The sequence below is a fragment of the Argiope bruennichi genome, chromosome 9 (genome assembly GCF_947563725.1).
Source record: "Argiope bruennichi chromosome 9, qqArgBrue1.1, whole genome shotgun sequence".
Lineage (NCBI taxonomy): Eukaryota > Metazoa > Arthropoda > Arachnida > Araneae > Araneidae > Argiope > Argiope bruennichi.
This window is the reverse complement of record NC_079159.1, coordinates 82,754,179-82,880,993: the sequence shown is the minus strand read 5'-3', so window position 1 is coordinate 82,880,993 and position 126,815 is coordinate 82,754,179. Positions and strand designations below refer to the sequence as shown.

General features: G+C 26.1%; 9 protein-coding genes across 12 annotated transcripts; 4 read left to right on the top strand and 5 right to left on the bottom strand.

The window, feature by feature from the left end:
* Nucleotides 1–25,140: 25,140 nt before the first annotated feature.
* LOC129985324 (adrenodoxin-like) lies at nt 25,141–31,580 on the bottom strand. The gene is made up of 4 exons (XM_056095308.1): nt 31,174–31,580; nt 29,770–29,882; nt 27,844–27,985; nt 25,141–25,292 (listed from the first exon to the last, which is right to left on the bottom strand). Exons 1-4 carry the CDS (start codon nt 31,329–31,331, stop codon nt 25,199–25,201), a joined length of 507 nt encoding a protein of 168 aa, XP_055951283.1. The 5' UTR covers nt 31,332–31,580; the 3' UTR covers nt 25,141–25,198.
* Nucleotides 31,581–31,770: 190 nt separating this feature from the next.
* Nucleotides 31,771–46,331, top strand: LOC129985322 (general transcription factor IIE subunit 1-like). Of its 2 annotated transcripts, none has more exons than XM_056095306.1 (6): nt 31,771–32,000; nt 33,494–33,784; nt 38,571–38,926; nt 40,937–41,165; nt 42,541–42,763; nt 46,075–46,331. In XM_056095306.1, exons 2-6 carry the CDS (start codon nt 33,500–33,502, stop codon nt 46,242–46,244), a joined length of 1,263 nt encoding a protein of 420 aa, XP_055951281.1. In that variant the 5' UTR covers nt 31,771–32,000; nt 33,494–33,499; the 3' UTR covers nt 46,245–46,331. The 2 variants fall into 2 exon arrangements, with proteins under 2 accessions (XP_055951281.1, XP_055951282.1); XM_056095307.1 differs by having other exon boundaries at nt 31,783–31,879.
* Nucleotides 46,332–51,355: 5,024 nt separating this feature from the next.
* LOC129984175 (cytochrome c oxidase subunit 5B, mitochondrial-like) lies at nt 51,356–51,926 on the bottom strand. Its single transcript, XM_056093979.1, has one exon. The coding sequence runs from the start codon at nt 51,825–51,827 to the stop codon at nt 51,462–51,464; it is 366 nt and encodes a 121-aa protein (XP_055949954.1). The 5' UTR covers nt 51,828–51,926; the 3' UTR covers nt 51,356–51,461.
* Nucleotides 51,927–52,580: 654 nt separating this feature from the next.
* LOC129984174 (ribosomal L1 domain-containing protein 1-like) lies at nt 52,581–67,704 on the top strand. The gene is made up of 7 exons (XM_056093978.1): nt 52,581–52,740; nt 55,095–55,255; nt 55,808–55,958; nt 57,747–57,895; nt 63,965–64,066; nt 65,209–65,375; nt 66,399–67,704. The coding sequence occupies exons 1-7, from the start codon at nt 52,681–52,683 to the stop codon at nt 67,616–67,618; spliced, it is 2,010 nt and encodes a 669-aa protein (XP_055949953.1). The 5' UTR covers nt 52,581–52,680; the 3' UTR covers nt 67,619–67,704.
* Nucleotides 67,705–70,812: 3,108 nt separating this feature from the next.
* On the bottom strand, nt 70,813–81,467 carry LOC129983776 (ankyrin repeat domain-containing protein 40-like). 2 transcript variants are annotated; one of them, XM_056093405.1, is made up of 6 exons: nt 81,129–81,467; nt 79,589–79,737; nt 78,011–78,184; nt 77,113–77,246; nt 76,434–76,600; nt 70,813–73,272 (listed from the first exon to the last, which is right to left on the bottom strand). In XM_056093405.1, exons 1-6 carry the CDS (start codon nt 81,251–81,253, stop codon nt 73,242–73,244), a joined length of 780 nt encoding a protein of 259 aa, XP_055949380.1. In that variant the 5' UTR covers nt 81,254–81,467; the 3' UTR covers nt 70,813–73,241. The 2 variants fall into 2 exon arrangements, with proteins under 2 accessions (XP_055949380.1, XP_055949379.1); XM_056093404.1 differs by lacking the exon at nt 70,813–73,272 and having other exon boundaries at nt 76,264–76,600.
* Nucleotides 81,468–81,727: 260 nt separating this feature from the next.
* On the top strand, nt 81,728–93,141 carry LOC129983775 (THUMP domain-containing protein 1-like). 2 transcript variants are annotated; one of them, XM_056093402.1, is made up of 4 exons: nt 81,728–81,858; nt 88,992–89,196; nt 90,475–90,615; nt 92,444–93,141. In XM_056093402.1, exons 2-4 carry the CDS (start codon nt 88,999–89,001, stop codon nt 93,110–93,112), a joined length of 1,008 nt encoding a protein of 335 aa, XP_055949377.1. In that variant the 5' UTR covers nt 81,728–81,858; nt 88,992–88,998; the 3' UTR covers nt 93,113–93,141. The 2 variants fall into 2 exon arrangements, with proteins under 2 accessions (XP_055949377.1, XP_055949378.1); XM_056093403.1 differs by lacking the exon at nt 81,728–81,858 and adding an exon at nt 81,863–81,952.
* Nucleotides 93,142–94,849: 1,708 nt separating this feature from the next.
* LOC129984124 (soluble calcium-activated nucleotidase 1-like) lies at nt 94,850–105,625 on the bottom strand. The gene is made up of 4 exons (XM_056093911.1): nt 105,378–105,625; nt 100,978–101,670; nt 100,175–100,378; nt 94,850–95,323 (listed from the first exon to the last, which is right to left on the bottom strand). The coding sequence occupies exons 2-4, from the start codon at nt 101,597–101,599 to the stop codon at nt 94,953–94,955; spliced, it is 1,197 nt and encodes a 398-aa protein (XP_055949886.1). The 5' UTR covers nt 101,600–101,670; nt 105,378–105,625; the 3' UTR covers nt 94,850–94,952.
* A 262-nt stretch (nt 105,626–105,887) lies between these two features.
* On the top strand, nt 105,888–119,128 carry LOC129984645 (Golgi to ER traffic protein 4 homolog). Its single transcript, XM_056094565.1, has 9 exons — nt 105,888–106,099; nt 108,522–108,600; nt 109,263–109,344; nt 111,505–111,663; nt 112,043–112,181; nt 115,757–115,897; nt 117,340–117,415; nt 117,826–117,892; nt 118,861–119,128. The coding sequence occupies exons 1-9, from the start codon at nt 105,984–105,986 to the stop codon at nt 118,977–118,979; spliced, it is 978 nt and encodes a 325-aa protein (XP_055950540.1). The 5' UTR covers nt 105,888–105,983; the 3' UTR covers nt 118,980–119,128.
* Nucleotides 119,129–122,891: 3,763 nt separating this feature from the next.
* On the bottom strand, nt 122,892–125,230 carry LOC129984575 (transmembrane protein 186-like). Its single transcript, XM_056094490.1, has 2 exons — nt 125,092–125,230; nt 122,892–123,526 (listed from the first exon to the last, which is right to left on the bottom strand). Exons 1-2 carry the CDS (start codon nt 125,113–125,115, stop codon nt 122,909–122,911), a joined length of 642 nt encoding a protein of 213 aa, XP_055950465.1. The 5' UTR covers nt 125,116–125,230; the 3' UTR covers nt 122,892–122,908.
* Between the last annotated feature and the right edge of the window lie 1,585 nt (nt 125,231–126,815).

The window sequence follows — 126,815 nt, the reverse complement described above, 5'->3', positions numbered from 1 at the left end:
AAGAAACTATTCATTTCTTATTTACAATTAGAAAGAATTTCTCAGAAAAATTGAAAGTGCCTTGTAGTTTCAAAATGCAGCAATTAGTAATCGTTTCATATAACATTATTTATTCAGTTGTTTCATATAATACTGTTTATGCAGTTGTTTTATATAAAATTGCATGAAACTTATGTAAAAAAAACAAATGTTTATATATTGCTTGCTTTGATAATGATCTAGTTGTTACAAATTAAATGTGTCCGATCCTTTGAATTTTTTTAAAATGTTAAAAAAATATGAAAACATTTTTATTATATTGAATTCTAAAATTATTTCTCGAAATTAGAAAAAAAGATTTAATTCTTGAAACAAAAACAAAAATTATATTTTTATAAGGAGTGAATTTATTTCTTGTTCTGCTATTAAAATATTTGTATCTGTTTGTTTGTGTGTGTGTGTGTGTGTGTGTGTGTGTGTGTGTGTGTGTGTGTGTGTGTGTGTGTGTGTGTGTGTGTGTGTGTGTGTGTGTGTGTGTGTGTGTGTGTGTGTGTGTGTGTGTGTGTGTGTGTGTGTGTGTGTGTGTGTGTGTGTGTGTGTGTGTGTGTGTGTGTGTGTGTGTACATTTTTAAGAATAAGTAGAACTGACTTGATTTCATAGTATCGAAAAAATATCATTGTTAGAATATTTTATAACCATTAATGAATCAAAATCTTAATTAATTGCTCTACATTTTTATTAACTTTTATTATATCACATTTCTTCATAGTATTCACTAAAATGTTGCGAATACTATGTTTGCTTCTCGTAACCTCCAGAAAAATAAAAATTTTCAATTCTTTTCATTAATAATCTTAATCTATTACACTATTCTGTAAGTTTACTGTAGAAGAACTTAGGGTTTGAACTTTTTTCCCCATTTTTCCTGCATTGCCATTAAAGGACAATATATATTCTTTTGTGTTCATAAAAATAAAGAAAAGACTAATGTGATTTTACAATAAAGTAATAACCAAACAAGAATCTTATACGATGTACAACTGCATTAAAATTCAAATTATAACAAATGGTATTATACAATAAGCGACAAATTTAATAATTAATATCACTACTTGGAATGAAGTTTTCAAGAAAATAAAAAAAAAAATCCCTAGTGTCCATCTAAACGTCATTAAAACACATTTTTTTCAGAATGCTTTATTAACTTTCTTTTTTTGCATAAAGTCGTATGGTCACCAATAATCTTGCATTTTAGCTTTATTATTATTTTTTTTTACATTAAATCACCAAAATTATATTTTGAGAACATTTTGAATTGAAATCTCCAATAATCACAATCAAGCTTAATGAATCAAATACATTCGCCAGCGGTTTTCAAAAGAGATTCTTAAAAAATTATCAATTTAAAATTTGGTGAACAATGAAATAAAATAATTCTGATTACATTTTTTAAAAACTAAAGCAAGAAGCCGAAAACAAAATAAAACTACAAATATCAGAAGAGTGGAGTAGAAACAACATATTGTTACGAAATTTCCGGGTTCGTTTGGATAGTGGAAGTTATATGGTGCGGAGAACGCTCAATCAGCAGGCGGCAGTAGAAAATAAAACAACGATGTTTATTTACACGAAGACACACAGGACATCACAAAGACGACAACTATATACAGCACACAATTATCTTCAGCCGAGAGACGTGCACACAACAGCATACAACGAGACTCTACTGCAGACAGTAGCACACAGCTTAGTTCAGCACTAGCTGGACTCCGTCGCTGCTCCGCTAATCTCTGGAAGGCCAGTTCTTTACCGTCGATTCCAACTACGCTACTCTGGCAGCTGCAGACTGCCTCATTTTATAGGTCTCAGGAGGCGGGGCTAGAAGCCTCTCAACCAATCAGGAACTTTCGAGGCGTATCTCGGTTCCCAATGGACGTATCGGGAAACTTCTCGATGTTTCGGGTATAATCTATTTTGGCGCCAAAGTCGCAAAATTCGTCGCCAAGTCGCCAAATGGTCGTCAAGTTTGTTGCCAAGCTCTGGGACCTCCGACGCGACACCCGGACTCCGTCCAATACAGATGACTGTAAAACGGTCTTTCTGATGATGGAACCAACTATGCTGGGAAGCAGCATCACAGCAGCAACAATATTCAAGTCTCCACATGTGTTTAGTAATTGCCTATTTAAATGAAAGATATTGGTCTTCTTTTTCAGATAAGAGTTTTTTTCCTGGAAATCGAGTCATAAAAGGTGGTAAAAGGCCGAATAAACTCAGGAAGAGGGCGAATGAAGGACGGACCTCCCCAAAACAATATCTGCTGATTTTTCGTAAACCTTTTACACACGCACCGATTTTAATCAGCAGGAATTTTGAACGTTACTTTATTTCATATTTAACACACTTCGAAAAACAGAGGCAAAAGTATCTGGATGAAATTTCATTTTAAATAATATTTTTCTAATGTTTTAACATTTTTAATCTTAATTCTTATAGAAAAATTGGCATGTTTTGAAGAAAACTGATTTTTAAAAAAGTTTTTTGTTCTATGTCATTTAAGAAAGCATCAATTCTCCAAAAATGTAATTCATTTAATTTAAAAATTAATTTCAGTTTTTCTCCAAAACTATCTGATGTGCAAACAATAATTTAGTGCGGAAATGTTTGTACACATAAGGAAACTAGGAATTACACGCACATATATGCGTGCACAAACAAAAGGGTTGTCGTATTTAAATTAGTATTTTTGATTCAGATTATAATATAATATAATATATGTGTGTTTGTATGTATGTATTAAATAAATATATATATACATACACTTTTTTAATTGAGAAAACTTCGAAATTTTTGCACTACATCTTTGAACTTTTTCCAAATGTTCTCAATCAATAACAAATTCTTAGAATGAAATAGCTTTATCTATAATAATTACAGACTTGATAATATTTAAAGTCTAAAATCTATAATAGTTAAAGAATTGACTTGGGACCAAACAAAAACGATTACCTTTACATTTTTTAGAGTATCAGTGTCCATTATTATTAATTTCATGTTGAAAAGGTATTAGTCATTTTCAAATATAGGCAATATTAACTTATTTAATGCATCAGATTTTTTTAAAGCTTTCTTAATATTATACAAGAACCAAATATGAGAAATACTTAATTATTTAATTTATATATTAAATTAAGGTAATTTTATGTGATATGCGAATGTGATATGCGAAGATAAGAGTAGGGATTGCAATACCGGTATACCGAATACCGGTATTTTGAGCAATTTGTACAATTTTGTAATACCGGTGTTCACAAGTTTAAATACCATTTTTTCGATATTTATTAGAAATTTTTTTAATTTTCTCCATTATATGTTCAAGGATCGCCAACATAGAAAAATAGTATACGTTTTTGTTTTTATGTCTCCCCAACGGGCGAAGTTAATTAGATTGTGAATACAAAGGTGCATCGTACAATCAAGAGAAGTGATAAAATATGTAAATCATCCAAGGAGGCGTGTCCAAACTATCCTATTACAGCTCCGAGCGATGCTGAACACGCGCAGGATTCGTAGTCTCATATTCGTATCGGTGAAAACAAGGTTGTAGTTGTGAAGAAAGTGCGTAATATTTAGATATTTTTTTTTAATTGGTGAGTTTGTTATTCACATTGTATTTGCATATCATACTTTGGGGTTCAAAATATTTTTCAGATTTATTATATACTAGCCGCCTTTGGCGACCAGTCGGTTCGCCAATCTTAATGTTCGTTTAAATTTTAATAATTGAATAGCTTGAACCGGAGTTTAACCCCCTTCTTCGCCAAGTTGCGATAACGCGCCAAAGCTGGCAATCTTTATTATGCACTATAATTGAACATCTGCTCCTTTCCTTTTGAACATTTCGCAAGCCCGTTGTTGACGATTTTTAAAAATTGCTCCAAGCAGGGGGGTTAAACTCCGGTCGTACCATTAAATATTTTACGCAATTCCAACTTTAATAGATTCTTCAGCAAAATATTTTAAAACTTCAAATTTTGATAGTCATATAATTCACTCATAATATTATAAAGGCCTTCAGTCATAGCGTGTCAGTCATAGCCTTCAGTAGAAATTATGCTTTAAATTAAAGTGTAAATGATTAATCTGCAATTAATATAATAATATTTTTGACTGAAACAAAGCATTTTTTTTAATAATATGATTACTGATAATAGAGTCACTGAACTTTTAAACCTTATGGGCACTAAAGAATATCTTTCTTAATTTATGTAATATCTCAAGAATTTGTCAACAAAATTTTCTCAGATTCATCATGAACAGATCTATTAATTAACAATGTTTAATTTTAAATGCATCAAACACTAAGAAAATAAAATGAATCGTTTAAAATAATCGGTCGAAAACAGGTTTAAAAAAACTACTTAAAAAACGATGTACTTAAAACTATAAGCATATACAAAAAAATATATAACTAACATAAATACAATTTAATTACAAAAGCATGCAACTAACCTAAAAATAATTTGAATCATTTAAAACAGGTTAAAAAAACTACTTAAAAAACGATGTACTTAAAACTATAAGCATATACAAAAAATATATAACTAACATAAATACAATTTAATTACAAAAGCATGCAACTAACCTAAAAATAATTTGAATCATCCGTTGATAATGGTTGTTATGGCAACAATCAGAAAACAATGCGCATGCGGGAATTTTCTTCGCCACTTACGGTAACGCAAATGCGTAAATTTTTCTACGCCAGTTGGGGTAACGCTATGCAGATTAGACATTTTTTATTTCCTTTATTTTGTGTTATTTTAATTCAAAAGTACTTCAGAATGAATCTGAAACATGGATTAATTAATAATGTTTAATTTTAAATGCATAAAACATTAAGAAAATAAACAGAATCATTTGAAATAATCCACCGAAAAATGTTAACCCTAGCCTCATTACTGTTAGGAGAAAAAAAAACTAAAGCCTTACTCATTTGGCGGTGAGGAAAATGGAAGATTTTTTTTTGGCGGAAAAGTTGGCGGTGGGGAAAATGGAAGATTTTTTTGGCGAGAAAGTTAGTTTTTAATTAATAATTAAAATTCTAATTAAAATTTCAAAAAAAGGGACCCCAGGTGCACATTCCCGACCTCTAAGGTATACATGTACCAAATTTGATAGCTGTATGTCAAATGACCTGGCCTGTAGAGCGCCAACACACACACACACACATTGAGCTTTATTATAAGTATAGATGTATACTCATAAATAATAACCCATAATAATGAATAAGAATAACTTTAAAGAGCATAAACAAATCAGTTGATAATACTTCGGTTTGGTTTTATTATTTATATGATGAAGAGAATATGGTGGCACAATGTAAAAAATGTTCAAGAGTTTTTAAAGTGAAGGGTGGAAGTACAAGCGGATTCCAAGCACATTTAAAAACGAAACATGATACAAATTTGTTAAAGAGGAAAGAATCTAATTACGATGAAGATACAAATTTAAGCACAGTTTCTACGCCCAAACCATCAAGGATTTTAGATAATTTTTTTTAAAAAAAGATAATTTGGATAAAATTATAAGTAAAATGACAGCATAAGATGGTTTGCCATTTCGAGTGTTTTGCACTTCTACTGAATTAAGATAATCACTATCGCCAGAGGTTTTAAAAATCTACCAACACTGATTAACACTATAAGTAGAACTGTTATAAATTACAGTAACAGTGTTTGCAATTCTTTGAAACACGAGCTAATACAATTAAAAGTAAACGGTAAAACATTTAGTCTTACATTTGATGAATTGACAAATTAGACAGATGCTATTTAAATACAAATATTCATTCAAAGTTTTTTTTTTTTTTTTTTTTTTTTTTTTTTGAATATAGGACTTACACATGTCTCGGGAAGTATGCCAGCCGAAAAATGTGTGGAAGTGCTTAAATCTAAATTAGCGAAACATGGATTGTCCCTGAAAGAAGATATTGTATCCATAACGACTAATGGAGCAACAGTTATGAAATAAGTTGGAAAGTTGATTGGTTGAAATCAGCAATTGTGCAATGTTCATAGAATTCAATTAGGAGTAATAGATGTATTATACCAAAAAAATAAAGAGCAGAAGAATCCAAATACTGTGGATATAGAAACTTCGGATTCCGACTTTGAAGAGAGTGATATTGACAATGAAGGTTTTGAAGAAGATTTTGCTAATGAGGATGAAATATTAACCTATCAAGAATTTCTTCCGATAATTTATAAAATTTGAAGAATTATTGATATTTAAACTTTCCCCTACAAAAAATGCCATATTACGAAAATATATACTAACTGAAAATAAAACAGAATATATGTTAATATTAGATTCTAAAACACGTTGGAACAGTTTAATCCTAATGATGGAACGATTTTTGAAACTGAGAAATCCAATACAAAAAGGAATAATCGACTTTAACCTGCAAATTAATTTTTCAGATAGTGAATTCGACTTAATATCCAGAATTGTATCAGCTCTACTTCTAATAAAACTGGCTGTTGAGGCCTTATGTCGGAGAGATTCTAATTTATTAACAGCTAATGCAACAATAAATTTCATGTCGCAGTCATTGAAAAAAAAGCACATATCACTATCTGAAGAATTATATATTGCATTGAAAAACCGCACGGAAGAAAGGTATACCGAAATAGAAAGTGTATTACGATATTTACATAATTATAATGATTTTGAAAATGAAAAAGAAAAAGCAGAAAAGAGACTAACAAAGTCAAATCTGATCAAGTTCATAGTAAATTTTTTGAAAATTTTTACCCACAACCCTATCCACATTCAAAAGAATTCGGTACATTTATCGAAGATTATGATGTCACTAATGTCGATAGTGAAAAAGAATTGTCTCTTGAACAAAAATTAGAATTAGAGATAAATAAAAATATTTAACAAACCAAAATACAATACAGAAATTAGATATATCCAGAACCATCCGACGAGTAATCGATTTATTTGAAGATGAGGGATTTAGAGGTAAATACTTGGAAAAAGTATATCGCGCATTGCTAACAGTACCACCAATTAGCGCAGATGCCGAAAGAGCGTTTTCGACAGCTGGTAATTTTTGCACAAAATTACGTTCCAGGCTTAATGACAGTACAATTGATGCATTAGGTTTTTTTAAGATCACATTTCAAAAATTTGTAATAGTAGACTGAAAAATGATATTTACACTTTTTTGTGATTTAAATAAATAAGATGTTCCTTTACTTTTTTGTAATTCTTTATATACTGTTATAATTTATAAGTTACGAATTATTTTTTGTGGTATTTACGCTCTCTAATAAAACTGGCAAATAAAACAAACAAACAAAAAACACCTGTGTTTTCGTTCTTTTTCTAAAATTTTTACTACCGATATTAAAACCGGTATCTCGGTATTAAGATATAAAAAATACCGAATACTGGTATTAAACTTTTGGTCCGATATTGCAATACCTAGATAAAAGTATCTTATAGGCTCATCTAGATTTTTACACTCTTAATAAAAAAGATAAGCCGTAAATAGTATCATTTTTACGAATACCGCTATAAAATTATGTTTGAATTGAGAAGAAAAAAAAATCCACCGAAGACAGTTTTTTTTTTTTTTTTTGAAAATTATGTAGATGCACTAAGATTTATGGGGATCTGATAATCTTGTAATTTTACTCCTTCTTCTAACTTATTAAACTAGACTCATCTGATATGAGGCAATTTCTATAACGCATTCGCCAGCTCTTCAAGGCTAAATTGAAACATTCTCCAGGAGCTATTTACCTTCGAAACGTCAGAAATTAATTTTTCAGTAAAAAATTCGTATTTTTATTCCGTATAGCAAATATTCTTTTCATTCTATTTTTTTCAGAACATTGTTTCTATTTATTGTGTTTTATGAGAAAATATTACTTTAGCATTTCACTGTGGCAGGAAAAAATAATTTTGTTTCTTAAATGCGTATTTTTTTAATTAACTTCGTTGATCCGGAGTTTCTGTTATCCTGGTTGTCTTCTGATCTGATATTTTCCGTATTTATTCAGAATATGTATTAGAAAATGCCAACATTTATAGCCTTAACATAAGTATGTTAAGAAAAATTGATTATATATTCCTATTTATTTCATTCACTATTGAATTATTCAAATGCAATTGATAATTGCTCGGATTAATTAACTTTCAAAACATTTTAATTGAACTATTCAAAAATACAACAGATAATCTTAATTCCAATATTAAGTAAGAAATGCAGACGGTATCCATCCAATATAGCTGAAAAATCAAATCATAAATTCTTAATTTATGTCATAAAATGTTATTCTCTGCCTTTATTTGAAAGATAATCTCTGAAGAAGATAATTAATTTGTTTAAATATGTTTTAATCGCAGACGATATATTTTTAGTTCTTGGCGGCTAATAAATCTTTTGGTATTTGCATAAAAAAATTTAAAGTTTTTAAAATAATATAAATTTTGTAACAAACTTATTTGTATTTCATTTTTAAAATATTCATTACTTTAATATTATTTTATAATAAATGCAGAATTATATGATAATAAAAAAATGATTATCTGTACTTGTTTAAGCAGGCAATATTTATTGAAAGATTGAAAGGAATTTGAAAACGATAGCAATAAGGAATCTTTTATTGCTTTCCGGTTTGCCGAGAGAAAAATTTTTCTTTAAACTCTTCAATTCCCATTTGCTAATATTTCAATTTTATTTATTGAAATAACTCTTACGAAGTAGTCGTCATCAATATATTCATGGAATAATTTATTTCACCTGGATTTTTCCATGGGGGAGAAAAAAAAAAAACCCAACTGGAATATTGTGCAAATGTTCTGTTTCAACACATTCTTCAAATCATGCTCAGAAAGGTATTTCACAGTCCCATCCACAATTTAGTCAGAATAAAGCAAAACAGAAAATGGAAGGGGGGGACTGAAAACGAAACTGGTTTATGAGCAACTGCAAATATTCAACTGCAGTGCTAATCAAATTATTTTATTGCTTTTGTAACATTTTTAGTTTATTTACGACATTTTTTTGTGGTTAAAGTAATCTTTTCAGTGCTGTTAAAACTAGAAAATTATTAATATAGAAATTTAACATAAAATTATATCCAAAAATCTTTTTTTTTTGTTGTTGCTGTATTAAAACTAGAACATTATTAATGTAGAAATTTAATATAAAATTATATCCAGAAAAGTTTTTTTGCTGTCGCTGTATTTAATATTCAATAATAATTTAACAGAAGTAAAATAATTTTTTTTTTCATTTTTCGGAAGTCGTGATATTTAAACTTCTGTTCAAATAAAAAAAATTGAATAGGGGGATGAATTATTAGGGAGAACAATTTTTACCTCGTACATTTAATATATAAAAGCTCAACGCAAATGATGGCTGCTGATTTAAGAAACAATATTAGTCTTATAAACTGGAATTCATTAATAATTTTTCTTTAATGTTGATACTGATTGTATTCGACTTCAAAAGCAAGTTTAACAAAGTTTTTCTCAAAAAATACACGAATTTAAGTTAAAATACAAAATGTGAGTGGTGGGAATTGCGCTTATAATTGACATAAGCCATTGGAATAATTTAATTGAGATATGCTTTAGAAAAAATGTCTTTAAAGAAGAGAAAAATTAAAAGAAGTGCGCTTTTCCAATACTATATATTGTTCTTTTACTTTCTCGTTTACGAAGTATACAAATCGTCAATTATTATACTGATTTTAACGATTGTAATCGTCAAAAATTTCTGATTTTGGCGAATTTCCACATTTCAGACTTTTCTCACTCAGAAAAACGCATTTCGGAATATTGGTCTATCTTTTGTGTCTAAATATGATAACTAAAAAAAAAAAAAAAAAAAAAACTCACGATCTGAACGGATGAAATTTAGTGTATAGTATTTACACGAAATTTGTAGATTTCTATCAAGTTTTTAAGGAAATACATTCAAAAATAGTTTGTCCATCCATCCGATTGCAAATGAACACGATAATTACAAAATCAAAGGGATCGATGGATACAATTTAGAACGCAGTTTTAACATCTTAAGTGTAGATCTATGTTAAATTTCCAGCCACATTCATCAGGTAGATGAGAATCTGCCAATCTCTACATTTGGATTATGACAATGCAATGACTTAAACAAATCAGATTTATTATATGACCTTGTCAATAGTCAATTATTATACTGAGTTTAACGATTGCAATCATCAAAAATTTCAGATTTTGACACTGTAGCTCAGTGTCAAATTTAAGCTTTAATCGGTCGAACGAAAAAGAGAGAGAGAGAGGGGGGGGATGTCCAAAATTTATACTCAATTCTCTTCTCTATTCCTACGTTATTACAAAATTTTTAAATATATATATATATATATAATATTAAATATAGTAACTGATAATAAGTATTTTCATATGAATTCCATTTTCTTATCGTTCTTCCGATCAGTAAAAATGATAATATCATCATTTTAACGATAACACTTTATCATCATTAATAATTTTGAAATTATATTGAATGACTATGACCTGGAATTTGAGTGATATGCTATACGTACTGCCGCCAAAAACAAAAAGACCGTGGGAACGCATTCTAGCATTTTATGATTTATCATTTCATTTTATGTTCAAGATGAGAATTTTCCCGAATAAGAAAGGACACCGCATTTCTTTTAAGGCTTATGATTTTCACATGATGGTGTAGATCAAAGTTAGGCAATAAAGATAAAATAATTAAAATCTCGTGAAAAACCAAAAGTCAGAATGACTTAGAAATTAAAACGTTTTTATGCCTGAATTTAAGTGATTAAAAGGAAAAAAATTAAAAGTGCCTAAATCTAACTTGTTACGCACTGAACTAAAAGTCTTAATTACTTAGCTTCAATAATTACAATTTCTTCGGATTTTTTAAAATATAATTATCTTTTAATTACTTTATTATAAATTCTAAATTTTGAGTTATGCGTTTTTAATTTCCATGCTCTTTAGTTTTTGCACGCGCAGTTAAATTTCGTTTAAATTTAGGGAAAATTCCTTTTTGAAGCTATATAAACTCTGAAATTCTCTCTTCACACTCCTTAATTTCTCTGCTTTCTTATTCAGACTATGTCGTTTCCTGATCATGGATTCAACAAAGAATATTAATCTTTGCTGAGAATTGAATGTGTTTTTTTCCATGAAGAAAAATAATTAAATTTTTATTTAAAGAACACACCACCTACTTCCTTTAGAAGATATATTTGGGTACCGAAAAGTTATGTCGTTTTTCTACATCCAATTCAAACAGAAAATTTTTACCAAGTTTTTATTTTTAATCAATAATGTAATCACCCTCGTTATCAACACCCTTTTGCTCTATAGTGAGCAAATTTTCAATGTCGCATCGATAAAAATTAATTAATTTCTGTGCAGTTGAGATTGTATTTTAGAAAGCATCCAAATTTTTTGTCCGTAAGAAAATGTTGTAGTGAACGAAATAAATAGCAATCCTATTGCGCAATATCAGAGAGTATGATGGATGAGCAATACCTCCTACTACAATTCATTACTTTTTTATAGGTTTTGTTTTGCACAGTGCGATCTTCCATTATCTTATTGTAGAATAAGATAATGACCTTTTCTGTTAACAACCGCTGGGCACTTTTAGGTAAAAGATTGATTTACTCGATTCAATTATTCACAGCAAAGGTCTGAATTCACAGTGTGTCCTGGTTTCAGCACTACAAAATGAAAGATTCCACGAATACTCCAACTAACAATAAAATTTAAATATGAATCAAACATTCTTCTTTGCAAAATTTCTCCCTTGTTAATATATACGTATATATGTTTTGCATAATTGTGTTTGCTATATCTAACCAAGTTTATTTCAATACTATACATTACCACATTGTATAGGTAATAAACTGAAATAAAATTCTAAAAACAGTACTTTTACTAATTATCACTGCATCTACATATCTATAAATTTAAGAATTATAAAATGAGAAAATATTTTTTCTAACTTTTGGTCCTCTTTAATGTAGCTTTACAGTAATCAAAAAAGGTAGCAAATACATTGGGTAATTTTGTAGCATAAAATATGAGACTGCTTGCCAACTTTTGACCATATGGTGTAGCCTTTTTGGCATAAATATACATTTTGATGAATACCCAGGACTTTTATCAGAACATTTATGTTCAGTGATAACTATTGACAAGCTAATAGAAAAATACCAAACTTTTGTATCGTTCTTCTTAGAGTCGATTTCTAGATTGTGTTTCGTTCTTCAAAAGCGCGGTCAGTATTCATTCTTGTAATATTTTAGGTGACAGAATTAAACAGAAGCGGATAGCGAGTAGAACAATCATGTAATGTTAACGGACTTAGAAAATTTTTTCGGGAGAAATATCCACCAGGCAGCTCTAATCGATAATATTTCGCTAAGGTGCTTAGTTTTTGCATCCATTTCCCACTACGCACCCTGGATCAGATATAATATTATTTAAAGTTTATTATTGTATGCAAATACTTTTAGACTATTTGTTTTATTAATTCTGTAATTTTTTTGCTTTGATTTAGATTTTTGTTTAACACTTTAAATGTGTCATTATCTAGAATTATGCATATATATGTATAGATAGGCATATAAATAATTTTAATTGAAGTATTCTATGCTGTGATTTAAATTAAAATTTTAATCATTTGAGTGATTAATTTTATCAAATTTTTGAAACTGCAATTATTAAAAATAAAAATTTACACTATTTTATTTATTGTCATTTTCTCCTACTGAATCATATATATTATCTTAATATATATATATATATATATATATATATATATATATATATATATATATATATATATATATATATATATATATATATATATATATATAAGCTTTATATTAAAACTGTTTATGTTGCTTTAGCCATATAAAATTCTTTATGGTTTTGTACTATTTATCAATATATCAATATATGCTTTATTAATCACATACTTTCACAATTACATATATTACTTTCATTATTATTTAATTTTTGTATATTTCTGATTAGTGCATATCCAAAAGCAATATTTTTTTTGTTCTTTTTTTTCCAATTATAACACTAGGAATATGATGATAAGGTTTCATAAGGAATATAATAATCTTACATATCTGATTTTAAATTGATTTATAAATTTTACATTATTTTAGATTCTCTGTCAAGTCACTCATGTATTGCTTTAACCCTCTATATTTTGAAATTTTTTAAACGTATATAATTTAAAATTTTCATTATATTGTTGTTTGAATTTTTGTATTACTGATTACTTCATGAAAAATAGCATTGATTTTCAATAATGGCACAATGTATGTTATATTTTATGTATATTTGGTTGTAAACTTTATTTTGAATTTTCTATCTTGTCAATCTAGAGTTGTATTACTATTCTGCAATTTTTTTCCTCAAAATCTCTTCAATTATATTGTTTGAGTTTTTGTATTATTAATTAGCCCAGAAGATTCAGAATTTGTTATGCTTTTTAATTTTTATAATTTGTATACAATGGCAATTATATTTATATTGCGTGATTTTAAGATATTTTAGAGAATTAATCTTTTTTTTTTTTCTTACCTTGATTTTTATCTTTTCTACCTATACATTGTAAAACTTTTGTAAATTCTACATTAAATTATACTCATAATAATTTACCTTATAATTTCAAAATTTGTTTTGTGATTTTGATATATTTGAAAAATGTTTATAACTTAGTGCAGTAGTCATCTTATATTTTGTAAAGAGTAATCAGATGCATTTTGTAGTTCTGATTTCTATAATAAAAACTTCAAAATTGTTTATAATTCTTCTAATTTATTATTCTCATTCAGTTTTACATTTCAGTACACTTTTTCTTTCATTTAGCTTCAAAAAATGTCAAGTAAAAATATCAAAATATTTATTGCTTAAAATAAATAAAATGAATATGATATAAGAAATCTCGTATAATTTTTCTATAAAAACACTATTATTTTGGTATGGCAACATAATATATCTTATCAGATTTTTATAAAAATATAAAATTATTAATATTTATAATTCATAATTTCAAACAAAAATATTGAAACTTTTATTTAAATTAAAATGCTCAGAAATCAAATTTTTAAAAACATATTTGTATTATTTAAATATATCTGAAAGAATGAGACAGTAAATTAAATTCTCTGAATTAAAAAGAAAAATTGCTGAAAAATCTTGGCAGCTACACCAGTAGTCCTGGATGGACAAATGTTGAAATCATATGAGTTATTAAGGCTTTTTTTAAAAGAAGAAATGGTTAATAGTTATTCTTGGATTATTGATTAATTTTGTTTCTGAAAAATGCATATCAATCATGGTGGTGAAAACATGTAGATTTTCTATTTTATCTTACTTGCCTAACTACAGAAAACTATTTCAGCAAGACATGACCAAGTTAGTTATTCCATGATTGACTCCCTTTTGAGTATATAGTCATGTTAAATTTTATCTAAATATTGTTTATTTTTAAAAATCCAAAGAATTTGGGGAGGGGATCTTATTAAATTTTATTTTTGTCTCTTTTGATAAACATTTTATTATTAATTTAAACTGATGATTTTTTTTTTCAGATTATCTTTCTCTGATGCTAACATAATAAAAACTTAAGTACTCATCAAACTTAAAGTATATGCAGTAACAAAAAGTGTATATGTTTTAAAGGAAAGTCCTTGCCACTGAAGGGAAAAAAAAAAAAAAAGAAAAACTGCAGCTGCAGAATAGTTCACGTTTATGACAGTTAATTGACAAATGGCCTTTTTTCTTTGCCAGAACTGAATTTCAAAACTATAATTCATCATTATTATTTTTTCAATTATTTATTAGACTGAAATAAAATTTAAGGAATGATTTAAATCAGTAGAAGTATATCCCCTTAAATTAATTGCTCAAAAAAAGGTTTTAGATCAAATTTTTGCTCGATTAATAGGATGTAGATGCTTATTATATTTAAAATTATTATGTACACAAAGTACTTTTATTGCAAAAATAGTTAAAGTGATTATTTCCTTAAAAAATACATTGATTAAATGCAATTTGGATTGATTTCAAGCAATCTTTAAGTGGAAGATTTATTAAATTCATAGAAAAGTTAGGAAACATGATGTAAACAATCCTGTTTTTTATGAATTAGGATTGCTATGATAGGGAATTTTTAGTATTATATATAATTATTGTATTTTTTATTCTCACTTCAAATTACTACAAAAATAAGATCTAGAATTTGTAATTTTTTATCAGCTCATTCTTCAATTAAAAAAAAAAAGAAGAAGAAATTTTTTTAACTAAAATACTCAACAAAAGAAGACATGAAGGAAAACAGCAGCTTCAATTAATATGCTGGTTGATACTTCCTTGTTGCTCAAAAGCCCTTTTTAAAATGATTTCAAATGTTATTCTCAGAAATTCCTCAAAGGAAGATAAATTTCTTTAAATTTTCTAAATTATTATATTAAATTCATATATATGGGTATTTGATTGCTAACATTTTTAAATAAAGCATTTAAAAATTTAAAAAAAAAAAGAAATAAGGTTAACCTTTATTTTACTTTAAATATAAGCAAAAAAAAAAAAAAAAAAAAAAAAAAAACATAACCATACTTTCCTAACATACATTCTCAATATAGTACTGAAGGCACATTAATTTTACTGTCATTTTTCAGGAAGTCTCATTAAATATTTAAGAAACCAAAAATCAACCCTATTTTTAAAGTTTGAATTATAAAACAGTTTATTTATAAAATACTTTTTCAATTAACTTTCAAAATACATTTAAAAAAAAAACGTTCCTACTTTTTTTAATAATTGTAAATGATAAAATATTTTTCACATTTTTGATTTTCTAAACACGCAAATATTCTTCATCTTGATGATGCTCCTGACAAGCGGATAGCTAGAGAACGATCATGAACCATAGTGAATATTACTTATTTTCTCCAGTAAAATCGGAGCATGCGCAGAGACACTCATTCCTGTTCCGAAAATTTCAAAGTCCGTTAACATTGTATGATCGTTCTTTCGCTATCCGCTTCTAAATTAAACTGCAACCGTTAAGAACGTAGTTTCAGTTTTGCAAGTTTGTATATTCCCCGATTTATGACGATCTGTCTATCAAATTCTATGACTCTTTTATAAAACTCTAGTCAGGTGTAGGATAAAATAAATGAGCAGAATTCTATAAGATTTTCTTGTTTTGAAATTGTTATGGCACATCCATATGCATTTCTTGCAGCTGGAGTCATAGGAGCTGCTCTTGCACTTTTTATATGGCTGAAAAATGAAAATCGTCAGACAGTCGCTACAAAACGACGCTATAATACATCATCTTCTAGCAGAGATGATCTCCGTCCTCGAAATTTTGATCCTGATACAAACTGCATCATATGCATAGAACGACAGTGCTCAATTATGTTTATACCCTGTCAACATTGTTGCTTATGCTCAGAATGCACTAAAGAGTATTTAAAACAATCTTATAAGTGCCCTCTCTGTCGCGCTGATATTGATGAAATGATGTCTTATAATCACTTAGAATAGTGCCTTTTACAATGTTGTTACGAACTTTTTAAGCACAAAGTGAAAATTATGAGTTTGGACATGAAAATGTCATTGTGGTTTACAAAACAAATTCATTTAATGGTGCACAGTTTGAAGAATGCCATTTTAGGATTTGTTATTTTCAGTCATTATTTACCTTGGAATTTTTTGTTGCTTGTCTATAATATGTTTTGACTTTGACTGAAATGTTATAAAATAATTTTTATGATGTAAGGCTATAGGCTGTGCCTCAGTTTCCAGCAGATTTGTAACTAAGAAAATGCCTTTGAAATAGACTGATTTGTATAAATTATAAATGTTTTGTTAGAACATATTTTTAGCATATCAATGTACATAATTAATACAAAAAGAAATATTTGGTGGTAAAACAATCTTGTTATGGAATTTTATCAAAACATAGCAATAAATAAACTCACAAAGTGTTATTTTAACTGTTAATCATTGTTAACTTTTATTTTGACTTTAAAGTGTTGATGTTTGTTGTTGTTTTTGAGAAAGAAATAATTTGACCTTTAGATTTAGAATCTAAAATTGATTTTCTTTCAATCTGTACTAAAAAGAAAACTGATGTAAAAATCTGTACAGAATTTTTTAATGAATTCTGTTCAGTTTTATTCATGGCCTCAGATTCTCCTGTTTTACCTTTTTTTAATTTTAATTCCTGTGATGTTATTAAAATATATAACTTTAAAATACCAAATATATATATATATATATATATATATATATAGTTTGAATGTGTCTTAAAATTCACTTCTATATATAAAAAATGGTTTTATATTAGTTCCAAAATTATGAAGCACATTGTTAAGGAATTATTGTATTGGACGTTAGTAATTTTCCAGCATCATTCTCAAGTATTAATGGAAAGATCATTTCTGCATTGTTAAAATATATCTATGTTAAAGTAAATGTAATGAGAAGAAAAATGAAATCATAGCAATTAAAATTAGGTTTTGACATAAAAAATTAAATAAAAAAATGAAAGCATTTCTGAAAAATTGAAATAAATATTTTGAAAGGAAATTAATTTCTTAAAATGTTTTACCTTTTAAAGAAAATGGTATTTCTTTGTATATTGTATCAGTACTTATGTCTTAATCTGTGTATATGGGGAAGGGGGAGGGGTATCTGCAAAACTCTTTATTTTGCTTCATCACCAGACGCCACGAGATTTTGCATGTGAAGTTGCTAGATCAGTAAATATGTTTCATTTCCCTAATGGATATAATAATGCCATAGTGTTGTATTAACTCCACTCCACTGATGTACATTCTCCTACAAGTGAGGGTGGACTATTAAGACTTGAGAAAAAATTCCTTGAAACTGTTGAAATGACAATCATTCAATTAAAAAATCTGTATTCCTGGGTAATGAGTAGCTCATTTACAATTATCTATATTTGGCTAATAATTAATAATTTGGTATTTAGTTTTCTACTATTGTTGTATTTTTATGATACTTTAAAGGATAGGATTCATTCAATGAAAGTAAAGTCTGGATTTTGAAACCTACATCTTCTTATGATAGAATGCACTAGTTGCGTATTTCATTCACCATTATGTTGTTAACATTTTCCTATTTTCTTAATGTGATAATAGTCTAAATATAGGCTTTATTTATTTCAAAATATAACTTTTCATAAACTTTATACGCATACCTGTTTAAGTGCCTTAAACAGTCAATCAAAAAATATTTGAATATGACAAGAATTTTAAAAAAATTACTACATGTGAAAGTTATTGAATTATACTGTTGTCAATTATAGCTGTTCTGAATACATGTTCTTTCATCTAATTAAATTTTTGCACATTGCACATCTTCTAGCAAGACTTGTTTTTTATTTATCAATTTGTATCCAAAAAGTATTAATTTATCAAAAAGTGTTGCGATTTGCTGTATTAAAATTCAAGTAATAATAGTTTATTAACTAAATATTAAATAAGGTGAAAATATATTTTCAAATTTAATTCTAAACCTGAATACATAAATATAGAATTTAGTGTTATGTTTTCCAGAAAAAAGGTAATATTTTTAAAAATTCATTTATTCAACGAGGGAAGTCTATTGACATAGAAACATATCAGGGGCAATATGCTTTAATCTTATATTGAATGCTAAAAGAATAAAATCTAAGTTTATATCATCAATCTCTTCAATGCAGATCTACTCACTTTCATATTTTAGAATTCTTCAAATTATAATTTTTTTTTAAAAAGGAAATCCTACAAATACTATTCTTGTATTGAAGTAATAGTTGTTGGGTTGGATGCAATAAATTATGACAAACTTTTAAAAGTGCAAAGAATATTTTATTTGAAGGACAGTACATATAAAAATCATAAGTATCTCTCAATACATTTAATACATTAAAAATCATTCAGATAAAAATTGAGCAGGATTTTATTTTCATACATGAACAATTCTGAAACATACATACATTTATAAAAATAAGATAATACATTAAAATTCAGATAAAATATGAGTGAGATTTTCTTTCTGTGAATGAAGAATTTCAAAAGAAAAATTATATATATATATATATAAGATTATAAATGAAGAATTATTTTTTGAATGAACAATTGCAAAAGAAACAACTCTAAAAATGCTAGTATCAGTTTTGTATAAACCTTTTGAGAAAAGGAAAATTTGGATAATTATTGAAAGAGTAGAAAATGAATTAAGTGGAACAGCAGAATAAATTTTAATTACAACCCGATCAACACATAAAATATAATTATTCTTTTCCCAATCAAATTGCTAAGTTAAAACTTTCAAAAATTGCAATTCTCATGAACCTTTAAAAATTCCTGATTCAGGTGGAAAAAAAAAAAAAAACATTGCTTAGTAACTATACTGCTAATAAAAGAGAATATGTGTCTATTAGTAAGTTGGCGCATTAAAGTATAGATTATCTGGCTTGGAGCTGTTAAATTTGCACACATATACTTTAAAGGGTAGGAATTGAAGTTGTGTTTTCAAAAAAAAAAATATTAAATCAATTAACAATTAAGTGATAATTTGGTATTTTATAATAATTCTTGAAAGTATTATAGCACAAATTAATTTTTATACTATTTGAAAAATTAAAAAAAAAAAAAGTCTTTCTAAAAAATATCTATTTAATTCCCATGTAATCTTTAAAAAATTTTTGCATAATTTTTAAAAATAGATTTTATTGTTGGACTGAAACTCAAGCCATTTTCATTTCTCAATTTATTTAATCATATGTTTGTTTGTTTTTTCACTGCTGAAAGAAAGAAAAAGGATGGATAAAATTTAATATCTATGAAATTTAAAAGAAAAATACAAAAGTGAAGTCACTATAAAAATATTTGCAGAATTATATCTCACAGCATTATAATGCTACATGGTTCCTATACACAATGAATATAAAAATTCTAAAGGTATTAAAATAATATGGTTTTTATATCAGTTACAATTTAATACTTAGAGCAATGGTGAACATTAAATTATGCATAAGAGATTTAATTAAAAGTAAGCACATAACACACTTTGCGAACCAGCTAGTCACCAACGGCATCTAGTAATTAAATAAAAAGACTTCTATATTTTCAACTAATGTTTACTAAATATGCAGAGAAAAATGTGCATTTACAAACAAATATTTCATATATGTAAGTATATATATATATATATTTAACAGCTGATATGAAATGCAAGAGGGATACCAATACATCACTTTTCCATATAACTGCTAAATTGATTAATGGAATTTATTTATTGGATTATTAACTAGTTCATGCTAAAAATCTTGGCAGCTGTTTTATATTTCCTTGTCTAAAGAAAACCATGTTCCTGATAAATGTGCCTTGAATTATGAGAAAACTAAAAGCCAAATAAGAATTATATGGTAAATGGCACTACAACTCCCACTTAAAACTTTGCTTAAAATCCTAAATTTGGTACAGGAATCCTAGATTTGGTTCATGAAGTATAAAGAGTTACATAAAACCTCCTCTACATCATTACTAATGAGATGCAATAACAAAAATAGTTAGTTTCCTACTGTCATTCATTATTTCGATTTTAAAGGGAATATTTGATTAAAAAATAACTAATGAGATAAAAAAAATTCATCAATTTAAATAGTCCTTAATAAAAATTAAAAGAAATGATATATTTGGCCAGTGATTTATGGCTATAAAAATACAAGAAAGCCAACTTTAAAATATTGCACAACTATTCAGTGAGCCTAATAATAAGAAAATTTGAACACAGCTTATCATTTTCATAAAAAAAATACAATAAAACAAATAAATGTGATAAAAAATATACACATCTAAAACATGTATTAAGATACACATCATTTAAATATAAATTGTGGAAGAATATCATGATACAGTAAAAACAGAAAAAAGAACAAAATAAAAGCAGAAATGCTATCTCCACCCAAAATCTAAACTTAAAATATTTTCACCCACTCATAAAGTGTGATCAAAATAAGATAATAATGATTAACATATATTATAAACGAATAAAAAATTATATTTATCTTTCTTTTGCAAACAAATAAAATCTCCCTGTCATCAATAAAAAATAAAAAAAATAAAAAATCTTTGAATTTTTGCAGTTATTTTTTTTACATTCTGCAGATGATGAAGCTTGGCCAGTACTGGCCCTAGTACCATAAAAAAATCAATCAATATATTCTGCAGAATTAATCTCCATTCAGTAATTTTGCTTTTAAGAAACCAACAAAAATACAAAATGCTTATGAACGAAATATGAGTGCATGCAATTAGGTGTGTATTCAAAAAGCTAAATGGAAATCTTTTGTACAAAGAAGCATAACTGGAATAATAAGGGAAATTCATATTTACAATCATACCTCATTTTGTGGTTAGAGCAGAATTTATAATTTTTCTGATATGATATTTAAAGAACTTAGATTCAATGCACCCAGATACAGTGGAATTCAAAACATAAAAATGAAACATCGTCAAAATAGAATTTAATAAATAGATTGATAAAAAAAAAACCGTGTCAAAAACTTGTAATTAATGAAAATATATAAAAAGAAATCCCAGCAAAATAAAAATTCAGCTATTTTAGTAATAATAAAGTTTCTTGTTAATGTGAAACTTGCAACAATAAATTTAGGGATTTATAACAACAAAGACCTTTATCACAATTTACAAATAGTTCCAAAAGTAGTAAATGCTAAACAACTTCACCCTTCCTTATTCATATTCAAAGTATGGAACATGAATAAGACAGCCATGCATCATAATGATCCATATGTAATTGCTGCCAAAGTTCACTACATAAAACTGCTTTACCAATTTAATGAACTGTTGTAATTTCTGCTGCAAAGAAAAAAGAGAATTGCCATCTATTGACAATACAAATTATTGAAAAATTGGTTTGGTCGTTAAAGGAGAAAATAGTGGAGATTGTAAATATAGCCACCACTTTTCTAACCTGGCTAGTCTGATAATAGATATTCACAATAAACTAAAAGTTTTTCTGTTTGATGGGAAGGGGGATAATTTCACAAATTACAGAGAAATATTTATTATTAAATTACTTTTTAAAAATCCACAGCAGAAATGTATTGAAAATAGTACAACTTTTCTATTTATATTAATATTGTATATTTTTTTAGGTATCTTTCATGGTTCACTCAATATTCTCATCAAGAAAGAACTTTATAAATTTAACTCAAATTTGTTTTCCAAATACTATATATTCTTAAAATTACTATATAAAGACAAAAAGAAACAAGAGCATCTCAATAAAATTTAGCTAATGGGAAAAAAATGGCTAATTTTCTTCCAAAAAAATCTGATTCATTGGCAACTCTGTCTAGAGTTGTTATCAAGTGGTGGATGAAACTGCAAAATTTGGATTTAAGGGGGGGAAAATTGCAAAGAGTTCAAAAGATTTTTTAAAAAAGTATTTGTCTTCAATGTTGTTTAAAAGGTGATAAATAAGGTAAAAGGCAATAAGTAAGGTAAAAAGTACATAATTTTGCACTCAGTGATGGATAGAGATTAAAAGGTTATGAAGTAGGAACTTATTCAAAGAAACTGGCATGAATTTCGTTTGTTTAAGAGTTAACGGCACTTCACACATTACATATAACAGAAAAATATATATTTATGTAACAATACAATGAGATTTGAAATATAGGACTAATACTGTGATCTATACAAATAAGATGAGATACATTTAAATGGAAAATTATAACAGCCGATTCAGAGTACAATGAACACACACATGCAAAATAACTTTCAAGAAATTTCTTTGTACTACAATATATGATAAAAGAAATAAATAAAACATGACAATTATAATGTTTAAGTTTTCATGACATAGCAAAAGCAAGGCACATAATGGCAGTATTAGATTAAATAACATACATATATTTCACAAGAAATAGATAATATAATATAAAATAAAAAATATGATGTGCATGAATATTATAAATTGTTTATGCACTTATTACAAAATTATTTTAAAGTATGATGTTATATTAGTACAATATACCAAAGTTATGTATTTTGATACATAATGGCAATATATTCATAAATTATGGACAAAAAAATAATAACTAAATTATAATCCCAAACTAATAGTACATCAAGATAATTATTAAGTAAAAAGTAGAAATGTTCCAATATTTTAAATGATTTAATTCAACTTTTTCCTTTACATTAGTAATATGCTGAAATATAAGTTACAATTATTAACAAATTTCTTTCAATATAGTAATTACATTTATTGCTTGACTGAGAAGTATTTTTGATTATCATTTTCTAATTGACCAATCATAAATTTTAATATTCAGCATTGTTAAGAGAATATAGTTATAAAATTTGTGTTTTTAGAAATTTACTTTAAGTAAGGATGCTCATTTATAGAAATTTTATTACTTATTCACACATGTATATAATTATTCAAAAAAAAATATCAAGATGTTAGTTTTACAGCCATTTTATAGCCAAGAATTTATATCCATTCCTGCTGAATCAACATTCACATTACATATGCATTTCTAAGAAACATGATCAATGAAAAAATTACTGACACAATTGTGTACTTAAAATTGTATAGACAATGAAAATTTGGAAAAAGGCATAATAAAATTTGCCTCAATTAATTTTCAAAAAATGTTATTACCATAGAAATTATGATAATAACATAACAAATAAAAATTAAAAATAACAGTAAAGAAATAAAGCACTTAAAACATAAGAATTTTGGAAAAAACTGATTTATGAGGGATAAAATGATTTTAAAATATAGTAATATATATAGTAATTCAATAAAATAGGATTATTTTGGTTAATATCATTTAAAACTATATGATAAATTTTAGTTTTCATTACTCTTTAAATTACATTATGAAATAATTAACATAAATAACTGAGCTTTTATTATTTAAAAAACTTTATAAAAATTTTATAAATAGAGGTAGAGAAGGAAACTACCATTTAATCTCCTGTCAGAGAATTAATAAAACTTCAGATTTGAAAAAAAAAAAAAAAAAAAAAAAAAAAGCAACACATAAAAAAGAATTTTATTAATATGGCAAAAGCTCAACTGGTTACTTTCAACACTAAAATTTAATTATTTAAAACACAGCATTGCAAAAAGTTCTATAATTATAAGATGAAATCATGAACTAAACAGAAGAGACAAACTACAAAATTATAAAATAAAGAGAAGCAAACAGAAGATATTGGGCTGAGAATGTTTTAATTTTGGGGGGTGGGAAAATGTTTACCACATATTAAGACATGTCAATGAACTTTTTTAATGTAATGTGCACCTTATTACATTTCAATCAGATAAAAGTAAATTTGCATAATTAATCAAAATAACAATTCCATCAACAATCTCTTATTAACAGTGATGGAATATAATTTTTAGCATCTATTCTATTTCATAATGACACTGTTTTCAATTGAAAGCTTTTTCTGCATTAAAATAGAAATAGTTTTTAAACAGGCCCTTAATTTATAACATCTTATATCAAATATAATTTCCAAATACTTTATATCAAATTTATAAGGATTGGATATTAAAAAATAGGATAGGATTAAAATATAGGATGCACTTCAATAATGAAAACAAGTGATATACTCCAAAGTCATTTAAAAACCTTTATCTATGTAAAATATTTATCAAAACAGTAGCATATTCTGTAAATATTTGATTTCTCAATGAGATTTATATAAAATGTAAAAAATATTAACTTACTTCTTGAAAAATGTAAAAGTAAACAATGATAAATTATCATTTTTAAATAAAATAAAATTTAAAAACATTTAAATATATATGTATTTAAAAGAAATTTTTTAAAATTAAAATGTTAACAAATCAGAGAGTTTGTTTAAATGGTAAGCACAAATTACAATTTGTTATATATTTTTTTGTGCTTGATCTTTAGAAAATAAATCAATTATATAAAATTATTATACTTTTGAACAAAATATGTGTTGCTAATATACTTTTGTACATGGAATTAAAACATGTAAAGTAAGTATAGACAAAAACAAAATAAAAGTTTATAAACATCAATACACAATATTATGTGTATTTTTACATTTGTTTCAAATCTTTTACTTCAGGTGGAAGTTTTAAAACTATACCGTCCATTGCTGGCTCAATTGTTAAGCAGCAACCTAATCTTGAGCTATAAATAAATAAAATAATATGATTAAAATAAGTATTCAAAGGAAGCTTTATTAATAAAAAAGATAATCACTAGCTAACTATACATTACTAATTATATATATCAGTCTTATAATCTATATACAATGTATACAACATATATAGTAATTAAAATATATAAAACTTTAAACAGGGATACCAGCTAAATCTAAAAAAATCCTCTTTTTTTTTTTTTCTTTTCTTATATATATTCCAGATTGAGAAGATGTGTGAAAAACACTCATATTGTAGTTATAATGGAATATGGTTTTAAGGAATGGAAAATGCAAGGAAAGGAATCGACAATTTAACATTATTTGAAATAAGAAATTAAAAGAAGGTTTATATTTGCATACAGAAAAAATGATAAACAATTTATTTATTACGTAGAATTTAGCAAGACAAAATTTATATATTAAAAGGGGGGATACATTTATTGTAATTCATTGAATATAATAGTAATGAGTTATAATAACTTTTTAAAAGAATTGTTTGCAAGCCTCTTCTAAACCAAGTGACCGGTTGGAAATTCCCCACTGTGAACTGTAACTTGGAATTATTAGTTGAAATTTTAATTAATTAAAAATTAGATGAAATGCCAACTTTTTCCCTTCATAACTTCAAAAAATATCATTAAAAATGAATTCTAGACTGTCTGCAAATTTTTTCATTACTAATTACTTTTTCAGTGATACTAATTTTATAGCCACAAGATTTTTTCGCTAATTTTAATAAATTAAATAACAAAATTTCCAATGATACTTTTTAGTGTTGCAATGAAAATTAAATCATTTTTATGATTTCTACAAATATTTAATTGCGTGATTTCTTTCTATTGACCATTTTAAGAAAATGAAGTTACAGAATTCAGAAAGGCAATTAAAGGAACAAAGGACTTCAAAATAAAAACCAAAAATTTAATGACAAAAAACATTAAATATTTTTTCTATTGTTTTATTACCAAAATGCAGATATTCATCTAAAATAGCACTTAAAAATATTTTGTTCAATAAAAAAAATATTTGAAGTGCTTTAAAGAATAAATAAAATGAATTTTTCTTAAAACAATATTATAATTACATCAAAGTGTTCCAGGCATCTTATTTTAGAGAAAATTACATAAGACTGATAACGAAGATTTCAGTTAAACATTAAAATAAATCAGGGCATACATTTTATATTTTGAATTCTTTTAGATAAATTAAAATCAATATTAGCACAGAAAAACCGAAATTCCTTTGAAAATTCAATGCATGTGCATAAAAATATTTTTTTTTAAAATTAACTTTCAATTTGAATTAAAAAATCGTACACATAACATTTAATTCCACATAAATATACATCAGATAATAAAAAATAACAGGAATATTTTAAAAAGTTTTTAAAAATAATAGTTTTTAAAAAAAATTTTAAGCATAGTATATTTGGTTTTGAAAGATATTTGACATATTTATATTTGAATACATAGTTAACTGCAATAAATTTAATATTATTTTGCCTAAAAAATTTCATTACCCTAAGTGAATTGTTCTCAAAAATGTCTAATAAGTCTATTGTCCCCTTAAATGTCAAGATGGTTATATTTTTAATAGTAGAATGATTTTACAGGTGTTGACTCCATTAGAAAGGTTCATGCTCACAATAAATATAATAGGTAAATTCTATTAAAATAATAAGCTTTATCTCAAGATGTGCTGAAAAATACTATCAGGAACATCTAATTACAGGTAAGAGATTTAACAAAAAAATTAAACATGACTATTATTCCTGTTAAACCAGCTGGTCACCAAAGACAGCCAACTAGAAAATAAAATTGCAGAACTGAATTCAGATAAAGCAATATTTTTGCTCTTTGACATTAGAAAAAAAAAAAAAAAAAAAAAAAGCCCAACTCTGCTTGTAAACAAATTAAGACTGTTTGGTGGAACACATTTATTTTATTGGTATATTGGTATATTTTATTGGTATATTGGTATATTAGATTTTTATGCCTTCTTTGCAAAAGGCCAGAACCTATGTATTAATCTCATCCATATCAAGGTAGTCATTTTGTGATGATTCTACACTGGTTAGCAATAAACTTTTTAAGTTTTTTTTTTTTTTTTTTTTTTTTTTTTTTTGCAAAATTCACTTGGGGGGGGGTATTTTTATTATTTTGACATTTTCAGAATGATAAAAACTGTTTAAACTAAGATTGATTCTGAGCTAATGACATCAACTAATATAATCTGATTTAAATTTTATTTAGCTATTTCATTACAACAATTTACAGTTTTTTAAAAAAGTAATTACAAAAGAATTGTGCAATGAATTGAGAAGAATTTAAGTATTATTTAAAGGTATTGAAGCCTCTCACAGAAAATTCCTAAAAATTTGCACATGTTTAACATAAAATTCACCAATATCTTAATATACTATATATATATATAGTAAAAATCATATAGTTCTTTAGGCAGAAAATAGTGGAAATAAACTTAATAAAAGATATATTTATCTTCAGGAGATAATTATAATTAAAATAAAATTCATCTTACGTAGGAGTAGGATTTATTGATGCGCTTAATATCAAATCTTCTTCCTTTGTTTTCATTCTTTTATCCACATCAAACTTATCATAATCTTCTTTAGAAAGGATCACATGGCAACAAGAGCAACTCATAGTTCCATCACATTCTCCTGTGACAAAATAGAAAATTAACCAAAAATCAGATGAAATTATACTATTATTCAAGAAAGAAATGCATAATAAATTTTACTAAAACACAAAATGCATAGCAAATTTATATGGCTATGAAAAATTTACAAAACTTACAGAATCAACTGAATTAATTTAAAACCAGTGGTAGTAATCTTCCCAAATTTTCCATTATACTCTCTAATAAATGTACTTGTATACTATTCAGTGTGTGCAACTGAGAAACAATGGTTGCAAAAAAGTGTATTAATACACAACCTCTGGTGACATTTTTTTTTTGTGAGCTTAATTGCTGCCATGCGGTTAATATATAAGTAATAGTTAATATATATATTAGAACATCAAATTTGCATTTTGGGTTTCTTTTTTTCCTCTCAAACAATCAAAATAAACTTGGCACAAAACTATAAATATAGTCACAAAATCATGTACAAAATTTCATATATTTAAATCATTGCACTTTAAAGTTATCATGTTTACATTTTTGTGGAAGCACAAGTTGATATATAGCCAACTCTTTGATGAATTATGTTCCAAATTTTACACATCTCTTCCTCTTTACTTTATAGTTAACATGTAAACTTATATTTGAACAAACAGACAGATTGACTTTGTCTGAAAGAAATTTTGTCAAAATTTGATGTAAAAATTATATGCCAAATTTCACCAATCTATCTTAAAGCATTCCTTTTATTTATTATGTTTACAGATATCAGCAAGGTCAGAGATGTAAAGATTCATCAAAATCTCAAGCTCTAATTTTAAGGCGATTACAATACTTTCTCTTTGTGTACTTCATATAGGAGAGAGAAAAATGTACAAATAATATAATTTTTTTTTTTTTCAAAATTCTTGAAAACTTAAGTACAATATTTTGTAATTTTTGTTTTTTAAATCTTTTCATCTATCAATGTCTTTTATAAAACTATCAATGTCTTTTATAAAAGTACATTTTTCTTTCACACTTAAAGATTTCCATTTAAGAGCCATGTTTTCTAAAATAAATCTTAAATTAAACTGAATTTAAAGTAAAAAATTCCTTTCAATTAGGAGAGAGATTCATAGAACAGATGCTAAGAATAATATATGACTCATTAGAAAACATTTGTTTTTCTTTTCTTCAATGACTTCGAATATTCGAAGAATTTTTATTGTAGTAAGAATTAGTAAAGCAGTCTCCTCCTAATTATTTAATATATATAACTTTTTATGAAAGAAATCAATCTCTGCCTTTTGAACTGCAGAACTATACATAATATTTTATGCAAATAGCATACAGAAAGTATTTTTCAATAGAAGACCATTGACTGGTGAAAAAAGTTCAATACATTGCGATTTTCAACAAACTAGAGTTCAATAAATGGAGATTTCATCATATTTATAAATATAATTCACTGAATATCAAGTATGTCGACTTAAAAAGAAATAAAATTCATATTTTATATGAAAAATCTGTGCATAGTATAATGTTCAGTTTAAAATATAAAATAACTTGTTTTGACTGGACTAATGACTTATGCGCATCAAAATGAATGCACACAATCTTTTTTTTTTAAAAAAAATATACTTTTTTCATTATTAAGTCAGAGACTGAAAGAAAAAGACATATACTGATAATATTAATTCTGATAATTATATAAAGAATTCCTCTTAAAATGAACAGTAATATTTATTCAAACATATTTTGGGATACACTAAACCCTTATAAGTATATAACAATAACAACTGGCACTTATTTCCATTCTGAATAAAAATATTAAAATACCATATCCAGGAAAATCAGGATTATCTTTTCCAATCACTTGTTGAACTTTTTCTCCAATTTTGCCCAATCTTTTTAATCGAGTTCCATCTGATTTCTCAAATATAATAGTTACCCTACAAAACATAAAATCAATATAATTCTGAAATTTCGATTACTATTCATATTGTAATAAATACTTTAATAGAAGATAAAAGAATGTGATATACATAATTTATATATTTCACTTTAAATACTTACTACTATCATCACTTAAATAAAATGCTTTATTAACTTTTGAAAAAGGAAATAAAAAAAGGATTAAAAAATTCTTACAAATAAATGCAATTTATTTATGGCATTATTATTTTATTCCTTTGGCAAAGATAAATTTTTCAATATTTAAAATCAGCATTTTATATGAAATGTCTTTGATTTTTCTCTAACTGGCTAATATTCTAACAAAATGCTAAGAATTCTAATATTAACTATGATACCAATTCTAAAACAATGACTTTCTCTAGTAAATAACACTTAAAGAAATAACTAGATTTTGTGATGGTATAAATGTACTTAAATATCTCTTTTCCAGATGTAAAATAATTTATTTTATAATAACATATATATATATTGCTAGCTTTTTCTGTGTTTTTAATCACTTTTGGTAGTCTTAGGAATTTTTATGAATGATGAATCATTGAAAGGTTTTTGATATTAATATTTAAAGTAGGTTACCTAAAACAAATGAAAATAGATTCATTAAATAGCTTTAAAAAGTACTTGGACATCAAAACAGCACAAAAAAGTTTCTTATGAATTTTTTTCTCCCTCAAGGTTTAATAAGAAATGAAAAAAGTACTAAATTTTAAAATAAAATTAAACTTAAAGAAAACATGTCAAATACATTTATTTCTGTTAGCAAATACTACTTACTGAAACTATATTTAAAAAAATAAATAAAATTTATAAAAAAATTTACACATGAGCATTTAATAAAACAAAATATTAGAAATATGTAAAATTCAGATGTCCCAACAATGTTATTTCTATTACAAAGAAATGACAGAACTTAAAGCCTTAAATTAAAACAAGTACACAGAGTACATCCTTATTGATGGTACTGCATTTCTTTTGGTATTAATGTCAGAATAATGTAGCATAGAATTTAGTTTAAAAAATATATCAATATTATTTTTAAATATCAAATGTATTTTACCGATATAGATATTTCAAAGTAAAAAGTAACAGCAGATAATTTAGTAAAATATCTTTAAGTTAGGAACATACAAGTGAAAACTTGTCAGGTAATTGAATTATGACAAACTTTGGTATCATCATTTTTCTAAAAATCTTCTATTTCTTATTAAAATAGTACAGTATGACTAATTTCATAAACTTCCATGATATTTTACAATAAATTTGACTTACCATCCATTGCTTTGAGCATTGCAAAATCTAAAAATATCAGTCTTTATCATTCTCCTTCGCAAAAACTGGTTTTTAATTTGAAAGCTAGAGACTGATTTCTCAATAATATACTGACCACAAATACGTCTGATAGAAGTTTTCAACACAGATAAAGCCATCTTTGCTTTATTTCTCTCCAGCAGATAAATATAGAATAAAAAACTTATCAAGAACAATTTAATGCTCGTTTCACGCTACACTGAGAGATCTAAGCACAGAAATTACAATCGTTCCGGCTACTCTAAGATATTTATTATCTATCAAGAAACGAGTTTTGTCCTTCATGTTTACAAACATTCCCGCGATGGAAGATAAAATCAGCGTGGACCAGTTCTTCTTCTCCGAGTCAACAGCGCATGACTATTATGTTATCGATAATCTGGCTGATAAGAAAAAATAGCCCTTTCAGGGATAATGTTTTAACTATGGTAGCCAGAAACATTCAATAAATTTAGGTTTGCCCAACAAATGGAATTATAATATTTGAGCATTAGTGGTAAAGCCAACATCTGTAGTCAGCGTCAACTCTTGAACAAACGACAGATTTGAAATGAATTCAATTAAATTGTTTCTATTGAAAAAAAGTATACAAAAAAATAGTTGTATATTATTTTTTGATGTTTGTCGATATAACTGACGAATTCTCACCATATTATGTTCAATTTTAGTAAGTTTTTTAAAACGGTTGAAGATGGAGTAGAAAGAAAATTAAAAATTTCATGCTTCCGGCAAATTGAGACATATTTAAATTTTATGGTAGAAATATTTAGATACATTTCATAATCCGAGTAAGTTTCTAAAATTTTCGTGCTATGTATAGCTTAATATTTTAGATTACATCCATATAATATTCTCATCATATAATGTATAAACGAAATCATTTTATGAGAAATAAGTTATAAATCTCATGTATTTTCAAAAAGCTTATATAGACAACAAATCATCTGTTGAGAAATATATTTTAATACCCTTGTTAGTTTAATGCTTGTTTAAATTGTCTCATTTTGTAAGCAATAGATGAAAAGTAATATTTTTAGATTTTTTAATGTCTATTTTTTCATACAAAAATTTGTTGTTAACTAATTGGTGTTGAAATGCATATAAATTTCATTATCCGTGTAATTATTAAACATTTTCTGTTCAAAATTGTTATGCAAAATGTTTTTTTTTCTTTATAAATTTGATTATTAATATTGTTTCTGGATAAATTTCTAACAGATAAATATTTAATAAGTATATTAACAAGTACTGTTATTAAATAAAGTAAGCTTATTGTTAATTTTTTTTTGAGTGAAATAACTTCCTGTGTGTATTGATTATTCCTATATGAAAGAAACATAAATGTGGAAAGTTTATTTAAATATTCATATGTTACTAGAATTATTTTAAAAAAAAATATAAATGAATTTTAAATGTTGTATTTACTTTTAAAAAATATGGATAATTTATATGTATTTTTAAAATTAAAAAATGATCATTGAATAAATCCTTCATAAATGAAGCTCTGGTTTAGTGGGAGTTTAATAAATTAACTGTTCTTGTTTTTGAATTTTGTATTTATATTTCTAAGTTGGCATTGATTTGTTTTAAAAAGCATATGAATAAAATCAAATGAAATTTTTTGTTTATTGAAGTCATTTTAAAATTACTTTCTCTTTTGACTATTCCTTGCTAACAACAGTCATGACATCTTACTGAATTGGTTCAATTCACAATGATGACATTTCGAGGTTTGTTTCAATTAATAATCTTTTTATTCCGTAAAAATATGTTTAATGATTTATCTTTCTCTCATGAAACCTTAGTTTAAAGATGTAAACAATTATTTATTTCAGTTTTGTTAAATTTTCAAGCATATAGAATTTTCTTAGTCTTGCATGATTACAGGGAAAAAAAAAAAAAAAAAGATTTTACATGATGATAGCAAAACCATTATAATTCATTTAACTCATAAAAAAATTGTCTTTGAATATGGCTATTTCTAAAAGTATAGTATATTTAAAAGAATATAAAAATAATATGAAAGAACATGTAAATTGAATGAATATTGTAAGATTTAATTTGAATTAAAATGATTTTTATGGTTAATAAGCTTAGTACCTATTTTGCAATATTTTAATTATTCTTACTAAACTGACTAAGCAATTGGAGAGGTTATATTTTATAAAATATCATTCATAGATTTTTTTGTTATTTATTGAAGCTATATAGATTACTTCTAATTCTTCTAAAATTAATTTATATTATACTCTTTCATTTATTTACTTATTTATTATTTTAGTCCAAAATGTCTACTGTTGTTTCTGAGGTGCCAACTTCTCTGAAGAGATTGGTTCGTTTAGTGATGAGAGGCTTTTATAATGTAGAGCATGCTATTTTGATGGATATGTTGATACGTAATCCATGCATGAAAGAAGATGACTTAGTTGAATTGTTAAAGTTTGAAAGAAAACAACTACGTTCTGTCATTGCTCAGCTAAAGAATGATCGTTTTGTTAAAGTCAGGTTGCGAATGGAAACTGGATCAGACGGTAAAGCTACTCGACAAAATTATTACTACATTAACTATAAGGTGTGTTTCATTTTTTTATAAAAATTATTTCAGGTTAATTACATTTTGAACATTTTTATGATTGTTATTTTTAAGGAAATATTTTTTTCTCAAAAATATTATGTTTTTCCAAAGAAATGTCAAATCATACTAATTTAAATTCCCATCGCATGATGGTCATTACTCCTGGTTAATTAACAATAAAAAAGCAAACAATATTACAATGAAAATAAAGATACTGTGATTTATCTTTTATGTGAATGAAATTTATTGTACTCTAAATTATATATCTTTAATTTGAATTACTCTGTTCTTCTATTTTTTTTTTTTTTTTTGTTATTGAACCTTAATGAGATAATATATATATATATATATTTGCTTTTTAATTACAGGATAAAAAAATACTTTATTATGGGATTATAAAAAAATTCCCTATGTTTTAATGGGTATATATATATATATATATATGTTACAATGAAAACCTGAAATCAGTCAAACTGACAGCCCTAGGGAGAACTCAAATTAACTAGGAAAAACACATTCTAACTTACAATGCTGAACCCGAATCAAATGGAGAAAATACATTCTAACTGACAGCACTAGGGAGAACCTGTTTTCTCTAATTATTTCTGATGTTGTTCAGTTAAATCCATATAAATCTAAATTTCTTGCTAGTGAAATTTTCAAAGCAAGTGCAGTCGTTTAGTTTTTTCATGCTGGAACGTGCTTCTTCTATTGATTTATTTACGATAAGGAAGAAAATATTAATGCTTTTTGCCCCAAAAATTGGCAAAATAAATTTCTTGGACAATTACAGTTTTTTTGCATAAAACAAAGAAACAAACAGAATAACTTCATCACAGCCAATCGCAGGGTTTGGTTGAGAGGGTCAACCAAGACATAGAAAATATGTTGGCTTCATGGATAAAAGGTAATCAAACTACAAAATGGTCCAATGAACTTTATTTTGTCCAATTCATTAAAACAGAGCTCTATATTCAGGAATTAAACAGTCACTGTACAGTTCTATGTTTGGATTGAAGCAAGAGTTGGAATGGCAAACTCAACCTTGCCATGAGATATTATAAAAAATATTGAAAGCAAGGATGAACTTCAGAAAATTTTCAAAGACTTGGGTACAGAAAAGCAAGAAACTGAACAAGCACAATCAAGGGAGCATATGCTTGCTAGTGAATAACCAACATTTTTATATTTGGAGAGAAGCCAAAGAAAATTTAATAAAGCTAGCCAAATGAATAAAAAAGATCTCTGATGCAACACATCCAGAGTTTGATACTGTAGGTAATGTTGTTCCCATTTCAGATATTGATAGAACAAAAGCTGATTTGTGAAATGTCATCGGTGTAGTGCTTACAAAAATTGAAAACAGCCTCTATAAACTTCGCACAAAAGATAAGAGTTTTTGAATAAAATGTATTAGAGGTAAAAGATGATATTTAAACTTAATTAGTTCAGTATTTATTCAGTAAATATATGGTTATTATTTATATTAATTTTATAAATATTTATTCAGTAGACTACAGCTAATCAGGGTACAAGTTTGATACAAAAATTTAATATATTCACTGATTTTCAGATATGAATTCGATGTATTGCCGCAAATTTACTGGATTCAAGAACAAGTACTGAATTTCATTAAGAACAGCAGTAAGAAAAGAAGCTGTAGAAAATAGACAAGGGTTCACTCTCTGTTGCAAAAAAGTTTGTTCTTCAAAGAGATATTTCAGTATAAAAAATGGTTCCCTTTGCAATTCTAAGTGCCACAATAGTTTGCCTTGTTGAAATAAGTAATATGTAATGATGGTACTATATTAAACAATATTCAAATAAAGAAATTTTTCCTTAATGATAGGTTCTTTCTTCAAACACTGTTTTAGTAAGTATAGTTTAGCACAATAATTTTGGATAGATGCAAATTATATTGCCTTACAAATTTGTCAAAACATGAATAAAATGGGTTTTCCCTAGTGCTGTCAGTTAGTACACATTTTACCTAGTTTATTTGGATTTTCCCTTGTGCTGTCAGTTAGAACACGTTTTACACAGTTAATTTGGGTTCTCCATATCACTGTTAGTTAAAATGTGTTTTACCTAATTAATTCAGGTTTTAACTGATTTCAGGTTTCACTGTAACATATATATATATATATATATATATATATATATATATAATTGAATGTCTGTTTGTTATAACCTTATTCAACTCTACACTTCTTGACAAATTCAAATGAATTTCAGCACATATATTCTTAACACCTAGAAAAATTAGCTAAGCTATTAAAAAAGATCTGCACTCCTTTAACAGTGTTGAAAGGAGGGCTTAAAAACATTAAACTTCTCTCCTATAACTTTTGAACAAATCACTATACAGAAATTATTTTCACACCATCTTAAAATTTAAAAAAAAAAAAAATTACTTTATTATGGCATCATGCAATCATTTTCACCAATTTTTAATTAGTTTATCAAAGTTAATTTAAACATGATTTACTCATTTCCAGTTTTTTGTATGGTCATAATTGTAGAACATACTGATGTATGTTTTCCCTTTTACTTACAATAAATACAATAAAAAACAAATAAATACAGGTGTAGCCATGAAAATAGTGGCTACTAGTTTTCCAAAAATGATTATCTTATATAATAGCTATTAAAATTTGAAAGAATTCATATACATATAATAATAAACTTTATGAACAATTTTCATTTAGGATTTCATATGTGAATAGAAATTGAAAAGAATTTATTTTAAATAAAAAATATTTTCTGTAATAATTCTATCTTTCTAAGAATTCCTCATGACACTTTCTTAAAAAGATACAAAATGAAATTTCCTAATTAATAATTTTTGTTCCTTTGGAAAATTAAAATTTAAGATCAATTTTATTACTCCTGTTAGAGTTAGATGTATTGTAAACTAGCTGCCTTTGGCGATCAGCTAATTCACCATTCTTAATGCTCTTCATCAAAACGTTTTTAAGCTTCAAATTTTGATAGTCATATAATTCACTGATACTATTATAAAGACCTTAAACCGTAATATTCTATGTATCTCACCGATTTTCTGTCAGCTCTCATAAAATTTCAACTTTAAATTAGAGTGGAAAAGATTAAACTGCAATTAATATTTAAAAAAAAAACATTTTTTTACTGAAAACAAACATTTTTTTTTTAAATATTAGCACTGAAAACAGAGTTGTTAAGCATTTAAGTTATATCTACACTACAGTATAATTTTCATAATTTATGTAATATTGCAAGAACTATTCATCAAAAATTTCGCAAATTCATCATAAAATTTAATTTTACTTTCAAAAGGATTTAAATGGTGGGAATAATAATATTTTATTTTGTTTCGGTCTATAAAAAATATGAATATGAGTTCTTAAAAATTATGAATTCTAAATTTTATACAGTCTTTTGGTCCCAAAGAATCATGTTCTGCAAAATAATGTCGACACTTCAACTTTTATATATAAATGAATGTTTCTATTTTCTGTTATCAAATCTGATCGATTTATGAAGTTTTGAGTAGAATGTGTTAGAACAATCAACATTTTCATAAGCTTAGGCCAATCAGTCTTGAGAATCCCTAGGTGCTGATTGGGGTATTATTTTTGAGATGGTCAATGAAGTGATCTAAAATCGTCCATTTTTATTGAATAGTAATGTTTAAATTTTCATAAATCAGTTAGTTTTATTGACTGATGTAATTCATTGGAGTACAACTCTTTTTATTTAATATATTAGTGTCTCAAGACTATTTTGTAAATATGATTCACCGAACAGAGGATCTAGATAAAAGCTGAACTATTTGTAATTTATTAGAGCATTTATTGGATCAAATTACAAAAAATATAATTATTTACCTCATTTAGACCATTTTAGAACATGTATTTCTATTATTAAACGTTTACAAATTAGCCATTGAGCCCTGAATTCGAATGATATATATTAAACCATGTTTGCTTTAAATAAAGCTGATTTATTGAATTAATAATGTAGATGTTGTAAAAGATCTTAAAAACTGTTCTTTGCTTTTATTTTTTAGAAAATATCATATTTTATATTTATTTCTTTTTATGTAGACACATAATAAATATTACATTTTTCTTAATTTAATTTAATGGTTAACTTATTTTTTAATTTGAGCTTTTATCAATGTGATGGCAATAATTGATAAAAGGTAATTCTTTCCCATGTTACGTGTAACGTGCTCGTGCAAGCTAAATTTAATTTTATTTCCGTGAAATAAATTGCTGAAAAATATAATTAAATTATTTTTTTAAAAATTCATTAAAAGGAAATTAATTTATAGGTTAAAACATTAGTATCATTGAAAAATAATTTTTTGAACTTTCAACTTGATATAAAAATCATTTTTGTGAGATAATATTTTCGGAAGTTATCATTGAAAAGCACCAAAATTTTGCTTAATTTTCAGTTAATTAAAATTATGATTCAAAATTTTAAAAAAATAGCTCCAAGGTGCACATTTCTGTCCTCCAGCTAAATTGGTAGCTGTAGATCAAACGGTCTGGCCTGTAGAACGCTAACACACATACATTTATTCTTAGATATATTTGCTATTAGGGATTGAAGAATTAGGTGGGAGAGGGTGTTAATTTTAAGAATTCTGCCAAAGTTATCTAGTTCATTTGTGATTTTTATTTTTAGTTTATGTTTGTTGATGCTATCTACTGATATTCATTGATGATTTTTTTTTTATCATTTTATATTTATGACATTTGAAATATATAAACATGTCAGATGGTTGGCTTTTCAGATTTTTGTGAATGTTGTGAAGTACAAACTTGACCACATGCGTCGAAAGATTGAAACCGAAGAGCGAGATTCTACAAGTAGAGCATCCTTTAAATGCACACATTGTGAAAAAACTTTTACTGATTTAGAAGCTGATCAGTTGATTGATTTTATGACTGGTGAATTCCGTTGTAGCTTTTGTGAACAGCCTATCATTGAAGATGAGAGCGCCCTTCCTAAAACTGATTCACGATTAATGTTGGCAAGATTTAATGAGCAAATTGAGCCTCTATATAATCTCCTGCGAGATGTTGATGACATCAAACTTGCTCCAGAAATATTGGAACCGGAACCTACAGATCTTTCACAGATTAAGAAGTATAGTTTTATCCTTTTTATAACTTATTTTCTTTTTTCTTTGACTAAAAGAAAAATAGTAATAATGTTATACTCTTGCCTTTATTTTAAATATGTTTATTTAAATATTGCATATTTATATTGTTTAATAATTTCATTAAATTTACAAGCTATTTGTTGTTTTTTTTCCCATGGAGTCATCAGGGCTAATTTATAAAAATGTTACAAATAAATACTGTGTGCATTTTTTCATATATATTATGCCATTTTAGTTTTACTCTAATTATTGTAACTGTAGAGGTATGGAATTTGAATGCTTTAGATATAATGTAAATGGTCTATAACTTTCTGCTAGCATGACAGCAGCCAAAATTCATACCAGATGCTTAAAGTATCTCAACTATAAGCTGGAAAATTTGTGTTTTTTTTCAATTTTTGCTGAAACTTGTGGTAGGCTGCCAATTTTGGTATATATGTTAACAACTGGCTGTAGTTAAAAACTATCATTTTTCACCCATATTTGTGCATGGTGATTATTGTTTTTGAGCTGATTTTATAGCATAAATATTTAATTTTGTATATTTTTCTTTTTATGGAGGTATATGGATTTTTTTTCTTTATAATTTTAAGTTCTTTTGGTAATCAGTATGAGAAAAAATAGTAATTCTTGCATTCATTCTTTCATGGAACATTTAGGGGAAAAAAATATATTTTGTTATTGGATTTCTAATATAATCTTTGTCTCTTGCAAGATTTTATTTCTTGGTAGGTTTAAAATAATCAGTTTGATTAATTTGGAGAGATTCTAAAATAGTTTTATATGCATGATACAAAAAAACATATATTTCATCAAAATACTAATTTCTTACTGATATTATTATTATTACTGATATGTTATTCAAAATGAATAATAAAATTCAACTTAATTTATTCAACTTGAATGTGTGTTTGTATAATTTTGTACTCTATTTATTGTAGAATTATTTTTATTTATAAAATAACCTTTTATGGAAAAAATGGCATTTCAAGCAATGAAATCAGTAATAAATATAAAACTGAATATAAATATAATAAGTTGAATAGCATTCTTTTTTTTATCAATTCTAATTAATTCAGAAATATCAATTTTAAAACTAGGTTTTAGAACTGATAATATAACCTATATAGTTTTATTCTTCCTTGAAATATAAATTTTAAAAAAGTAATGAGATATCCATGCAAATAAATATAATAAATTAAAAAGAATAATTGAAAGCATTTCAGTGCTTCAAGGAAAAATATAATGTTAAACAGAGAATTTTCTATTTTATTATCACCTACTGTGTGATTTTTTTTTTTTTTCAAATCAAAATTATTGCTTCTATATATGACCAGTTATGCATCTCTTTCCTTATTTTATTTTTATTTATTTGAGTCAAAATAATAAATATTTAGGCTTCATTTTAAATCAACTGTTTTCAATAGAATATTTCATTTTAATAATGGATATCAGATCATTTTCACTGTTCTGTCAAAAAATTTTTATTGTTGAAAGCTTAGGAATAAAAATTTTAGTATCTGCTCAGTTTACTTGTGAAATCAAAAAGTAAATTCTCTGGAATACAATGTGCAATCAAAACATAGATTATCCAATTATTATATTTTTAATGATATTTTTATATCATTAGACCCACTCTATAAACAATGTTCATGCATTTAATTAACAAATGTAATATAACATAAGAATAATTTTAACAAAACATAAAGTCATAAGAAATTTAATTAAAATTGTATATAATTAGTATTTACATTGAACTACTGATTATGTATAATTTTAATTGCCAAAGGTGGCTAACTTAACAATAAAATAAGTTTTGTAACACTCATCTATTCTTTGCTGTAGCTATTATAATTGAATTGAATTTTTAAAAAGAATTCTGTATTTTAATGTTTTGTATCTCTTATATATACACTATAATATACCAACTTATTTTTATTTATAAATTATCTTATTGAGATTCATTTATAAATAATTATTCTTTTATTTTGCAGAGATGCTAGTACAAATAAGGTTACACGACCTAATGCTAATAATGAAAATATGAACCATACTACCTGGAGTGGTGATGCTACCAGAAACAAGAATTATGATTATGGTAATTCTCAGGGTATCACTGTAAACTTTGGAACAGATGATTCAGCAAATATGGCAGCACTGCAGGAAAAGAAAGAACAACCAATTTGGATGGTTGAAAGTACAGTAAAGAAAGAACCAAAAGAGGTAAGATTTTACATGCTATAAACCCGAAAGAAAAAGTTAAAAAAAAATTTAAAACAAATGTGAGGGATATTTATTTAATTTGCAAAACTCATCAATTTAACAATAAAATCTGTGAATAATCTAAATGCTCATATGAATTCACCAAAATTTTATGATTTTTACTATCTTATCATGGTATAAATATTTTTTTCTCTTTAAAAACAGAAAATGTTCTTAATTTTTAAATCTTATTTTCATTTGTATTACATTCTTGCATTTAAGATTAGTTAATTTTATCATAGTTACTGTTCTAAAATGCTATTTAAAAGGTATTTGAAATTGTATTTGCAGCTTTTATAAATTTTACAGAAAATAAATATCAGCTATATTATTTGACATTTGTATAAAAACATACATTTTTTCACTTAATGGAAATTGCTTAATGGAAATGGGAAATTTTAAAACTTTGAAATGAATTTTTGAAAATTATATAGTTATTCTTAAATTTCAATGTTAATTTGCAAATTAATTAGATTTTGAAATTAAAATTGGATGAATGAAATGTTAAGATAAAATTTTTTTCAGGTGTCATGAACATCATTTAAAAAAAATCATCTTGAGGTTGTTAAATATGCAAAAATTTATATGTATAAATAAATGATCATAGATTATTGTACATAAACATATATATATTCTATTTACGAAATATTTTTCTTTGTTAAAATAGTGATTTAGTTGTAGAATGCATGGCTGATGCTTATATTTTGATTTTATGATTTTATTTTCAAAATTCATCTATAACAATTCACGATTAAGATGCAGAAAAATATTTATTAAAATACTTTTATATTATTTATTATATTATATTAAAAAAGTATCACTATCTAGAATAATTAATATATAAATATAAGCAATGAAAATTTAAGCAATGTTTAAAACATAGTAGCATTAATTAAAAATTGTATGGTTAAAATTATTCCAAAAAAGTTACTTTCATACCAAATCTCCTATATTTCTTTAGATTATTTTTTTTAAATATGTGAAATGATCCTGACATTTGATTATGTCTGATTGATATTACATCTTATTTTTATTTATTATTATGTACTATTTTGGTATTTTATGTTTGAAAACATGGTCACAAATATCTCAACTGTTCATTTAAATTTTAACAGCTGCATACTGTTCATTCCATTTTGAATCTAATTTTTTTTTCTTTTTTAAAAATTTCTTAGACAAAAGGTTGCTTGTAATCATTCCACATATTTTTTTTGGACAAATTTTTGTTATGAAATTTCAAGATTTGTCATTAAATATTGAAACAATGATGATCTATATTAGTGCATATGAGTTTGGACTCATAATGTAGCAATAAACTTTTTATTTTAAATTTTAGACATCTAATTTTGCATGGGGTCAAGAAAAAGTACAAAATACTATGCCTGAAATTACTACTACTATGTCGAAACAAGATGATATTATGGAAGCTCTTTTGGCCCATGAAAGGAAAAGTGGTTCAGAGGGCAAGCTGGTTATTCCTGGACACAATAGCAATGAGGAGAGTAGCAGTGAATCAGAAGAAAATTCTAGACCTGCACAGCAGTCCTTCATGGAACCTGGTGAGTGGTCCGATAGGATTCCCTGTTTTTAATTATTTACGTAAATTGTGTTTATTTGTGTTCTGACTGGAACATTAAATGGAGTCCATCCTATTATTTGTCTATCTTCTTAATGATAATAGGATCTTTCCTATTTTGAATCTAAAGCAATATTTTATAATTGTAAAAAAATTTCACAATATAAAGTCCTACGTTGAATATAAAAAATACTTTTTTGGATTGTTATGAAAATTAGCCATTGAAAAAAAATGCATTTTATCATATAAAGTGGTTAGTTAAATAATTCTTAATTTAATTTTTAATATATAATATAATTTTAACTCTTCAAAACTACTAAATTTATTAAATCGCGATCACTAACCTTAATTGAAGCGTGATAATTTTTACTATCTGAGTGTGAAATACAAATTTTTTTGATGTGGTAGCAGACAGATCCATTTTATTTCAATTTTTACTTTTATGTTTTTAAAAGAAGTATTTATTTTTTCATATTAATTTTCAAATTATATGGTATACAATTTTAATACTAATTTTTCAAAGAGCAGTCTCTTTAAAAAAATGGACTAAAAAACTTTTATAGTTTTCTTTTAATATTAAATCTCATACTAACTTTTCATTTTTAACTTTTGTTAAGAATTTTGAAGTACTGTGTAAATTTTATCAAAAAACAGTTTTTTTTTTTTTTTTAAATTTCCTACTATTAAAAAATTATATTTACTTTCCAAAAAATAATTTTGACTTTTTCTTTCTTCTTCTTCTTCTTCTTCTTTTTTTTTTTTTTTTTTTTTTGAACTGAGGAGAATTTTTTAAGACATTTTAGTTTTGATTAAGATATCATTTACAACAGAAATTAATTTAATTTACAACAGAACATCACTATACTGTTCTTCACTCGATTGAAGTTTGCCATTTCAAATTTATTGTTCATTATCAGATTTATAATTCTACAGAAATGCACTAGTGCACATATTTAATGAAACATTTTTAGAATTAAATGAAATTATGCAAATATCAAAATTCAATTTTAGAAAGACTTGCCTGATTTGATGCATTCATCTTTTATTAATGCATCTATTATTCTACTTTTTATATATTCTAAATTGAAAAATATCTTATGTCTGTTATTATACATTAAAATTAAATAAAAAAATTAATTGGTATTGAAAAGTGCAATTTATATTAAAACTATCCACATATTGTAAAAATTTTTCATCTCTAATATAATTTGGTTGTTCATTTTGTCCATAGGTGGTATTGTACCTTAAAAACAGATGGGGTGGGGACACACAGTAAATGTTGTTATTTATTTATGAGTTTTGTTAGATATGAGACTTTCAGATTAAAGCTTAGTTATGCACACAATCCACTCTCATTTATTATCAGTATGAATAGATATATTGGTGGAATAGGAGTGCCATTTGGATATGATTCATACTACAAAATGCATGCACACATTACGGCAGTGTATTGTATACAAGGTGTCCCATCAAGACCATCCAAATTCTGCCAGATTCCTATCTTAGAGTACATAAAAATTGCCCAATGAATTGTATCTCTTTGGAAAATAGCATAATGTCATATTCAGTGTATGAAAAAAAAAATAAAAAAAATTGATACATAAATATTGGTTTTTACATTTATTTGCAAATGATAATATTTTTCAATATCCATTTATTGTAGCATATCTGCAAATGCCAAAGAATGATATTAAACTATCATTTAAACTCAATTTAAAAGGCTTCATCTTGTACCTGCCAGTATATTTCATATGATGTTAATGTATCTCATTCGTGAATAGTGTAACTTGTTCTTTATCTTCGTCCACTATAATGATTTTTAGTCAATGTAATGCCTTGTGAATTGCTTGAAAGTATGCCAATTACTATCCAATCCATCAAACTGTCCTTCCAAGCTGAAATCATCTACAATCTCTCCTATTAGCGATTAATTGGATATTAAATATTTAAGCCATTGGATTAGAAATGGGGGTCTAGTCTTATGGCCACCATGATTGACAAGCCTATTTCTTCTTATAAGGCCATTTAAATTAACTGGTCTGTTGAAATATATTTATACAGAGAAGAATTTTGCGGATACCATATTGCTGTAACATGTGCGGTCAGCATGTTTCAATATGTGAGGTTGACATTTTCAATAACATCTTATGCAAATAGCTGTTTTCATGTTCTCAATACAATTTTTTTATACAGAGATATTGAATCATATTTTTGACAGAAACTATAGGTTGTAAAGTGGTTTTTTTTTTTATAGCAATTTTTAAGCATTTTAAGTGAGAAATCTAGCTTTGCTGAGTTTGAAAGGTTTGATGAGACACTCTCTATATATTTACTTTTTGTGACAAATCAAATTCACTAATTACCTTCAAAGTTTTATGCTGTTTTTAAAATTCAATGAAACATTCAAAACAACCTTTCTTTTTAAATTTGAAAAAAAAAAAAAAATGATAATAATTACATTATGAGAATTTTAATGTAACTTTCAGAATTTTTCTATGTTTCTTAAATGCAGCTAGGGCTTTTAGTATATTTCTAGAAAAATAATAAATAAATGTTATACAAATAATCATCTTTTTTAAAATCAAATTTGAATATAAAGAAATAATAAAAAATGGCCAAAATTTCTGTATATATCTTTATTGTGAAAAGTTAAGTTCAATTGATGAATTTAATTTTTCTTTAGAAGGGGGGGGGGAATCCACATAATCCCAACTGAGTTGCTTTTAAAATAAAACCTAGTTATTTATTTCAATATTTTAAAAAGTTAACAGCATAAGGAAAGAAAACACTTATCACACATTCCAGGATACCATTTATATCACTAATAGGCACATTTAAAATAAATATTTTCCTTACTCTTTCAATGTATATATTATTATCTTCTTCAATTATATCCAAATTCTGATCATTCATTGATTTGAACTAATATATCATTACAGTTATTCAGCATCACCTAACTGTTGACTCTTCAGAGCCAGAAATATGCAAGTTTGAAAAAGAGAATAATTGTATTGATGTTGCTGAAACCCAGAGAGTTTTAATTTATTCCTAACAGTTATAACTTAAAGCTTAATAAATGGATATGTCACCATCAATTATGTGGGATGTCATAAGTTAATGTTTCAGGCATAATTTTCAGAAACATAAATTTTTTTACTCAGTAGCTTTTTAAATACAGGTATATTTATTTAAAAGGTATATTTTTTATCAAAGAAATGTATTATAGTTATATAATGAGATATGAATCCTGCAGTTTTGGAGATTTTTATTTATTTTAATTTTGCCCCTTTCTAGAAGTTGCTGAAATGGAAAGTGATGAAGATGATGCTGTGATGGTGAAAGTTGGCGATCGCAAATATGCCTTGAATGAAGTGACAGAACAGTTGGTTTCTAAAATGACTCCTGAAGAAAAAGAAGCCTATATCAGACTTACACAAGAACTATATGCCAGGATATATGAATAGATGGGAAAAGAAAAAAATGAAATTTTGTGTATGTTACATAATGTAATCTGTCTTGTATTATGTGGATAAATTTTATTTTTATCATCATATTTATTTACATATCATCATATTTGGAGAGATATTTCATTCATTTCGGAGACATTTCATCACTATTATTATTTTTTTTTTAAGAATACAAATGAAAAGCTTGGCCTTTTATAATCATTTCTTTACACTGAAAAATAACAATTCTCAATAATAATGTGATATGGCACATGAATTATTGATCCAAGAAGATATTAAACATTAAAAGCTTTACATAATATACATAGAAATTTAAGTAATATCTATCAAATATGTCAATATATTTTCTTGATAATTACTCATTCATAAATTAACATTTGTTAAATCACAAAGAATCATTAGTTTCAAAGAATTATTTCAAAATTAACTTTATATTTTGAATAAAATTTATTTCCTAATTATGAACAATATATTAAAAGGCAATATTTCTAAGGTTGATGAGTAGAATAAATATTCTAGGTATATTATTTATATTCAGCATAGTTGTGAAATGTAAGCGGGGGGAAAAAAGTTTTAAATGTTGGATATTCATAAGCTTTGTAGGTTATATATGTATTTTTGTAAATTAAATTATTATTTTTTCCCACTATTTTATTTTTTCTTAACTTAAAGTTACTAAAAAATGTTGATAAAAATTTTCAGAGATATTTTTATTCTCACTGTTTTAATTATAATACTGCCCAAACAACAGAAAATTCTCCAAGTATAAATATGACATTTGAATACATTATAAAGTATTTTATGATACATAAAAAGAGATTATTTAGATTTAAAGTCAATTATATGAATTTTTCAGCTCATGAAAAATGATAATATTGAAATATTATTAACTTAATTTAGAAATGAATATAGATATTTCATTGTTTCATAAACAATTATTGTGTTTGGAACCTTACGAATAAATATTATTACATGCAGATAAATTTACAGCTTAAAATCTTTATTGAATTATTAAGTAAGAATATGTACACAAAGAACTGCAATTCTTCATCCTTTATTATAGAATTATCTGTTAATTTAATAAACCCTGAACCTACCATGAGCAGTCAAATGACCATTTTCTAATTGTATCAATGAAATGCCAGTATGTTTAGTTTCCAAAAAATTCTGTAACAGCTGTTTAATTGAATTCCTTTCAATAGAATTTTAAATAAACACTAAAGGTTTATAGAAATCTTACAGAATTATGATAGATTACGCCTTTCAATCCTACAGCATCCCAATGCTCCTATATGATAACATATTGCATTTATAATATTCTCATGGATATACAAATGCAACTAAACCATTGTGCATGTTATAATTTCAGATAGTAACAAATAATCATACTAAACATTCCCCCCCCTAAAAGATGATAAATCTTACTAGTTATGGAAATTAGATATAAAATCACTTGCTATTTGTGATTTCAAAACAATATATTTTTTAATCTAGAAAAATTTATATTATTTCCTTTCTTTTTTATTTATTTACTTTATATTTTATTTAAATTGTATATTATTTTAAATTTATATTATATATAGATATTTCAACTACAATCCTTTTAGAAAAATGTATGGTTTCATCTGCTACGATTTCAAATTTAGTGTTGTAAAAAACATATTAATTGTTCAAATATCATTTGCTAAAATTTGAAAAAAATAAAGCTATCTATTGCATGTATTGGTCTGGAAACTGGATAGCGTACTTAAATAAAGATATGTTATTTATTTCATCATTGCATATTTTGCAAAATATTTATAATTTTAATATATTAAACTATAATATACTTAATTATACTTATATTGTATTAGCTATTTATACTTAAACTTGATTGTTTGTTATAGAAATTTATTAAGTACATAACTTAATAAGAAAATAATTTTAGAATTTCCTTGGTATAATCACAGAGTTTTTCTATCCTCTACTTTCTTACTGCCTTCAGTATTTATGATAAATTGCTTTATCAAAGCAGAAAACGACTCCAAACTTAACATGAACATAATTTTTAAAAATTGGCCATAAAAATAATTAAATTTACAAACAAAATTCCTATGGAGTTTATTTTTTGTTTACTTTGAATTTATTTTGTTAATCTTACTTCTTATGACTTCTATAGAAAATTTTACACAAATTCCTCAAAAAAACAGGAACTTGTGTAAAATTTAAAAAAATTATAAATCATTTAATATAACCTATAAGTAAAGGTATTTTTCAATTCAATTGATTTGATCAAATAAAGAATATACAGTTTTTGTTTTAAATTGATCTGCAAATTTTGGACACTATATAATTAGAAAATTCAGAAATAAAAGCTACAATGCCTGACCAGCAAAGAAATAATCCTATACACCTTAACAGGATCATTACATGTCAAATTCAGACAAATTTCAATCAAAATTTATCATCTCACTACCTTAGATTTTCATAACATTCAGCAGAGATATATTATTTAGAATTAAAAAATATCAAATTTATACAGATATGTTTATTTATTATTGAATTACAGCTGCATAAATTTTATATATTTTCTGTATAAATATCTAAAAACAGTGAATGGAATCTTTTAAAACTGCTTTAGGAATTCTCCTACAGAGTTGGTAAAATGTCTTTTTCATTTTTCTTGCTCTTCCTTAAGGTATACATTATATAGGCAAATATATACAATGTTTTTGTCAATATTTAAATTTTTCATAATATATTTTTAATATATATATTTAAAAAATTATTCTATGAATATTTGGTAATGTTGTAAAATACATGGGAATCTAAAGCAATTAAATTATGCAGGTTGCAATGTGCTATTATCTTTATCAGCTCATATTTTTAAAAACTTAAGTTTAAAATGCTTGCACTTTTTAAGTTTTTACTTTTATAAAAATTAATACAATAATAAAATTTTAACAATTAAAAATGTTATCATAAATAAACCCCATAAAAACTTTATCACAAATAAATGTTGTCTGTAAAAAGTAATCGTATATTATTGATACAACAATACTTATGATATCAAAAATTTCCTAACATTTTTTATTTCCCATATTAATTTGTTGACCATGAAAACGTTTTGAGCTTTTACTGTCTTAGAGAAGATTTTAAAGTTTCAAGAAAGTCATACTTTTTGTCTACAACTCATGGAAAAAAACCCCAAGACACAATAGTGAAACTGTATAAAAAAAAATTCAAACCCAGCAAAACAACTTTTTAAAAAAATGTTAGTAGAAAACATTAATAAGATAAACTTTGCCTGCTTAATGGAAAAGGAATAAGCTGAAATTAGAATTATTTTTATTCTTTTGATCAAGGGCCAATTATTCAAGCAACAGATACCATTATCAATTGATCCCTGAAGCAATATCATAATTATTGGTACATTCTTTGTAGATGCGCCAATAGTTTTGGTACTGGAAAAAAAAAGTGTTAAAATTTTTTAGATAAATGGAAAGAAAACTAATAGATCAAGGTATGTTTTGCAGAAAAGTTAGCTTGAAGTAAGGGTTATTCTTCTTCCAATTACATTTATATATACCATTCTCATATTCAAGAAATGATATTTTATGGGTATCAGACTAAAATGTATTCTACGACTTTCATTGGAAGAAGTTACAATACACTCGAAAGTGAGGTATATTGAAATACATGGCCTTTTCAAATATAAAATATATCCTATAACTAAATAAAAGGTTTTACTTTAGATTCATTACTAAAATGCTTCGTTCAATTTGCATTTATATTTATTTCCATATAAGTATAAAAATTAGCATTCTTGTAAATACTGCTAAATACAGATTATTAATAAATAATCAAGTTTTGGATTTTAATTTATCTCAAATTTATATTTTGCCAAGTGTGGCTTAAAACATTATTAGGTATTTATGGAATAAAAGTATGTATTTTTTAAAAAATTTTTAGATTTGAACAAAAAAATTTTGAATACAAGAAAACACATGAAAAATTATACTTTTCTCAGTTCTATAAATGAATGAGACTCGCTAAAAAAATAACTTTCACTATTTTAGGTTCATTCGAAACTGAAATTAAAAAATTCATTGAAATATCTGTTCAAAATTTGATATTTTTTAGTCTACAAAAATAATACATTCTGTGACATATTTTACGAAAATCTGAAATGGTCAAGTTTATAGAGTTCGTTAATATAGAACAATATAGCACTTTCACTAATTTTATCGTTGTAAATTTAATATTCGAGTTTTGGAAAATATGAAAATGTATTCAATGCTCTATCATTCATTAAAGATTGCTCTCTTTTTAAAGCTTCTCTATATTTGCAAGTAAAGAAAAACAATTACAATTCTCATATTAAAAAGTCCCATAAAACTATTTGTTTCAGAGCCATAACATATAAAAGTATTAAAGAATATATTAATTTCTGTACTCTTTATCAATTAAATCATAAAATATTATGTCATTGATTTACAATTTTATGCTCAGTACATATTTTCAAAGGGGTCAAATAAATTACTAATGAACTATTTTTTAACCTGTAAAAACTTCTGTTCCAATTATTTACATATGAGCAGTAATACTGAAATTTCATTTAAATGTAAAAAAGGGGAAAAAAAAGTCTAAAATTTTATATGTACAGAATAGTTAAAATATTTATGAAGAAGCATGATTATATCCATAATGATAAATATCAAATTATTTTACTTCAATTAAATCTCAACTTAAAGCTTTTATAATTTACCAATGCAATAAACAACTATAGGCAATAATTATTTACAAATTGAAATAAATTCTTTCCTTTACAATACAAGAAAACAAAGTGAAATTTTTCAGCCCCCCCCCCCCAATAAAAAACGCTATCCTAGAAAGCTTGGCAACTAAGATAGTAAGCTACAAAAATATTTCAGATTTATTTACAAATTTGAATGTTAAATAACATTCAGAAACATTTCAACTTTATTCACACTCAATTAATACCGAAATAAAATTAAACAGAAACTGAATAATGTTATAATTTTAATCACTTATATTACTTTAAAAATTAATAAAAATTTTAGTACAGAGAAGTAGGTATGGATATCTAATTTGAATCAACTATATAATCAAATTGAGTGTTTAATAATCCCAAGAATACATTCTCCATTTACATAATGCAATTTATTCTACAAGAATCATATATTCTGACAATAAATGGTGATAAGTTACGGTTTACAATGGTTTTGCTTCTACTATTTTAAACCAATGGCCACAACCACATCGTTTCGGTTCGTCTTTATGGACCCACATCCAATTGATTGCAGTAGAATCTTCTTCACAAATGCACCCAATTATTCTTTTATCTTCGAAGGATGGAATCAAATTAGGGTTGTCTTTAGTACCTGCGCCCCTCTTGAAAACTTTCATACCAAAAGGATCATCATTCCCGGCCGCTCTCGCCAAGAGTTCTTTCCGTTCCAAGCCAGTTGCGTGTTCGATGTAATTAGGCAATTTTTGCTCAGATTTGTGCCTAAATGCAACAGATGTAGCTTGAAATAAGCGCAGGGACATTTTTATATTATGGCATAAAAGAGCCATCGCGAAAAATTAGAATTATGAAACTGGAAAAACAATGTTTATACACTCCGCACAACACAGAGGTCACACAGTTTTCGAGTAATATCAGATTTAACAGGTTACGGATTTATTGAGTTTCTGCGCATGCGCAGAATTTAGTGTTGCAGTCATTCAATGTTGGAATAAATAACTCATAATTATACAAATGCAACTAACGACCATTAATCTTTTATAATTGCATATAGGAGCTTTATTATAAAATGATCTATTAATTTAAAATTTATGCAATCGAATATTTTTAAAAAAATTAACATCCAAATTAACGCATGCGCAGTACCACATTTCTTATTATGCTCTTGCAATTGCAGAACTGGACAATATTGCCAATAATTAAATAATAAAACACAGCACATTTTGGTAATAGATCCACTTTTATATTTTAATACTATAATCCCGAAAAATTATTATATTTACGATTCATTAATTTTGTTTGTAATAATAAGAAAAAAGCTAATTTCTAATTTAGAACGAATTCAGAAAATTCTGAATAAATCTTTTGCACACAATTCTTGGATTTATTAAAATATCCTTCCTGTTTCAAACTTATTTCATAATAACAACACGAAACATTTATTATTGAAATGTTATAGTTTTGAAGAGATTTTTTAAAAAATAATTTATTACAATATACATGTTGCGTTATCCACACGTCAAGGAGGACTTTGTAAAAGATATTGGTGGAAAATACAATTTCCGACAGCATTATTCAATTCAACTCGTTTATTTTGGATTTGTGGAGAGAGAAACAACGTGTTTGTCGACCGGAATTAGTAATTTATCAAGGTTTTTGTAATTTTTATCTATTATACTTGCAATGAAGAAAGAAAAGCATGATACTAAAAAATCAAAGACAGAAATTTGTGGCCAGAAAAAAGTAAGTTAATATTTTTATAACTTATACAAAACATTAACAGTAAGTTTAAAAAAAAAATTCTCTGAAATAAAAAGTGCAAATGAACTTGTAAGTATTTTAATTTGTTAAAGAAGAATACAAAATATCATAATTCTATTTATCAATTCAGTAAATTTATACTGATCAAGAAAAGTATTTGTACGCATTATTTTTACCTAAATATCTGTGAAAGCAATTATGAAGAAATTGTTTCAAATATTACTTTTTGTAAATATTAAACTACTACAAATATTCATCTTTTTTTTCTTAAAAGATTACCAATACAAAAGCGAGAAATTGAATCAGTGTTAGTCAAAGTATTTAAATTAATTATTCTTAAAACTGCTTAACTTAAACTCATATGAATATGAAGAGATCCTGTTATTTCAATTACAAAAAAATAATGATTAAATTGGTGATTGTGATAGTATCATTTGGCATGTTGGTCCAAAAAAATTTTCTAATTTTCTTTGAATAATTGTGAAATTTTATTTGTTCATGTTTGTAGCTAACTCTAAATTTCCTTTGCCATAAAAAAGAAGAAAAAAAGTCTTACTCATTTCATTTGGATAGGATTAGAATTTCAGTGATTGTGTTGATAAAACTTGCCACATTATTTTCACTAATGCCAAATGCCTAATAAATTAAATCTAAACTTATATGAATTATAAAGAGAAGATAATAGCTTATACGTATACATAATTATTTTAATATATTCATCACTTGCAAAGAAGAGCATAATCTACTTTTATTATCTTTGTTGTTTTGGAGGTTTATTGCAAATGTTAATAAAAGTGATTGTTTTTACATGTACAAGTTAAATCTTTTATTTTAAGAAATAATGACATATATACAAAATTGCAAATTTTTTCAATCCTGTTATGCAATGATTTCTACATTTTTTTTCCTTTTCTGTTTTACCAATTTCATCTTTATGTCTTGTTTTCACTGAATAGTCGTTACTTTATTTATATACAATTTTCTAAATATTGAGAAAGTGAGAAAAGGCTAAAGAAATTTTGTTCACTAAATTGCAGAAAATAATTAAGATTCTTTTCATGTAGTCCTGTTTCTGGTACTTTTCCGTTAGCTGGGCACAAATGTCGCCAATTGTGAGCCAAGTCGCCAAGCGAAGCGAATGACAAGTGTAAGAAATGTGGCGGTATTCTACTTTATTTGGCGATTTTTCTGCTTGCACCCGGCTAACGAAAAAGTATCCTGTTTCCATACCATAGTTGACAGAGAATTTTTCTTCAATAAAAATACTGAAGTTGAAAAAATTAATGAAGAAACATATATTATAAAGTATTTAGTTTTAGCTGAATTGAAAATTATGTGATGATGTAGAAAATTTTCAATTTACAAAAAAAAAATAATTTATATTCAGAATAATGCTTGCTTTAAATATGTAAAAGAAAAAAAAATACAAGTGAAGATTACAATCTTAAAATGGTGAAAAACATAAGACATACATTATAGATAAACTAAATGATTAAAAATCAAAAAGGGCAAAAATTGATGAGACAATCTTTATACTGGAGAAATTTGCAAATATGTCAGTTGAAAAGACAAAATTATTATTATTGGAATGGGTAAATTAGGATTTTTAGCTGCAAAGAAACGGAAAAAAGTTTTCAATAAGTAGCATAATAGAATAATTTTAGGAATTAAGATTTTAACAAAGTAATTTAAAGTATTTTAATAGAACACTGCATCAAATTCATTTGTTTAACTGTAAATAATGATTTCTTAATTTATATTTTTCCCTTGCAATTTCTTTCGAAGCGCTGGTCAAAATAAAGTTAAGAGATTCTTACTGAATTAACATTTTTTAATGAATTTTGTTTTGTTTGCTAAACTGTAAAAGAATCTGTAAAGGCAGAACATTTTAGTAGTTTATGTAAAAATCGCACCTAGTGGTTGTTGTATGTTGGCTAGCAATGAAGGCACTTGTATTGTGATCTTGCAACCCATTTTGTGCTGCAAGTTTTAGCCTATTAACTAAGATGAACATAATAAGTACTCTTTGCTTGAGCATTTAGCAGCTATCACAAATTTGAATAAATAGTAAGGATTTATTATTTTATTTCATTATTTGCATTTCTATATCTTTCCTTGGATTTTTCTTTTCAACAAGAGTGGGAACTCTGCTAACAAATATTTAAAAAAAAGAAAAACTATGGTACTTGCGCAATGTATCATTGATTGATATTTTTTATATAAAATTTATAATTTGTATAAATTATTTTTTATGTAATTTTGGATTAATATTAATTGCTGTAAGGATTCTGTTATATTTATTTTTAAAAACAGCAACAATTGCCCATATGTTTTAGGTTAAAGAGGCTGTGAAGGCATTGAAGTTATTGAATAAAAGATTTGTTGAAGAAGATTTGAAGAAACAGCCTCTTTTAGAGGACACAGCTGAAAGTCCAATATATTTACAAGTAATGTTAAAGAAAATACCTCCCCCACAGTTAATGCGAATGATTAGAGTGTAAGTATATTAATAAGAACTTTATATATTAAAATTAATTTTTTACATGTTATATGAACATGGTGTATTTTTCCTATTATTTGATCTCCCCCACCATTTTTTAAAGATTTATTCAATCAAAGCATAGAATATTTTATTATTAAATATAGAACTTTTTCCTCTAATTTCCTTAATTCCTGCTTCCCTATTGTTTTAAGAAATTTGTAATTTTTCACATTTTATTTTATTTGTCTATTAGCCATTTAAGTATTAAAGAGTAAGAAGAGATTGTATAGAGAAAAAAATCCATTAATTGATTTCAGTTAATAATTTTATATTCTGGAGGCTTAGTTTTTATATGTTTTTCTATATCTATTATTCTATTCTTTATTTCATGCCTGATTTAAACTATAACACAAGTTTAAAGTTTCCACTATATCTATATATACGTTAATATGCTTCACTTTTTATCTGAAATATATATAGCCAACTGTTCATTAACGCTTTCATTGTTAAGATCCGATACGAACATGCTTGCAATTATATTTAATGGTTTTTTAATGCATTTATTAGGCCCTTATCTCATTCTTTGATTACTGAAACATCTGAAGTTTGTCTTATCACTGGTGATTTAGAGAAACGGAATCATAAAGCTGAAATAGAACCTACTATATTGCATTACAAAGATCTTCTGAGGAAACATGGCATTACCAAGGTGGCTGAGGTACAAAATAATTTTTTATAAACTCTCATGTAGTCTTGCAAGTTTGTAAAAATATATATATATATATATATATATCCAAGATAATGAAATCTTGCTATTCTATGGAGAGCATGCTGGTAGCTGAAATATAGCGGGTGATAAATTATAAAAGGTAAAAACAATTATTAGCAGAAAATCTAAAAGTTTATAAAAAGATGATTTTTAATCTTTTTTTATGCATTTTTATTATTATTATAATGATTTTTTTAAAAATATGTTTTTCTATCTGATCGAACAAAAGGTTAAATAATATGAAAAACTTTGTAAAGAAGATATACATATTGCATAAACCAAAAATGAATATTTTCATTTAAATGTAAAATTCCTGAAACATATAATTGGGGTGATGATAAATCCATTAAATATAACTTGCCATGCAAAATTAAAGCTTTAGCAAGCATCAAAAAATGATATTAATATATTTATTATAAGCATGTATAATTGTTCACTACCATTTGTAATGCTGAGCAGGATTAAAAATATCAATATCCTTTTGATCTACTCATATTAATGTTTAAATGGACTGATTTATTGTTGTGCGAATAAACCTAAGTATTAAAAGCCATTGGCTGAGGTCTGCAATTTTTATTATTTTATATTTATGCTAATATATCCCTAATCAAAGATTACTGCTAATATCTTTTCATCATTTTTCTTTATTATTATTTTGTATTTAGCATTTATTTTTTTTGTCAATGGATCGCTATTTGTTTAAATCTGATTTTAGTATTCATGTACATTATACATAGAGAAGACCCCATTGCAAGGAAACAAATATTATTATGTATTTACATCTAAAGTGCTCTGCAAAATAATATATATTGTTACAGAAGCCTCCTCTACTAAGTCTGTTAAGTCAACAGATTCACTTTCAGTGGGTGTAAGGTGACACTGTCAACAGGCCTCAATAATAAATAATGCCTTTTATTGGCATGAATAAATACAGCCGAGACTTACACAGCAGCATATAATTAGAACAAACAGCAACCCACATTTAGTAATTGGGAGTAAAGAACAATCACATCACACAAAGTGACCAGATAAAACTCAGCAGGAGGGAAGAATCTTTGTAGCTATTCATTAATCTCTTGAAATGCCTGCTATTCTCATTGTCTCCTCACTTTAGCCGTACCAAGCTGCCAACTCCCTTCTATACCACAGGCTACTCCACTCCAACTCAATGCTGCTTCAATATTTGTCTCCAAAACTTTGTACATGCTACCAATTCTCGATCCACTAACTGCTTAAGTTCCACTCAATGCTTGTGCTTCGCGGGACTGATTTGACTAATTTGTCGTTAACTCACTATATGACTGAATTCAGCTTCAATAACCAGTCTTTCATAGTTTCCGGAGAAGTATACCAAAGGTTCTTGAACAATCAAGCATAACTTGCTCCTTATTGGTTCTATCGCTAAAATTCCTGAAGATTTCAGTATCATCAATTTTTTCACTAGGCCCAGGGGTCGTTGATCCGGCATCACATCTGATCAGCGTCCAATTGAACTAACCATAAAACTATCTTTCCTTTGATGGAACACTGGAATTAATCATGCTGGGATACAACATTATAGATTCGTAACAATATATATATATATATATAATTTCTTAAGTACTTTACTAATGTGCATGATATTTCCTACTACAACTTTTATTGAATAATTAGATTTGACATATTATTATTAGGATAATAGTTCATCTGAACCATCCCATCTTCTATTTTATTATATTTACGTAATCTTTTTCTTAGGTAATTCCTCTTCGTCAACTTAGGACAGAATACAAAACATATGAAAGTAAACGCCAACTTGCTGCTGCATATGATGTATTTTTGGCAGATAAAAAGATAGCTGGTGTTTTACCTAAGACTTTAGGAAAGTCTTTTTTCAAGGATCGAAAGTATGTATTTTATGACATTTATTTGATACTTAATTTCAATTTATATACAGTATGTGTAAGAAAAAAAGAAAGTAAACATTAATTTTTTCAGATGTAAAACGTTTTATTATAAATGCATTATGGAAATCTGAAAAAATAAGTAGCAACTCATGATTAAATAGTGCGGGCCACAAAAAGGGCACTTTTGGGGGAATGGAAGTTTAGGCATCTCAGGGCTGTCAAATTAGATAAACTGTCAGTGAATAAAATATAATCTTTATGTTCTTTGACAAAGTTCATTACAGCCAGAGCTATGGCAAAACCCTCCCCTGAAAACACAGAGTTAATGTTGTGTTCCGTTCCTTAATGTGACATCCTTCGAGGAGCAGTTTATAGCCGCCACCACAATAGAATTCTCATTCTTGGATGCGTCTGTGGCCAGGATAATTTGATTTGGGGGTAGCTGTGATTTGAACTCGGCGAACAAACGTTTAATTGTAGTCGAATCCAAGCTCCTTTGTTGGAAGCCGAAGTCATGGGTTTTAATGGTAAAGTGCTCACAATCATCCCAACTAATCGGGATTATTTGGTCCAGGGACAGGTTTTTTATATGGCAATATTCTTCTAAAGTGCCTGCACAGGGAAGTCTTTGGAAAATGCGGTTAGAGATTACAGACTTCACCTCGGAAATTGATCTCGAAACTTCTGTGTATTCGCGGGCTGAGAACCGATTAACAAAGAATAACACGTTTTTCTTTTCAAACCTAAGTCTCATATTTATTTCATTTGATATTTTAAATAAAATTGGGATAGGTGTCCACCGTGGGAGTCCAAGAGCAAAACGAAGGATGTTGTTCTGTATCGTTTGTAAAGCTGCAAAGCCAGATTTATTCGTCATGCCAACCGTATGTGCTCCAAATTCCATGGATTGTGTGATGCACGCATTACATATATTTATCAAATTAGATGCGTTTGCACCCCATCTGGGAGCGGCCAAACTTTTGATCACATTTAACTTTTTAAAGGCTTTAGTTCTGATCTGGTCGATATGTGAACGGAAAGACAAGGTTGAAGCAAACTGAATGCCTAGATAGCAAACATTATTAGACCAAGGGATACTACAGCCGTGAAAAAGGACTACAAACCCCACTGGCGATTTGCGAGATGAGAGGTTTATAATATTACTTTTCTGGGGAGCAATATCCATATGCCATTCGTCGCACCAGCTTTCCAGTTTAGTAACACAGAACCGCATCTTATTTTTGATCGCTTCGATATTACTTTCTTCAACTAATATAAAAATGTCATCTGCATATATAAAGCAAAAAACATCATTGGGTAACATGCTATATATGTCATTCATAAAAATTGTGAAGAGCAACCGGGAAAGAACACTTCCTTGCGGAACTTCCTTGCGGGTCTGTAGGATGTGATCTCTGCTGCATTTTTCTTGGGTTTTAAAATAGGAATAATCTTTGCTATTCTCCAGCTTTCTGGAACAATCGTGTTCGCCCATAAGTTATTGAATAAGTCGAGAATTTTAAATTTATTTTCATCGGAAAGACAAGACAACATTTTCTTATTTATCTTGTCCATGCCAGGGGATTTGTTTTTCATTCTTTTTAATGCGTTTTGGAAATTCCCTATAGGAAAACGGACGGTTCAAACTCATTTCATCATAATTTTCTGGATCATTTACTGAGAAATCTAAAGGAATACGCACATTTGGCGCTCTCTTAATTAAGTTAGCTGCAATTGCATTTGCTTGAGCAATCGGCGCTATCAGAGTAGTACCCGAAGAGAGAACAAGATTGGATTCACAGGGAGACTCATCTTTGTTTAGTAGGGCTTTAACGATGCTAAAAGCCTGATGGGAAGAAGCTACCTCCTGACAAGTTTTCTCCCAAAAGCTGCGTTTTTTACACTTGACATACTTTCTGAGAGCTGCCGCCATTTCTTTATATGCAGTCCAGTTTAAGATGGAGGGATATGATTTCGCCTTTCTTAACAATTTCCTTTTAAGGGCCTTAAGGTAGTTACATCTAGCGTCCCACCAAGGACAGTGCGAGTGTGTTGATTTAGAGAACGAGTACGATGATGAGTTTGCGCTTACCTGGAAGATATTAGTAAGTCTATTGAGGGAAGAGACATCCCCATTACCTTGAAGAAGAGCATTGACCTTCTTTGAGAATTGGCCCCAATTGATGTATTTTCGAGTATAGAGAAACTTTGCATTTAAATTGTAAAAGGAAATAAAAATGGGACTGTGATCGCTGTCATACATATCATGCGAGATCTCAATATTAATCTTATTGATTATATCTGCGGAGCAGATGGACAAATCTAATAACGAAGGGGCTTGAGTCCCCTGGTATCTGGTATATTGTTTCGTGTTAAGCAAGCACATATGTTTTGTGCTAGTCCAATCCAGAACCCGGTTTGCATCGGAAGATAAATGATCGCTCCCAAGTGCTGGATGGTGTATATTAAAATCCCCCAGTAAAACGAAAGGAGAAGAGATTTGCGAGTATAAGGATTCCAACCAGTTGTCATCAAATTTACCTCCAGGAGAGTAAAGATTGATAACCGTTTGTGAGAATTCCGAATTTGGACCAATCCATATTTTAACCGCTAAGACCTCCACTGTTGACGGAGGAAGTGAGTGTGACAAAATCTGGGCAGGGATATTCTGTTCTACTGCAATTAACAGTCCACCTCTAGTAGAATTTTGTCTTTCAGCTCGAAAGATTTTTTTGTTTTTAAGAGAAAAAGATGCAGACTCATTAAGCCATGTTTCCTGCAAAATTAAACACTGGCCCGACGAAAAAGGGGGAGCCTGCAGCCAAGGGATCTTATTTTTGATCCCCCTAACATTCCACTGAATAAACCTCATGGAAATAAATAAAAATTATAATAATAAAAAATAAAAAACTTTTAATTTTTTCCCTTTTTTTTAATTATCCGATACCCGAGAAATCCTCCGCAACACTGAAATTATTTATTTCAGCAAGGGTGATCGTGCACAACGCCTGGGCTCAGTACGTGACTATATTCAAGATTGGATTCCAGAAGGGCAATTTTAGATTGTAGCGAGTCAATTGTTGCCCTTTGAGTCTCGATTTGTTTCCGGAGAGTAATATTCTCTTCAACTTGTTTCTCTAAATTTCCCAGAGTCTCCCCAATACGTGCAATGCACTGTCTGTTGACTTCTTGGAGTTTTACGAGTTCATTCCCTTGGGGTAGTAGAGCAGAAATTAGTTTTGTTAAGTCCTGTAAAGCTGAGTAGAGGTCCGTTATTTGTTTTTTTTGGGATTTCGGTACACTGGACCGGCGGATCGCCCTTAACCTTTTGTGCAAAAGATTGCAATTTCGCTATCCTCCTTGCTTCCAGAAATGATATGTCTCTTTCTCTGACCAGGTTTATAATCTCTTTTTCTAGATTGTAAAAACTACATTTTTTGTCAAGAGCATTGTGAGCCTCTTCGCATCTAAAACATTTAGTGGGTAACTTACAATCCTCGGCATGTGAGCTCCCATAATTTTTACACCTCTTATCGTGTTGACACCGGAGCTGTGTATGACCGAATCTTAAGCATTTATAAGAAACCTTAGGATTTTCAATAAATTTAGTCACTTTGAAGATGAGTCTGGCGATCTTTATTTCAGAGCGATTTGTTTTCCCAATTTCTTCAATAAGAACAATTGGGATAGGTTCTGCCGTCCCCTTCTTTTTAAATCTAACTATTTTTGTTGCGATAATATCCTGTGAAGATAGTTCTTCATTAATTTCCACTATGCTGAAATCCGTGTCAACATCACGGATGATGTATTTTGTTACAATATTCGTGTCAATCATACGAATCCTTGCTTCCGGAACACTCTTTACAAAATCAGTTACTTTCTCCACTGAGCTTAAGTGCTGAGTAACTAGAACCAATTTTTTGTATTTGTTTAGGGAAAAGGTGTCTTCTTTGTGGGTAAGTGGTCCGAACGTGGCATTGATTGTTGTGGGTTTAATCCATGGCGACGGAGCATTATTACTATCAATGCACAATTTTATTTTGGGGCAACCCCTTTGAATTGCAATTTTGGCTTTATCATACTCCGAGAACTCATTTGTTAATATGTAGTTTATCTTCCTATCCTTATATTTCCCCTCAGACTCGAAGTCTTCTGTTTCCTCTTCGTCATCACTGACGAAGAATCTAATTAGATGCAGCCAGAATTAAAAATAACTGAAACCGAAACAATTAAAAGAAAAACTAGAAAAATCCTACCTTGATTTTTCAGAAATCCAGTGCCAGTCTCCTTGACACCCCAAAAGTAAAGAGAAAAAACTCTTTGAAGTCAATGCAAAAACTGAAAAGCAAACTAGGGAACCACCCCCTACAGAAACGCCATTTCACTTATTTTTTTGGAAAACAAAAAGCAAAAACTGCAAACAAACCAATGTCAAAAACAACAACACTAACAAGTACAGCCTTCACTTCAAGCCGCCTTCCTTCCACGCACCAAGAAAATAATTCTGAAAAGAGAGCCGGAAAAAACACAACCCTCTTCCTTCACTCCTCGCCTTTCTCCAAGAAATAGTTAACTTTATTGAATATATTCATGTTTATGTATTAAAAAAAATAAACATAAATCTTTATTTTAAATTTGTAGATATATTCCATGATTTTTTTTTTCTTATGAAATCTTAAAATAATTCGAATTCTGATTATGTATTTCATTCTCGTGTTAATTTTTATTATCTTCTGGGGTTGGATTTGTCATAGAGGAGCAAACATTACTAGAAATGAAAAAAAAAAAAAAATTAATAAATTTTATGGAAAATAATTGTATTACATGGAAGAAGTTGTCTGAAGAAGCCTTTGTCAATCTTGCAAATCATTGAGAAAATCGAAAAATGAAACTGGTGAATTTGGACATCTTTTCAATTCTGATTGTTTTTGGTAACCTTTCTCTACCTTGCATTTTCTTTAGCACTCATCTGTATGTTTATGTAATTTATGGCTATATGTTGTAAAGCTCAATATTTTAAGGGTGCTTTTTTTCAATAATAAATATATAATCGAGCTTTCTGATTTATCAGAATTTCAATCTGAAATATTGAGGAAATTTAACAAGTTATGGATACCAACAATATTTTGTATTCCAAACTGAAAGTAGGAAAAGAGGAGGGTCAAAGTATTTCAAGTTGTTTGAAAAGTTAGAAAAGGCAAAACATTTGTCTAGATAGAAAATATCTGTGTCTTTCATAACATATGATTTATTGACGTATGTTATGAAACATAAAACTTGGCTGTAAATGGCAGATGAATATGTTAATGATAAAACTTTACAAGAAGTGAAGAAATTTGAATTAGGTGATTCATGAGATACTTTATGTCCATATGTTCTGATTTTTTTTTTCTGTTATTGTAAGATCTATATAAAGAGAAATGGACTCTGAGATATGTTTGTATAGATAATAATTTATTTAAATAAATCATGTTGAATTTAAAGAAATGAAAATAGTATATAGATAATATGTTGTTTGCATGAACATTATAATCAGATAAAATACTTGAGAAGACCAGATTAATTAATAATAAATTAAAAATTTATAGATTAAAAGAATGTTAGTATCACAATTTCCTTCTCTTTATTAATCCCAATTAATATTCTGCTATGGTTGAACAAAGGATGGCATTATTTCTTATTTACTATATCAGTTGAAGATGTGCACTAGCTTGATTGAGAGAGAGAAGAGAAATCACATGTACCAAATTTGTTAGCTTCAGGTCAAATAATTTAGTCTGTCGAGCACTAGCAAACATAGATGTAAAATATTCTCCTTTATTAGTAGAATAGATTATAATTAATCTTTGAAATCACTGGAAAAAGTCAGAAAAAGTTGCAAAAAATAAAATCTTGAAATTGTAGGGATGTTCTAGTCTTAATGGGTGAATTGTCCTTGCTATAAGTGGAAAAAAACAAACTTTTTTATATACTAAATATACTTTTATTCTAAATATGACACTCTTATTATGAAATCTATTTATTCCTCTTATAAATATTAGTTTGATGATTTTGTTTGTATGTTTCCAGGTTCCCCATACAGATTGACTTGAAAAGACCAAATTTAAAAGATCAAATAGATAAAGCTCTCTGTCAAACAGAATTTTCTTTAACATGCCGTGGCAACAGCTAGTAAGTAATATACATTTTTATAAGAAATTATCATCAATGCATAGTAATGTTTAATCACATAATTTTTTTGTGCTTTAGTTATATAGAATAAAAGCAATACCAGCACAGCATTGCCTATGGCATAACATTCAAGAGGAAAAATTACCTTTAAACTTAAGTCTAGCCCAATATGACATGGGCATGTCACACAATGTAAAAAAAAAACATAAAAATATATTCAGAAATCATCAATTAAAACAATTTTTTATAGCACACATTCAGAAATATTTGGATTTATTAAAAAGTAAAAATAAGGTTTGTTCGTCAACATAATAATTCACTAAAAATATACAGCGGAAAAGCTGCTTTAAAATTTTAAAATATAAAAATAAGTCATTGTCCCCACTGTTCCACAACTGTTTATCAACTCTGTATAATCTGATATGAAAATAAAATTGAGCTTGCTTCACTATATTTCTTTGCTATATTAGCTGTCTTTCCTCCTGGTGACAAGACAAAAAGATTTTGTTTGGATGTAACTCTAGAAAGTGCCACATAAAGTTGTCATAAGATAAACATTCTTAGCTTAAGTCAATTTCAGCTGTTTGAAATTTTATATGACTTCAGTGTACTAAAATCTTCCCTAATAAATGCCCTTCAAAACTGTACAAATATCTCCAATATCAGTTAAGTATTTCTCGATGTTTTTCTCTTTCAAACATGCAAATGCTTTCAGGGGACTATGTATAGATGTATAGATACTATATATAGATAACTATTATTTAATTTCAACAAGTTAATTAGTTAAATTTTGATTCATTGCAACTAAAATTTAAATACTATAGATGACTATAGATGATTTTCTAAATTGTGTGCTGTGATCAAAATGCTAGCTTTTGTATAAATTGCTTTCAAATAAACTGGTAAAAATTTTAAAGACATAAATTTAAAAGTTATTTTAAATTGTAGATATGATTTCTTAAAGCTTAAATTGCATAAATATCTGGAATTAAAAAAAAAAGACTTTATTTTGTTGTTTATTAGTTTAAAAAAAGAAGAACAGCTAAATAATTAAATATTAGGCAATTGATTATTGCAACATACTTTCCATATATTGTTTATATTTTAAGTTTATTTTATTTCATAATCATATTTTATTACAGTGCTCTGGAAGTTGCACGGTTGTCAATGGAGGATGATGCTATTATGGAAAATGTAAAGACTTCTATTGATGTTTTAACAAATAAACTTCCTGGAAAAGAAAAGAACATTCTCAGCCTCTATATAAAAACAGCTAAATCTAAAGCAATTCCAATCTTTGTATCCTTAGGTAAGATATAAATTAAATTTACGAGAAGTTTCTAAAAATATGTATTAGATGAATTTTTGTATTAATGCATTGGCCTAGTTAACAAAGTCTTCCACTAAAAATCAAAATTCTGGGAAAAATAAAAACTTAATTCTCTTCTATATTTTCTGCTTTAATTTAATATTTTTTTAAAATTTAATAAACACTAATTAGCACTTGATTAAATTGTACAGTTTTATTGGCAGCCAGTAAATTTATACATTTTTTAGACTTGGAAAAATGGAAAAGTATTCTTGAATAATATAAATAAAATAAATATTTATTTAATCTTTTTTTTTAGATATTGAAATTCTTATAATTTTATTACAGTCGTATTTGCATTTTTAAAAATACTATAAAAACAAGTAATTTTTCGAAGCATTTCATTTTGATTGATATTATTTAGAAATTTATTGTGATTATTTTTTATTCTGTCTGCAAACCATTTTTCAGTAAAAGCATATCATGCTCTAAAATTTAACTTATTCAACAGAAAATGATATTAAGTATTAGCATCTATGTAATGTATTTTGAATCTAGGGAACTACGGATAGTATTTTCAGTATTAATCACTTCAGTTTTTTGGTACTCTTAAGAAATAATTAAGTTCAGTATAAGATATTTTTCAAAGCTTTTAAGAATGAATTAAATAAAACAAGCATTGGTATTTTTTAATTTTTTAAAATATATTATTTTTATTTCACTATTGCTATAATTTGATTCTTAAAAAATAATTTATTATTAAATAATAAATTTATTATAAATTCCAAAATTTTATTGAAATTTTTCAAAATTTCTGTAAAATTTTGCTGAAAGATTTTTTTTTAAAATCTCCCTTTCTACTTTAATGTTTTTCTTCTCATGTATATTTTCATCATTTTATTAGTTTTCTGTAACCTTTAAGATATCCATTTGGAAATAAGAGACTATATTGCCTTTTAGATGTTTTTGTTATTAGCTAAACCAACATAAATATTCAATGCTCCTTTTTATTTTTATTTTCAGAAATTTCAGATGATATATTAATAAAGAAACCACGCAAAAATGAAAAATTTAAACTTGATGAATTAAGCACTATAGATGATGCAGAAGTTAAAGTTTTCCGAGACGGAAGGGTTGTTCTTAGAAAAATGAAGAAAGAATCTAGCAATAATGAAAATGCCATTGAAGATGATGAAAATATGGTTTTAAATGAGTCATTATCTGATGTTCTTTTGGAAGATGAGGACACTCAAGAGTCTACTGCTATTGAAGTTCCTTTAAAAAAGAAGAAGAAAAGCAAGAAAACTTCTGATTTAATTGAAGACACAGATGTTGCTAAATTGGAAAAGGAGGAAGACTTTCAAGATTCTGTTGCAAATAAATCTCCTGTAAAAAAGAGGAAGAAAAGTAAAAAAGCCTCTGAATTAGAAGAAATTGCAAATAATGAAGAAAGTAATCAAGATTCGATTATTAATGAAGTTCCAAAGAAAAGTAAAAAGGCCAAAAAAAATACTGATTTAAACCATGTTGTGGACATTTCTCAGGTTGAAAATAACGAGATTCAGGATTCTATTACTGAAATTTCCTCAAAGAAAAAAAAGAAAGGTAAAAAAGTTATTACAGACCATGTCTTGAATGATGCAGAAATGAAAACAGAGGAGCATGATCAAAATTCAATTTCCAATGAAATTTCTTCAAAGAGTAAAAAGAACATGAATTCAGGTCACTTTAAAGCAGATGAGACTCTTAAAGAAGTCAGAGAAAGTAGTATACTTTTAAGTTCTAAGAAAAGAAAAATACATGAAGACATAACCAGTGAAAAGGCAACTAAATATAAAAATTGGAAGGCCTTTGAAAGTGAAAATAAAGATGAGATTGAAAAAATCACGAGATCTAAAAAACACAAAAATATTTCTGAAGCAGCGGAAGAAGATATTAATTTGGAAACAACTTCAAAATCCAAAAAAGGAAAAAAGAAAATTAAAGATGCTGCAAACATGGAGTCATCTTTAATATCTGTGAAAGATGAAGAAATAATGCATATTGGAAAAACACCTTTGAAATCCAAAAAAATGAAGGAAAAAAACGTAGATCTCGCAGATAGTGATTCTTTAATATTGAAAGAAAAAAAGATTGTTCAGGATAGTAATGTCAAAATTAGTTCTAAATTAAACAAATCGCAGAAAAATGACAGAAATAGCACAAGTATATCTGTGAAAGCAAAAAAGATAAAAACAAAATAATCAAATAAAATGAAAATTTTTGTACAATTTTTTTTTTGTTTGTATTAGTTTTGTCTTTTATTAAAAAAAAAATATATAACATTCTATTTTTCTAATATAGCTTTATTCTACGCAATACATTGCTTGAATAATTAGAATGAAATTTTGAAAATTCATGTAAAGTTATCTGATCTGATCTGTGTTTAAATTCAAAATGGGTATCTTGATTAGTTAAAGCTTATCTGTTCTAAAACAAAAAGAAGTGGCTTTTGGTAGCATTCAGTTTGATGAATAGTAGGGGGTATTATTTACTGATGGATATAAAAACATTCAATTGTTTATCATGATGCCAATATGTAAATATAAAGGTCCATAAACAAATTTTTAAGTTTAACCACAATTTCTTTAATTGTTTTCTCTTTTCATAATTCAAATGACTTTTAATATAAGTATTTATGTTGAGTCTTAAAAGTTAAGGATTACCAATTGTAAAGCTTATACTAAGAATAAAGTTCAATATGAAACTAAACAATAATGATCAGTTTAACAAAATGTGTTCAATGAATTTTATGGAATTTTAATTCATTCATTCTGAGAACTGTGAATATATATTTCTTATCTTATTAAATTTATATATGTTTGCATGTAATAATAATAACATATCTCTGTTGATTTTTAGCACCATACAAACAGATTAGTAGGATTTAGAGCTATTAAATTTGATCCAAACATACTTTTGTAGATGAAAATTGCAACAAAAAAAAATTCTTAAATATTTGAATAAAAATTGGTTGAAGTGTGAATATTAATTTCAAAAATATTTTACAAAAGTTTTCATATTTTAAAATTTAAAATACTTTCCAATGATAATGACATAGTTATTATAATTTGTTGCTTAATTTTGATAATTTTTTAAAAATATTTTTTACTTAATTTGCAAGTATGCTTTTCATTGTTTTAATGAGGTGCATATAATTTTCTTGTTCCCACAAATATTTAATCCGTAATTTTTATAAGAAATTCTCTGGAAATCTCTATATATATTCTTTGACAAATTACAATTTTAGTAAAATCTGTAAGCAAAATGATATAAGTATATCATATCCAATATATACATACAACTCTTATTTTATTGATTATTTTTTTTATCAGCATGCTTTAATCTAATTCTTTTTTTCATAATACGATATATGTAAAAGAACTGCATAAATTTAAAAGCTGGAATCAATTGTGTTTTATGTAGGAATAACAAAGTGTGAATGCAATTACATATTTTCTGCAACTATGATGCCATGTAAAGCTACTAAAATAACCAGTGGTGTAGTATGGGTTTCAGCCACCGAATGCTTTGACCAAATTCACTGTTCCCTCATTTAGATATTTAAATCCAAAATGCTCTAATTTATAGAAATTCTAAGTGGTTTTTTTTTTTTTTTGACAAGAATAAATTTGTTACTGTGCATTACACGGGGTGCAAATAAAGAAGTCTATATATGTAGGTTTCATTACATACTAAACATATTTGTTACTGAAGTTTTTCCATATATGCCGTTTATTGATCTATACATTTTTCTTATTATATAAAATGAAAAGCAAATTTTGAATAATAGCAAATAGAATATAAAGTGCAAATCAACTTCCAATTGAGATTAAAGTGATAATGTTATGTTATATTTTTTATTGAAATATTAATAGAATTAAAATTAAAATTTGCCTTTAATTTATCATCTTTTAATAAGTCTTATTTCACAATGAATGTTAATAGCATTATATACTTCTTGGCCAGTTGCCGAGATAGCTAGATTAGCTTAAAAATACTTATTAATTTTAATATTTGATCCACTTCAATTGTGATGTTTCTCCCACAGCTGGCTTTGTTTATGGAAAATAGGAAGATTTGGAACATTATTATAATATCCATTTGTTATAATAATAGATCCACATTAATTTATTTATTTTTGTTTTCTATAGCAGCTATTGAAAGCCCACAATCGAACTTATTCTTTTATGTTAATTTTGGCAGATGCATGGATTAGAATATTTTCAATGTTGTCTGAATTTAGTAATATAGTCTAGTAATAAGCAGATTTTTCCATCAAATTACGCAGCTATAGAAACCGTTCACAAATTCTACAATTATTCTATCTAGTCAAGAAAATGAATTGAGCTTTCATTTCAATTTTCATGGAGCAACTTCGCATCTTTCCTTTGAAAATGCTTTCTCATTTTGTGCTTCTATGAGGTTCCATGAAAATGCAAAGATCTTCACACATATCTTTTGCATAGCTTAATTCCTATGTCGATTCCTCATGTTTTTCTATCAGTACCATTTGCAAAACATTTACTTTTCGAGCTTACAATTTTATGCGTCCGTTTGATTGTAAATAATTTTTTGCATCGTTCACTTTGTGTAGCACAAGTTGCTAGATGCTTAAGAAAGGAAAATGAAGTGTGTTGTAACTAGTGAAGGTCCTGTGTCTGTTTTTGCATTTATGCTTTCTTCTTTTTTTTTCTTCTAGAATCTACTTAATTCTCTTTAAGAGTAACCAAAATTATTTATAATAATGCCATATAGTAATATTCTACTCAATATTATAAATGAAGCAATAAAAATAATTTATTGCTTATATATTATAACATGCATATATTTTACAATTCTATTTCAATTTAAAAAAGGAAGCACCTTTTTTATAAAACAAAATACAGTATTTGATAGAATGTCTTGTTTTTGATGAACAAAATTTTTTTTTTTAATTTCATTACAGAATACTTATTTTAAAGTTTATAGATAAAGTGTAAATATCAAAAAAAATTAGCATTCCTTATGGAATTATAATTTTTTTTTTTTTTAATTTCCTGCAAAAGCAAAAGAAATAATATAAAAGGACTTTTTTTCATTAAATCATAGAAATTTTATTAACTGCTGGTCATAGAGTATTTAAAAATAATTTTCTGAGAATTAAGAGTAAACATTTACTTTATAACTTCCAAGTAAGTAGCTTTTCTTATTAAATAATTTTCTTTCTTTTCTTTTTTCTAAACAGAAGTATTTCATTTAAAAAAAAAACGGTAGTATGTAGTAGTAAGTTTTGAAATATTAAATAATTACTTATAATTTGAGTAAGGTTTCCAATTTAAATAAATAATAGCTCTTGGTTATAACAATTTTTTTTTCCAGAAAAGTACTTTTGTAGCAGAATTAAAGAGATCAAACAATAATTTCAAGCTTTTTATTTATTAATATTTCTACATTATGTGCCTTGAAAAATATAATCGTCACAGTACACTAATGTTCTACAAAAATATCACATTTTGAAATAATGCACAATATATATCACAAGCAAATACAAAATGTAGAACTGTTATATGAATGAATTTTTAAACAGAAATCATACAATCTAAGATTCAAAGAAGTAAAATATTTTTCAATAAAACTAACTTTTTAAATGACTTTATAGAGTCTACATTTAACAACTGGATAAATACTATCATAATTTTTTAACTTTGTATATAAAACTAACTTCTAGTATATACTTAAAAAGAATTTATTTTTGAACTAAACTTCAAACAGATTCATATGCTGTAATGTGAAGTCATTTTCAGACTACCCAAGTGCCAGTTTCGGTCAATTTATTTAATCATTTAAATCAAATTATACTCTTTTTGTAAATTAAGTCAACTCTTTGATCAGGACCATATTAATAAAGTTAAGTGCATGCCCAGCCAGAATAATTTTAAGACCCATCATAATTATTATTCAGAATTTGAGTGCCTTTAACCAAGTGAAGCTATCTAAATAATATTTTTTTACAAATAATAATAATAAAGAAATAAAATAAAGCAAAAAAGGCACTTGCTTTTCTTATTAACAGCTTACATATTTTTTATATTAATAGTTTGAAATTAGCTTCTTTACAAAATAGGATTATACAAGTCAACTTCCATGTATACACAAATTGTATGCATGGCTAATTTTAATGGCTACATTATAAGTATAAAAAATATTCATATGAGAACTTTGTAGGAATAGATTTAAAATGATATACGATTACTATATAAACACTAGAAGTTGGTAGCAGTTTAGTTATAACTTTAATCCTATTGTTACATTTAGCATATTTAAAACTGCAATTAAATTTTTTTGGTTCAAAATAAAATCAATGTTCTTAAAATTTTAGGAGATTTTATACAAAAACGCCATTTTTTAATAATCTAATAAGAATAATGGAATTAACAAAACAACTGAAATACCTAATTAAAAGTTTGGCTTCTACATTAACAAGACTACGAACAATGAAAGAAATTTCATCTAAAGGAAATTACAGAAATTAATTACTTATCAGTTTTGAATTATTATCAATTTTTATATAATGTTAAGGCTGAAAAATTTAGAACTGATTTTTAAAATCAGGAAAGGAATTTATATTGTTATTAAAAATAGTAATATTTTAGGACAAAGTTTAGAAATTAATTATAACAATCTAGTAAGAGATGTATTTTGAAGATGATTAGGATTAGAAAAAAAATATATAAAAAATACATATTTTGTACATATACTACACAAGTGTGAAGTTCTTTTTCTTGTATCAATCATGCAATTTTGGTCCATTTCCTTTTTTTATAATAATTCTTAAAAAAAAAATAACAAATATTAAAACTTTGATATCTAAGATAACTTGTAACTTGAGCTGCCAGTTTTAAAGTGGATCAACTTCCAAGATTATTTCAGAATTAACTTTTATCTCTCTGAGTTATAAAATTGCCGATTATATATGTTTGCAGTTCTATCAGATATTATCTATGAACATTTTACGTATGGCTGGCAACTTCTAGTCAAAAGCAGATATTAGAAAAAGAATGAAGAAAGAAACTAGATATTTATTGCAAACTCTGATATTGCTCTTTGTGAAAATTTGTCCTTTCAAACATACCATACCAAAGAAGTTTGACAAAATAATGTTAATTACAAATAAAAGCTGTTTTTAATATTTGTACAAGATTTGATTAAGTTTTCATAAGAAAAGTGCATTTAAAATTTTATATTAAATATTTCCATCTGAAATTTTTTTTTTACTAAGACAAGTATTTTTCAATAATTTCTCATTAAATATTATTTCTCAGACACTTAAATAGTTTATTCATTGCTATCTGCTACCCAGGTATGCTTCACAATAAAAAGATCCAAGGTTTATTTGTACACTCTTCTATTCACAGCTATTTAAAATTGTGCTTTCAAAGTTATTCTGCTTTCTTCCACAATTTAGAATGTAGATACATGTCATTTAGAATAAAATTCTCTAGTAATTTTTTTTATTGTGCACATAGCAAAAATGTAAGTTATTTAGTATAGTAAGTAATATAGTAGCAAATTAATTTGCACTTTATTTATTATTATAATGGATGTACAATAGAGTACTCATTTAACAAAATTTTCTATTAAAAAAAAAGACTTTGAATAACATTTACAAATTATTTATTCTCTACATTCCAAAAGATAATTTCTATTTAACAAAGTTCTTTTTCTTTTTTTTCTTTTTTTCAATATTTTATGACTGTTTATTTTTTGAAATTCCACGCAAAAGCTATCAAATTCACTGTTATGGCCTTTGCTCTATTCCTGGAAGTAAATGACTGTCTCATTTTTTTACTTGAAGATACTGCGATAACTCAGTAATCTGAAATGCATAATATATTGTAAAGTATTTAGAAAAATAATAAAGACAATATAGTAAGTGATGAAAGTAATAATAAAGAAGCTATTTAAAAAATTGTATAAGAAGAAATGCTAGCACAACCTTTGAGAAAATACAAAAGGAACTATTGTTTCAAAAAAATTTCACAGATTATGTGTTTCAATCAAAATGGGTTTCTTACCAAAGATATTAATTTTTTTAGAAAAAATGCATTCTTTATATTAAAACAGAAGGACTACAAACTTTTCACAGATTAAGATATGCATTAAAGTCAATAAAATGAATATGCAACTTTTTGGTCTTTACTTTCTTGTATACGAAGTATAGAGAAAGTATTATAATCATCAAAAAATTCAAACTCGAGATGTTGACAAATCTTCATGTTTTAAACTTCCCAAGTTCAAAAAACATGTTTCTGTATATCTGTGATAAAGATAACTCAAAGCTGCTTTGAGCTAGAAGGATGAAATTTGATATAAGGTCTTTAAACAAAATTTATAGAATTCTAACAGTTTTTGAGCCAAATACATTCTGAGGAAGTCTATCTGTCTAATAGTGACCGAGTATAAGTTAATAATAATAATAAAAAAAGAATAAATAAATAAAGAAGATAGATAGATAAAATTTGGTATACTGATTTAACATCTATATTGTAAATATGAATTTGTTTATTCTATCAAATTTTGAGGCAAATCCAACAAAGGGTTGGCCATCTGGTGGTCTGTACTTTCAAAAACACGTAAATGCAATAACTCAAAAACAGAATGATTTAAATATATTAAATTTGGTACATGATTTTGTGGTTCCAAATGTAGTTCTTTTTAAAAGCTTTGTTTCAATCAATTGGGAAAACAAATTGCCAAAAAACTTATTGCTTAATGGACTTAACTTATTGCTTAATGATTGCCAAAAAACATATCAAAGATCACACAACAGAGTCAATGAAAATGCATGTTGAAAGTTAACATTTCATAATTAGTGTATGCTTGTGCCATGCAAGGTGATCTTTAAGATAACACCCTTATTGGAGAGTATGCGGAAAAGTTTTTCTCTTCACATTTATAAAGTACAATAAGATTTCATTAAGTAGTTTTTACAGCATTACCAAAATAATTATGTTCAAAGATATAAAATTAATGGATAATTATGTAGCAACGATAAATGTCACCAACAACATAATGTATTTTTATATCTTTTGTTCCATATTAGGATTTAAAAGTGAAATAAACACACTAATACTTTGTCTTTGAGGCATATACCAAGTCTTTTCTAAAGCTCCTATATCCAATGTCTTTGCTTATTATTGTACCACAGGTAACAACTAATCATTCAATCAATGAAAAATTTGATTCATTTAATTAAGTCATTACAAATTAGATTGTAATATTTAAAGCTAAAATGTATTCATTTTAGATTCATTTTTTAAGCAGCATTTGAAATCATTTTGCTATAGTTACAATTATATATATATATATATATATATATGATTATTCTGTAGTTGCATGATTTTTTTTCAAGACAGTGTGTTATTGAGATTTTTAAAAATTGCATATAAATTATTAAGCTCAAAGTGTTATTTGCATATGAATTTTAAATGTTTGACTGATGTCTAAGATCCCTCCTCTCCCAAATGAAAAAAAAAGGGGGGGGGGTGAAAGGGGCAGGAAAAAACTTATCATCAGATATCCTCAGAATAAATGATAAGAATTTTTTTTTTTTTTTGTATTAAAATGAACTGCTTGGCAAGAATGCAGCTTTCATCTTCTATATTTATCATGTACACATTATTTTGTTTGGAGCTGAAAATATTACAATCAAAACTGCAAATGCCTAAAAAAAAAAAAAAAAAAAAAAAAAAAAAAATTAAGAAAGGAAAAAAATGTCAGTTTTTGTTTTCCAATTTAGCTACAAAAAAACCTTATATTTAATTAAATGTTTTTTATATCATTAAAATTATTTAGCAATTTCTTTTTAAATTCATAATTCATTGGTAATACTTTGATTTTAGAAACAATAATGCTACCAAATCTTTTTACAGAATTCAACAATGAAAATGTCACTAATGACTTCATGCTAGTGAATAATAAATATATACAAAATATCATATTCTAACAAATATTGAACATGGTAGATGTTGTATTAATGTTGATGAATACATGTTTCTTTTTCTCCTTCTCCTTAAAGAAATTACTCCTATTAAGGAAATTATTATGAATCTAGCATTTTGCTGCGTTTTCCTCAGAATAAATCTGAATGAATTTAAATAAGAGGATGCTAAATAATGAATCATAGATTTTATCCTTTAAACCAAAAATGATAAAAACATCAGTATAATAAAAATTAAAATTTGTCCTGATTTACAGAGTATCTGCTCATGAAAATTCAATATTTCACAATTATTTCTCCCATTTCCCTTTTTTCAAAATTTGTCACAGAAATCAAAGTTTAGGAAAGCATTAAGTAGCTGAAGAAGTTAAATTTAAGATAGATATCATGTATTTAAGATCATATATAAGAATCATGCTACACATGATAAAAAATTACTTATAAAATAAAAATTTTTCTTCTAAAATATCTGTTTCTTAAATCTAAGGCATTTTTAATGTATCAGTAAATCAGTATTCCTCACTAAAGCTAAAAGACTAGTCAAAATATTATCTAAAATTTTAATCATCTAAGTACATTTCTCTACAAAAAGCAGCCAGTAAGAAGCATTTAGGTATATAGCTTCAAGAAATTTTGTAGAAAAGTGCTGGAGAATTCGTTGACAAATTGTTTGATATCCAAAATATGGTATATGTTGTTCAAGTATTGTAAATATTTTTAAAGATATTTGTCAACCAAATTTAAGATACTGATAATTATTCTTCAATTATACTGATAATTTCAAAAATTAATTCATTTCGCATTCTAAAATGATAGAAAAAAACAAAACAAGGATAAAATATTTTGCTACTTTTTAGTAACATAACATGGTAAATACCGTAGAAATAAATTATATAAACGTAAGTATAATACATAATAAATTTTTATGCATATATTAATATAAAATTGTTCCATTTTTACAATAATTTGACTTTTTTACTAATGGGGAACTAGTATCAGAATTATTTTCATAATTGTTATTATTATTAGCAGTATACTTATGAGCTTCTTGGTAAAAAGTATCACTAAAATGCGTCTTTAAAGTTTGTTGCTTTGTTGCTCCATTAGGTTTTAAAACTAATTCTAATTCTTGAAAATTCTGGAACCTTAAAACATCCTTGTCTTTTCGAACTATTGTGTTGGGAAGCTTTCTTAACTTCAATACCTGTAAAAGAAAATGGTCTATAAATGTAAGTAAAGAAAGGGTATCATTTAATCAATGTTTAAAACAGTGTACATTATAGTTAATTGCATTGATGAAAGTGTGAATAATTTTATTCAATGACTTTTTCTTTTAAAATAAATTTAACTGGAATTTAAACAATTTTTGGATAAAATCTTATTTGGAGGACAATTTTGAAGTTTAAAGAGAAAAAAAAAAATTCTGTTCTAACACATTTTTTTAAACTTTTATAATAGAATTTAAAAGTGCTTGCAAATCAGCATGCTATTAAGTACTAAATTTCTTGTAGAAGGAAAACAACCCAATGTGATTTTTATACAATTACACTATAAACATGTGTAATTACAGAACCATGCTTACTTTGAAAAAATTCTTATACTTTAATTGTTTACTTGTGATTCTAGATAAATTTCTTTTTCAAACACTTCTAAACTTTCGATTGTTTTAAAAAATACATCTAAGATATAAATCAAAGTTATGAAGAATTAATTTACACTTTTAGATGGCACTTCCAGTTCTTCACAGCATATTCTACATACGTTTTCATATGTCAAATCTTTTAACGGCACTTCAATTTCAATGAAATCAAGATCTATAGACTCTGCAACTCGAACTTTCAAAACAATTTCTAAAATGAAAATTTTACTTTTATTCTCATAAAAATAATAACAAAAACTAACATGAAAATAATAATATGAATATTACTGCAAAATGAAATTAATATTAAATTATACAATAATTTATTTTATATATAAAATCGATTAAAATGAAATAACACCTTTAAAATAAAACAAATGTGAAAGTGATGCTTAGCATTCACTAAACAGTTATCAAGTAGTTGCTTACCATATAAGCACTATAGTTTAAAATTCAATCCTTTAAGCAGAATGATATTAGTAAAACTCATCATAGAAAAAAAAAAATTTGCACATACTTAGATTTTGCTTACAGAAAATGTAGTGATGATTTATAAACAGCCTCAAAATAATACCAATCAATTAATCTTTTGATGAAATGATACAAATAGAATATATACTGTAAATCTGCAAAATTTAGTATTAAGATGTATATTGTAAATTATACATAAAGAAAATTGATTATATACAAATTAAAATTGTGATTTTTTTTGTACTACTAAAAATAAATTCTAAATTTATAAATAAAATATGTATTGTTCATAATATATCATGCATTACTTAATAATAAGTTGATTTTAATTTAATATATTATTTATAAAAGTACAATATCTGAATTTTTAAATTACCTTCACGTACAATGTTAAAACACTGCAAAGCAATTTTTTAAAAAACTATTTTGCTAATGATCACAAATAAATTTGATAATTTAATTATAGTTGCATGCAAAATTTATTTAAAAATGAATGATTATCACCTTCTTCAAACTTTCGTTTTGAATCACTGTCAGGATAATTATTTGAGTATAAAACCTCTGCATTTCGCTTATCCTTTTTGTCAATTTTTGGTGCTAAAGCAGGATTGGCCAAGTAATTAGGAGTGATAGTTAGAGAAGGTTTAGTTTGGAATTCAGTTTGTAATTCTGAGTTGCCTGTGCAAAATAAATAAATGATGTTAAAAACAATGTATATATTTTATAATTGATACAAATAAAAAGAATATTATTAAAAATTGTCTTCTCGATATATACATTTCTATATAAAATGTAATAAGTTTTTATAGAAAATCATCATATACAAAGCAGTTAGCATAATTTATTCATTTAAAAATCATCAGCATTACATATCAATAAACACAAGGAGTAACTCCTGATCAGCCTTCAGCCTAAAATGACTGAATGGTTGCCTGCCATAGACAATAATAGGGATACAAAATCATTGCTAATATGGCACACTTATAATCAGAGTCCAGCATTCATCTCTAAAGTGTCTATTGGTTATTAGTTTTAAGTTCGTTAACTAGGTAATACTAGCATTATTGTACCTTAAGCTGTCCTACAAATAAAATGCTGGTCATAAACAAGTTACTAACAAAAATAAAATGTAAGTTATTTTGAAATTCTATTTCATTCTATTCTAAAATTTTTTTTATCCACTAATATATACAAGACAATACTACTAATCATAAATTAATTTGTAGCAATCAGTTTACCTAAACCACAAACCCAGGTAATGATAAATACTTTATAAATAATATAAAGTATCAATCATTTCATATATTTCTAACAGATATAATAATTAAATATATCTTCATTTTGTATATTTAATTATATACACTTTGTTATATAATTAAAAAGAAAATTCTGAAGACCTAGATTACAAGGACTATAAAAGCAAACTATTTTCTGAACTGCATGAAGCTATTTCTGCTTTCATGAATAGCAATTTTAAAGCAAAAAATGATGAAATTAATAAATAGAATATAATTATTATTTTACTAATAATACTGAATTTCCAAACCATTTCATTCTTTTTATGGTAAAAGATTAAGCAACTTAAAGATATTTAATTCATGAAAATAAAAATTATATAAATATACTCTATGATGATTATGTATATATATTATAATTTTGAAAAGAACAAAAAATATAGCACTAAACAATTCTTCATTTAAAAGATTTTATCAGAATGTTGGATTTGATATTTTTCTCTAAGTGAAAATAATTAATTTCTAATATTAATATTTTATTCTCAGTATATATATATATATATATATATATATATATATATATATATATATATATATATATATATATATATAATTTTTTTAAATAAAATCACTCACATTTTTTTACAAGCATAATGGAACATATATTAATGCAACTATGTAATTATTTCAATTTTATTTAAAAAGAAGAAAGGAAAAAAAAAAAGTGTTTGATCAAACTAATCATAATAAAATATAATAGAAATAAATTTAAAATAATATATTTTTAACTTAAGAAAAAAACAAGTCTCAATTAAAAAAAATTATAAGAACAAAATCAATATGTTACCGGATAAGATATTATGTATCTCTTCATTTTTAGCTACTGCAAGAGGTGATTCTCCATAGACTGATGTTAAAGATGAATCTGCACCTTGTGACAATAATAAGCGGACTATAGATGGGTGACCTCGTTTTGCTGCCCAATGCAAAGCAGTCCTATAAAAAGAAAAAATAAGAACAGGATATCAAATAGTCATTATGATTAGTTTGGTCAAATGAAAGAGGTTCATCTGAACATTGTTTTTTTTTTTTAAATCTTAGTTAGGAACAACTAAAACTAAATATCTTTTATATATTAAAAAGAAGAGATATAATTTTCTTTGGAAGTTATTTCCTTTTTTTAATCAAATAAGACAAACGTAAATAAAATTTTATAGCTCATAATCTATTTCTACTTATTTTCTATAAATACACAATAGAAAGTAAGTAGAAATGAAATAGATAGTAATAAAGAAAATTAGAGTAAAAAATTTGTTACATCAAGTTCTACATTTCTTTTATATTATTAAATTTTTATTTAATTACAAGTATAATATTTTCTACATGTCCCCCCCCCAAAAAAAAAATTGTGCAATCCTTTTCTAAAAATATTAGCCAAAATAATAATTTTTATAAACATTTCCTATCTACCTTTTAAAAAATTACAAAATGTATCTTCAATATTACATGCATTTCATTTGTATATCATTCATACATTATAATCTTATTTTTTGTATCACATAGAAAAATTCCTCTCATAGATTGCAATCAGCAATTTGTTCTAATTATAATCATAGTCCGAAATTCATCCTAATTATAATCAAAGTCCTAAATTTATCCTAACTATAATCACAATCACAAATTCATCCTAATTACAATCAGTCACAAACTTATCCTAATTATAATCACAGTCACAAATTCTTTCTAATTAAAGATTCCATATGAAAACTTACATTAACTTTGCTAGCAAAATGCTCATCCTCAAATTGTAATTCAATTTTGTAGAATTAAAACAGCTTTCCAGAGCTAAAATTCTTTTAATTTGTACTCGTACAACATACTTATATAACATGGTATGATCACCTTGGCTTTTCAGATATCTATTTATTAATAAGCATCAATCACCAGTTACAGATAAGATTTGACATAAAGCACATTTACTACAACATAGAATGGGAGGAAAAATAAAAAGAAACACAAAAGGATTTAAAACAAAGGGATTTTAGCATAAATGTTTAATATCTTTTGGCTACAAATGAAATTTTAAATAAAAAGGATAAAAATATTTTGTACAATCCACTGATATATTTCTACCTATTTCCATTAATATGTGATTTTATATTATAAAATTGTCTTTTTTACGCACATCTATTTCTTAATGAAAATCAATTATCAACTACAGTTAAAATTTGACAAAGAACAGATTTATTAATCAAAACAACTGGAGAAATAAATTAAAAGTAAGTAATTAGACAAAAGATTGAATTTCGGCATTCAGTATTTTTATAATTTAATCACAAAAGGAACGTTTAATTTTTAAAACAAAAAAGGATTAAAATATTTCGTACCATCCATTTATAGAATGCTGACTATTAACATCAACACCTGCTTCTAAAAGTTTTCTTACTCCATCTTCATCTCCCAGTGCGGATGCTTCTCTCAGAAAGTCCTCGTTTCGTTTTTCAGGATTCATTTTAATAAGCAGAAAACACAGATAAATTTTATAAGAGGTAACGTTTTAATTAAAACTTCCGAAACACAAGTAAACAGAAACCAATTGTTTACCTTGGTTTGTAGCAGACATAATTGTTACGGTTATATTGCGTACAGACCTACTAAAATTCAATTGGAGGACAAAGATATCGATTAGTTTCTTCAGTAGGTTTACTGTATTTGGCTGCTTTGTTAATAGTTTTTTATATTCTAATTTGATGTAGCATCTAGCCACATTGGCGCTAAAGTAAATTTGCTAGCAACCCTTTTAACTGATAAATATGCTTGACGAATAACAAGGCCGATTAGACAATGTTACAACAAATTGTTCTGTGTGTTAACATGTTTATAGCTTTGAAAATTGAACATCATTCGAACGAGTTTATATTGCTAAATTAATTTATCACTGTGAAGAATCTAGAAAACTGTATCACATGAATTTGAAAACTTTATATTTGTAGTATTTTCGGAAAAGTCTTGATAAAGGTATTGGATTATACTTTTATTTTTAAAAGTTGGCATCACCACAAATGGGTAATAAAAGTGGAAGTGCTCTTGGAATTTGATTGTTTACAAATTTGAAAAGTAAGTTTGTTACACTTATGTATCTCAACTGTTTTTCCGTTCGTATATTATTTATTTCTTTTGGGGCGAAACTCATGTGTTCGTAGTAATTTGTGTAAGCTTCTATTTTTTTCCGACTCTTATTTTTTATCACGTGGTGTAATGTTTATGTTTTGAACATTACTCGTCGCTTTTGTATATCCCTTTGATTTTATTGGAAACCGGAAGAAGTTACATTTTAGAAAATATCTTCCTGAAATTCAGTTATTAATTAGAAAATGATGTAATTGTTATAAAAATTTTACATTTTAAGTTTTTTTTTTATTACTGATTGAATGACTTTTTTTTATGAAATTATGTCTGACCATGAACAAACTAGTAAATGGTTTAGCGATTGTGTAAAAAGACAAAAACATAGACGGAATAAATACGCCCATGAACAAGGACAAACTGAAAGAAAGGAACAAGATCCCCATTTGTCTGATCCTGCATCTTATTCGCATTGCTGTTATTGCATTAAAGTGTTTTTTGATGCGAAATTTTTAGTGAAGCATATGTTACGACGGCATTCTGATAAGTTAGTCGAGCTGCATAAAAATATCTTATCTGTAACAAAGTCTCAAAATGTTATTCATGAATCACCTGATTTAGTTGAATTTTTAAAAGGAGAATTTTCTGATTTAAAAGTTGAAGTAGATTATATTAAAAAAGTTCTTGCTGATCATTTACAAGAGAAAAATAACTCAGTGGCACAGAGAAAAAGTGATGACAAGCCATCTACTAATATGAAAAGTCCAAATTTTGATAAAGCACCAATCAATACAAAGAGTGATTCTCTGAAATATAAACAGGCTGAAATTGTTTCAACAGTCACATCTAACCACATATCAGCTGTTGATTTTCAGAATTTGCAAATACGAGTTGATAAATTGTTTCAAATGTTCAGAGAAACTGTAGTATCGAAGGAAGATATAGAAAAAACACTTGCATTAAGTGAAGAAAGGATTTGTTTGACTCTTAAAAATAAATTACTTGAAGAAATTAAAAATACCCTTTTAAATCAACAGAAGAAAAATGAAGAAGAATTTGAAGCACATTATAAACAGTTAAAAAATGAGGTGGATAAATTAGAGAAAGCTGTTCAATTAAATTCTAAAAAAATTGAATCTCCTGATTGTTTTCAAGAAATTCAAAATAAGTTTGAATCCAAGATTCAGAGCTTACTAATTGGCCATTCTCTATTCAACTCAAATATTAAGATAAGTAAGGCACATAAAAGCAAAAACTCGAGTAATGACCAGAAGCTATCATTGCATAAATCAAGGAGACCAACAAAAAGTATATATACATGTAAATCTGTTCATAATAAATGCTTTGATTTATCAGGAACCAGTCGGAATAAAATTCTTCAATCTCCATGGAGTTGTAGAAGAAAACAAAAACACTTTGAAGATATATCTCACATAAACAGAGAAACTATTTTGTCTTCTGAAAATAACCAACCAGAAATTAGAGAACAAGAGAAGCTTCATGAATTTAAATCCTTAGTGAATAATTCAGAAAATTTTAGTGAGAAACATCTCATGGAAGTTAAACTTATTGTTGAAGAAAAATTGAGAAGTTTAAATATTGATCCAAGTACCGTAAAATTATCTAATGCAGAGTTTGAGAAAAAAATGCGACTAATAAATACAGAAAAAGAATTTTTGGAGAAGAAATATGAAAATTTTTCACAAATATATAAGGAACTAAACAATCATGTTATTAAAGTAGCTAAATCAAAATTAAGAAGAAAACTACCCAAAAAACTGCGTTTTTCTGATTCACCTAGTCTTCTATCTCCAGATGTTTTTGACAGTGATTCAGCTGTAAAAATATCTTGTCCTGCTCAGAAACAAGAAAGCTCAGGCTTTATATTATCATCTGATCTAAATGCACAAGGAGATGCTTGCAAAAATTTTGATGTAGAAAATTTAACACCTATTCAAGAAAACCTTGAAGATGTTTCAGAAAGATCATATACAGCTTATGTTCAACAGTCATCACCTCAAGAAGAAGAAATAAATAGGAAATATTCTTCTGCTAACCCAGTTGGTTATGTGATTGAAAGCAATTCTGCTAAAAAATCTAGTAACTCTCTTTTACTGAAATCAGTTGAAGAAATGAGTGATTTGAGCTCTCTTGAGTCGGATATTTTAGAAGATGAATGTGACAATTTACAAGGAGACCTCTGAATTAAATATTTTGAATTTTGTTTCAAAATTGAAATTATTATTAAAAATTTAAAATTCATTAAAAAAATTTATTTTTGTATTATTGAAAAAGTAACTTTTTATTTTAAATAATGTTGAAAATAATTAAATGTCATAAAACATTGCTAATTGTAAGATCCATAGAAATATATATAAAAAAATTACTGCTGTAGAATATACATTTTTTTTAATTATAAAGATGCATTATTTTATATTTGTATATTAACAGTTTGATGAATCAAAATATTTAATACTGAATTATGGCTAAGCATTTTATTTCTAATTGCACTTCATTTTTTTTTTGTTTTGTTATTGCAAAATATTAAAAGACTTTTGATATTTTTATTGCATAAATATTATATGCTTATCTTTGTATTTCTTAATAAACTGTTATGGTCATATATATATTTAATTTCCTTCATTTTATATACATTAGTTCAACAATGTTTATAAGATTTAATTTGAATTTTAATGGTGTAAGATTTCTTTTTGACTGAACAATGCAATGCTTTTTCTTTAAATCAATGTAACATATTTATAAAAGCATTACAAGAATGAGAATTTGCACCTTGCGCTACTGTATGATGTTACAAAAGATTAAGTGAAAAGTAATTCATGCTACACTCATTATTATAAAAAACACACACTCAAACACTTATCATTAAAAAAAAATCCCATGAAAAACTGTGTAATAAATTATTTGAAGCAAGCTTTTTTTTTGTTGCTTATTTATGTAAATTTTATTGACTGCATTGTAATAAAAACTTGGTATTATATGTGCAAATTTAAGCAGCACATATTTGTGAAATAACAGAAAAATAAATAAATGAGTAAAAAAAGTTCAGATCTGATTGTTTAAAGTTGTGTTAATGTCTGATAGAAACTGGTATTTGTATCGTAATAAGCAAAAGATAAATGTCTGAACTTTTTTTTAAAAAAAATAATTATCTTTTTACTAAAGCAGTGCTTTCCGTATTTTATAAAAAGTGTTGCAAAAACAAATTCTTTTTGGAATGCTGTAGATAAATGGATATTTTAATTTACTTGGATGAAAAGGATATAGTGAGACTTTTTTCATTTTCCAGTAGCTCATTAATGGTTTAATGTGTTAAACTTGAATGTGTTTTTACAATGTTCTAAAACTGGTTAAATGAAAGCTAATTAGCTATCTGAATGTACTGTATGGTTTTCATTTTAACCAGTCTATGATTTCATTTTTGTGTTGTTGAAGTAGTCAAGGCTAAACTAAATTGTACAATACTATCACCAAATGAATTCTTCTTTAACCATAATTAGCTCTAATAGATGTCCATCTAATAATATCAGGAGGATGATCTGGAAACATTTTAGTACATGCCAATATTATCTTACATTTTCCCTGAAATCAATATGCATAATTAGATTTCCTTCCTGTTTTCAACTTGCTGCCATATTTTGTTATCAAAATGTTCACCTTTTTTTTTTTTTTATTACCCTGGTTTATTTTCTAGATAATGTAGAAATACAAAAACATTTTTTTATTTCTTGATATTTTACTATATTTCAAAAACAAAATATACATTGATTTTTATCTGTAAAAATGGCTTTTATTAACTTTGCTATAATTTTTTCTTTAAAAAAAATCACAATTGTAATTTATATATATATATAAAAAAAGTATATGAACCAGTTCTTTTGATAGTCTTTATAATGCTGAATCTTGTCATGAATCGTATTTATATATGCAACTCTTTTCTGAGAATATAATTTTTAAATATGTACATCAATTTTTAGGTAATGTAAATGTGATTTAAAATGTTCTAACAAGTTGTTAGGGCAAGTTTATATGATAAAAAATTATCAAATCTTTAATCAAAATATCAATGCGTCAAAGCTTTAAGTAAGCTTCTATTTTTCTTTTCTATGATCCTTGTGACTTGTTAGCTTGATTAATTTAGCATTTGTTAATTTATGAACTACTTTTAAAATATGCTAAATATCTTTTTCCAGTTTTATTTATTTTTGAAATAAATAAAAACAAAAACTTCTAGGGCTGTCTTCATTCTTAGAAATTTTTAACATTCTGCAGATAATTTTCCTAGAAACATTTAGTATTAATAATTGTTTTTGATTTCAGAAATAATTGTATTTATTTTATAATTATTAAAGGAATGATTTTATGAGAGAATTTACAATATCAATAAGCCAAGGGAAAAATTTCAATATTTTGATTTCTTTGTTAAAGAAATATTAACTATATTCTCATAGATATTTTTATTAGTATTATTTCAATATATATCTAAGAGTTCTATGAGAATTCATGAGAAGTATTTGAAATATTTGCATTCTAGCACTTTTGATTGAACAAAAGTGTTTATCTTAAGAAACACTTTGAAATAGGAAAAGAAAAAGTTAGGTTTTTGTGTTCCTGATGTAAGTGAAAAGGAGTTCAAGTTAGTTTTAAAATAAACATTTCTAGTGAACATAACATTTAGATACTTTCTTGAAATCTGTAAACCTCTCTTCAGGAAAATAGTCCATTAATGAAAAATAAATTGCTTACTATATAAAATTTTTACATAATTAAGAATTTTAAATATTCTTTTATAGTTCTGAAATTCTTAAGGCATTATATTGGAACCCAACTTTTATATTATTTTATATCTTCTTCTAATAAAATAGACATAAAAATAATTTAGTTGATAATTTAAGGTTGAATAAAAATAGTAATATTTACAGGGGAGAAAAAAAATTAAAAAGGAACTTGCAATTGATCAAATGACCCTCTAGAATTATATAAAAAGATACCTTTCAATTAAAACTAGTCCATTTTGTTTATTCTTTTCAAAAATTATTAAATACTGAAGAATAATTCTAGCTATTCATAATTTATTTGTCTCATCTAAAAGTTTTACAATCAAGATTGTTCTAATAATCTTGAATTCTTTATAGATTGTTTGTATATAAAATTTTTAATTTTAATGTTCTTTAGTTTCATTATAAATATCTATTTTTAATAACTTTTCAATAAATTGTTTTCAAATATTCTTGAATCGATTCTCGTGAATAATTTTAGAATTTTTTTTGTATTCTACACACCTGGGTACTTTATTGTCATTAGAAACATAAATGTTTCAATAAATACCAGTAGAGCTTTTATATAATATTTAAAATTTAAAAATGTAAATTTAATTTAATAACTTTGAGATGAGAAAGAACAAGCAAAATCTGTTTTATTATTTTTATAATCTCATATTTTAATAATAGCCATTTCGTTTAAAATAAATTGTAACTAAAACAGTCCTCAATGCTCTTCATTTCCAAGTCAGTTGCAGGCAGTAATATGTTTTAGATATATATTCTTTGTATATGCTGTAGATTTTATTATATAACTTTATAACACTAGACAATTAAGATTTCAGTATTCTTTTAAAACTAATATGTCTAATTCTCTGGCAGATAATTTTACTTTCTGCCCTTTTGTATACTCCTGTATGTATAGAGTAATTTCAATGCTAATAAGGCAGAACGAGGATAATAACCTTGATTGTATCAAAAAAATCTTATACACTATGTCACTTATTTGATTATTTTGAATCTGAATCAAAATGATCACTACAATTAAATAATTAGTACATTTAAAATGCTTTGAAAATATTACAATTCTATGAGTATACAAGAACATCTGAATAAGACCATATAAAATCCTGTATGATTCATGTATTTTAATGAAAGGAGAAAAATTGATACCAATATACAGAATTGAAAAACATTCATATTTTTTTAAAAAAAAGGTTTTCTTAAAAAAAAAAAAAACTATTATCAAACATTTAATGGATAAACCTTTCATATGAATGATGTCCAGCAAAAGATTCTGCATGGTATAGCACTGATCTTAAGCATCAAAAGGCATGAGGAATTTTGTTGACTGATAGGTTTAACTTCTCTTTGTCATCATTGTCTTAATGTTTTATGTGTCATCTTTTTGATTCATCCATGCATGACAATTATTACTTATGTAGGGTTTTTTTTTTTTTTTTCCCCTTCAGTTTCTATTAACATTGATTCAGGCCTCACAATCTTCTTCAGAAGGATCTGCTTACATTTCAATAAATCATGACCATTCTTGAAATAAAATTTTCTTGCTGAACAACTTGAATATCTAACTGTAAATCAATTGAATTGTTTATCACTAGAACTGGCTGGTTTTTTTATGTATTTAGATACAGGAGAAGCATTTCCTCACTTTTTTTTTTTATCAATACAACCAAATAATCCTAATATACATAAAAAACCAGTTTGCCTTCTGTATTAAAAAGAGCTGAACTTACCATCTTTGCTAAAATCCCCATAATAGTGGGATGTTTGGAACTCCTATCAATAATTTGAATGTTAAGGAAATTCAAAAAAAAAAAAAATCTGTATTTTTTTAAGTTAAAAGAAATATTCTGATTTTTTTAAAAAAAATTTTTTGAAAGAGAATTACTGAATTGTTTTTTCATTCTCATTTCTGTAATATAAATCATATAAGAATATCAACATGTGATATTTTAACTTCCTTCTACAAACTTTTATAATCATGGAACAAGCAAATTGATATTTGCCCATTAGCATTACTGTTTCTTAAGTTCGAATTACAGATAACAGTCAGAACTATATTTTGTTACATGTATTGTGTATCATTCAACCATAAATGGTTATTTCTGCATTCACTTTGGATTGCTTATACAAAATATTTTATTTATCAATAGAAACTATATGCTGACTAAATTAAATATATTTTGAAAAAGTTTTCAGAAGATGATTTTACCACAAAAATAATTAAAGTTTTGTTTTTTGTTTTTTTAGTAATGTGGATAGATTTTTAATAATTCTAATAATTCATTAAGCTTTAAATGGTTGAATTTTACTTTTATATTTCAGGATTAAAATGTCATCTGTTAGTAAGAATAAGAAGAGAAAAAACAAAAAGAAGTACTTCCAGTCTAATAAAAAACATAAAACTGGAGTTTTAGAGGCTGGATTAAAAGGATTTTTAATTACATGCAATAATGAACATATGTGTGTTAAAGAAGCATACAATTTACTGAATGAATTTGCTGATGATTTATATGGACCAGAATTTGAGGTATTTAATTTTTTCTTTTAAACAGCAATTATATTCTGGGTACCTACCCTAATCATTGCTCAATGGCTAATTTTTTTTAGTGAATGAGAGTTAGAGATAAGCATGTACTTTCAGTTTGAAAAAAAAAAGCATTTTAAGTAAAAGAAAGATTTTTTTTAAATGTTTTAGTTTAGTATACATTTGCTGAAAAAATTACATAATCTAAATTTTTATAGTTCCAAGCTCCTATTAGTCATATTTAATAGAATAATATTGTCACACAAATGTTTAAAACAAAGTCCCATTCTTCTTCATTCAAAACTGACTGACTAATTTAATAACTGACCAAATGATGAAGCTTTGAAATTTATTATTTTAACCCTACAAACAGCTGCCTTGAGAAAAGTCATGTATTTATAATGGATCAGCCCTGTAGGTTGGAGCACTGAAATAGTTTTTTGAATATTTAAACAAAAATTTACACATTTAAAATATGCAAATTTTTAGAAGAAAAAATTTATATATATATATATATATATATATATATATATATATATATATATATATATATATATATATATATATATATATATATATATATATATTTGCAATGATTTGTTTAAGTTAAATACACATCCAAAAGGTATTTCATATATTAAAAAAAGAAAAAATAAACATATAAGTTGCAATATTCTGTAATAAATATGTGATAATAATTTTTATGTCAACTTTTTTAACCATTATGCTATTTAGATTTAGTATTGAAAAACAAAGAAGGAAATTTTAGTAAGCTATTGCATTATCTATAGTAATAAAACAAGAGTTTAATTCTTTCCAAATAAAATGATGTTGAGGACATTCTGATTACCTGTTACTGAAATTATATATTCATCTCTATTATATAACCAATTGTGATGTTTCTAGCTTAAAATCGATTATACTTATTTTAATTTTAAAGAACAAACATTCAAAGGGGACAAAAATTTATTGCTTACCATATACCTAGAAAGATTTACACTATACTAATCTCTAAGACTCTTTCAGACAAAAAATAAATGTATTATACTAATACAAGTAATATCAGAAAGATAAGTGAAAATTAGCAATAATTTTTCCATTGATTAAATTAAGCATAATTCACAAATTACTCTCAAATGTATAATTATATGTTACCTTTCAAACAGCCATGATTGATAAATTCCCTTAACAGATTAAAATTAAATTTTCATACAAATGCATAATTTAAGATTTCTGTAACATTTTTTCAGATTCAATTTTTTTATTGTAATATTACTATAGGCTACGGAAAAATCTTCCGATTCAAAAGAATTGGATATTGAAGAAGAATTGAACAAGGAAATTGAAGCTATGAAAACTAAGAAAAGAAGGTTTCAACAAGTTTGTACAATGGTTAAAGGAATACTTTTCATCAATACCACTGTAAGTTAAAGCATTTATTTATATATTTGGTACAAAGATGCTAGAATAAAAATGTTATAAAAACTTGATAAATTAAAAAGTTTAAAAAAAAAAAAAAAAAAAAAACTATTTTTTTAACTCTGAGGATCTTTCCAAACTAGTAATCAAATTGTATGCTAATTTTTAATCATTTCATCAAAAATAATAATTTAAAATTCACTAATATGAATATTTTTATTTAAAAAATACTTGCAACTTGTGAAATAGAGAATTTAAATGATTAACGCTATATCAATCACTAAGAAATAAAACTCGGGCAAAAAAAAAAAAAAAATGTATTTTACTAACACAAGTAATATTACAAAGATAGTAAAAATTATTAATAATTTTTCCATAAATTAAATGTTATAATTCATGAATTATTGCACAAATGTATGATTATAACTTTCTCTATATTTCTTTAATTATATATATATATATATATATATATATATATATATATATATATATATATATATATATATATATATAGATAGATAGATAGATAGATAGATAAACTTAAAAATATGAGAAAGTTTTGAACTGTTTATAAAATATGGTCTGTTTTAATTATATGACTTTTTTTTTTTATTAATACAAACAAATTTTAGTGGTATGAGTTACTTATATATTTTTCTTTCAATCTAGTTCATGTTAACATAAAAATATTTATTTTATTAACAGTTGAAAGAAAACTATTCAATGGAGCTTTATTGATCTTATTTTTAAAAACTGCCAGATATTTAATACTGTATAAATTATTAACAGCAATATCTGTAACTTTGGCTCTATTTTATTGCTAAGAAAAAGCAAAAACATGTTCTTTTAAGTTTAACAGATTTCATATCCAATCTTTTAGTAATAATTGATATTCTAAAGCTTTGGAATTAACAGCAGTTTTAATTTTGGCATATAATGACGCAATAAAAAATAAACATACATTAAATAAAATAAAACATTATTCAGGAACTCAAGCTAAAAAACAGATATGCTAATATGCTAATTGAATAAATTAAAAATTTTTAAAATTGCTCAAATACGAGACAAAAGTTAGGCAGTTAAAGAAATTACAATTTTAAAAGACGATGTTTAATTACTGCATGTGTATATAAAATTTTTGTTTTCATTTCTATGTATTGAAAACAAAATTGTCTAGAATACAACTTAACATGTGAATGATATATGCAATTAAACCATAAAATAGGTTCAATATTTTGATAAAAAAAATGGAATTGATACATATTTGGAAAATTAATTAAAAGAAAAAATCGTATGATAATAAAATAGATGTTAATATAACGCTTCTTTTTTTAGATTTAAGATATAAAAATTTTTGTCCTACGATTTTTTCTGAAATTTTGATTTAAAAAAAACAAAAAAATTTTAGAGAGTTGTAAAAACTTTTAATAGTGGCAACCTTTAATAATTTTGGTTCATATTGATTATCTTTCCAATTTTTTAAAAATAAATTTAGAATGCATATTCTTTGGCACCTAGAAATATTTAATGAGTGAATCTTTCTAAGTACTAAAGAATATGTGTGGCATATTCATTCAAATCTATCACAAGGTGTAGAATTGCATAAGGTTCAAACAAATGGATTTTCAACTTCATGTATTAAGAATAATTTACAAATTCTTCTCATATTCAAGCATATAGATGTATTATTAAAATGTAGTAAATAATACAATGTAGTAAAGGAATTAATCCATTGCAAAGATAATTCTTTTTTGTGCCAAATCAATTATAAAATGCATGCTCTGATAATATTATGTATTTATTTAAACTTTACAATAACATATTTTTTCAGGTACCAGATCCTACAAAATTAGCGACTTCCATCTTTGACAATGTACTTCAAACTGGTAAACGACGGGGAAGATTTATTCTAAAAATGATACCAATCATAGTCACTTGTAAAGCTACCCAAAATGATATAAGAAAACATCTTGATGAGCATATGCAGGAATTAATAAAAAATGATGAAAATAAGAAACTCACTTATAGAATAGAAAGTAGAATTCGTCACAATAATAATATTAGTACATCTCATGTACTATGGTATGTTAGAGAATCGGTTGAAAAGTTTGCCCCAGAATGGATTGTTAGTTTAACAGAACCACAACTAGTGTTTTCTATTCAAATATTGCGTTCCATATGTTGCATTGGAATTTTAAAGAATTATATGGAATACAGAAAGTATAATTTGTCAGAAGCAGCCAGTATAAATGATAAAGAGTCATCCCAAATCAATTCTCAAGGAGATTGTGATGAAAAACAAACCTCAAGTGATGAAGAAATAAATGAAGGCAATATGCAAGATAGTGATTACAAATTACAAATCAAAGGAAATAAAGATGAAGACATAGTTCAAAACAATGGACAACAAGGAAACAATGATGAAATTCAAGCTCCAAGCAATAAAAATGTGACTTCAGAAACTGAAAAGTGCAATGAATCATGTAATAAAAATTCTTGATAATAAAATTATGATGTCTATCTCTGGAATTGTATTTTTAACTGGCTTTAATAGAAAAACATGTTGCATTAAATCAACTAATTTACATCCTTGCAAATAGTTTATTATTATACATTCACAAGAATCTGATATATGGAAGCAAATTGTTGTAAAATCAATGCCACATAAAACTTTAAATTTCATTTTCATTCAATGATCTAATATGCCTTGTCTTACCCAAACACATCTATACTAAAAATAAAGATGAATGTGTGTGTTTGTATTCTATGAGCCATAACATTTGACCTATAGCTACAAAATTTGGCATATTATATATCTTGTAGGATAAAAATAAATCTCTCCCAGGGGCGACTTTTTTCAAATATTTAAATGAAAATTATTTTGATTTTAGATTTTTTCAGAATTTATAAAAATGATTTTTGCACCATTTTAAAATACAAAAATTCTCTTTAATGATACCAATTTAATAATCTCGAGAAATTTTATTAATTCCTAACTAGGTAAAAATATAATTTTTTAAAATTATATTTTTGCCTAATTTATAACAAAAGATTACATTGCTACTCTAAAATTCAAACCATGTTCATTGTTTCATCAAATATTTAATCACATGATTTTTCCCACCATTGTTAAAAGCTATGGAAGAATGTTTAAAATCTGTTTAGTTTACAAGACAAAAAAAAAAAAAAAAATTACAATACCACGAAGTTTAGAAGAAGGTGAAATGAATATTTACATTTTTTAATAATGTTATGATGTTAGGAGACTGTCACCATTATATAAATTTGTGTACACAATAATTAAGACAAAATAACATGGCTTTAATGTAAAAAAAAATTGACTGGAATCATGAGCATGAAGTTATGTTTAAACGATTATTATGAATCATTTAGACATAAAAAAAAATATATTTAATAATAAACTCTAAAAACATTTTTAATATTAGATATTTTATTATTAGACTAAAATAAACAAAGACTAATATTACTCTAAAGACATTTAATTTAATATTCTATCTATTTAATATTCCTGATGAATCAGCTGATGGCCAGAAATGCCTAGTTTGTGAAACTCTTTGAAAGTCATAAAAATTGGTAATTTTTTCACAATTGCAATTTAAAGTTGCATTAATAATAGGGGAGAAATGTGTATTGTTTATACCTAAAAAATTATAATATAAAATTTGATTTTTGTTTTATCCAAATAATTTTTCCCCCCATCATTCATTTTAGTTAAAATATAAATTTAATCAAAACAGAGTTTTTTCAAAATTTGTTTTTTAATCTCAAAATTCATAAATCATTGTGAATGCTTAATGCCCCCCCCCCCCTTCCTATTCCAACTTCAATAGATATGAGATGAATTAGTGTGTCAAATTTGCATTTGTCTACCTTTTTAAATATTGGATTATGATTATGAAATGCCAAAAGATATCAAATGAATGAATTGCAGGATATTGCCACATATGGATGCTGAATAATTCATATAAAGTGCATAAAATAATAACATATTTTGTAATTTTCTACTGGTGAACAATTTTATCACTGGTTTTTTACACTAATGACCTGTCTTCGAATTCATTTATTTTATTAAGAAACACAATGTTATCATGTATTTATCTTGATTTGTAAATGTAGTTCAAAGTTTCGATGAATAACAGAATTTTTTATCATTCAATTCCTTTTAAAACAGACATCATATTTGATTAAGAAAGAATGAGATATGAAAGTTGTAATATAAATATAAATTAATTTATTCTATTATATACAGATATTTGCACAAGTAAAATTACAAAGGAAAAGAAATGCAAAATATGTTTTACAATTTCTTCCCTAATATTTTAAACAAATTCAATTCCTTCAAATTTATAAGAACCTATTTCTGTTTCTGGCATCCAGATTTCACCGGCAATTGTGAAAACTGTAATAAAACTTGCTATATGGCCTTCATTTTCCTCTGTTTTTAATGCAACAATGATAGAATCTGAAGTATCAGGCACAAATTTAAAAGAGGAAAAACCATGTGTGGGTACTAAAGGACCAACATTTGATAAACTTATTCGTGAAAAATCTTCACTGGCTTTTATGAGCATATTGGTTCCTTTCTTTTCATCATCTTTATCATTATATGTGAGATAACTAGCTCTTCTAGGTAAGAAAAACCATTCTTGATGTACATCACTCCATACAGCTGCTTCATGAATCATGTAGCCTAAGGATTTAAAAAAAAAAAAAAAAAAAAAAAAAAAACATAAATATCATTTCACACAATATAGTTTCATAGTTAAAAAAAAACTTTTAGATTTTGATCAACTTTTAAAAGAAACCAAAAGAAGAAAGTATGAAATATTATGTTCACCTGGGAAAAAAAAGTATCACAGTACACATTTTCTTTGCTTTGAAAAACTTCAACTCGCATATTTCTTTGAGTTTAACTAGATTATTTTCTAATTTTAAAGCATGCAATTTAATTTGAAAAAGGCCTCATAATTTTGAACAATGGTCAAATGATGAGGTAGACACCTGAGCTAACATTTCCTCTCCACACTTCTGCATCATAGCAATCAGAATACATTTAGCCTTGACAGAATTAATGCGACAGACTGTTTATATGGTGATTCTTTGATGGAATTGAGTTTTTGACATGGGGTCCTCAAGGCTTTGCTCCCAATCATTGAGATCAACATATTTCTTTCAGAAATAATGTTACAACTTTCATTCCAATATTTCCTAATGGATAAAAGTTACGACAATCTTGTATAATACAATCAAGTGGATTTGCTGGCAATGTTTGGGCTTAACATCATTTGAAAATTCTTTCATTATGCTGAGAAAAAAAGTGAAGTGACTTAATTTTTGTATTAGGCTAAAATCATTAAGTTTGTTTTTAAATAACAATAAAAAAATTAAAAATTTATTTATTTAAATAATAAAGAAACTGTACATACAAAGGAAAGGAATTGAATTTAAATATTGTTACGGATCACACTGCTACTAAGTCCGTAAAGTCACCGGGTTCACTTATAGTGGGTGTATGGTGTGAAAACACAATCAGCAGGCTTCAGTAGAAAACAAAGACAGCGTTTTATTAACACAAAGAACACAAACAACAAATATTTACAGCCAAGATGAACACAGTTCAGCACGCAGTAGCACACTACAGAATCCAGCAGGAGAGGGGATCCTCGGAGCTTTGCTCTACGGTCTCTCCACACGGCTGAACTTCCGCTGTCCCTCGCTTTAGCTGTATCACTCACTATCACACGACATGATGCTGCTTCCGCATGAGACAACAGGACTCAGCTCACAGCAGTTCAGCACTCACTTGAATTCTACACAACGCTGGGATTACACCGTTGCTTCTCTATCCTCTCGAAGACTCGTTACTTGTCTACAACTCCTATTACAATTCATTTCATTCAGACTGCCGGCCTTTTATAGCTCCCGGGAGCGGACCGAGAACCTTCTTGGCTAATCAGGGAGTATCTCAGTTCTTATTAGATGGATTGTGAAAATTATCGATGTTTCCAGCATTATGCATTATGTCGCCAAGCTCTGAGGTCACTGACGCGGCACCCGATGAGCACCCACAGGGCTGATCGTACAACGGTTTTCTCAGTAATTTAACTAACCATGTTGGGAAGCAACTTTATGGGCTTGTAACAATATTTATGTTTTGTAAGAGAAAATTTATAATTAAAAAAAATTCCTTCTGATGAAATAATAGTTGGATTAGGAGATATTTGTTTGGCAAAGTTCTTGACCTTTTTATGTTACATAAAATTGATACACTGATGGCAAAAATGGATCTAATAGTCATATTAACAATCTTTCCAGTGCTAAACTTACTGTGTTATCTTTCTATTATAATTTTTTTAAATGTAAACATTGCATTTTATTCATTTTGTACTTGATAACGAGTTGTTTGAGTCATGACTAGGGATTGCAATACCGGTATACCGGGATACCGAATACCGGTATTTTGAGCTATTTGTACAATTTTGTAATACCGGTATTCACAAGTTTAAATACCGGTTTTTCGGTATTTACTAGAAATTTTTAAAATTGTCTCCACTATATGTTCAGGTATCGCGAACATAGCAAAATAGTATACGTTTTTGTTTTCATGTCTCCCTAACAGGGTGAAATTAATTAGTTAATTAATGGCTTAAATCTAAATGAGCGAAACATGGATTATCCCTGAAAGAAAATATTGTACCTATAACAACTGATGCAGCAACAATTATGAAAAAAGTTGGAAAGTTGATTGGTGCAAATCAGCAATTGTGCTATGCGCATGGAATTCAATTAGGAGTAATAGATGTATTATACAAAAAAAAAAAAAAAAAAAAAAAACAGAAGAATCCAAACACTGTGGATATAGAAATTTCGGATTCCAACATTGAAAAGAGTAAGAGTGAGAGTGATATTGACAATGAAGATAATGACAATGTAATTGTTGAAGAAGATATTACTAATGAGGATGAAATATTAACCTATCAAGAATTGCTTCCTATAATTTATAAAGTTCGAAAAATTGTTAAAATATTTAAACGTTCCCCTATAAAAAGGATATATTACTAAAATATATACTAACTGAAAATAAAACAAAATATATTTTAATATTAGATTCTGAAACAAATTGGAACAGTTTACTCCTCATGATGGAACAATTTATGAAACTGAGAAATCCAATCCAAAAAAAACAATAATCGACTTAAACCTGTAAATTAATTTTTCAGATAGTGAATTCGACTTAATATCCAGAACTATATCAGCTCTACTTCCAATAAAACTAACTATTGAGGCATTATGTCGGAGAGATTCTAATTTATTAACAGCTAATGCAACAGTAAATGTTGCTGTCACTGAAAGAATAGCACACATCACCATTTGAAGAATTATATATTACATTGAAAAATCGCACAGAAGATAGGCATACCGAAATAAAATGTCTTATGGTATTTACGTAATTATAATGATTTTAAAAATGAAAAAGAAGAAAATAAAATAAAACCAATTCATCTGATTAAGTTTATAGCAAATTTTCTTAAAATTTTTTACCCACAAACCTATCCACATCCAGAAGAATTCGGTTCAGTATCGAAGATTATGATGTCAGTACTGTCGATAGTGAAAAGGAATTGTCTCTTGAACAAAAATTAGAATTCGCGATAAATAAAAAAATTTCAACGAAGCAAAATACAATACAGAAATCAGCTATATTACCCACAAACCTATCCACATCCAGAAGAATTCGGTTCAGTATCGAAGATTATGATGTCAGTACTGTCGATAGTGAAAAGGAATTGTCTCTTGAACAAAAATTAGAATTCGCGATAAATAAAAAAAATTTCAACGAAGCAAAATACAATACAGAAATCAGCTGTATTCAAAACCATCCGACGAGAAATAGATTTATTTGAAGATGAGGGATTTAGAGGTAAATACTTGGAAAAAGTATATCGCGCACTGCTAATAGTACCATCAACTAGTGTAGATGCCGAAAGAGCGTTTTCGACAGCTTGTAATTTTTAAACAAAGTTACTTTTCAGGCTTAATGACAGTACAATTGATGCATTATGTTTTTTAAGATCACATTTCAAAAATTTGTAATAGTACCACAAACTGAATAGTGATATTTACACTTTTTTTGTGATTTCAATAAATAAGATGTTTCTTTACTTTTTTGTGATTATATACTGTTATAATTTATAAATTACAAATTATTTTTTGTGATATTTACACTCTCTAACAAAAACTGGCAAATAAAACAAAGAAACACCTGTGTTTTCTTTCTTTTTCTAAAATTTCTAATACCGGTATTAAAACCGGTATCAAGATTTAAAAAATACCGAATACCGGTATTGAAATTTTGGTCCGGTATTGCAATCCCTAGTCATGACATTTAAGGTTTGATTTGCCAGTATTGCTTGAAATATTTAATGAAAATTATTATTGATCATAGTAAATATTTATATTGCATTTGATGGTGAAATAGTGATAAAAAAGGAAAAGCAATGCGTTAATTAAATACAAATGAGTTTAAAAAAATATTATTTGCTAATTCTACTTTTAGATATACCATTAGTGGCAACATTAATTTTATAGATTTCTGGTTTGTTTACCTTTAATGAGTAATGGAAATTTTTTTCCCATCTATTGGCTATACTTACGCAATACACTGAATACTTACGCAATACACGTGTTAACCCTGCATTGTTTATTTTCAAAAAGTAATGGGGCATACAATGATAGATGGGAAAAAATGCAAATAAAAACCAACTAACAATTTGTTGATTTGGAAAGAAAAACTGATTGCAAAACTTTTTCCATTGGTAGCAAAATGTGAAAAATTCAATCAATATTTAGATATTGGAGATATGATTAAAGAGTTTTCTCATTGTGGAGCTTTTAGTTTTGAATCTGAAGTTGAAACATCAGCAAACATGTTGTCATCATGGAAAGATTAAGCTTTCAACATTGAATGAATGGTCAGTGAAGTTTAAAAACCAGCTAACTGAAACCGACAAACATCAATTTGGCAAGCGAAGCCCACTGGCCTTTAATGAAAAAACATTTTTGGGTCTTTCTATATGTTCTTGTTCTAGATAAAACAAAACATCTGGATATAACAATCTGGATATAGATATAACATTTATCATATGATCATTTTTGCCATGCAAAATTTTACAATATAGGTGCACTATAGGAATGAAGAAGTTAAAAAAATGCTAAATTTATTTAGATTTAGTCATACCAGTTAGTGCTTAGCTTTTATCAAAAGTAGCTAAATATCTGCCTAATAAATTTTTGAGTATTGGATTTAATTTGAGCCTCTTTGAAATTTAATTAACGAAATTTATGATAGCTTTCCATTATCTTAAAAGTAACCAAAATGCACCAGATTTAGTTACTTTTTGTAATGGGGTTCATAGATAATATTGCGTTTTGTGACAACAATTTATTTTAATTGGCAAACTTGAACATAATTTAATGGTTGTTAGACTAACACAAATTTACAGTTTCTGTTATTTATTACACGTTTATTAACTGTATTTACCAGGAAATTCAATTTTGGCAGTTCTTCGAAGTGCAATATAGTTTTGTCTCCAGTCTTTGTGTTCTACTTGACCTAAAGGAGTAACAACTTTGATCCATTGGGGATTGAAATTGAGTAATTTTCCAGTGGATGATGTCCATTCTTTGCCTAATCCACCTATATAAAGATGTTGATTTTTCACAGTAGCCCATTCACATTTAAATCCTAGTAAAAGAAGAAAATTCAGGTGGTGTGTATTTAAATCAAACACAAAATTAGGCAAAATTTTAAAATAACATTGAGAACAACAAAAATAAATAAAAGATTCAAAAGGAAGTGCCAGATTGCATTTCACACACAAAAATAATTTTATTGATGCAATAAATAACAGGTTCAAAAAGTATAACATATAAATGTATGTATTAAAAGGAAAAATAACAAAATATTTAAGTTTGATTTTTAATAACATTTAAATTTAATGTTAATAATATTCTTACTTTTAAAATTATCCCTATATGCCAAAAAAAAAGTTTTTAAAAATCAAATAAATTCTTACTTTTTAAATTGGATATTCTGGAAAAAAATAAACATAAGCAATGAAATTACATTCTATTTAAAAAAATATAGAGAAAATAACATTACACTGAGTTTGAAGAAAATAACTAATAATTTCCAACTGATAAATATTTTAATATAAGCTTAAAAAAAAAACTAAGAAGAAATAGGTTTTTACTTTTTAGTCTTCATAATAATTTATAGAATGAACTTAAATTTTTATTATTTATGATAGGTGTTAAACCATGTAGCTTCTAGAAATAATTTACCTTTTGCAGTTTTTCCATTTCCATCAGTAAGTAAAATCCATGGTATTGCTGAATTATCACTGATTTCATAGATAACACCAGTTCGATCATCAAATGCAAGAAGTTTCCCATTAAATACAACCAGTTCTGAAAGTTCCATTCCACGGCCTCCTTGTGACAAAGTTGACCTCAACACAACAAGGTCAGGGTCCCATTCAATATTAACATATTTTTTTATTACATCTATGGTTAAAAAGCCTTTCTTTAGGTAACTAAACCAGGTATAGTTTTTCTGTTTGTCCTTGGAATCAACATCCAAGTCTGATATCACAGCTATTCGGTATTTTATACCCTTTGGAGTTGTTATAGGGCGTGTTAATGGATAAGTTGAATTATATACCCATGGATATTTTTTAATTTCTGCACTATGTTGATGTCCATGTTCATCATGACGATATAAATCACTAACCAATTGTCGATTTCTGGTATATGGCAACAAAGCATATAGAAGAATTAAAAAAGAAACACCGACTATAGCTACACCAACTATAAACTGGGTTTGAATTCTGAGTGTTGAATTTCCTACTCTATATGCTGTTGGCATGCGAACAGCTTGCCTCCAGTCTTGTATAGATTGATGCATTCCTTTATAGATAAGAATATTTAAGGCAAAATAAAATTTTACATTTTAAAAGTTGCTATTTTCGATTTCACCTAAAAGAAAAAGTATAAAATAACATTACACACCATTAAAAAATATAGATTCAAGATAAATGAACATTTAAACTAAATAATAAGAACACTGGAAGTAACAATGTTCAGCAAAAGTATTCTGTCAACTAAAATTTTATAATAATCTTATTACCTAGATTAATAATGCTGCACAATAAAAACTTTCAAATAATATGCCTCTTACAAGAGGAGAGGGACAGCTTTAAAACCTTGATATTTCTTTCTGTATTTTATTGAATTACTGTACTTTATACTATTGTATCTTACTAATGAATAGAAATAAAAATAAGTTGAATAAGCAACCAAAAGCATTAACAGATCCTCTTTCCTCTCTATTCCAACACAAAAGAGCAAAAAATGCATTTATGTTGAAATTTCCAAAGAATTTTTTTTACTAATTAGCTACAGTAACCTTAAGGATAATTACAACTTTTATAGTTAGTTATTAATTTACAAGTGATGACCTTCAGCATTAAATATAGGCATTGACTATAAAAAGCATTATAACTTTTAATAAATTAATAAAAAAAGTGAATAATTTGATTTCAAGCAATGATGTGAATATAAAAGGATATCAGTTGAATCCTCTGATAATAATAAAATAATATCAATATCATTGTATATTCGGCATTTTAAACCTTTATAATCAACATCATAAAACATGAGCAACATGAGGATGACTTTTTAAAACAGATACTATTCAGAGCCACTTGTAGCTCAATCTAATAACTAAAGTGATACAAAATTCAGTATGGAGAGAAGAGTAAACATAAAAAGTACAATTCTGTGTGAAAAAAAAAAGTTCAAAATTTGCGATAGAGGTATTTAAGGCACTGTACAATGTAAAAAGTGTTATGAATAATAATAATAAATGCAAAATTAAAATGAAATGTTAAATTTTATTCGTTGCATTCACTTTCCTGGCAAGGATTTGGCCAAATTCAAATGACCATCATTCTCAGAGACTACATTTTGCATTCTCTTCATAATCTTCTCCCAGCAATACACAATATGCTGCATTCTTGCAAAACAATTTTTACAACAGTGCACAACATGTCACAAGGAATATTCCACATTGTAAGTTATATGCTATCCTTCAAGTCGACTCCACCAACATAAAATTTTGATTTCAAATAACCCCAGAGCTAAAAGTCATGAGTTAGGTCAGGGAAATGAGGCAATCACACATCCCTAAAACTGTGACTAATGACTCATCAGCAAAGCAATGGAAAGTAGCAATAATACTCACACACCAATGTGTGATTGTGCCCCATCTACATAATGATGGCTTGATTGAGACATTTCCTTTGCTGCAGTTGTGGAATGACAAATTAATCAGCATGTTGTGGTATCTTAGTGCATTAACGATACACATTATTGGTCCTTTAGGAGTAATGTTCCCAAAAAAGAATGACCCAATGATAAGTTCATTTGTGAAGCTACATCAAATAGTGATTTTTAGTAAAAGCAAAGAAATTTCTTTCACTATGTAGGGCTGTTCAGAGACCCAAATTTGCTTATTTTGTGTGTTAAAAGATCTATTCACATGGACTTCACCCCCCCCTCCCATAAAAACCACTGTCAGCCCTTACCCTGAGAAGAAGCAGCAAAGCACATGTAAGACGTTTATCAAAATCATTGCGCTTGAGTTCCTACAGGTGGCTAATTTTCTATGGATAATAGAAGAGAGCTCGCTACAAGACTTTCTATAACATGGATAAAATCCATATCAATTACCATGTTACATTCTGGGCATGGCTGCCAATAGCAAAGGTTCCATGCGATTCATCGATGATTGCATTTACAACATCCGTTCTCACCTCTTCTGACACAGGTTTATATCCTCACCTTCTGAGAATAGTCAGCGATTCTATTTCCTTGAGCGGCTTCAAATAATGTCAGCAGAAAATATTTTTCAGAGTTGCCTATGAGCTTTTACAACTTAAATTACTGGTCCTGTTGTCTCATACAAAAGTATAAATTTGCATTTTTTTTTGATACCCATGTTTTATGCTAATTCTCAGTAAGCAACTTACCAAACTGAGTTTGGTATTTCGGTAAGCAATTTTTAGAATTGCATTTTTTCACGGAATCTTGCTTCTTATGTTATTATTTGTCTCTATAACAAATTTGGTATGATTTCATTTATTAGACTGTGTTATAAATGTGGCTCAAAATAGCGTATGTTTAAAAAAAATCAACATTTAATTTATTGGTACTTACAAGTAAATAATTTGTCAATCAATTATCACCAAAGGTCACATGGTAAATAGGTTTTTTAATAATTAAGGTTTGCAAATGATGTGCAGTTAATACACAAGTATCAGATACAATGTACAGTAAACATTTTGTTAATATGGCAGATAAAATATAATATTTTCCTTAAAATGTTGATGAAGTATATATGGCAAAAAGCACATGATTTGAATACTCACATATTTTGAAAGTTTTATACATAAAGATATAAATAAGATTCTTTTATCATAAAATATAAGTGTCAATTTTTCTCTTGACAAGAAACAAATTGAATAAAATATATCAATTTGTCTTTTTCCAAAATGCATCAAGAGCCAAAATTCTATATGTATGTTATAAGATTAAGTATTATGATAAGTACATTTTTCTAAAAATATAGTCTTAATAGTGAACATTGAGATAAACATATAACAGAACTAGACAAGCACTATTCCATTAACAGAGTCATAAATGTTCAGCTTGAATGCTGACACTTTTCTTTTAATGCTAATATTCATTGTTAAGATTTGGTACTGAAAAAGATTTTAAAAAGTTTTTATCTATGGACATTTAAATGAAGTAATGTCTAAAATTATGATAATTATATTATTCAAATAGTTTTTCCTTTTTAAAAAAGTAATCAAAAACATGAATCTAAAAATGACAAAAAACAATTAAGTTAATTTATGATTTAATAAATATACTAAAATTTTATTCTTCAGAATAATGTTATATATATAAATTTAATGCTTTCTAATTTTTTTGAACTTACTGTCTATATATAAATTCACTGAAAATTACATTTATATTATTTCTGTGAATAATAACATGATGGGATATTTAATTCCCCCCATATTAATGAAATTATAAAATAATTCTGATGTTTTAGAAATCAGAATTCACAATTTTTATTTAATAAAACATTTTGCCCAAAATATTTATTGTTATTTTGCAAAAGTACATAATTACTAGCATATTAATACTATATTATTATTAAAGTACATAATATAAAAAAAGCAAGAAAGAATATATTTAAAAACAATTTATCAGGAAAATAAACAGCTGACTGGAATGTGCAATTCATTTAAGTACTCACTGTGAATATGTTTTTAAAATTCTTCAGTATTTTAAATTATTTTGAATGAAGCACACACTTATACATTACTTTACAATGCTTATTTTAAACAATTTAATGTTACTACGCATGTTTAAAGTGAATAAAAATAGGAGATTAATAGAAAAATCTGACGCATTTTATTAATTTACTATACAATTCCTATATAATAAAAAGTTAAGTTTTTATAAATTGCAACTCAAAAATAACAGACAAATATTCTAAGAGAAATGTCTAATAAGATAATAAATATTCTACGAGAAATGTCTAATAACACCAGAACACATTTCATTCACTTTAATTTTTTTTAAAAATGAAAAGGTAAAATAATTCTCCTTACCTGCTTGTTATAAGTGTAATACAACATCAAGATGAACTAACAGAAATAAATAATATTGGAAATATCAAACTAAAAACAGCATAAGATATAAAAATTATCCCATTAGATTTTTTATTTAAATATCTGGTAATAGCCATGTCTTGAACATTTATAAATTAGGAAAAAAAAAATACCCATACACAAGCGTGTACAGGTTAAAATCTCAAAAGTAGCAGACACGATCCGAAACGGGACGGAAAGAAAACACATCCACTCACAGCGCAGCACAATAATCGTCATCGAAAATTAGTTTAGTTGTTACAAACTTCTGCATATTTTAACATTTTTGAAATTTTCATAACGATAAAACTTATTAAGTTTATCATATAGATAGACTGTATGGAAAATCTACGAATTCAAAAGTTCAAAATATTTTCCATTTTCGCTTTTTCGTGAAATTAAACGTTTTTATATTAACATTTACAGCAACAGTTTCTTAATCACTCAACTCAAGTCTTTCCAAATCCTCATTGGATTGAATCGATGTTTACTTTATTTCTCGTCGTCTGTTCGTTTTTTGACTTCGTCTCTGTTTAAATCGCAGTAATTATTCAAATAGAAGAAATCATGGCGAAGAAATTAAGAGGTCAGGGAACTGAAAGAGTAATGAAAAAATTGCAGACTAACATAGAACTAGGCCAATATTATGAGGCTCATCAAATGTATAGGACACTTTATTTTAGGTAAGACACGGATGTCTATTCTAAGCCTATGTTATTCTAAGCAAGACAGCCGGAAGTTTTGGTTAAAATGTTTTTAGATTGCTTGGAATATGCTATATGTTACTTTAACATTGCATAAATGTTAATAATTCAATGCTTATCTGGTTTTGGTTTTCGGACAAGGAAGATCTATCGTATGCATGACAGAAATTATATGCCAAGCATATATTTTAATATCTGTTTGTAATCTAAATTGCTCACTAATTTTTAAAGAAAGCACATATTCGGTTGACGGAATTAAGTTTCTTTCTAAGCATTAAATGTCTTGAACATTTGGTTGAACCTTTGTCATGTTAATGAAAATCTTCTAAGCATTAAATAATTATTTCTATAATTTTTTTTTTTTTTCGTAATCATATGAAAATTATAAACTTGAGTTTGCTTCAACTAGAATAATAAATATGAAGCTCAAATCAAATATTTTGAAACAAAAATCAAGAATTAAATAGAAATTATTAGATTTTATCTCCTTTCCTCATAAATGCCTGACTTTTAATTAGAACATTTATAAATCCAAATATTAATAATAGAAATTTCATTTTAAAGATTTTATTTTTATTTTTCACCTTGTGGGATTTATTTGTGTTTTTGCTTCCAATGTATTGTTCAAATGATTTAAGAGAATGGATAGGAATTTGAATCTTGTTCAATATTTAGCCTAATTTTTTGCTTTATGTAATGCATAACTGGATAATCTATAATCAATTCTAGCGTAAGTATTTAATATAGAACTTTGAGTGTTTAATATAAAATGGAATGAATGCATAATTTTATTACTTTGGTGAAGGATGTGTTTATACTTCGGGTACACAAATTTTTGTAATTGTAAGTTGATATTTGCTAACATTGAATCATACATTGAATCTACCAATTCTTAATGTTTTAGAAGCATACTAAATAGTGCCAATTAATCATATAGGATAATAGGAAATGGACAAGCAATATATTAAATAAATCATTTGCAAACAAGCTGTTTATAGTTTTAAAAAAAATCGTAGGGTGTCAGATGTAATAGCACATAAAATAAAATTAATTATGCTTTATTTCTCTAATTAAATTAAATAAAATATAATTTAATATTTTGTGAAATTATATTGTGTATGCATAAGCTTTAATACATATATGTTATGAAAAATAGCCTTTGTGGCTTTTTTTTTTACCGAGCCTATGATTTGTGTTTAAAAAAATTTATGATTAGTTATACAATATAACTTGTCATTAAAGGAAATTTTATATATTATTAAATATAACATTCAAATTCTATCCCTGATTTTGAACTGATCATTAGATTGATTGAATCCAATAACGTTCATTTTTTTTTGTGTGTGTGTAGTAATCCTCTGAGCTGATGCTATCAGGTTAAATAACATTCTATGTACTTTTTTAGTCATTATATATATATATATATATATATATTGTTGACTACTTGAGGAATAACAATAGTTCTTAGCTTAGGTGTCTTTTTTTTTTTTTTAAAGAAGTTAAAAGTCTCTATTTGTTTTGTCTAGCATAATACTAATTTATGTTTATAATCTTCTTCTTTTTTTTATCTTTAAGCATTTAAATTATCAGCCTTTATTTAAAATTAACACTCTAAAATTGCATATAATATTATTGAAAAAATGAAATGAACTAAATTTGTTTCTTTTAAGTTTTTATCCTTTATTCATTAAGAAAATTATGTAGAAATATTGAACTAAATCTATTTGCTAACTCTTATACTATTTAATTTTTTGCAGTAATCAGTATATTAGTGATAAATATTTTGTTACAGTGGAAGCCACTTAGTGTAATCATGGTTAATATTATCATTCCTTTTATCAAAATCCTGTTCACAAATCAATGTATTCAAAAATATTCCTTTAGTGTGATCATTGTGTAATTTAATGTTATCTGATTTAAAATAGAGAACTGACTAAAGCTTCATTTCCAAACAACGTTAATGATTGATATCCATGCAGTTTCTTGCTCCATTTATAAGGAAACATCTGAATAACCTACCGAATAGGATGTTCTTTTATCTGAACTAGAACTGTCTGGATTAGTTTAAGTTCACTACTTTATTGATTAAATGTAATAATTTACTTTATTAACACACAAATAATGCGAATCTTGATCTCCATCGTCTAATTACTTGAACAGATATGAATATTCATTATTTCATGGATTTTTTTATTAGTCAATGATATAAATTGTTTAGCAAAATAGCCATAGCTGCTCTTTTAAAAACTTTTACTACTATTGTTTTAACTGTTTACTACTATTTTTACTATACTATTGTTTCCTGGAAATTTTTTATTTATAAATTAGATATTGTATATGATTAATAGTATCTCTATTTTTAGATTTTCTTTGAAATTGATTATTAATTTTGATTGTGCAGGTATCTCACTCAGAAGAAATATGAAGAACTAATAACATTATTATATGAAGGATCAGTTCTCTTCTTTACACATAATCAGGTACCTAAAAAATTAAAATTTGCCAATTTTTTTTTTTTCTGCCTTTATTAGTTATTCGACTTACATGTTTTATGTTCTAAATTATTGGTTTATTTCATACAGTTTGTTGAATTTTATATTCTTAATATTTAATACAGATAATATTTGGTTATTACTTATTTTTAGCCCCCCCCTCATAATAAATTGTTAAAAGATACAAACCTTCAACAACTTGTCATCTTGGCATTTACAATCTTGACATAACCTGAAAATCTCAAAAATAAACCTGAAAGTACAATCATCTTGGTGAAGCCTTGGCATCTTATGTATAATCAAGCTTGGCATGATCTGAAAATCATCAAGTAAACTTGGAAATCCAACCATCTTGGTGAAATATTTTTATCATATGTATAATGGATTTTGGTATAATATGAAAATTTCCATGTAAACCTATTATCTTGCCATTCTTGGTGTAATCTGAAAATCACCAAATAATCCCAGAGGCTGTAAAAATAAATAAGTTGCTAATATTTCTTATTTTCATAAAATATGGTTAATCAATGAAAATCTTTTCTAAAATTTAAGAATATGTATTTTTAATTATTATTATTGAATATCATTAATATTTTATGGAAAACTCAATTAAATGTATTTTAGTTTTTCATTTTTTCCCCCTTTTGTAGCATAATAGTGGTTCAGATTTAGCTGTCCTCTTGATAAATGTGTTGAATGAATCAGATGCAAATGTAACAGATGAATATATTGGTAAGTGTAATGTTGATTATTTGGATAAAAATTTTATGATAATGAACTTCAAATTTGATATAGCAAAAATTTGTCAGTCATCACAATTATTTTGAAAGAAAAAAAAAAGCCTTTCAAAGTAAAATAATTGATCTTAAGAAAAATTGCTTCTGAAATATTACAAGACTTTAAGTTTATATATATATATATATATAATATGTGTGTGTAATATTTATGCACAGTATAGCAGTTCACCCAACAGGGCTGCAGCACTCCTTGAAATTTCTTTTTAAATTTGTATTTTGATTTTATACTTAGTTTGTTGGCTTTTCCACTCTGAGAGCTGAATCATTGTTTATTTTTTTTGCTACAAAAAGAAGCAATTAAAATGTAAAATCAGGTGTGAAAATTAACAAGCAAGAGAAGTGTAAATGGGATGAGTAATTCATGAAAGTCCGCTGTAAGCATGATTTATTTATTTAGTGACAAAATACTACCCTTTCAATGCATTTAAAAAAGCAAGAATGATCATTTATAGTTTGAAAAGAGGTAAATTGTTTTCTTCTTGACACTCTCATCCAACTTTACCTTATTTACTCTTGTATCCCCTTCCCCTTCTTTCTTTTTTCTCTTGTTGACTATCTATGTTTCGGTTTTGATTCTTCTTGTTTAGGGTGCTTCATTTCCCTTTGTTAGAAATCACTCTTTAAACAAAGAACATGGATTTTCTAAAATGTTTTAACATTTAACACAAATGTTTAACATTTTTATAAAGAAGTATCAATTATTATTAATAGTTACTTATAAAAACTTATTGAATTTTACAGATCATTTTTTTTTTTTCATATTGTATTAGATTTTTATTTTTAAATGAGTATAAATGGGCAACAATCTAAGTATGTATGTGTCTTTGATGGGTAGGAGATACTTTTATCTGTTGAATCATTACTTAATAAATCTTACAATTTTCTTTGGCAAAACTATAATGATACTTTCATATATACCTGTTATTTAATACTTTTGAAATGCAACAAAATTTAAGTCTGGTTTTGAAATTAAAATTTTAGACTACTTGTGGATAAAATAGTTAAAAAAATTTCAATATCTTCATTGATATTTTTTACAGTTTTGCTAATTTCTGAGCTGATGAGCTGCCATTGACTGTAACTACAACTAAGTAAATACCAATACATTTATCTGTGGTAAAATTTATCCCCCAAAGGACTTGATTATAAGTCAGTTCTTAATTTGTGAAGTCTTTTCTATAAATTAGATTCCTTAAACACTTTCCTTCAAATATTTGCAGGCTATGAGCATTTATCTGAATTCTGTTACTTTTATTTGTTTTTTGGAACAACATATTCTTGTCAATCTCATAGTAAATGTAAGAATATTGCTTTTTTTTTTTCAAATTTCATTTTAATTAATTTAGAATTTGAATTTTTTTTAAATTGCATTAATAGTTTTAGAATTATATTTTTTAAGTTTAAAAGTGATGATAAAATAAAGTTAATCTTTTACTCCTTATATTATTTGATACATAGCCTACAATTCCATTTTAGTTAAAACTGCTGCTATAAATCTTTAAATAACTTAAAAAAATTTTGGTAATTTTGTTATTAATTTATTAATCTAATTTAATATCAGCTCTATCAATAATTACCAACAGTTACTAAATACCTTTGTAATTATCATTCATTCTTTTGGCTTTATTCTCTTGTTTTGAATCTATTATTCTTTTGCATGTTTTTATTCCATTACATTTTAATTTATTTGTAAGACTTATTTGATTTAAATCTGATTGATTTATTGGGTATTTTTCTCTTTGAATTCTTTTATTCTTGTGCTTTTATTCTTAAAGCTGTTATTTTTGCCATTCATCAAAGCCATAAGAAAATAAATACTATCCTATATGAAATGTAATTAATTCTTGATCACAATTGGATTATTATATTCTAAATTAGTAAAGTGTTAAAAAATGTAAGACATTCATACAAAATATCTTCCATTTTGTGTAATATCTTGGAAACTTCCTTATCTCTCTGTTATGTTTGTGTAGTATATTTTCTTTTACACTTGTTTGTTTACTAGCAAATTCATATTTGAATTTTTTTAATATTATATGAGTTACTATGATTCAAAATTTATTTATATTTAAATATGACTTTTTTTTTTGTTAAGATAAACTAGGAAATCTTTTTGCAATGATGTTACCAGATTCTCCTGAAAGGACCAATTTTCTTACTACTGCCTTGAAATGGTCAAGTAAATATATGGTTGAGTCCATTGCCTTTGGGCATCCTCGTTTGCATCAATCTGTTGCATTAACATTGTGGAAAGGTAATTTGTATATTCTTTGAGTGTTTTATGACAGTTAAGTAAATTTTGTTTGATGCATTTATTTCTTTATATTATGCTATCTCTTTTATTTCTTTTTTAGTCAATTTCTTAATATCTTTTTCATAATCCATTAAAACAAAAATAATAACTTTGTATTGTGTTAAATAATTTCGAGCATGTCATAAAATACAGAGCACATCGGGATTTCCTCACTTCCATTTTGCTTGTCATATAAGAAGTTAAGAAATTGTAAAATAAAAATTTTCAACAGCATAAATAATTTGAAAATCATAAATTAAAATGAACTTAAGATAAATTATGCCATCTTTACTGTATGAAAAATGTACATGTTTGATATTATTGTATTTGTTTGTTTTAGAAAAAAATTATCAGCAGTCTAGGTATCATTTCATCCATTCTACTGATGGTCATGGCTGTGCTACCATGCTTATTGAATATCACTCAACAAAAGGTTACCCTAGTGAAGTTGATCTGTTTATAGCTCAGACAGTCCTACAGTAAGAAATTAACTCATATTTAAATTCATTAATATGTGGATGGATTTATATATCAAGCATTATCTTATACTGTTATTTCATTTCTTAATTAAAGCATTTTCATCTTTTTTTAAAAAAAATTAAAAATTGGTATAGAATTTTTGTAGGATGAATGCTATTACTCAAATTAATACATGTGCCCAATGAAACCTATTTTTATGCTAATTTACTCCTAAACAATATTCTTAATTATGGAATTGTAATAAATGTCATTAATTTAATTATGCCATTTATAATAAATCAGCACATTTTTATGGGGTTTTTTTATTAAAAAATTTTAAATTAGGGTTTTTTTTTAAAGTATAAATAAGATTTATTACATGACTTCTGCATTCTTACTTAAAATTCTTTTTGATGGAAGTTTTTTCATATTTTAAAGCTATATAAATTGCATTAATTCATCACTTTTGAATATTAATAATTAAGAGAAGAGAAAATTTTATCCTACTAACATCATTATAAGTTTTGTTGCATCATGATGATGCAAACTTTAAATTAACTTTTTCAGCACTCTCAATTTTTAAATGATAAAAAATTGAGTGTACTTTTATTTCTGAAAATTAGAATTATTATTCAACAAAAGAGTTTCCAAGCTATTGTTTCATTGAAAAAAATTGGGAAATAATTTAAATGGAATCATTTTAGGTGGAAAACATTCTGTCTGTTATTTTACAAAACATCCTCTTTATTATATATTTTGACAAAAAAAAAAAAAAAAAAAAAAATCAATTTATTGAATATATGAAGCTGAAGTTTGAGTTATAGACAGATCTTGTAAAAGGCTTACAGTTAGAAATATAATTTTCTCCATTAAGAATATTAGTAATAATTCAGTTACAAATAATTGTAGTAATAAGTAGAAAAGCCAGTTCATTTTTCCTTGAGATGTGAGATTAGCTCCTTTAATTTAAGATTTTTAAATAATAAAGTAAAATAAATTTATGTTATGTTCTTTATCTTCATTTTTGTAGAAATATTGATTAAATAATAGTGATTTTCATAAAAGCAACCAACTTAAGTAATTTTTATTTATGAGATCTGATTCATACCTGCTATAAATATACATTTTCTTATTTTGCTTTTTTTATACCTAAAACTAATTTTTAAAAAACTATTTGAACACTTAAACAATAAGCCATTATGTATTTTCCTTCTGCTATTTTCTTTCAAATTTGATTCAATTTTTTAAAATACCAATAAATAACAGCAGATAATGAAAGAGTTCCAACTTTTTATTTTTTGTTTTGTTTATTTGTTTGTTTAATCCTTATCTAGAATAAAAAAATGGTGGATAATTTTTTAAATATTTTTTTCTACCTTTCATTTAACATTGTTTTGTTTATAAATAATAAAATAATTTTATTCTTCAGGGTATTAAAAGATTTTAATTTGTATACATAGATTGTAATTTTCTTCTAACTTTTGATAGACAATCTTTTTCTATGCTTGCAACAGTGTGAGGTTGAACTTCCATGTTGACCAGCTGTTCACTCACAATATTAATATCATTTATTTATCAGTGCCAACTGTGAAGAGCTACATCTTATAACAACAAATGAATGTATTAGTTTATTATGCATGCAAAGTGGCAAAATTAATGAATTGGCCCCGTTATGGTTGGGAACTATGCCAAAATTTTATTTTGATCTCTAGAAAATGGATGCTTAATTTAAGCATTAAGCATCAACTTAAATAATATTTGTGAAATTTTGGATGTCACACAATGATGAATCAAAATAAATAAATAAAATATGCAATTTTCCAAATTTGAATTTGTTGTGGAAAATTTCCTGTTAAAATAAATAATTAAGTTAAAAATTGTTAAGTTAATATCATGTTATAAGTTAAAAATCAGTGGGAATGTGAAACTAAATTGACAAGTTTAATAGGAAAGATCTCATACATTGCTTGGGAGTGCAAAATGGCTAAATCTGCCACTTATCTGAAAGCATTTAAAAATTCCGAAATTTTTCCATAGCCTTTGTGTATAGGGTGGTTTGTGTAAGGCTCTGTGTTCCTGAAAGTTTGTTGCATATATTTGTACTACTGACTGAATTTTCAATGAAGATCTTTTTCTCCCCTTCCCCCTCTTAATCTAAACATGCATACACATGACTATTATTATGTGATACATATTCTGATCCAAGGCCTGGTTGGTCGTTTTGAGTCTCTTACCTTGTATATAGCTCATATTTATTAATTCTAGTCATAATCTAATTTTTTTTTCCATTTTAAAAATGATTCAAATTTATGAATGTGTGATATCATAGTTTTTTTCTATATAGACAGAAAATTTTTTCTTCAGTGCTATCAAGATTTAAATGTGACTCTGCAAGTTATTTGATTACATTGATTTATTTAAGGAAATCAGAATTTGTCATCAAGGTTTACTTTTCAGAATTGCAAAAATACAAATATTACAATATTTATTTAAAAGTAATTTATTTGAATTGTATCTAAATTTTATTACTATTTTGAAAATTAAACATGGCATTTGTTGAAAAATTGTTCTCCAGATTAAAAATAATAAAAAGCTTTTAATGTCACATTAGACAAGACCAATTTACCACATTAAGTATTTTATCTATCCACTCTGAAAAAGTTACAAAAAAAAAAAAAATGTGATATTATCAGTGAAATGGTTATAAGTCATGTATGAAAATGAAATAAAAAAATGATATATTTTAATCTTATTTGTTTGATTTGCATGCTAAAATATATTTTTAAGTTTGTATAGCAACTATTTTTCTTTGTCTTATTAATAATATTTATGTGATTGAAAAATTTTATAAAAATAATGTAATTATTCATCATTTTCATGCAATCTTTAAATCCTTACCATATTAATGTATATAATGTAATGAATAGCAAAATGAAATAAATTATTAGTTTACTATAAAAAGTTTGTTTGCAGGTTTTACAAGTAAACTTTACACCAATCCCTGCATTTTTTCTAACCATCATTGCTTATATTGCTTATGTACCTTCAAAATAGAATATGAATGTATAGAATTCCTCTCTCAATTGGTCTTTATATTTTCTTTTCTTTTTACAAGAATTTTAGCATTTGAGTGTTAATGCAATTTTTCTCTTATCATTATCCTTTCAAGTTACACTATTTAATTGTTTTTGTTAATCAACTATTTTGTTAGTTTTCTTGCTATCACTGATTTCATTAATTAAATATTTTGTTGAACTGCCAGATCATTGTAATTAGTTTTAAAAAATCCTTTAAAATTATTTTCTCATTCTCAGCCTAAGATTGGCTATTTTTAATCAATCATATTCATGGTATATATTTTTGTTTTAAAGACATAATGTTTTATTTTAAAATGAATCATTTAGTATTTTAAGTGTTTTAAAACAAGATTTTGTATTTATTTTTTCTGTACAATAACTATTTCTCTGTGAGTAATGGTTCTTCCTATTTGAAAATCATGTATATAACTATATATTTAATGTTTATTTTTTTTAATAAAAATTTAATTTATTAAATTATTTATGATATGAGGTATAGTTCAAATAATTTTTTACAGGTATCTGTGCCTTAAAAATAAATCAACAGCATCGACTGCATTTCATACTTACACAGAAAAGCATCCAGCTGTTTCATCTGGTTTTCCATACCTTTTACCCCTTCTGAATTTTCTTCAATTTTTATTACAAGCCATTGAAAGGTTTGTATAAACTCACAACTTGATATTTTTCCACATTATTTTCAGTTTACCCAAAACATAATATATTTTGCACATCTGAGTTATTTATGTAAGCTTGTAATTATCATTAGATACCCATTAACTTTTTTGTCTGTCATGAGAAAAATTTCTCTCTTGGATACAATCTCATTATTTTGAGGAATTATTCCACAGATCAAAAATTATATTCATTGTTCATTCACTTGCACTGAAAATTGTGTAAATTTTTTCAAAGTATTATTTGACACATTAATTGCTTTGGGAAGTCGTTATTTGTGTGCCTCACAAATAATGTATTTGTTCAGACCAGATAAATTGCATATACTTGCATGTATAATGAGTCTGTTGTTTCCTAAGGCCAGTATCCTCAAATAATATTGTTAGTTTTGGCAATTAATTTGTTAAAGATCATCATATGTTAAGCCTGATTGGAACCGTGTAAGACTATGGTTTGTCAATAAAATCAGTGTATAACTCAATAAAATGAAATGAACTTTAGTTTTTCAAACAGTTTATTATTGTGAAATTCAACAAAGATATATTAAATTGATTTAATTAATGCTAATTAAATTATTAAAAGCATTATAAAATTGCAATATTAGATCGCACCCTCACTTAGGAGATAAATGTGAACAATAATAAATAAGAGAATTTTGTCATCTGCTTAGTAGAGGACTTCTATCTCTTTTTCCAGATCACAGAAAAATCCATTCTGAACTGAGGGGATTCCTCTATCGCCACCCCAGGCCGGGGAGGGGGGGGGGGAGGACTGGCATTGTTAGTGAACTTAAACAAGCAGCATGATAAATACTTGAATCATTAAAGAATTCTTAAATTAGATTTAGAAATTCTTAGAGATTATTCATATTCTTTACTTTACTGATCTATAAATAAATGAATGTAATTTTGGTTTATTTAAAAATTTAAATCATTAAAAGTAAAAATGAGTTTCTTTTAGCAATTTCATAATTTTTCAGTTTTTTTTATAAATTTGATTCTATCTTAATTCATTTCTTATTGTTAATTTTAATACATGATGGTCAATTTCAATATTTTCTACAAGTGTTAGCTTGGTTTTTACCCCTTTCTCTACACCAAAAGGCTAAATTGATTTTTTTTTTTTTTTTAATTCTTACTGCTTGGTTCCAAAGAAAATAATATATATTTTCTGAAGAAGTTTTCAGATTGCTGTGATTGGATTATATGTAAAAAAATAAAAATCTCTCACTTTAAATCTTCATTTTACTAAAAAACGTGAAATCAAAATAATTTAATGTTTCAAAGGTAAATTGACTATCTTTTGCAAAGAAAATAATAATTGTAAAATCTTTTGCTCTTCTTGTTGAAGTTATGCATTTTTTTAAAAATTGTTTCTATCTTGTATTATATTATTCTTTTACAGAATCTTTTCTTGTTTCTTTTAGAGAAAAATTAGCATATTTTCGAGCGATATGTGAGCAGTATCAACCATCTTTGAAAAGAGATCCCACTTATTCTGAGGTATTACATTAAATTATAATTTTACATTTAAAAAAAATGTTTAATTCAGATGCAGCTGCTAATTATAACTTAAATCTGTGCTATTATTTTATTGTTTATAAATCATAATTGTTTTATGAAACAGATTGGATTTATTTTGTTAAAATTATTATTTTGAATTCTTTATTGTAATATCTATAATTAATTATTATTGCAGTTAGGTTTCATATAGAATACATAATATTATATTATTCTACTAAAATGTTCAGTATATAAAATGCATAATTTTTTCCCCTCCATGAAAAACTTAATATTCTTTGTATATTAATTTTTTTTAGTTTAAAGTATTTTGTCTTTTATAGACTTATTTAAAACAGTTTTTTTAATGTTATTTAAATTTAATTTTTCTTCCATTCTCCATTTTTCTGTAGTATGTGGAGCGTATTGGACAACTATTTTTTGGTCTCTCCCCTCCTCCAAAACAACAAGGGTTGTTTGGTAAGCTTATGTGCCATATTTCTGAACATATAATTCTGTTATATTTTATACTAAATCTACCGTTTTTGAATATTTATGTTAATCTCATATTTCTTACTATAAATTATTGAAAAACACTGATTAAATATGAAGTGCTCAATTTATTTACAGCATGGATTATATCCTGTTAGTATGTTACAATAAATTTGATTTTGTTTAAACAGTTGATTTTTGTATTATATAATCTGTTTGGAGAATACAGACATTTAATAAAAATTAATAGTAATGATTTATATGTTACCTCAAGATAATTTTATTTTATAATGCAAATATTTTTTTTAATATATATAATATTTTTTATAGTAATGTTTCTATCATTTTGTTGTTCTAAAAAATACTTTATGGAAAGTACAATCATGAAACACATATGTTTATAGATCATATAAAAATTCTTAATGAAGTAATAAAGCTTGTCGATGTGCATTTTTAAACTGTCAGTTATATAATACTTAAGTATTTTCCACAATGCTTTGGAAAAATATTAAAAGTACGAAAAATATTTTAAATTTTGTCAGTCTATACTTCTTTTAATCATATGTTTAGTGCAGCATGGCCAGAATTAGCCTTTATACCACAAATATAATCTCTGCAATAAACTCTGCAAGTCTATACAGAGAAATATTTCTTGGGCTATAAATCTAAATTGAAATATATATTATTTTGAAAAGAATTGTTATAACCCTTTTTTTTTTTTTTTTTTTTTTTTTTTTTTTTTTTGCACAAAGTATACATGCAATGCGTTTTTTATCATTTTTAAAATGTATCTTTTAAAATGTATATAATGCTCTTTTTGAAATGACACTGATTTTCCTATATTAAGTGAATTATTTATTTTAAAATTGAACATTTATCCTATTGTTGTTGATTTATTATTTACTTAATTTTAATAGTAAAATTGAAATATTATCTCAAATCTATTTATTATACAGGTAACTTATTGCAGTCACTATATGAAAGTTTTGATGATTCTTTTAATGAAGAGACTGAACCAGTAGCTGGGTCTTCAAAAACAGAATCACTGAAGATACAGCCAGAAGATTTAGATTAATTTTTCTTCCGTAGACAAATAAAATTGTGTATCTTTTGAATGACTATTTCATTATGCTGTAATTAAGGGAAAAATCTTGTAATTTATAGATCACTTTGCAAAAGTCAATGTTTTATAGGATGTTCTAAATGTATTTCAAATGACATAATGATGAAACAACAAATTACTTTATAGTTATTGAAACAAATTCTAATTATTTATTTATTTTTACCTTCCTTGTTTGTAATATCTCAATTGTGTTTTGTAGTATTGTGTATAAAAATAAGATGAATTAATCTGCAGGTGTTAGATTACATTAGTGATCTTCATTGTTTAAAATGAAGGGGGGAAAGAACTTTATTTTTCATATTTATGGTAAAATATTTTACACTTGTACATAGTACTTTTTTCACAGTGCAGGAAGATTTTTAAAAGGTTATCCAAACATCTGAATCTCTGCCTTAATCTTTTAAGTGTAGGCATGCTACCTTGCTTATTTGTAAACCTCATGTGTTTCTGAAAATTTATTGAAAAGGATGCATATTATTTATTACTTAAAAGCAATTGCTTTTGAAATTTTAAATTATCAAGAGATTCCTTGATAATAAACTATGGATAAATTGAAGCATGGAAATTTTATTTTAAAATTTTGTGCAATGTTTTATTTCTCATTTTGTGTGCATTTTAACAAATTGGTGTTTAAATGTTATTTAATCTATAGTTAGATTGTTATATTTTTCAAGTAAAAAAAAAAGTTTTAAAAAATTATGTTGAAAACAATGTGTTATTCTTCTACAGAACCTGTTTTTGTACTGGGTAAAAATTTTATGATGCGGTTTTTACTTATTTTCAATTGGGGTAGAATTTCCCTTGGTAGCAAGCATGCATTCCTGTAGGTAATAGTAGTAAATTTTATAGAATTGGGTTTCTTCTCATTGCTTGGGAATTTATTTATGCTTTAAATAATAATTTTGTATCAAAAAGTCATTTAACCGCAGAAAATGTGTAGTAAATTAATATATGCACTGTTTTTACACAGTACCTGACATTAAATTGTCATATTTAACTTCTACACTTTTCATTGTATCAATACAGTATCGAATTCATTGTAATACTGTAATATATTAATGAAAAAATGTAAAACGACATATAATAATAAATTACTTATTTTTTTCACACTGATATTTATATTTTAAATTTGCTAACAAAACCGAGCTGAACTGTCTATTGATGGTGTAATTTGTACATATAATTAAAAACAGTGCTTTCCACTTTATGTCAATTAAATATATTCTAAAGGTCTTTCTTGGACGTGGTTTTATTTATGAATGTTTTGTTGGCTGTTTTTTTACATTAACAATTTTTTACAATCATTCATAAAACTAATAGATCATTAAAAAAAAAATTCTAAATAGTACTTTTATTTTAAAATTTGAATATCAGAAACTTAATTAAAAAAGAATATTTTTTTAGAAACATCTCCATGGAAAAAGTTCTTTCTTCAGTGTCTTAATCTTGTTTCTTTAATGTCTAAAACATAATTCAATTTGTCAAAATCTTGGTTGAATATAGAGGAATTCTATTATTTGTGTAATTTAAAATTAATACAACAAAATTTTGGTAGGAGGTATTTTCCAGGTCCAGGTTGCTTTCAAAATGGCAATTTTTGGCTTCAGCTTTTCTAAAAGAAATCAAATATAAGATTTTTTTCTCTCTCTCTACAGTGATAGAAGTGAATATAATTGTACAAATGAAATAAAATCTGCTAATTTAAAATCTAAAATAATAATATATAAATGAAATTAATGTAAAATTTTATAAGAAATGCAATAATATGATACTTTTATTCATTAGTTAATTAATCAGAAATTTATCACTGTTTTAAATATAGCTACAAGCCTAGATTTTTTTTTAAAATAATAAATCTTCCATAATAATAACCCCTGATCTCACCTCTTCCCCCCCCCCTTCCTTTTGTAAAGATGAATTTTATTTTGGTAATTTTTATTCTGCAATTTTTTTAGAAACATCTCCATGGAAAAAGTTCTTCCTTCAGTGTCTTAATCTTGTTTCTTTAATGTCTAAAACATAACTCAATTTGTCAAAATCTTGGTTGAATATAGAGGAATTCTATATATCAATATAATTATCTTGTGCCGTTAATAAAGAAGAGTGTTCTACCTTTCTTTGTTTTCACTTTCATAATAATAAATTAACCTCCTACGGATATAACTCTAATTTATCATTTTAGAGAGTGATGAAAATTTAATATCCTGTCCAAGAATAAATCACCATTGAATAACTAATTTTTTAAACAATTAAAAGTATTTTTTCCTGTTCTCTGATATCTGCAATTCAGGCTTTTGAATTAATACTTTACAGAACAAAATCATATCTCTAATAAAAGATTACAGTTATTTATATTATGTTGGAGAAATATCTTTTAGCATCTTACAGTAAAATTTATTTCATATGTAAATGCTAATTTATTAAAATAATTTTCATTTTGATAGATAACATTTTGTTATTTTTACATCAAAATAATCCTGGTCTCTTCTGTATAAAAAAATAGAAAGTTTTTTTCCTAACCTTTTTTTAAAGAAAATGTTGCAGTATATAGATTTAGGATCAAGATTATATAGTAAATACTTCCTAATTAAGGTCTTTAATTTTCCATAGTCAATTGGAATTGCATATAATGGTTCTAAAAACCATAGAAAGCATTATTGAAGCAGTTGAATTTTTAACACAGATAATAAACACAAAATATTATATATACAAGTTATACAATATAATTGGGCACGGAATATATATATATTTTATTTTGTGCCTATGGTCCATGCCATTGTGTGAGTAAAACCAATGAACACAAATTTAATGGTGAAGCATGAATTACTTGCTTACTTAAAACTTGCATTTTTTTTACAGTATACTAAAAATCGATTGGAAAATCGGGAATATTCTAGGGAAAGGCATTTTTTAAACCAATCTCTTTGCAAAATAAAGGAAAGAAATAAGTTCAACTGTAGAAACAATGTAAAAATAAAATTATGACTTTTCTGAAATTTTTAGTAGATGGAGAACAGCTAGATTATTAAAAATTTATACAGAAGAATAGTTAGAGCTCAATATATGCTATAACAATATATGCAGCATTTTGAGATACTATGACTTAGCTTGAACTCTCTGCATATTTTTGGAATTAATCTGAGCCTAATCATTGCTATGACCTTAAAACTATGACTTTTTTTTTTTGCTAGGATTTTCATAAGTCATGCATTTTATCCCATTTTGGTTATGACTAATTACTTTAAATGTTTAAAATAAAATCCATTATATGACTCAGTCAGGCCATTAACTGACTCTAACCACACTGAACTAGCATATCAATGATTACAAAAATGTTAATATTGTTAGTGTAGTCACTTCATGTGGTATCTAACATCTGATTGCATATATTCTTAGGATATTCTTTTTTTCAAAGATTGTATTGGATTCTAAAATTAATTTGAAGCAATGCATTGGATGGGTTTCACATGAACACGAATTGACACTGTTGTAAATTGAAATGATGATATAAAATATAGTTATGATACTTGCTTTGCTATTTTAAAACTATTTTTAGAACCGATACCTTTTATAACAAATTTGTCTGGTATCATAATTCAATGCCTGATTTAGTGGCTACTTTTTATTTATCAATGAAGTTCCATGTAAATGTAAAAATAGATTTTCTTCTAATAATATCTGTATTACATTTTAAATTTTCAAGCACTAATTTCGCTGAAAAATAAAAATCAGAAAATAATTATTTAAAAAAAAATGTCCTTCCTAAAAAAAATTATTGATCACTTAAGCTATTAGTAAATTAAAATGTATACATTATTGGAAGAAAATAAATAATTGCCATTCATAAATAAATTTAATGCAGTCTTTCATAATAAATCATTTTATTTGCATCTACCAAGAATTTCTAAATTACCAAACACTTTCTCAAATTTCATTTTATCTAAAATCTTACCATATTTAAGGGTAAAATATAATTCATCTTCACAACTGTACCTTTTAAGTTTAATATAAACATCATTTGGATTGCATGCACTATCAGCTAATGGTACTATCTCTTGTGATGGTACAATAATGTCTTTTTTGCGTCCCCAGAATGTTAGATGTGATATTTGTACAGATTTTTCATCTTCCGAGAGAAAGATTACACCAATCAGTCTTCTAAAATAATAAGACAGTAAATACAAAGTACAACAAGCAAGCATTGCACATCCTGAGATAACTCCAACAGAAGATGCCTCTATTAAACCATCATTATACAGAGAAATTGACCATGGAACTGCAGCCAGTGTAAAAGCAGTTTGATAAAGTTTGAAGCGACTACATACTGCAGCAGCTCTAATGTAAGGGAAGAAATATATTGGTGTCCAAGGATTCTGATCATGTGATTTTTTATTTTCTTGAAAGAGTCTACTTTTTGCTGCACAACTGACATAATTTAATTTGGCAATTTGCTTGTGTTTCAAAAGAAGATTGCTGGCTATTTTAAAATTTGTTAATACCTGAAAAAAGAAAAAATAAATTTTTAATATATAAAGTAAAGTAAAAAAAGTATTAAATTTATCAATTTAAAAATTAGGATAAATCTTATTTAAAATAAATGTATCAATTTTATATATATGAACAGGTGAAATATTTTTAAAATATTGTTGAATTAATCTTTAAGATATAACCATGTAATAATTTATTTCATAGAATATTAAAAACCCGCACAAGAAAAAAAATTGTATTGACAATCTTTAAAGCTTTTATGATAAATTATGAAGTAGATAATCATTCAGAACCTTGGGGGGGGGATGAAACTTAAGATAGTTTAGGAAAGAATTTTTCAACTATAATTTTTGTGGTTTATATAATCTTAATTCTATACTCTCATCTTTCAATAACTTTTGATGAATTCCCCCCCCCCTACAAATGATAATTTTTGTGCTTCTAATATATATTAATATCTTTTCAAGGGCTTCAATTTACTGGGGTATTAGTCAAATGAATTTTTATTTATTCTGTGGTTCTAAAATTTTAGTTTTTCAGGAAGGGAAAGTGGAATTATTTCTTTGTATTTCATGTTTAGGCATTTCACCAGATTGACAATGTATACATTAAATGTTTAAACTTTTAATAAGGCTTATAAAAATCTAAAATAGGCACAACTGGAGATAATTTATATTACAATACTGCATTAGAAATACCTATATGAAATTATTTGGTATAGGTGGATTAACTGCATATCATATGCAAACATAATCAAAAGTCTAATGTCACATCTTTGGTGATTAATCTCTTGCATGAGGTTAATACACAAGTACCAAATGTTTTGATGAGATTTTTTAAAATGTATGTATGTAGCTAAATAAAGGTATTATAAATTTAATTTAAAAATCAACAAGTAATCTTGCGTAACAATAATAACAAAGACCTTAAAGCTGTTATTAGAATACAGTATTTTATTTAAAATGTTCACTATACCTAAACAATATTGATTAATGCATCTTTATAAACATCTAACATTTGAAGACTGGAGAATTTTTTTTTTCTTTTTTTAAATCTGAAATACATGGAATTTTACTTTTTAATAGTAAAAAGTAAGTTAACATTTATATGGCTATGAAATAACTTCAAACGTGAGTTATAAGAACAATTACTATATCAGCTAAAAATTTAATGTTCGATTTCTCACCAAGCATGACATAACCGTGCTTATTGATCGATTCTTATAATTTATAGTATATATATATATATATATGTTTATTTTCCATAGTTCAAAGATACTATAAAAAATTGATAGAACCTTATTTGGTTAGAAATCATCACAAAATAATTCAACTTCACATTAATAATAAGTCCAACTTTTTGTTAAACATTTCACATTCATGAATAAAGTATATATTATGTTAGGTTCAAAGTTTATCCATATATATTTAGAAAATTTATCGGTATAACTGATAAATATGATTAAATTATATGAATAAAAAGTTTAATTGATATATTTCTAACCCGAAATTATTACATTAATGCGAGAAACCCCTCTAAAATGCATACAATTAACTTTATAAAGTATATTACTTACAGTTAACCGAGTAATAATAAACATATCTAAATTTCCAAAGGATGCTGAAATTCCAATTTTTATTAAAATCACTTTTTAAAGAAAACCTCAGCAAAACATTTTTTTGTTTTTGTTTTTGTTTACATGCGGAATAAGTAAATAGATGTGAAAAATAATGATTTGTTGTTTGAAAAATCAGAATTCCATTGAAGTGAATCTATTTTTGTTTTAATTGAATCAGTTTTTTTTTTTTCATCTTTTTATTGTAAAAAATGTACTCTATAATTAATAGCTTTAAAAAAAAGAAGTTTTAACAATTTCTATAGAATTATTTACAGAAATTAAAAATATCTTATTATACATCTTCAATTCTGTAATTGTAGTGTGATTGTAATCCATGAAAAGGAATTTCAAACAGTTTTGTTTCTTTAAAAAATCTTTAAATAAATTTTCTAAAGAATTTAGATATTGGTGGCATTTATATATAAGTGACATAATATTTATATGTATTGTTCAAGGATATCATTGCCGGCGTCCTTGCGTAGGTAGCGCATCTTCCCTGTGATCTGGGCATCCCGGGTTCGAATCCTTGTTCGGGCATGGTTGTTCTTTATCTGTGTTCTATCTGTGAGGTGTCTGAATGTGCCCCCCTGTGAAAAGGGGTTGTGCAATTGAATGTGTGAGTTTCATCTTCATATGAGCTAGAAGTCGAACTTCTGCCCTTGGGTGCTCAGGGGTCTTTACCCTCAGAAGCTGATGCACCCCCTTTCCGTGGTAACGCGGACACGACATCATCATCAAGGATATCATTACAGCAAAGTACTAAATTCACAATTTGATGAGAACTGCAACTTTTTGCTCTTTTTTCCTACATTAGTTCCACCTTACCAAAAATACAATGCGTTGTGTATATCGCGATCATTTACATTAATACCTACATTAATAATACCTACATTGCATTGATATCTATGTTATGTATTATATATTCATCGACTATTTTCTTAACTTTAGATAAATCTTTTTTAACAAATAACATCATACAACATCGTAAAATTTACCAAATGTTATATAATATTTTATCAATTTTGAAAGTGCAAAATGTAAGTATTTTATATTACTATGAAATGAATTATTTAATACTAGCCGCCTTTGGCGACCAGCCGGTTCGCCAATCTTAATGTTCGTTAAAATTTTAATAATCAAATATTTTATGCAATTCCAACTTTAATAGATTCTTCAGCAAAATATCTTAAAACTTCAAATTTTGATAGTCATATAATTCACTCATAATATTATAAAGGCCTTCAGTCATAACGTGATATGTATCTCTCTAATTTTCTGTTACCCCTCGTAGAATTTATGCTTTAAATTAAAGTGTAAAGAATTAATCTGCAATTAATATAATAATATTTTTTACTGAAACAAAGCATTTTTTTAATAATATGATTACTGATAATAGACTGAGCGTTTAAACTTTATGGGCACTAAAGAATATCTTTCTTAATTTATATAATATCTCAAGAATTTGTCAACAAAATTTTCTCAGATTCATCATGAACGGATCGATTCATTAACAATGTTTCATTTTAAATGCACACTAAGAAAATAAAATGAATCGTTTAAAATAATCGGTCGAAAACAGGTTTAAAAAACTACTTAAAAGCGATGTACTTAAAACTATAAGCATATATCAAAAAATATATGACTAACATAAATACAATTTAATTACAAAAGCATGCAATTAG

Coding starts and splice junctions, on each gene's coding strand:
- LOC129985324 (XM_056095308.1), bottom strand. CDS start 31,331: ATGGCTTTATCTGTGTTGAAAACTTCTATCAGACGTATTTGTGGTCAG. Junction 29,883..31,173: donor AATGCTCAAAGCAATGGATG/GTAAGTCAAATT, acceptor TATGTTTTGTAG/GGTAACTATTATATTTGAGA. Junction 25,293..27,843: donor TCAATAAATCCTACTCCTAC/GTAAGATGAATT, acceptor ATTTATTTATAG/CTCAAGATTAGGTTGCTGCT.
- LOC129985322 (XM_056095306.1), top strand. CDS start 33,500: ATGTCTACTGTTGTTTCTGAGGTGCCAACTTCTCTGAAGAGATTGGTT. Junction 33,785..38,570: donor ATTACTACATTAACTATAAG/GTGTGTTTCATT, acceptor TTGGCTTTTCAG/ATTTTTGTGAATGTTGTGAA. Junction 41,166..42,540: donor TAAAGAAAGAACCAAAAGAG/GTAAGATTTTAC, acceptor TTTAAATTTTAG/ACATCTAATTTTGCATGGGG.
- LOC129984175 (XM_056093979.1), bottom strand. CDS start 51,827: ATGGCTCTTTTATGCCATAATATAAAAATGTCCCTGCGCTTATTTCAA.
- LOC129984174 (XM_056093978.1), top strand. CDS start 52,681: ATGAAGAAAGAAAAGCATGATACTAAAAAATCAAAGACAGAAATTTGT. Junction 52,741..55,094: donor AAATTTGTGGCCAGAAAAAA/GTAAGTTAATAT, acceptor CATATGTTTTAG/GTTAAAGAGGCTGTGAAGGC. Junction 55,959..57,746: donor GCATTACCAAGGTGGCTGAG/GTACAAAATAAT, acceptor TCTTTTTCTTAG/GTAATTCCTCTTCGTCAACT.
- LOC129983776 (XM_056093404.1), bottom strand. CDS start 81,253: ATGAATCCTGAAAAACGAAACGAGGACTTTCTGAGAGAAGCATCCGCA. Junction 79,738..81,128: donor CAGCATTCTATAAATGGATG/GTACGAAATATT, acceptor TTCTTTTTATAG/GACTGCTTTGCATTGGGCAG. Junction 78,185..79,588: donor GATACATAATATCTTATCCG/GTAACATATTGA, acceptor TATTTTGCACAG/GCAACTCAGAATTACAAACT.
- LOC129983775 (XM_056093402.1), top strand. CDS start 88,999: ATGTCATCTGTTAGTAAGAATAAGAAGAGAAAAAACAAAAAGAAGTAC. Junction 89,197..90,474: donor TATATGGACCAGAATTTGAG/GTATTTAATTTT, acceptor ATATTACTATAG/GCTACGGAAAAATCTTCCGA. Junction 90,616..92,443: donor TACTTTTCATCAATACCACT/GTAAGTTAAAGC, acceptor ATATTTTTTCAG/GTACCAGATCCTACAAAATT.
- LOC129984124 (XM_056093911.1), bottom strand. CDS start 101,599: ATGCATCAATCTATACAAGACTGGAGGCAAGCTGTTCGCATGCCAACA. Junction 100,379..100,977: donor AAATGGAAAAACTGCAAAAG/GTAAATTATTTC, acceptor TTCTTTTACTAG/GATTTAAATGTGAATGGGCT. Junction 95,324..100,174: donor TGCCAAAATTGAATTTCCTG/GTAAATACAGTT, acceptor TTAAATCCTTAG/GCTACATGATTCATGAAGCA.
- LOC129984645 (XM_056094565.1), top strand. CDS start 105,984: ATGGCGAAGAAATTAAGAGGTCAGGGAACTGAAAGAGTAATGAAAAAA. Junction 109,345..111,504: donor TGTAACAGATGAATATATTG/GTAAGTGTAATG, acceptor TTTTTTGTTAAG/ATAAACTAGGAAATCTTTTT. Junction 117,893..118,860: donor AAAACAACAAGGGTTGTTTG/GTAAGCTTATGT, acceptor TTTATTATACAG/GTAACTTATTGCAGTCACTA.
- LOC129984575 (XM_056094490.1), bottom strand. CDS start 125,115: ATGTTTATTATTACTCGGTTAACT. Junction 123,527..125,091: donor TTATTATTACTCGGTTAACT/GTAAGTAATATA, acceptor TTCTTTTTTCAG/GTATTAACAAATTTTAAAAT.